At 39.6% G+C, this 144179-nt stretch overlaps 5 protein-coding genes across 13 annotated transcripts; 2 read left to right on the plus strand and 3 right to left on the minus strand.

The window, feature by feature from the left end:
* Positions 1-733: 733 nt before the first annotated feature.
* LOC108673045 (proteasome subunit alpha type-1) lies at positions 734-7973 on the plus strand (the record flags this gene model as incomplete). The annotated part of the gene is given in 6 exon segments (XM_018160820.2): positions 734-793; positions 4727-4889; positions 5274-5398; positions 5935-6207; positions 7487-7675; positions 7879-7973. Coding segments are annotated over 6 exon segments (837 nt in total), but the record flags the coding sequence as incomplete, so codon positions are not given.
* A 265-nt stretch (positions 7974-8238) lies between these two features.
* LOC108673044 (protein transport protein Sec31A) lies at positions 8239-32381 on the minus strand. 5 transcript variants are annotated; one of them, XM_047885459.1, is made up of 27 exons: positions 32297-32381; positions 28417-28603; positions 28063-28133; positions 27280-27478; positions 26744-26874; positions 26483-26585; positions 25947-26033; positions 25467-25591; positions 25060-25243; positions 24170-24301; positions 23481-23657; positions 22890-23036; positions 22410-22496; positions 21928-22119; positions 21230-21407; positions 20865-21010; positions 20398-20574; positions 19658-19813; positions 18904-18936; positions 17042-17200; positions 16574-16685; positions 14312-14706; positions 13505-13579; positions 10597-10698; positions 9489-9692; positions 9114-9185; positions 8239-8794 (listed from the first exon to the last, which is right to left on the minus strand). In XM_047885459.1, the coding sequence occupies exons 2-27, from the start codon at positions 28543-28545 to the stop codon at positions 8606-8608; spliced, it is 3762 nt and encodes a 1253-aa protein (XP_047741415.1). In that variant the 5' UTR covers positions 28546-28603; positions 32297-32381; the 3' UTR covers positions 8239-8605. The 5 variants fall into 5 exon arrangements, with proteins under 5 accessions (XP_047741415.1, XP_018016307.1, XP_047741407.1 ...); XM_018160818.2 differs by having other exon boundaries at positions 22410-22499; XM_047885451.1 differs by lacking the exon at positions 32297-32381 and adding an exon at positions 32170-32288 and having other exon boundaries at positions 22410-22499.
* Positions 32382-32774: 393 nt separating this feature from the next.
* Positions 32775-88091, minus strand: LOC108673046 (axin). Of its 5 annotated transcripts, none has more exons than XM_047885479.1 (16): positions 88013-88091; positions 50611-50894; positions 46254-47015; positions 45147-46059; positions 43967-44104; positions 42945-43081; positions 42083-42255; positions 41361-41487; positions 40439-40806; positions 39703-39850; positions 38995-39154; positions 38665-38769; positions 38241-38330; positions 37556-37833; positions 36399-36585; positions 32775-35948 (listed from the first exon to the last, which is right to left on the minus strand). In XM_047885479.1, exons 2-16 carry the CDS (start codon positions 50684-50686, stop codon positions 35828-35830), a joined length of 3783 nt encoding a protein of 1260 aa, XP_047741435.1. In that variant the 5' UTR covers positions 50687-50894; positions 88013-88091; the 3' UTR covers positions 32775-35827. The 5 variants fall into 5 exon arrangements, with proteins under 5 accessions (XP_047741435.1, XP_018016310.1, XP_047741441.1 ...); XM_018160821.2 differs by lacking the exon at positions 88013-88091 and adding an exon at positions 87418-87671; XM_047885485.1 differs by lacking the exon at positions 88013-88091 and adding an exon at positions 52844-53087 and having other exon boundaries at positions 37745-37833.
* A 24720-nt stretch (positions 88092-112811) lies between these two features.
* LOC108673049 (kelch-like protein 18) lies at positions 112812-119376 on the plus strand. The gene is made up of 10 exons (XM_018160828.2): positions 112812-113040; positions 113597-113727; positions 114129-114269; positions 114453-114651; positions 114916-115073; positions 115400-115536; positions 115721-115943; positions 116681-116897; positions 117243-117412; positions 117749-119376. The coding sequence occupies exons 1-10, from the start codon at positions 112867-112869 to the stop codon at positions 117966-117968; spliced, it is 1770 nt and encodes a 589-aa protein (XP_018016317.1). The 5' UTR covers positions 112812-112866; the 3' UTR covers positions 117969-119376.
* Positions 118822-131103, minus strand: LOC108673048 (general transcription factor 3C polypeptide 3). The gene is made up of 14 exons (XM_018160825.2): positions 130924-131103; positions 128629-128745; positions 127639-127899; positions 127048-127208; positions 126499-126682; positions 125551-125676; positions 124976-125146; positions 124434-124652; positions 123736-123905; positions 123094-123307; positions 122412-122543; positions 121597-121697; positions 120875-121069; positions 118822-120563 (listed from the first exon to the last, which is right to left on the minus strand). Exons 1-14 carry the CDS (start codon positions 131014-131016, stop codon positions 119837-119839), a joined length of 2871 nt encoding a protein of 956 aa, XP_018016314.1. The 5' UTR covers positions 131017-131103; the 3' UTR covers positions 118822-119836.
* Between the last annotated feature and the right edge of the window lie 13076 nt (positions 131104-144179).

Below are 144179 nucleotides of genomic sequence, written 5' to 3' on the forward strand. Positions count from 1 at the left end.
TCTTTTAGATTTTCAACTATTTTCTAAATAGTTGGCCAAAGGATGGTGAATACAAAAAATGCAATAATTTCAAAACAAATGTGTTGGCAAGATTTTGTGAAGGTGTAAATTTTGCTGCTGATGCGTTGCCAAAGATCTTGCAATATTCACTCACTTTCTGCACCCTGACTCAAGTACAAATCACAGAAAATTCATTTACATCATCTACAAAGGAAGAGGAGGACTTAGGAGCACTGTTAGTGATGGAAGAGTACCGTCTGCATGCTTCAAATGTTTTAAAATTAAGTTTTATTTTAAAGGTTCCTGAATTACTCTGTTCCCAGGGGTAATTTGGGATGTTTTTCTTTTGCATCTAGCACCTTAGAAAAAGAATACCGGTATGGAATTTTTTGCAGATGCCATACAATAGCCCCAATGAGCCCAAATTCGTTTATGAAATGTTACATGGTAAGAAGTTATTGCTCATAATATTTATTGCTCAAAATGCTCAAAATTGTCCCTTATTACCCTGTTTAATGGCACTTTTATGATTTGCATAGCAAACAAAATTTTTTGTTGACCTTTCCAATGAGTGTATAGGCAGCCCATATTTACTGCCATTGGAAATGAACTTAAAGTATTAAAAATCACTCATTTGCCACTATGATGAATCAAAACCTGATTGTCAACTAATTGATTTCATGTTGAAAAGTCTCTGTATGATCAGCTTAGCTAACAATTGTTATTTTTTCAGTTTCGAAACCAGTATGATAATGACGTCACAATCTGGTCACCGCAAGGAAGGCTCCACCAGGTGAGGCTACTAAAACTCTTAACACTTGGATTTTATTTCTGTCAACTTGTAGGTATTATTATTTTATGACAAGAGAATGTTATGGTATTACAAATAGCATCCATAATTCCACTTTATCATATAGTGACAAAACTTAATTTTGTAAGGTTTGTGTTGGAAGGCTGTAAATCTCTTGAATATTGGTAAAATTTGATTTTTGAAAAAGGTTTGTTTTCATGATGGTGTTTGGCATAGTCAGGTAGCCCATCCATCTGACACATAAAGGGGTTGGATAAAATATTGAAAATGCTTAAAAATCTACAAAATATATTTTAGTATGGTGTGGGCTCACATTTTGCTGCAATTACTGCTTAAATTCTCCAATTTATTAATTCATGCCAATTTTGAATTGTTAGTGTGTGACTAGCACCTGCCATTTGAGCACCAACAAGTTGGCCTCTTTGAAAGTCAGAGAGATATGGAATTTTTATAAGGTTACAGCTGAAGAAATTTTCTAAAAATATCAGTAAAAGAATAAAATGTTAATAAGCCATAATATTAAACAATAAAAGAATAAAAAATGTCAAGTTTTATTGTTTATAGATTATAATGCATTAAAAAATTGTGTTCTCCAAATGTTAGGCATTTCCCTTGTTTTATTTAACCCCTGTTAGTTATTTATGATGTAGCATGTTATTTAACACATTGACTACATATTGGTACATATGTGTACCACGAAATGTATTTCTCCAGGAGGTAGTGGTACATAATTCAGGTTGCCTAAAATCGGCCAAATCCGAGAACAGAAATGCCAAAAAAGGCCGATAATTCAATGTATACTAGTTTATTTGTAGGTTCTGCTATAAAAATTCCATTTATTTTCTTTTTGCAGCATTTAAAATTTGATTAGGATGTACCCCTATCATAAATTTTAGCCGGCCACCGCAATTGAGAAAAACAATCACGGAATTTGTCCGGAAAAAATGACCGTCTGGCAACCCTGCTTAAAAAAAGTACAAAAAATGAAATAGTAGTACAAGATGAAGCAATCATAGTCAACGTGTTGATGTTATTATTTTCATGATACAGGAATTGTGTGAACCGTTATTCTTTGTAATAATTTGCAAAGCACAATTTCAAAAACAAATTCAAACATTTTCACTTCAGTTGCCATGCAATTTAGCTGGACAGTGAGTGAAACTCATTTGCATGTAAGAAACATTTTGGCCAGGGTTGACAACGATTAAATCATGTGATTAAATCATTTGATTTTTTTATATATTTAAATATATTGAGTGGCAGTCGTTAATTTATTTTGAGGTATTGTTATTCATGGTTTAGTATAAATGTACTATAAATGACAAATTGGTATATAAACTTGTTGCCTTCAGTGTGTATTAGGTTCCAATAAATTCAATGTTTTTGGTACAGAGGCATCAAGTGTTGCAATACATTGTACATAGCTAGCAGCTTAGCTAATTCCTATAGGGCTATAAGTAGGCTTTAACTATTTGACTATTTGTTATATATTGATTAAAATATACAATTTAAATGTGTTAGCTAGCTTATACAGGGTGGGGCAGAACCGATTGAGCAGTTTCGAGGCAAAATAAAAGAGTAATGGAGGTACATGAAGAAGAAAGTTTATTTTCCTCAAGATTAGCATAACATACCATTTAAAATACTTATGTTTTGAAAACAATATCAGAAAGATTGTGTCTGTTAGCTGCATCACACTGTTGGAGTCATTCCTGGAAGTTTCCTACAGCATGTTCACACATATGGCAAGGTATGGCCGTAATCTCTGCAATAATCCATTCCCTTAGCTGCGTGGTAGGGTGTGAGGACGACTTCTGGACACCCTCTCTTTTAGTTTTAGATGTCCCCAAAGAAAGAAATTGCAAATGCTCAAATCAGGTGACCTCGCAGGCCACTGTAAATCATCCCTCAGAGACACCAGACCTCCGGGAAACATGCATTTCAGAACATTGAGTGATATTCTGGCTGTGTGAGCTGTAGCCCCATCCTGCTGGAATCACACATCTCCCGATGCTTCATTTTCAACAATGTTTTCCATCCTGGGCTGCAAGAAATTTTGCAACATTGCAGCATAGCGATTGGAATTGTCACGGTTACTCCCTCCTCTGAGAACAACTGCAACAGTGTGTTGCGGGCTTGCAGCTAACGGCCCCCATCTTCCAGATATTGTTTTCTAAACATATAAGTATTCTAAAATGGTATGTTATACTAACCTCTAGGAAAATAAACTCTTCTTTATGTAGGTACCTCCATTACTCTTTTATTTTGCCTCAAAACTGCTCAATCAGTTCTGCACCACCTTGTATATTGAGAGGTTGAGATTGTATTGACCTTTTAGGCAATTAGAAATATTTTCCACCCAAATATGAGTATTCTAATTAAAATATTTGATTTCAATCTTTAAATATGTGAATTTAAAACTAGAAATAAAACAATTACAATTATAAAACTACATATATAAAATAATTAAATGCAGTGAATGGAAATAAAATGTTTGAATTGTGCACATTTTTATTTCAAAGTGTTAGCTTTTCCCATAACTTAAGTCTCGTTTCAAGTCGTATGAGGTTTGTTTGGTTATCATTCAGTTTATGTTTAGTATTGATTTATTGGTCTGAATTGAATGGGAACAGTGCAGTCAGTCACTCAGTCACTACTGGTTGGTGTGTTTAGAGGGTAGAGTCTGGTAGATTTATAGGACCTAAAACTAGTAAATTTATTGATAGTGTTGTCTGCTGCGCACTGTGCTATCAGCTATCTGTTACTGTTGTGCGACTCTTCAATGTTTAGAAGATCCACATTCCTGAAGTGTTTTTGTATATTGAAGCCAGTTAAATGGTCAATATTTTGCTTCTTACCTTGCTCCATACAAACTTTACAAGACTAAAAAATAGACTTATCAATAATTGTTTACCCAAAAATCCCAAAGTGGTAAACACCACCTTGGCCAGTTGGCCATTATTGAAGGCAATAAGTGCCCTTTTAGCCATCCAGTATGATCCATATACTGTTGTTAGTAGGCTAATTGCAACATAAAAAAAAAACTTTTCAAAAAAGGCAAAAAAACTGAAAAAATCTAAAAATCAATTAAATGAAAAAATAAAATAAATAATTGATTTTTTTTTTTAATTTAAAAAAAAAATCAAAAGAATCACCAACCCTGATATCGGCAATTCTGTATGTTTTTTTTTTTAATGTGCTGAATAATTTGGTTCACCTTGTTGAGAAGCTTCTCATTTCAGATGGCATAAATGTTATGTATATCATGCTAAGGTTGACTCTATTTAGATGTTGCTTTGCCCAGCCAAATGATTAGAATAATGAAGAGATGAATTTTCAATCTATCTAGCCATTTGCTACAATTTTCTGAATCATGAATAAAGTTGAAAGACTTGACGACTTCAACACAAATTTGAAAGCCAACAAGAAGGCTCAAAAACTCTTTGTATCTTGATTTAAATTGTTCAAGTCCTCCTCCACTGTCAGTTTTACTGTGAAAAATATGCTTTCAATGAAGATAAAGAAAATTTTGTGCTATTTCCTTATCTTTTTAATGCTTTTTAATTTGTGATTAAGGAGATCAAATTTTCTTTTTATGAACTTCAATGATTGATGTATTTAAAATGTTGGAAGGATCCTGCAAGCCTAGGATGCGTCTTCTAATAATTTTCTATTATTGGACATGTATATTTATTATTCAAGTTATTCATATGGTGTCTATCTACCTTGGATGCCTGATGTTATGAATATTTACTTTTTTTTTGCTTGACACAACATATCCACCTACTTGAAGTTGTAAATATTTGTTAAATTTTGATTATGGAAATAATTAGTAGTCTTGTGTTCAATTTCATTCGTTATAGTGAATGACGTTTTCAGTGACATTTCTAACCTTGTTTTACTCCAATTGTTTAGGTGGAGTATGCAATGGAGGCAGTGAAGCAAGGCTCTGCCACTGTTGGTGTCAAGAACAAAACTCATGCTGTGCTAGCCGCCCTCAAGAGAGCTTCTTCAGAACTTGCTGCACATCAGAAGAAAATTCTACCCATAGATGCTCACATAGCTATTTCTATATCAGGTATGTTGCCTCATGGGTTGACAATACTTACAAGTCAGTCCTTCAATAGAACGTTCTAGAATGTTTTGGGGGACAATATTGTACTGTTCATGCTCATAAAATAGATCATCTATTCTAAAGAATGTGCAGATCATGTAATCGATTATGTGCAGTATAAAATGTCATAGTCCTTAGAAATTGTACAAATAATTAGCCGACTTGTTAATAATTGTCTATGTTATGTTGGGAAATTCCACTAGTTATTATTTCCTTTTATGTTAGGTTTGAAATAACTAATGTTATTATCGTACACTTGCGAATTATTTTAGTTTTGACTGCCTGCATTTAATTGCTCCAACTAGTAAAGTTGACTTGCAGGAACTTAATGCATTGACTTTATGGTAGGTTTGACGGCCGACGCCCGCGTGTTGTCACGATTCATGCGCCTCGAGTGCCTCAACGAGCGATACGCGCACGACCAGCCGCTCAGCTTACAGAAGCTCATGGAGAGAGTGGGGGCCAAAATGCAGGTGAGCGTCTGCTGTTTTCTAGTTTTTTTTACAATTAATGTTTTTGTCAAGTGTAGATGGTGTGCAATTTGATCAGTGTTCAGTGGTAGACATTTTATGGTCTTGTTTTTGCTCACAAACATCCTGCAAGGCCTGCTTCGTTCTAATTTCGGGTATAATGACAGATTTATGAAATATTTTTTCAAATGTACTGAACTGCTCGCTTGAATAAACATTCTAACGCTTAGCATTCAAAACTCCAGAATGTCCAAAATGTTGCCTTATTACTTGCGTTTCATTGCCAGTTGAACAGACGTGAGTGACGTTAATGTGTGCAGTTCATTGCCATGTTTTACTTCTATACAATTTTGCCTCTAGTTGTGTGTTTTTTGGCATTTTTATTAGCATTACTAACATTATATCATGTGGAAACTGCCTAGTATAGGAAGAGATTGAAAAATTGATATTTGTGGCGAGCAATGTAAATCTATCCAATGCAAATTCGTAAGGAGGTGCAGCAGCCTTCATAACGCTCACCCGTGATTCTACCTGAGCAGGTGGCTACCCAGCGCTACGACAAGCGCCCGTACGGCGTGGGGCTACTCTTGGCTGGCTATGATGAGGACGGACCTCACATCTACCAGACCTGCCCCTCTGCTAATTATTACGAGTGCCGCTCCATGGCCATAGGCGCCAGATCTCAGAGCTCAAGAACTTACCTGGAGCGTCACCTAGACGAGCTAGAAGACTGCACCCGAGAGCAGCTAGTGCGCCATGCTCTCAGAGCGCTCAGGGATACTCTGCCTAACGATGTAGAGCTTACAAGCAAGGTTAGTTGGCAGACGCGTCTTGGTGTTGTTAGCTGATTTTGTGCTCTGACAGAACGAGAACTGTTATTTTTATATATAGTTGAATGAAGGAATGGATAACATAACGGAATTCTTTATTGCTTGCCAATTTTCTTGGTGAGATGTTTTGCTTATATCAATACGAGACTCGTATTTCACTTTTTCTTTAATCGTATAACCAGATTACGATAAATAACCTAACAGGTTGTAGTAACTCTTTCCTTTATGAAGAACTTGAAACTGTGTTCGAAAAATAAACCGCCTAATTAACTCCTTCTTTTCGGGCTTTCTCCCCCTTACGTGAATATAGAATATTGATCGGCAACTATGAAAATTCAAGGTATATTTTTCGGTATTTCACGTGTTGAATGAACTGTATCAACTCCTGACATTTATTTCTAGGAACAAAAATGTCTTGAGTTTCATTCCAGTATGACCGCTCTTAAATAGAGAACTAAGTCGTTTCATGGGCTTCACATATTGTGGGAGTCCATTTTATTGTACTCTATCCGTCGTTACTTATTTATCTCTTTCGTATGTTGAAAAGAGACTGTGAAATCGCTTGGGCTGAAGCACGTAGTGGTCTTCATTGGTAGAACACCTTGTCATCATCCATCCGATATACACATTATGAAAGGGCTTAGGATAATCTATTTTATTCGCCTTTATTTTATATAGGCGAATATTTTATGCAATCTACCGATATATATGTTTTATGCAATCTTTATCTTTAGATGATTAAATTTCGAAGCGAACTTACGTTTCATGCAATTTGTGAACTTGGATCACTGTACAATCTTTGTGCTAGCTGAAATCCCGAAGGAGGCTCCCCGTACAAATGTCGAGGGCCTCGAGTGCTGCTTCAAGCAGTGAAGTTAATGTGTTGTGTTTACTCTATAGTTAAATAGTGACCTATTGTCTGACTTGCGTTCGGTGCGTTATGGGACATGTTCTCGCAACCGTCGGAATTTTTCAGCGAACGAATATATTAACTCGCGCTGGATATTTTTCTTAAAACCTTCTGTTCCCGCCACCTTAACTTTGCGCTTAGGTTGTGGCACACTCATGGTCCTTGGTCTAATTCTTTCACTTGATATGGTAGCAATTCCTTGGTCGTCGTATGTGAAATCCTATTTTGGTTTCAAACGAAGCTTGCTTTTCAACGAAGAACGAAAGGTGATACATACTTATCGTATAAGTGAATACACGATAATTCAGACTCCATATCGACAGGTAACTTTCCCCTCGATTCCATGAGCAGAACTGCAGCCTGGCTGTGGTGGGCGAGGGAGAGGACCTTCAAATATTTGATGACGATCGCGTGGCGCCGTACCTTGAAGGTCTCGACCAGGAGGAGCGGAGAGGAGGGGCTGCTGCAAAGGACGATGAAGACGAGTCTGAGGATGCACCTCCTTCTGCAGATCAACCGGCTGGGGATGCTCCCGCTCCGGTAAGGATCTCTGAGTTTCAATGAAAATTTGTTGCCAGAAGATTAAATTTGAGGAATTCGATTCAACTAAATTACCACAGGTAGTTCAGTACATTATGAAATTCGCAAGTACATGATTAAATTCGTGGAAATGAAGATACTTTGTCAGTTGCAAATTTGTTGAATGAATACAACGTTGAAATCTTTGAATTCTCTAATTTCAGAGTGGAGATCAAATGGATACCGACTAGCCGGTGAATGGAATAAGTGAGTGGAACGACCGATGCAGCGAGATGTTTTCAATATAACTTACTGTTAATCTGGCTCTATTTTTGTCATTTTTTTTTGTTCTATGAGTAACTTCACAAAGAAATTTTGCAATGAAAAATATTGCGTATTATAAGATTTTATTGAATAAATTTCTCCGCCGAAAATATATTTTACCATTACTTAGCATTGTTAAATATCTCGGGTAAATTTCTCGAGTCTTGACTCCAGATGATGCACCATCTCCTTAGGTGCTAACACCAAGGAATTTGTTCTGTCGTTATTTATGATATTCAGAGGATATGAAGAAACCAAACTGCATTAGAACATAGATATAAGACATCCCAATAGGTGAAAGTACTACTTCCAAAAAGGCTAATAATAAGTCATTACGATACGTTACAAAGAGACCTCAAAAAGAGATTTTTTGAAACTATATTTTTTTTAAACTGATCTAAGGCAGGTTGGAGATTAAGCCTAGAACAACATTTTTTTGAAGTTCAGCATGAACTGAAACGCAAGATGAAAGTTGAAAAAATGAAACACTGCGCAGTTTTGCGTGGGCGACAATCTTCCAGCGAGAAGCGTAGGGAGAAAGCGATGCAGTCAATCATAGCCTAAACCGCGGTGCTGGTAGCCACAGCACTAAGAAATATTGTAGAACAAAGGCGCGATGAGAAAGCTTCAGTTGAGGAAGATCTGGCACTGCATGCTGGTGGTCAAGAGCTTCTTTACAGCCGGCATGAACGGTGACATCTCTGCAAAGTTGCCCGCCGAGACTGTTTGCGAGTGCGCCTGCAGAGCTTGATGATAATCGCCGGCCTCGACGCAAGAACACAAAGAATGCAATCCCTGCATCGTTGTTGCGCCAACCTGCATACACAAAGGATATTTAATTGTTTGTGCCTCTAGTAAACTTTAGATAAACATCTTCAAGATAACCATGTCTGGAACATCTAAAATGCCTCCCACTTCATTTTGTCAGATCTGAACTAATTGTGATCTAAGTTCCGCTACCTCAGCACTATATTTCTTGTATAGGGCCATTATTATTAGTATTCAGTCATTTGTAGGTATTTGATGTATATTAATACTATATCACCAGTAACATGATTCATCCTAGCTCATACGCAATCGCAGGTTTTTGCCAATTTCTATCAAATAAATGACAAATATGATCGGGTCCACTTGCCTGTCTACTTCGTAGCTTCTCGTAGAGGATCTCTAACTTGGGCCCAACACTATCGTACGTCTGGCGAATCATCTGATAAAAAACAAGGAATTATTTATTCTAGTTATTTTAGGAGATGAAAAGAGAAACTTGTCAATATAAAGTTAGTCTACAACGAAAAGTGACAAAGTAAAATAATATGCGTAAAATTGTTAAAAATCCACTGACCTGCTCTGCGAATCCTGGATTGGATGGCGCTCTTGCATTTTATAACTGATAATTTCATTTAATGTATGTCCGCTCCCTCTGATTAACAGTAGTGCGAAGTTTTTAATGAAGAATTGCATATTCTTAATTGCCAACTATAAACTTTTTTGGTCTAGCACGAGAACCCACCATGTTGGGAGCTGCCGCCAATCCCCGAGTATAGAGGCCGTTGAGGACGTTATAGATGCCCTGAGCCTCAGCAGGAAGAGGCAGAGGCGCCACTGGGGGCAGAAGAGGACTTGTGCTCTGCTGAGCGTTCATTCCTTGCGACGAGGAGGGAGGAGGGGCACCAAACCCGCTAGGGGGGCCCTGGGGCGCGAAACCTTGAAAGCCCTGCCGAGGACGTGGTTTAGGATAGTCGATATCATTCAAGGAAAGCCTAGAGAACGGCAGTTGCCGTCGACGCAATCTTCATATAATTATACGACGGCTCTGTCCACTGCCACGCTCGTGTCAACACATCAGTGCCGGGCATTGAACCCGGGCCATGCAAGTGATAGCCAGGCAGTTTTGTTACCCATTTGACCGAGGGAATCAAGTAATGGAACAACGAGGCTTTGTGACGTAAAACTTGGGTAATTACCAGCGACAAAACTAAGGCGAGTGTTGTGGTTAAAAATCCTAGTCAGAAACTTCTTAAAGTATAAAAATCAATCACTGCCAGATAGTGTGATGAGGCTTTCATACTGCTGCCATCAGCACAACCCGTTGTTCTAATTTTGTGTCAAGTGCGAATTAATGTAAAATCTGTCAAGAGTCTCGCGACATTCGTAGTTTCAGCTTCAAGCGTTGTTCTTTTCAAGCTCAGTTTACTCATCAACTGGAACAAATACAAATACCAAGTCGATCTCAAAGACGATACCAAAACCACAATCATCCCACGCCACAATCACAGGAAAAATGCAGTAATGATCTAGTTCTAGACTCACCCTCTAAATTGTTTTTTATCAAGCATTCCAGTTTATCAGTCATTAATCTGAAACAAATAGTTTTGACGTGTTACAGTCCCTTAACTGCGTTGATGAAAAATACTCAACTTGAAGGTTAAGAATCTAACGTGTGCTAATCGCTCTAAATTGCTAAACTTGGGAGTAATTTTTTTTTTATTTTTCAAAGGTGGTGGAGGACGGTAACTGGTTTATTAATGATTCATTTTACTCATAGTATATGTCAATGATAACATATTATTGTGGCGTGGTACATTGTGAGGCAAGGAAGGCACCGCACTAAAGAGTACCTGGAATCCCGTGGCGGGAGGTGGAGGCGTCGCTTGAGCGGGCACCATCATGCTGGGCGCAGGGCTGCTCTGCGGCGGCGGCTGCTGCTGCTGCTGCTTTGCCTGCAAATGAGGGCATTTTTTTCAATCACAGTAGAAAACAAATTCGTACTTTTTCTTTAGTCGAGTGCGGGAGAATTTCGTAAAAACATTCCTGCATTATGAACAAAGGGAACTAAATTTCTCGTTGTGAGGGAAATTTAATATACTGCAACCTTTATTATTTGATTCACACAAGTTGATCCGCCAAATTTAACGTCAACTGATGTTCAAACGAAAACATGAGGGTAAGTCTACTGGGCATTGTTAGAGCAAAGTTCTACAAACTGGCATTTTAAGAGAATACTTTGCAATGCATTTCTTGGAGTGGAATTCCAAAGCATCAGGATATTTTCTCTACAGTGACATCGGATCGAATAGCCGCGCAAGATAAACACATGAGCATGGATGATTCAACGCCTCACCACAACAACAGCGACCAGACAAGATGAACATGGCGTAAATAAGCCCTAGTATTATTTACACTTCCCACGAAGACATTAATCACACTCACACAATTTTTACAAAAATTCCTCTATTTCGGCTCTTCGTTCATTCACTTATCAAATAATCATATGTTAGAACTCGCTATGACATGTAAAAACAACTTGCGGCATCATACAGGAACGGTATCATTGTAGCATTTTATTTGTAGTTAGCACTACGAAAGGGCTTCAAAAAGTTCGTGGAAAAACAAGTTTGAAGAAAAAACTATTCAAGGCATAAGGTTTGTTTTCATAATATGCTCTATTTATTTCAATACATGTCTGTGAACGTTGATACTAGTCATTAAGTCCATCTGCGTTAAAATTTAGAGTCATGCTATATGAAGCATGCTTTTGCAGTGTTTTGCTGCTTCAATTGAAGGAAACAGGGTACATTTGAATTATTTTTTTCAGGTCTGGAAATAAAAACTATCAAAATCTTTTATAATAAAAATCTCTAATATTTTTCTTGTTCTCGCGGAAAATCAACTAACAAGATCCCCTATCCATTCCAGAAAACCTCCTTTTCTTCTTTGATGGGCCCACTTCCTCCCTTGAACAGCCGCAGGAGATTTGTCCGCGGGATTGTACTTGTAGAGCCATGTTTCATCCTCAGTAGCCATTTGCGTAAGAAAAAGTTCAGAGTTTTCATCCCACTTATTCATAATTTTCATAGAAAGATCAGCCCTTGATTCCTTTTGATCTGGGCGCAACAGTCTTGAAACCCATAGAGCGGTGAGCTTGCTTTGTCCCAAAATACCCACCAGAATTGGGTGTGCGCAACCCACAGAGATGTTGAAGATGTCTGCTGCTGATTTGGTGGTTATTCGCCTATCTTTTCCAATTAGATCACGAGCAGCATCAAAGCTTTCCTCAAAAACTTATTTGCGTGGCCTGTCTCTGCAGTTGCCATCTTTGGTCTCATTTCTTTCGCTTTTGGAACGACTGATCTATTTTTAGGTTGCTTACTTTTTTTGAGGCACTGTCACCATAAATTTATCTTAGAGAGTCAATAATTCAGCTGTTCTTCCACCCAAGCTTCAACATGAATTTGATGTTAGGATCTGGCCTAGATTTCGGCAAAAGCCATGTTGCATGAACAGTTGCTTTGCGTCCCGCGCTTGTAACATTAATTTAAGGGTCCATGAGAGAACACGTAACAAAATATTGATTAAAGATCGTTCTGGTGCATTGGCCACATATTCTCTTCATAGAATTTTTAGTAATGACCATTTTCCGCGAACTCTCGGAAGCCCCTCGTAGATATTAATTAAGAGCATTTCAAGGCATAAAACTGAGAAAAACTCCACAAAAAAGTCAAACGCGACAGTTATCGAAGTGAAAAAAACATGCATAGCATTTATTTCGTGCAGTCGACCTTTGTAAATAGTTCAAATGCGATATCTCTTGAAAAGTGACAATTTTTCGTTTTATTGGACTTCAAATAGCGTTCTCACTAAATATAATAAGAATTTTTAGGAAGCTCTACTAAGAATTTAAAAGCTGTAAGAATGCTTGCTGTGCACACGATGATGGGGAATAAATGATTATTTATTAGTGAGTTAATAATAATAATGAAATTTGTAATGGCGCTAATGCGAAAAATTCGAAAGATTTTTAATAAAATCTCCACTTCAACGCCGACGTTTAGGAACTAATTTGCAATTATTATTAACGAATCAAAATTAGAGTGCTGCAAAATGCAATTACAATTTTACACCAGTATACATTGCTCAGGAGTTTTTGTAGTAGCCATCGGCGGGAATAATATTCTTGTGTTCTTGGAGTTTTACGGTTACTTTTTGGAACTTCCATGCCCCAGAATTAGGACAAAAAATGAAGGGCAGCACGCACACTTCAGACTAGGAAAGAAACTGCTGCATTGTTTCAAGTCTCTGACTTTTTCCTTATTATCATTTTACACACTTTGCGATATTGTGCATAACAATATGGTAGAGTGGAAATGTTAACCGAACGATGAATGACAAGCATCGCAGCCTCGTATAATTGTGGCCAAACGAAATAATATAAAAACAGAAGATTACTCCGCACTGCCTAACAATAAATTTTTTATGTAATGGAAAATCTAATGGAGTAAAAAAAGGTAACGTCATTCGTTATATACTCCACGTAGTAACCAGGAGCGTGGTGGCTACTACGGTCACAATGCCGAAGACTATAATAGAAGGACTAGTTATCAAAGAATCGCCGTAAGCAAATCGCGCAAAAGCATGCCATGACGGACAAAAGTTGCAGTTATTACAGCCCACAGGGCATAAAAAGATCGTTAGTTAGTCAGGGCAAGCCATTCCCACGAGTAGCTTGACATCGCCAGGTTACCGAACCTTGAGGTTGTGCAGGCGTCTGGCACCGGAGTGCTCAGCGACACCTGGCGGCAGCGTAAGTAAACTTCCGCCCTCCTGCGCAGTTGTTATACCGACTTAAATTTACGCAAGTGTTCAGCCCTAAACGCAATAGTTGAAAAACTAAAATTAGAGACTGCGGAAAACAATAGAAAATTTATAATATAAGGCCGCTTACAAAGAGTAACGGCGTTAGCACCTACGATGGCAATGGAGATACGGCCTAAAGTGATCATTTGGTATGAGCTATGCTTTGAACTTTGAATGCTTTTATAACTTCTCATGTAATAATGAAGAGAATTAGAAGCTGTAATGGAAATGTGGAGCTAACCCGTTAAAAACCTGCGGTAATGTTAAGACGATATAAAGATCTACAGCGCAGAAATAAGAGATTTAAACAGCATGAAAATAGAAGTTATAAAGAACATTCATTTGTTGACTTGAGTCTTATTAATGGTAGGAAACTCTAGTTCAGATGTAGGTACCTACTGCAGGTCCAGAATTTACCTAGCCTAGTAAAAAAATCATTGCCATTAAAGATAAACAAAATTTATACTTTTAAACGGTCGATCATAAAAAAAGGTCGAGAAACCAAAATATTGTACGCTGGAAGTGATTGAAGTTAAATGGAAACCAAAAGAAATCCAACTTAAGAACAACATTGTACCGATAATCACGCCTGTGAATCAAACATCCGCAATGTCAATGTGTCAGTTGAGAAATTAAAACATTTTCACCATTATTGTAATATTCTACCTAGGTCCATAGAGACCAAAGGAGTCAGCTTACCCGCCTGGAGGCTGACATGGGAGGCGGGTCGTTCCAACCGCGCGGCACGGTTGGGTTGTAGGCGGCGGGTGGCTTGGGGGGTTCGGTTGGTTGGGCTGCCGCGTCAACCCCGTAGGGTATAGGGTCCCCTGCTGCGTGGGGAGGAGGGGCAGGGACTAGAGAGGAGGGGTAAGAGGGGTTAGGGTCCAAGAAAGAAGACGAAGTAGGGATGGGTTGGAAAGGTTGAGAGGTTACGGGTTGGAATGGTTGAGAGGGTACGGGTTGGAATGGAGCAGCAGCAGAGGGAGGTTGGAATGCAGGTGTGGGTTGGAAGGCCGCGGGGTTGTTTTGGTAAGCTGGGGTTGAGTTGACGGCGGTTGAGACGTAGCGGGCGCCAGCGCCTGGTCTCCTTAGGCCTGCGTGCGTTAGTGGCAGTCAGAGCAAGATGCAAGACATGGCATTCTGGTGATAAATGCTGGCATTCTGGTGATAAATGGTGGCATTCTGGTGATAAATGGTGGCATTCTGGTGATAAATGGTGGCATTCTGGTGATAAATGGTGGCATTCTGGTGATAAATGGTGGCATTCTGATGATAAAATAATGGCATTCTGGTGATAAATGATGGCATTCTGATGATAAAATAATGGCATTCTGGTGATAAATGATGGCATTCTGGTGATAAAATAATGGCATTCTGGTGATAAATGATGGCATTCTGGTGATAAATGATGGCATTCTGGTGATAAATGATGGCATTCTGGAGATAAATGGTGGCATTCTGGTGATAAATGGTGGCATTCTGATGATAAAATAATGGCATTCTGGTGATAAATGATGGCATTCTGATGATAAAATAATGGCATTCTGGTGATGAATGGTGGCATTCTGATGATAAAATAATGACATTCTGGTGATAAAATAGTGACATTCTGGTGATAAATAATGGCATTATAATAACGAAACATGGCATTCTAGCGCTCAATATTCACACAATTCTTCATGCCGCTCTGCTGAACAGCTACAATGCGCTATGCCCAAACGTCAATGTCACGTACATGGTCAATAGTTATTGCCTTAAGTATAGGATGCAGAGTACAAACACATTTAAACAACTATATATCACATTTTTAATTATTAAGATTGTTAAATAATTAAAAGGTGAGTTTGTATGAGCAAATATGGTGAGGAAATGAGCCGCAACTACAATGAGACTTTGATGACCAGTTGAGAAAGACTGACGAAAACAATCACATTATAGTTCTGAGATGTAAGAACTTGAATTGTGATGGTTCGGCAATGCGTAGGCAGGTGGAGATTTACTTAGACGTTGCAATTTCACAATTTTGGTCAAGAGAGGAACTATTGCAGTTATTTGCATTACCAATATTTAAACTCATTTGGAGAAAAAGTGAGAAATTTTACTTTCATTTGGTGCTGTCTGGTAAATATTCAAGCCTTACGATTCTTTAATAGTCCCAAGTATATCCCTTAATTATGGAATGAAGCATAATTAAGTAGTAAGTACAGAAATGAAATCCCATATGGGCATAATTTTCGTACTTCATAGAAAAGTTTACACGTGCGTTATGGACAAATTTCGCACGAACGCTCTATGAATGAAGTATAGAACGCCTGAGGTTCATTCTCACCCGCAAGGCCGTGCTTAGTTCCATGTTTGAGAAATTAGCTCGCAATACACCTACTGATATTCAATGTAATTAAGGTTCCATTTCATAGTTAAGGGTCGATAAGAACAATAAAATCTAGACGTTGTTAGGCAATTGCACACTACGAGCAATGATGCTGGGCTCGCTACTTGCATTAGAAATATTCGGGCTCAACAGTTGTGCATGCAGGCCTTCACGAGCGGCACTGAGTTAGTCAAAATTGCAGCGCTGCTTGATTTGTTATCTATAGTTATATACTAGTTAGTTCGCTTTAAAGACATAGCATAAGAACACAAGTGTGGTGCAGAAATGGAAACCTGCATTATAATGTTTCACTTCACTACTAAATATTTATAACTAAAATATATAAATTCAGAATAAATCACACCGGAAGTACATGGAAATCATGGTCCCCAAAGCATTGAAATTCGCTTCTTCAAAAATATTCGTTGATTTTAGCATAATTGTCACAAATTGATTGACGGATGGCATCAATGGACGCCATCCGGGTTGTCATCACGCCTATAATTGACAATAACGCGATGGTAGAACGTGATGAAATAACGCGATGGTAGAACATGATGAAATAACGCGATGGTAGACCAAAAGTTCACCTCCAGGTGCAGTGACAGAGGCGGCAGGAGGCGCGGGTGGGGGGAGGGCAGCGGCGGCGGGGGGCGGAGGGTGCGCCTGGTAGCCGCCGTACTGGTGGCCGCCGGTCGCAGGCTGTAAATTAGTAGACCGTAACTAACTTCCCTGACGAGTCTCCATGTATGTCTGCTTCAAAATACTATTCGATTTAATAAACAGATTAATTTTACGTAATTTTAGTGATATTACGAATTAAATTATTACAAACTTGCGTCTTCCTCTAAAAAAACTTACCGGAGCAGTCTTGAAAATATTCAAAACATTATTAATGAGAAATTATGCTGTTAACATATAATATTTAAAACATTATAAATGTGATGTTATGCTGTTAAATTATCCTGTAAGGATGATGAGAAGGAACTTGATGGTAGAGTGAGTAAAAAATAATAATAAAAAATAATAATAAATAAATAATAAATAAAGTAATTTACCGGCGGCGGGGCGAAGGTCTGCGGCTGCTGCGCGGGCTGGTAGAAAGCGCTTGGTTGGCCGCTGCTGATGGCGGGCGGGGCGGCGGGCGCTGCGGTAGGTGGCGGGGCGTTGAAGGCCGACGCCTGACGGGCCTGAACCGACGGAGTGAACTGCGGGGGCTGCGGCAAAGAAACGCGACATGACGGACACTTGCGACCAGCCCAACGACCTTATAACTATCAAGTATCAGTGGTTATGAAACTAGTTAGCCTGCTTCGAGTTCTAGGGCTTTTACACTCCAAAGTATCTCATCATTAATGACCTAGTACAAAGTACGGGTAACTTCCATCACCACAGGTACAAGGAAATTAATTTTATCTCGCAGAATATGAAAGACCGGCAGAATGTGAATGAAAAATGTGAAACTAGAAAATATGTCGCACTCAGATGAAGGAAAAATTTTATTTTCTTAACGTGCGATCAAGCTTGCTGGTTAGATGACTTTACGCCAACGACTGAGTAGTGACACCAAGAAAGTCAATGAAACATTTGATTCATTTAGCGGTAAACTAAAATACATTAGTGAGCGTTTTACAGGCTTGCTGGAAATACCCAGGGCGAAATGATTGTCACGCAACCGTAGTGAATCGGTCGTTAATCTAGACAGGCTGTTACTGATCATCAAAAGTCGAACTGATGATGGAGCTAGACTCCGAAAAGTTTTCAATATCGATATCATCTATCGTAGGTACGAGTGCAGAAGTTTCAGCTAAAGTTATAAGTCAGTTGTATGTTAACACAACACGTACTCGATTCATGTGAGGAAAAATAGGCCGTGTATTTCAGGTTAGAAGAGAAGAAAAGAAAGTTTTGACAAGACTAGTAACTCAAGAGAGAAAAGTAAGTTTTGACACGACTAGTAACTCAAGTGCGATAAGAAATGCAAAAAATTAAGCAAGATCAATACCGTGAGAATTCATCTTGTTTTGATTAGGAATAGATTAATAAGATATAATTTCACCATTCGTGACAGTTTTTCGGTCTGGAGATAAAAGATATCTATATCTATCTCCGGTCCGGAGATAGATCACTCGATTAGTGATCTATCTAGCAATGAGAGTCTCGCGGCACACTAAAATAAAAAACAAGATAAAATTCGGAAAATGTGTTCCGTTAAATATTATGAGGACGACGGACAGAAACAAGCTTCTGAACATCGATCTCCAACTGACAGTTTATGCGGGTCACCATTAACAGGTCAGAAGTATGTGGAGAGGCCACGTGTCGACACTCAACACGAACAATTCTAAGAATCAAATGAGTGCTCAAAATTAAAAAGTACAAGTTAAGAATTATCAACATTGTTAGTACAAAATTTAAACAGTGTGGTTACTTGTTAAAAAACTGTAAACAAAATTTAAATAGTGTGGCTACTTGTTAAAAACTGTAAAAAAAAAAGATCGGAATAAAGAAATTTAAACAGTTCTTGACCAAAAAAAAAAAAAAAATCTGAAACTCAAGGGACGAAGCTCGAATTACTACAGAAGAATCACACATGAAAGTGACGCAAAACCAGAGCGCTTCGATACAACGCTACAAGCAGCAACACAGCAAGGTTCTTGTCAGTACTGGGGCTACAGGTTCACGATGTCATGGCTTCATAATTTGAACTGCAAATGCATGAGGATGACCTCATCTAATCAAAAGCGATATTTTAAGCCTACATGTGGAAGCTAGGTCGGCAGCTCAATATAATTTTCTTCGAGATTTTTTTGATACTTCCAGTCGCACAATAAACTTTGATAAGATGAACGCCTTGAGATCGTGACGCTGCATTTTTTACCTTGACTTGCTAGGACGCTATACTCATGGCGCTACTCACCACCAGCGGTCCTGAACTCAGCTCATACGAAGCCTAAACACAGGATGTATCAATAAAGAAACTTGATGTATAAACCGGGCACCTAATTTCACAAAACTAAGATGCAATATCATACTAACTGAGCTACATAAATTAATTGATTGAACTTCTTGAAAAATGAATTTTGTCAATCTAAAGTAACTGTCGATACAAATGAAAACAGAAGGGCAAGCACAGATACGAGTAGAGCGATAAGATAAGACGATCAATGTTCTTGTCTCGGCAGGGAAGCCACCGTAATAGAGAGAGCTGTAATATAGCTGACATAAAGAAGACACCAACATAACAGCTCACAGTAATACTTCGTCGTACTAAAAACGTTAGAAAAAATTCAGCCACAAAAAGGTATTGATCTTAGCCACAGTTTTAGAACCACAACAAACTAAACTTGTAAAATAAAGTAGAAACGAGTAGATTAATATATCCTTATGCTTTAAAAGTCAATTCTATGGTAATAATTATAGTTTCTCTCGAAGTTAGAAAAAAGTGTAATGAAATTAGCTTCAGCGATATTTGCTTGATAAACCTTTCTTTACAGATTTCCTATGACACTTTTACCATGGACAAATAAGTTACACGAATTAACTGAATTGGTTATACTTTAGTTGATATATTGAGCTTCAGGATGTAGATCTGTACACTAATTGACAGAAATCCTCATACTTTATTTGATATATTGAGCCTCAGGATGTAGATCTGACGAGATGAAGTTTACCTGGAACGCAGCAGAGGGAGCAGACGCACGACGGTACGTTGGCTGCAGGGACGACGTAGACGTCGTGCGCGTGCGGGAAGCGCTGGAGTGGCTGTTGCCAGCGTCGCTGTAACCAAGGGCGCGCTCCAGGCGAGTGCGTAGCGCAACCAGCTCAGCCTGACCACGTACACCATAGGCTTTACTATCAAAAATAGTTAGTTGGCAACTCCGCCAGCCAATCACTGACGATCTTTCAAGCTAAACCCACTAATTACAGTCGAGAAATTGTCCGCTTCGTGTATCTAAGCTAGTTTTGAAAATAGGCCCTCAGTTTTTTAGGGCGCAAGCAACGCTGAGAAGTACTTAAGAACAAACTATCTACGCTTGAATAGTTACTTGCATGACGACGTCATGAAGTAAGAAACTTGGAGGAAATCATTCTACTTGGGGATCACATTGGTATCCGAGATACTCGACTGATGTCGAATACGAATACGATTGCTAGAACAAATCTCTTTACAAGTCGTTATATAAAACAACAACATTCCATCATCGGAATGCTCTATCTCAGTTCAGGACTTGACATTCAAGGCTTCAGCAGCCATACAATTCACAGGTTCAGCAGCCATCCTGTTCACAGGTTCAGTAGCCATACAGTTCACAGGTTCAGCAGCCATACAGTTCACAGGTTCAGCAGCCATACAGTTCGCAGGTTCAGCAGCCACGTATAATAGGTCGAGGAAGCAGCAGCGTGACCAGACCTGACTATCAAGAGAGGCGCTGCTGGCAAGGTAGCAGAGGGCAGTTTGTAGGGCGCCCTGAGTGGCCAGAAGACTGGCGTACTGCGCCAGGAACTGACCCACCGCTGCGCCAGCGTCTCCGTCTGTAGACAGCGCTGCGCCGCTCTGCTGCACCACCAGCACCACTTCCACCAGATCCTGCAGTCAGTTATACCGATATCAATGCTATTCTATGATAAATCAGCAATAGAAAAAAGTGGCTTCAACTTTACCAGTATTAAGGTTTCCAGCAGAGTAAACATGATTAAAAACTAACAAGGTCTAATATTATTCAAGTTCAACCGTGCAAACACGAAAAAAATAATAAACGTTATGATTCGTAAAGAAAATTTCAAAGGCTTTAAATTGGTTGTTTTTTCGTCAGTCCATGAAATCCAACAATGTTATCCTACAAACCTGTACGATTTATATAGTAAAGCTCAAGTTACCTGTAGATGTTGCGTGGAGAGAGCAGATCCCACTGGCTTGGTTTTGACCCAACACTGAACAAAATTATCCAGAGCGCCGGCGACCAGGTAGCACAGAAGCGCATTTTGAAGCTCATTGCTGAATTCTAGGCGGCTACCAAGACGCTCTGCAATGACGAGACAAAACTCGATAACACAAATAAAAACTTGCTATGAAACTTCTTTTAAGAAGCCATTATTGTTAGAGGTTAATTTCCTAAAGAAGTTGTCGAGGAACACGTAACTTCAAAAACCTAAACATCAAAGGATGTCCAAACGTAGTATGCTAGATCGAATAAATTTTCATGTCATGAGAATTTAGAATAAAAATTTTAGCCTGAACTCACGCAAGAGCTGCGGCCTGAGCTCAGCAGGCGCGTGGTTGATGACCGTCACGACGACCTCCTTCCAGTTGTCGAGGGAGCACTGAGCCACTACGGCGTCCAGGTCCGTCTTCACCACGGCTGCCGTCACGCCACACAGCGCATCGCTGTCGCTCTCCAGGCACAGCACGCGGTCGCGTGTCTAAGTAATTAGTTAACATTTGTTTATTATAGATCAGAGAAGACATCATCAGGTGTTGTATAATACGAGTAAATGAGTAAATGCACATCTAAGAACAACTTCACTAGTTTAATCTACTTATAAAATAAGTCATCGTCAGGTTTGATCTATGGTTAAGTAACAAATGTAAAAACTTGAATTGGGGAGCATCTATAACATTGCAGCCAGCATCAAATAAAATTCAGTCTTTTCGCAAGAAAAAACCTAATAGAAAGGTAAAAGAAAGGGAAATGATCTGGTATTTTTAGTTTAAAATATAATAATAAATATGAGTTGATCCAGTCCGGAGCTGACTTTCTGAGATAATATGGGGGCTAATGTGTACCTATTACTCATAATACACCTATTGATACAGTTCGGGGCTGGCGTGCTGAGACAGTATGAGGGCTAATGTGTATTGCTCTTAATGCACCTTTTGATACAGTTCGGGGCAGGCGTGCTGAGACAGTATGAGGGCTAATGTGTATTGCTCTTAATGCACCTTTTGATACAGTTCGGGGCTGGCGTGCTGAGACAGTATGAGGGCTAATGTGTATTTCGAGTCTTGGAGGCACAAGTCCACGGCCTCGTCTAGCTGCCCTGTGATGATGGCTCGTCGTATGGCTCCTCCAGCACCGTCCGGAGACACGACCACGTGACGACCCTCAGGCCCCGGCGAGTCTGGATCAAGCAGCTGCGAAATGCAACTCAAATGAAAACGATTGCCCTTCCACGCCAAGCTCGTCTTAACAAATTCCATTGTATAACTACTATAATGCATGGCTGCTGAATTCAGTAGTACCTATAGCTGCATGGTATTGAATGCAACTCGAGTGGTTTTAGTCTTAACAAGCCAAGTTAGTCTTGGTATAATCGCAGACTGCTAACACCCTAACTTAAGGTAACGCCAATTTTAGGCAAGACAAACATGGAATAAACATTTGTGGTTCATATATCGTGATATGAACGTTAATTTTAACTCACCTCAGGTTCGGGAGTTTTATCCGACGACTGCGCTGAAGCTATCATCTCAAACTGTTCACTCGGGTCCAACGATCCTGTGCTGCCTTCCTGCTGTACAATAACTAAATGATGTGCCAATTCGGGTAGGGGCAGAATAATGATGCTCAAAATTAGTGCTTGCGGTCAAGACTAATAATTGTCATTATAAATTTAACACTAATAGCATATATGAATGAAAAAGGAACCAAAAGAGACACTGCAGAACTGACAACAGCTACTCAAGCAGAGAAGTATTAATTTCACTAGCACACAAAGCCTAAATATGCAAGTATTTTTATGATGTTGTTATGATGTATTTATATGATGTTTTTATGTTGTGGTTATAGGTGAAATTGAATGTTTGCATTAAACGAAGTTGACAAAAACTCATGTTCTCATATAAGCGACATATTTCTGAACAACATACAATTTTGCTAATATCCTGACAAGAGGATAACTGACAGCAGTATTGAGTGCGCCCATCTGGGCGCTGAGAGCGCTGCTGGGGTCCTCATTGAGAGCGAGAGGCGCAGGGTAGCCCAGCAGGCTGAGGTACTGGACAGCAGCCGCCTCTCCAGCGAGGCCCGCGCTGATGAATTCCCATAATTCCTGTAATGCACAAATACGCACGACTCAGCATTAGGGGCAGCAAGCAAATTATACAATACTGACAATTTTTCAAGACAGCAAGCTAATTTGTTGCAATGTACTGTCTTATTATAGCGAATTTCAAACGGGAAAAATCAAAGACGTTTCATCACAATGAAATATATACTTGTTCTGTGCTACGGTCTAAAGAAGTATCTCTAGCAAGCTTTCTCATTTTTCGGCTCTCTATCTCTGAACAAAAGCATAACTAGTAAGGTCTCCGTTGGGAACTAACTCTCTCGTGATGATCCGTGAGGTCGGCGAGCTTGTCAGCACAGAACTCTCTCTATCTCTGAACAAAAGCATAACTAGTCAGGTCTAGTGAGGTCGGCGAGCTTGTCAGCACAGAACTCTCTCTATCTCTGACCAGAAGCCTAACTAGTCAGGTCTCCTAGGGGAACTAACTCTCTCGTGATCGTCCGTGAGGTCGGCGAGCTTTTCAGCACAGAACTGATGGACGCCGGCGCCACCGAGCGCCGCGAGGAGGTCGTTGCCGCGCTGCACGAGGTCAGGCTCTGTCACCACCTGGCTGATGGTCACAACACCAGAGCCTGCATTCCAGCTCAACAGTTGCCCGCCAAACTGAAAAATCAGCAAACTGTAATCTATAAGGTCCAAAATTTATAAGTTTTAAAACATCCTAAATTAATAAGAAATATTTCTAAACAAACATAACATTTGGAAATTTCAGCGTAATTTTGTTTGTCAAAAAAGAACACTTTGTCAGTGAGAAGAATTTAAACTATCGTAGCTTTGAAGATCAATTCAATGGTTTTCCTTATTGGCATACCAATATTTAACTGGCCATAGTAATAGTCGTTAATGCCATCTTAATAGATTATAAACAAAGGGAAAATGGGATGATGTGACTCCTACTGATTTGCATGCGTGAAGAACATCCATACAACGTTTTTCCTTAAAATTAGCAGTCTTTGTTCAGTTTGTTTTTTGTAGCTTTGTTCTTTGGAGCTACGATAAGTTGCATCAAATGCATAAAAACTCTAATTGAGAACATGAAAGTACCTATACTTGTCACTATGTTTAAATAATTTCTACAAGTCACTTTCTGTAGAAAATGCAACGAGTAAACTAACCCCAAAGGAACAGCCGCTCTTAGAAGGGAAGAAGGCAGGAGGACGCGCCAAATAGACGGTCTGAGGCTGCACTGAAACAGGCGCTTCAGACGGCATCTCCATACCAGGGAAACTGTCAGCAATCGCCGAGAACTGAAACGTAAAAATTATTCAACTACATCTGAACCTCATTACAGAACATAAAATAACGCTTCCCACAGAGGTAACAATTAGAAACAATTTTTATTTTGTGTTAAAGTGTTTTTTACATATGTTCTATATAATTTTACATAAAGCTCTTAGTGATACACTGTTAGAAAAAACGGTGAAAAAACGGTCCCACTGGCGTTCTAGTGGCCGGTGGCCCCGTGAAAATAAACTGTTTCGCCGTTTTTATCAGATGTTTTACGGATTTCTAGTGTTAAATTAGAATAAAAACGGCGAAACGGTGTTTCTTTCACGTGCCGACCGGCCACTGAAACGCCGGTATAATACCGTTAACGGTAATTTTTCTAACAGTGTATGTACATAGGTATATTACGACCCAAATCACACGAGGGTCATTATGATATTGCCAACAGCCGGGTGGGTTTATATTTTTCAATGAAATAATTTGTCAGGAATTAAAAGCCTCACATCCAACACGCAAAGAAAACAACAGCTAGAGAAGTGACCATCATTATAAGGGCCATAACGTTGCCATTGTAAAGGCCATACATGCACCTCAACATTGCGCGAAAGATTGTAACCGCCACCCAGTAGAAAAATGTCAAGAGCCATAACATCGAAATTGCAAGGGCCATAACATCGAAATTACAAGGGCCATAAGCCCATAACATTGAAATTGTAAGAGCCATAACATTGAAATTGGTAGAGCCATAATATTAAAATAATAAGTGCCATGCAGGCACCTTGACATCGCGCGCAGGAGGGTAGCCGCCCCCCAGCAGAGAGAAGACGCTGACTGTGCCATCGACGGTGGCAGAGGCGACGAGTGCGGGGTCGCGGTGACACCAGGCCACGTCGAAGCTCCACTGGTTGTACGATGGCACCTCACACAGCAGCTCAGCCGTACTGGCACTCCAGCACAGCATTCTGTACGTAAAACCAGTTAATTTGTCAGTATCTAATACTCAGAGACTATAAAATGTAATCATCAACATTGTTATATTTTATTCCCAGATGTTGTCCACAGAATGAGTGCAATAAAGAACTGGCATGACGAAATGGACTTGTCAATACTTGTTCGAGTAGTAGAAAAATTATGCTCAACTAAAATAAGTTTTATTGATTCCAGTTCGAAGTAATTTGTTCTCACCTGTTATCCTTGGCAGCAGAGCAAATAATATCATGGTCCTGCATGCACCAGTCAAGTTTTTGCACGCCTCGTTGATGACCATCAAATTGCTTTAAAGGTGCGCTTGCAAATCTCAAATCCCACACCTGAAACAAAAAGGAATCTTCCACAGCTACTCAACTGATGCAATATGAGGATGGACAAAACGACTCTAAACATTACAGTGAAAGACATTGAATAATTTGAACATCAAAATTATTCCATTACTACTCTCGGTCGCTTCGAGTAAATGGTAAGATAAACTAATTTACTTAAATGTTCGCATCAATACTGGGATAATGGCAAAAAGAAATGAATATTCTTTGTAATCCTTGAATGAAAATTAACGAGTACCAAAATGGAAGTAGCCATTAAGCTCAGCTATGGGAGAATCCCAGGACCAAGTATGACAATCAGAAAATTCTCATTGACCATAATTTCAAAGTGGAATACAAATCTTACTTGGCAGACAGGCGTCAGATCATCTTCAGATGCAATAACCATCTGAGTGGCAACAGAAGGATGCCAGCACACAGTGCTCGCCTTCATCTGAAATGGGAATTAATGTTGGAATTTATTACTTAATTAATGCAAGATGCTGAATGAATGACTGAAAGCCATGTTAATACCAGTGGCAGGACTTGGTAGATACAAGCAAAAATTTCTTAAACCAAACCCCAAGATTTGTTCAAGAATATTTCGCATATAAATAAAGATATTCAACATGAATTAATATAAACAGGATTAAGCTCCCATTGAACACTTCTGAATGATCTTTCCCATTTCTAAGATATTGGAGAAGATTATCATCATATGAACAGATACTTTTAGAAGTTTAATACAAATCCAGATTATGAAAAAAACTAAGAAAACCCAGACATCAAGAACTATCGCAATAGACTTGATTAAAATAGCCTATATCATTTCAGCATATCACAAACATTTACATACTAACCCTGTTTCAGTAACAATACAAAAATCTATCAGTATTATCTTACACGGGAGACAGCATCCGAGATCTGTACGATGCTTGTACTTTTACGCAAATCAAAAACAACACAGCGGCCCGCATATGCGCATGCCAGGATGTGCTCCACTTGTCTGTAGAATAATAGGAATATCAATATTTATTCAATGCAGTCCACATATAACATATGTCTGATCATGAGATTATTGTGAAGAAACATGTCACCTGAACACACATGATACTTCATACACTTGGGGATTAGAAGAGTGCATCAATGGTGTCTTCAAATAACCTGTTCCATGCAACACTGGAGACGTCAGAAGCAAGAGTGGCTTTTGTTCCGGGGCTCATAGGTACGGCTGGATCGTTGATATCCCAAATAAAGACCTCACAGTCTTGAGAACCTGATGCCAACAAGTTTGGCTGCAAAATGAGGCTCATTATAAATCTGTAAATGATTTTTTTTATAAAATCATTTTAATCAAGAGAAAATTGAATAGCATTACATACAGCAACACATTAACTTTCTGGATGCGAAGTAACTTGAAGTAAAATTAAAGCCTGACTATCAACCAGAAGTTTGAATACATCAATTGTAACGAGAAGAGCAATGAGAGAAGAATAATTTAACCACCCTGTGTGAGTTTCAAGTATAAACAAAGCAATAATAAATTAATTGAATGCTTCAAAGAAGCTTGCACAGAGAAGGAAAAAGAAATTTAAAAATATTGAATTGAAGAACTTTGAACTACAATGAAAAGAGGCAACAAAAACTTGGAATGAGATGGTAAACACAGCAAATTAAAAGTATAAGAAAAAAGAACTAACCTGGTGCACATTAAAGTCAAGGGCATAGACAGGGCCAGCATGCTTTCCCTCCATGACTTTGATGAGAGAAGCACTGCTGCCAGACATGAGCTGCTTGCCATTGTATAGGTAGATGCCACCGTTGTCCCCAGCACACGCCACTACACCAGCTCCACCAGCCACTTGTTGACCACCAACGCCCCAGACCACATCATTGAATCTGCATACAAGATATCAGCATCACAAGAGAACAACAATTTTGTATGATTTACATTAAATCAACTAGTTACATTGCAATTTTCATCAATAAAGTTATATAGGACGAACATTTTTAAATGAAAAACCAAAGAGCACTCAATGTAATGTTTGTTGGGATGACACTCAAATGTTGACAAGAATGACAAGGAGTGCGCCTCTTTTTTGATGCACTAATCATAAACATGAGCAGTGAAGACTTTATCACAACATGAGCTTGGTGGTGAATCTCAACACAAGTACAGCCTTCTTCCCAAAAGGTTCAATACTGCAGCTGCCAGCAGGACTTTCTAGGAAGCACTGGTGAGCACTTCAAACTCAAATGACAATTTATAGAAACAAATCAGATCTTCTTTAAAATAATGAAAATGCATCTTTAAGCATTTCAGTCTAAGATTGTGTTTGACCTCTTTATTCCTTCTTACTTATTAGTAAAGTAAACATAGCATTTTCAATATTCATAAACTTCAAATGAGAGAACTACTGTAACAAAATTTTAAGTGAAATTTATTTCAACCAATTATAGGACAAATTAAAAGGAAAACTCACTTGGTAACTGCACTGATGGAGCCATCCAGTTTCATAGACAGGTTCTCTTCACCAAGATTCAGAGAATAGACCTACACAAAGAAAAATACATTAGGATCAAGTAAGACTGAAACCCTATTGCCCAATGCAAGCATTTATAATTGTATAATTGTACCAGCATAACTACTCATTTTTGATCTTCCAACCACCTCACAAATGCATCCATTTCCATGAAACTATTCCTCACAGGACCATTTTAATGCAAGATTCTATTCTAAAGTATTCTAATGAATACCATCATTAATAGTAAGAATAACTAATTTTGTAAAACAACTACAATTTTTATTAACTATATCAATACAATGTAAATTTCACCTGAACCAAAGCATTTTTGCTTGTAGGATCTGCATGTTTAGCAGCAGTGGCACATGCAAGGCGTGGAGATTGCAAAGTTGCTGGAGACCAGGCTATAGAGGCTGTGATAGCCACCTCTTTCACTTTCATTGCACTGATGGATCACAAACCCTATCAGCAGCAAAATATTCAGCTCTTGTTTGCTGATCTAGAAAAGAAAATGTATGATGGTTAGACCATAAACTTTGGTAAGATATGATAATTATAATAAAGATATTGGGAAAAAAATTCTGAGAAGGGAGTGATTTTTAATTGGTGCTCAATGCATTTTTAAAAAATGCATTCAATACATATAATCAATACATATAATTTTAAATTCAATACATATAATCTACAACTATAAAAATATATCCACCGTAATTACATTGAGGAACTATAATGACCAACAAACAAGCTTAATCTTAAATTGCATCCATGTCCAATTACAAACTCATTGAGATTGTGCTGCCTGATTGTGCACTTCAGTGAACATTTAGATAGCATTTAATAAGAGGTAATTCATTTAAGAGGAATCTTGCACTTTAAAATTGGCAGAAAAGCTCTAGCTGCCACCCAGAAGGTTGAAATATTCCAAGCCTAGACAAAACTGTGCCATTTTCAGAACTTTCACAAAAAAAAAATTAAGCAAGGGCCATGGGAATGGTTAAAATTATCAAAAAATACGGGCATTTTTTTCATTTAGGCATAATTTGTCAAGTTTCTACCTAATTTCCCAGTTAAGATCTATGATAATGCAAACCAAATTTTTTAAACTGTACAAATTTTTTAATTATTATGTGTGACAGATTTTGGTAAAATATACAAAATTCAATGAGGCTAAGGTTACAAGTAGCCAGCCACTTTTACTATGGAAAATGTCTAATCTCTTAGCTGTGATTGGATTTTTGGAGCCACAATTTCATGAATTTTTGAGCCACAACTCCATTTGTTCGAACTGTTTGAGTGCTTCTAGGGCTCGAACAGCCATTTTTGAGGCACAAACTCATTTGCCAAACCAGAAGTTTGTTTGTCAAGCCATGCACACATATCATGTCAAATATCTGATTTTACCCAAAAAGTTACAACAAAATCATTTTTCTTCACTTGAAAGTCATTTGAGCATGTGTTACAGTGTTTGTCAAGAGAGAAAATAGTACGTTTGGCCTTTGGGTGTCTCTAGTCAAGAGGTAACATTAAGGTGCCACTGTCTAAAGCAAGAACTGACACCCTGATCAATATATATTTATCTATATATATGTATATATACATTGGTAATACCATGACAATTATTAGTTGACATTTTTCAATTAGTTATTGAAGGAAAAAGAACATTTTCTGGCTAGTGGCTACTGCAGGATATTTTGGCAGGAGTGTTGAACTTGTAGTACTAATGCAGATTGTGAAAGTTAAAAATTTTATGAAGCGACATATTTCTGAAGTGCCAACCACAATTTTATCAATCATACAAAAATACATAGGGTAAATGCGGTATATTCCGACATCCTGTGTAATTCCGACACTTCTCAACTTTTTTCCTTTATATTAAGCTTTGTTTAGTTCCACGCATTCATTGATGGTTGAAATAGTGACATCATACTATTGCGTGCCATACTATTACCAAAACACTAGGTCTGGGCCATCTGGCAGGAAAATGTTGAGATCCAAAGAGAGACAGTGCACGTCACCCAGTGAGAACATTGAAAACGTGTCCAAGTTGATAGTTGACCTTGCTCTACCAAATAAAGATAAACTGTTTGTGTAGAAAGAATATTATGGTTTGAGACTTTTAAATAAGTCTGTGAATAGATTAGGAATCCTTCAAGTTTACTTGTATTTGCTGATTTCAAGTGTTAAATAAATTAATAGATGATAAAGTTAAGAGATGGTTTTAGACACATAAAAACTAATTCCAACACAGCTTGGAATTAGACACACACAGCTCGTTCTGAGCTGTGTGCAAAAACTAAAATTTTCTTAATTAAAAGCTTAATATCTCTTAATTGAAAGCCTAATTAAGTAGTGTTCAATATTCAATAGTGTTCAATATTCAATAGTGTTCTAATTCTGAGCTGTTTTGTATTCCAATACAGCTCACACAGCGATAGGAATTCGGACACAAGAGGGTTGGAATTACGAACCAGTTGAGTTTGAAGCGCGGCCGGAATTAGTCTCACAAAATGCCAAATTTAGTCACACACAGCGTCGGAATATATGGATTTGATAGGTTTGCATTCTAAAGGCTTTTAAATACCTAAATATGGCATCAGTTTGTGACGTTTCATTGTTGCTGGCACATAGTGCGGTGTTTTGAGAGTGACCTAGACGTAGAGCAAACAGAACTTGAGTTGTGCATACGGTGATTTTTTATACCTAGCCATTCATTTTTTGCTACGTCCTTAATATGTCGGAATATACCGCTCCAACTTTACGCAAGTGTGCAAAATTTCAGATCGATAGGATAAGTAGAAGTGTGTTAAATTTCAATTATAAGATTTGTAGCAGACAGACAGTGAGACAGACAGACAGACAGCATAGTGACAAACCAGAGATTTTTTATAATCAGTTCATTTCTAATTTCCTTATTTATTCAAGACTTAAACCAATTTCTTATGTAAGATAATGCTGGTATCCTTGATACTTTACTGGTCTACTTATAGGACTCAAAAATGAACTTGAGGGAGAGTCTAAAAAACTCTCTGCTTTGCCACTATGACAGACAGACAAACAAACAAGAAGTGAAGTTAAAGAGAAGTAGGATATTGTAAAAATATGCATTTAAAAATTACTTTTTAAAGACAACACTTCTGAAAAATCCAGTGTCTTGTGTGTTACACATGTTGCGATGTAGGTACAATGAATTTCTAATTTTATTTTCAAATATTGAAAAAAATTATTTTTCAAGACTTTTTTCAAAATTTGAAGATATCAAAATTTGGTACATTTTCAAAATTATTTATTCAGTCAATTGATTCATGCATTGTCTCTGACTTTATGCAATTGTGCAAAAATTTCAGATCAATTGGACATATAGTGGCAAAGCAGAGAGTTTTTTAGACTCTCCCTCAAGTTCATTTTTGAGTCCTATAAGTAGACCAGTAAAGTATCATGCATAGTGGCAAAGCAGAGAGTTTTTTAGACTCTCCCTATTTTCTAAATAGTTGGCCGAAGACTGAGAAATATATTAAATGCAAGAATTTCAATCTAAATGTGTCGGCAAGATCTTCTGAAGGCAAAAATTTGGCTACTGAAGCATCGCCAAAGATCTTGCAATATTCATCCACTCTCTGCACAGTGGGGTATAAGATTTGTAGCTAGCAGACAAAATTATTTTTTGATTTTTTTTAATAATGCAAAAAAAAATTTTTTTAATTTATAAACTCAGCTTTTTGTTCTGTCAATTGATTCATGCATTGTCTCCAACTTTACGCAAGTGTGCCAAATTTCAGATTGATTGGACAGGTAGAAGTGTGTTAAATATTGATTATAATATTTGTAGCAGACAGACAGACAAACAAACAAGAAGTGAAGTTAAAGAGAATAGAGAAGTATTGTAAAAAGGTCTGGTTTGGTCATTCCTACTTAAACCAAGGCTTAAGCTAAGCTAAGGCCTAGGTATCTTGGCATCTAATTTTCCAACCTATCAGAACCTACTGGTTAGTGGCAGTCAACAGTGGCACACTGGCACTGACCGAGTACTGGCTACTAATGACTTGACTTTTCTATCAAAATACTCACTACGTAGTTCTAACAGATTGTTATATAAATTTCGCCCGTGACCCGTCGTCCAATGCAGCTCATAATGGAATCTTTGCCCTTCGGGTGAATTATGAACCAATCAATTTGGTTGAACGCCACTACTTACTTTTGAAGCGACGAAATCATCACAAGCTCCGGAATAACATCGGTTGTTCCGCAATATGTCACTCTACGTGGCTCTCGTTCCTAAGCGCCATCTATGAGAAAAAATAACTCTTTGGGAAAGCTACTCTGAAAAACATAGTGCGAATTTTGCAGTGTTCTATAAAAACTAGGTTAAATGAAAAAAAATTTTAATCATAAGTTATTTGACCAATATTGTAAATTGTACTCACATTTATTAATGAATCAGCTTTCGAAGTGCCTCTTCATCCTCCGTTCAAAATAGTTGTGGTGTTGGCAAAATGAAAAAAAAATCAAGCTAGTCGTTTTAAAATCATGTATGACTTCACCAAAATGTTCTCGTACCTTTAAACGGCTATTTATTTTGATTCCTATTATTGATAAATTCTTTATATTCCTTGCAATTTCTTTTGATTTAGCAGTTACAAAAAGTAAGAATAGTGAAAATAATGCAAAAAAAACTCAATTAGAATCCCTTTATTTAAATAGGTTCAATATGAAAGGAGCTTTATACAACAAAGTTAGACAATTACACAGTAATAAATAAATTACGCTACAAAAAAATAGAGCTATGAAGAGCAGTACACGCGACACTCCACTTTCTTCCGCCCTCCCTTCTCGTAGCTCCACCTCGTCCCATGTAGAGACTCGGTTAAAATATAATCAATATAATTATTGATTTCAATCATTTTCTTCTCATTTATTAATTTCACATGATTCGCATAGTTTCTTAACGATGAAAAATAAAAAAAAATACGAAACAGCAATATAAAGATATGCAAGTTAAGTAGATTACTGAAAAAGAACAATTTAAAACATGCATAAACGAATCCAAGAAATGACATTCACAGGAGAATCATCTTCCGTGACATCAGAAGATCACTCCTAGCACCTGCAGAGCTAGCCATGCCATATTGGTGTTCTGAAACACTTTATTGTCCCCTAACTAACTGGTAAATATTTAAAAGACAATGAGGTTATTTCTTACATTTCAAAACACCATCATGTCAACAGTGAACAATCCAACATTTCATGATTTTGGAGCGTAATGTCCATTGAATACTTGTGCCCTGCCACGATATAATGAAGCTGAAGCAGGCGAGCTGAAACTTTCAGCTTTGATTACGGCAATAAAATATCTCGTTTAGATTAGTAAAATAACGCTACAGCTTCCAAATAAAGTAACTGAAAATTCGCTGCCAGAAAGCTAACTGAAACGAAGTTTTCACTGACCAGGCACAATTATGGATTAAGGAAATGTTTCATAGAACTTTTCCTGCAGCATAGAACCTTCACCGAGACTCATTTCGGCAATTAAACGTTGAAACAGTAAATCGGCAGGTAATAGTTATTACTGAGGTAGAAATTTGAAAATACGCATCATAATATCATGGATTTGATACAAATGATAATTCTAAACCTGCGAGGCACAGAATAAAATTCGCTCACGAGTTACTAAAGAAATCAGTATACCAACACTGAGAAAATCCGAGTAAAGATTTGTACGAAAACGAACAAGCTTGCCACGTTATATGACCAGAGAAGATTGAACAGAAAACGCCCTCAATAAGCGTATATTACCGAATTAGAAACACGGCACAGTAGTAAACTGGTACAGAGAGTACTTTAGGATCGATGGTTTGCTATTACGATTACGTTAAATTAGACAAAAAGAGGAGCAGCAAAGGATCTTTCAAATTTAGTACACGTGGATTTATATTGTTTAAAAACAAATGATCATGAATAGTGAATGTTCCAACTGCAACACATCGTCTTACAGGAACAGCAGTTTTAATGAGTAGCTGCACAGAGGAACCGAGTCATGATGCAGCAATTCAGAGACATCGTACATGGTTGCTTGCATGATGACACTCAAGTAGGACGACTAACAAACATAAGGTCACTTGTTTCCTTACGATGACATCAAGTCATGAATAGCCTACTGACACTTAATATTACCTAACGCAGGCTACTGTAATGAATTTTATTGAGTATGACCCGCAACAGCCTAACGAGAAGTTGTTTATTAATCTGCATATAAGATTTACACTATGTACAAAGAGATTAGCTAGTTCGTAAATAAGTGATAATTCGAAGGTCTCAGGTTAGATGTACAGAGTGACGCATGAGCGTGAGGGTTGTGTGGCGGGAACGCCGCACCACACGACCACGACCAACTAGAGTTTGATACCTAAAATGAGGCTGCTAGTGGAGCTGTCTCTTTGGTTTCAGTGATGCACTCACGTGCATCCTCGCATTATTACTTCCAGGCAGAGGATTCCAACAGCTACGTCGAACAAGTATGTTATTATTGTACTAGAAAATCATTACAATTACATTTAACATTCAACCTTCCGTGACATTGTGAGGAGTTTTGAAGGAAAAGAAAAACTATTTCTGGCGACATGGATCAATTGCCAAGAAGACATTCGTTGGAAGATGACGCTTCAGCTAAGAATTTAGGGTAGTGACGCCAGTTAATTTTATCAGCCCGACAAGAGCGCCGTCCGCTGCAGCAGGGTGCAGCTGAGAGCTCTCTGTAATTAACATACCCGTAATGAGAGTGCACAGCTGCCGCTACAGTGTCACCAACGTTCATCTCTGGGGCATCTGAAGAACAAACTGCGACGTCAGACGAGGTTTTGCTGTGGTTATTTGTTGACGTCACAATGTTAGAACAACAGAATTTAATGTTAGTAGCTGATTTGCTACGGTTGGTTAAAATTAAAGTAACCTCAGAACTTGATATGCTTGAATTCGACTGAGAAGTGTTACTGCTGGCTGTCGCGATGCTCAAGTTGGGAATACCGTCGGCGATTGAATTAGACGGAGACGTAGTACTAGTACCATCAGTGAGAGTATTATTTGATAGCATGTTATCATCGCAAAGATAATTCACGTAACAGTTGCGCTTGTTATTAGGAACATCATTTTCATCAGAAAATAAGGCTGAAGATGATACATGCCTCAAATAATTCCAGGAAGTTAGTAAATTCACCCGTGCAACTTCATGTGAGCGAAAATTCGAACACCCAACACTTGAGTAGTTTACTGATTTGCGTTTGAACTTCCGCAAACACCGCGACTTATGAGCGACAGGTACTCGAAGACACAATTCCTCGTCATCCAAAGAGCTGGGAGATGGTAGTAACCTCGATGAAGTAGAGTACTCGTCTGAATGATTCAGCCGGCACAGCTGCTTCTTGATCTTCGCTCGGCAGCGGCTGCGTAGCAAGTGGATGCAACGTGACAGTTTCTTGCTTTTGATGCCAACCCGAAGGCGTCCACAATGAACGCGAGAACTTGGCTTCCTCTTCGACATGGGCCGTTGAGGAAGAGCTAAATATGGCACTGAGAAAGAGCCTTCCTTTCGACGAGAATGATTGAAATTAATTAACTTGATATGACTCAAGACCGAGCCTACACAAGGACTGGCAGGACCAGACAATCTAAACAATGACGGTATCTTGAGAAAGAAATGTGCCCCGCGTCGCGGCAGGGGTATGAGCGAGGGTCAGTCGGCTTTACGAATTTGTGCAAAGATGCGGCCCTCATAGATAGGCAAGACTTCTTCATCCTCAGTCATCTCTTCTTGTATCACTCCAAACTCTTCGCAGTGCTTCTTGAAGAAGAACCTGCACAAACCAAGGCGTGTTACACGGCTGTACATCCTTCAAAATTAACAATTAAATGCGCACAACTTCAAAGTGTTCAACACTATATGAGGAATTCACTTTCTACTAATTTAAAAATTTGAAGTGAAATTTCATGGCAAATAGCTTAGAATTCAGCCGAAAGCAGCAACTAATATTCTCTCATCATCGATAAATGCTAGTAATCAATCAAAGAAGTACAAGTTATGAAAACGTGGGTAGGTTTCAAGCCCCAAAATTTTTCGAGAAAACAAAATTTAACTCCTCAGTAAACTTTAAAGTCCTAACAAATAATTTGCTTCACGATTACTCTACTCTTGATTTTGGATCGATTCACTAGATTTTGGTTCGATCACCGAATCGAACTTCTTACATAATAACCAACTTAACGTCCAAAGCTGTTAACTTGGCTACCGTATCAAGTGGTAATACCTGTAGTTGCCGCGCTTGGGCAGATGTTGTTTGAAGCGCTTCAGAGTAATGCTGCGCGCCACGATCTTGATGACAAAAGGAACAGAGTCGTCACAGAAGCTGTACACGACCGTAGTGCTCTCTGTCAGGCAGGAACCATCGCTGCCGCGGCTACAGCTGCTCTGGCCGTCGCTGCCACCACCCCCACCTGGTTCAAGGAACGTGATGTTTTCAACGTTCGAGGTAAATTTAGAGTGAGAAAATCTAAGTTAAACTCACTACATTGCAAATGATAAAAAAATTATCAAACCTAAAACAACCATAATTAACGAGTTATCTAAAACCTGCTGTATTGTTGTTACTTTTGAACTTCTCTATCAGCAAATGAAATAATTGAGTACGGGCATAGTAGATTTAATATATAAATTAATTAAATAAAATAGCCAATCACGTGCCAGTGACCTTTCTGTTGACTGCAATAAAACACAAGCAGCAGGAAAGTCCCATCACACAAATATTACCTACATAAAAAACCTAAATAAAAAGGTGTTAATTTAATTGTTTTTTTAACTCTCATAGCACCCGAAACAAACCTCCTGCCATCATCATTCATCCATAGATTTTCACTATAGACACATGCAAACTTTTGCCCATAAAGTAAAAGATATTTTTGTTTCTGACTTTTATTTGTATTCAACTGGTCATACATTGACAACCATGCAAAATACTCGATGGAAGGTAAGCGAACAGAGAAAATAAACATAACAAGATTCTATGCTCATGCTGTAAAAATTAGATTGAGATCCATGCATGCAAATATTTGTTTACCAAAAAATTATAAAAAATTAAAGGAATATAATGACTGACATACTTGCAATTCACATCAACGTAAATATTATAATTGAAAGCTCAACGATAGCACCAGGTTTAGATGGAAATGTTTTCACTTCTTTAAAACTTGAATGTAAACACGGGCATGGGCAGTTTTCTGAGAAATCAGCATTAAAAATGCACAAAATTGCAATCAAAACTCTTGGGAGCTGCTCTATACTGATTCGACGTTTTGTCAAGTATGAGAAAGAACACTTAGGCAAGCAGGAAACACACAAGATAATACAAAAAATTGTTACTATATATAGAATGAATGAAAGATAGAGAAGCACCGAAATATCCCACACCTGTCGTGGACTTATTAGAAGAAGCTTTGATGGGTTTGCGCATAGTGGAGCCGCTGGAGCTGGAAGTGTTACGGTCGCTGGTTGGAGCGTTAGTTGTGGTGATGGTCTTAGTGCCTGAACTGTTAGTGCCACAGCTAGTAATTGCACTAGTGACTGCGCTAGCGCTGGTGGCCCCACCACCTGTCCCACCATAGCGTGACGTGGAGGTCGCGGCTGCAGGGCTCGCGGTGTTGGCGCGTCTGTTGACGTCTCCAGCAGCACCCACAGTGTTTGCAGCTCTAATCGTGCAATAAGAAGATGTTAGTGAAGTCTGTAATTAGAAGCATACAAACAATCTTATTAAACGAAACCTTAGGAAAAAACCTTTCTACAACTAGCATGGCAGTGTACAATGCACTTTGAATAATTCAGAAATGGCTATATGGAATTTAATACAAGTTTTTTTTCAAACAGTACCTGATTTACGACCAAGCCATTTTTGACAGCAAGGTTTGGTAAAGATCTTGACCATTTTAAATTTATTCCTTCAACGCAAAACGTTAAAAGCAAAAGACTCAAGAAACAAGTTTCTAAAGGAAATATAAATTAAAACGAGTGTATGTTATATAACTATTTATACTTGAGGCTATTAATAAAGTTTGCGTTGAATGATTGAGAGAGAATGTAATTGAGAACTTGTACTAACCTGTGCCGTCGCCGCAAGTGATCAGGTGGGGCGCCGACCTGCTGTTGCTGCTGCGGCTGCCAGCGACCGGTGCTGGAGCTCGAGTCACACCTACAACAGTTGAGTGTAATAATTTATTTAAAAAAATGCAAGCAGCAAAAAACAGCCAGAATGAACGCTGGACCCCCCAAAAAATAAACGAGCCAAGCAAGAGGAGACGAAGTTCAGAGGTCAATGCATTGGTGAGCAATATAAGAACATGACTGAGAAATGAGGCCATTAAGGTCGTATAAAAAAGAGCTTGGGAGGAGTTGTGAAGAAAAAATTTCATTCGGTCTGGCAGGCTGCTGCCTTGCCTGATCCGTAACCTTAACTGGAAATATTACAAGCCCTAAGTATGTCAGTTCAAAGAAAACGACATAACGATGAAACTATTTTTCCCAACCTGACAGAGTTGGGAATGAACGTCCTGTCATCCGCAGGTTCCCTCAAGCTCTGCGTCAGTTTCCTGCCGCTGCTGTCACTCGTGTCTTGCAGCCACGTCTCCACTCTGCAGGTGATGCATTGTAATCATTACTGAGATCCAACATGACAGATAGTAGTAAGCGAGTTTCAATAATATGAGAAACAAAAATCATGCTTTTCCTGGAGGTCTAGAAAATATTTCTGCTTTCCAACAATAATTCAGAACAAAGGCTCATTAGTTCAAAATCTGCCAATTGATTGGAATAACATTCGAGTGGTGAAAACACTAAGAATAAGTTGGTGATAATACCTCTGGTGGACAGACGAGGGCTGCGTGGTAGTGAGCAGGGAATGCCTCGAGTCAGAGATGACGGAGACGCCAGAGTCTGTGAGCTCTGAGCCACCTCCTCCTGTGGTGCGGCCACGGCTGCCGCTGCCGCTACTGCTGGGGTAGCGCTCACTGCCGCTGCCTGAACATCATTACGTCTACTTCAGCATTCATGATTAGAATGATAACAGTCGTGTAATTATGTCAAGTCCCAAATATCACGCAGAAAGAAAGTAATTTTGAATCTAGACACTATATTGACGACCATTTCTCCATTGAAGTTAGACTGAAGCAAGGCACCTCATATCCACAATTCAATTATTAATAATAGGTCAGATGAAATTCATTCTTATCTTATTTTTAAAGTCGCTTATAATGATGATTCTGAAAAGTCATCCTAGATTTTTTCATGCAGGAGAAAGTGTTTTAGAGAAACAAGTAGCCAAAGTTTCTTCTCAACAACCAAAATCAAACAAAATCCATAGCTACAAAACAAAACTAATTTTTTTTCAACCTGATACAATAATAAAACTTGCAAATTTAAAAACAAACATTTCATTAAAAAAAGGCAATCATTTGAAAAATTATAGTTCTGCACGGAAAAATAAAGGTTGGAAAATATAAACACACAATGCTAAAGAGCTATGAAGTACTCGTACAAAGGCAACTACAAGCTAGAATAACAGTCACCAGCACAGGAGTCCATCATGTTCTCTGGAACTGATCGCGTCTTGGAGACGCCGCTTGGCTGATGCCGTCGTCCGGTGCGCGCGCTGCTCTCACGGAAGTCTGGCACGGTGCCAGAGTCAGACGAGAACGCTCCGTACACATCCATGCTCTGGTACATTTATAAGGTTAGATACTTAAGTATATAAATAATGAGCACTCATATACGAGAGTCTACCGGTATGTCTACAGCAGGAACGGAACGAAAGATCGAAAGAATACACCTCCATTTCAGTCACAGTAACACATCATTTGGTGCTTCATACGAAATACAAACTTTATCGCACAATGGAAGTTCCTTAAATAGATAAAAAGAACGTTTTTTTTTGTCTTCAAAACATCAACTTTGTGAGAAAAAAATGTTTCAAGCCAAGTAATGAAAAGAGTTCAAACTTTGTGTTACCGAAGGAGACAAAAAAGAAAATGAACTCGTTCCTCATCAAGATGAGCAAATAGATTTTCCATGCTAAGGAGTTGAGATCTCAAATCTTCAACTTACGAATTTCATTACCTATTTTCCATGAGTACAATTACAATCACAAACATCATTGTAAGTTTGTAACAATAGCTTATTAGTTGTACAGCACAAAACTGAAGTTTGGTGCCTGAAATGCATTTTTTATTCTAAACTAAATATAAAAATAAATGAAGATATATATGACGCATGCCTCAATGTGAAGATGCATTGACTAGAACTGACGTTCTGATCCCTGGAGCGGAGATGGTGCAAGCTTCTGCTGGGGGGCATGGAAGGAGAGGCGGGGTAATCGGTGTAGGGTGACGTCCCTGACAGGGGGTATTGATGCTCCGCCTTCTGCGACTGCTGGACTAGACCTTGGTAGTTGGAGCTCCTGAAGGGGGTTTTGCTGCTCTTGTTAGGGACGTGAGACGCTTTGTTCTTGGTAACGAGAGGCGCGTTGGAGGCGTTAGCGTTGTAGTTGAGGAAGTGGTGATGGTGGTGGTGCAGGGGCGCCGTGGTGCGGTACGACATCATGCGAGGAGGGCTGGAAGGGAAACAGACTGGAGAGCCGCGGCTGCTGTCCTGCCAAACCCGCGATACGTGCTGGTCTGTTCAAACAGGTTACATATCACACTTCTGGTCTCTACAAGTTACAAATGACTGCAAGGCTTTGGGTTAATATCATATTGATGAGATCTGACACTGAACACACGTAAATCGCTTTGAAAAATATCAAAATCTGCACTTAATATAAGATTAAAGTGTTAAAGGTTATTATAATATAAGGTTTTTAAAGGTTAAACCCTACAAAATTACTGTTGAAGGTTAGGTTAGGTTAGGTTGAAAGTTTAGCCAACTAACTAGTAACAAAAGCTGCATAGTCACGTATCAAAAAATTGAAGCAAAGAATATGGCTTTAAGGATTGTCTGTTAAGAAATAAGAGTTTAGCTTATGGATTGTCAGTTAAGAAATAAGAGTTCAGCTTATGGATTTTATGTTAATGAATAAGAGTTCAGCTTATGGATTTTATGTTAATAAATAAGAGTTCAGCTTATGGATTTTATGTTAATAAATAAGAGTTCAGCTTATGGAATGTCAGTTAAGAAATAAGAGTTCAGCTTATAGATTGCTTATCTAGAAACAACAGCGACTTCGACGCACCTAATATGGCCTGCTCCGAGACGTCGTCATCAAGCGGGATTTTCTCCATGATTTTGTTCATGAGGACGGAGGGCGGCAGGGAGTTGACGGCGTGCTCTCTGCGGTACACGTCAGCCGAGCCCTCGCTCTGAAACACAACATATTTCTTAGTTGATGCTAAACGAACATCTTGCAATTCATGCAATATATCTCGTAATGTCCAAAAAAATCTTGTGGTGTAGTATATTACATTCATTTGTTGCTGTAAGAAAAAACATTTATTTTGTATAGTATATTGAATTTTTTTTTTTGTTAATGTCTTAAGAATGTGTTGTATGTTGTATTGTTTTTAGTATATTAAACGGTTTTTGACAGAACAGAAGATGTAATATTCTGAACAATCTTCGGTCATGATGAACACTAACACTACTAGGTGAACGCACATTCATTCACATTACATCACTAATTTTCATGCTAGGCTCGTCAATTAACCTGGTAAGTGAAAAAGAGCGTATACCGGATCTCTTGCATTCCTTTATTCCCTTATACTTCCCATGCATTTGCGGCAAAAATTATCCACTGAGTACATTCATTCCAAATAAGCCGAGTACAGAAGCATATGCAAAACTCCTGTATTGCCTTATTCTTCAACACTTCACATGCATTCAGAGCTCATTCCTCAATATCCTCATGCGCTCGGCACATTCATTCCATCAAAGCTGGATATAAAAGCGTATGCTAACCTCCTGTATTTTCTTGAAGGCGCGCTGCACCTTCTCATTGCCCTCTCTCTTGCGCAGCACGGCCTCCAGCTTCTCCGTGAGCACTCGCGCGAACTGCTCGGGGTGCTTGGCGAGGTTCGTGCTGGGACACACGGGCAGCTGAGTTCGGGGCACCACGAACGACGCTGTTCCACCTGCACACCCAGCCATGGTTAGTATCTTCAAGGCTGACTTTATCAGAACGTGCTTAAAAACGATCGCGATACTGTTCTACCTCTTGCCACCACAGCACTGATAAATATCCATAACTAACACGTTTATCGGAGCGCGTTTAAAACAATTATGATACTGTCGCCACTCCAGCGAGCAGTGCTTCAGGCTAAAAACGCCCTACAGAACGAGTACAGCGATAGTATCTCTCACGGCTTCATCGCAGAGACACCATTAATTCCTAGGTAAGAAAGTACCAGTAAAGCATGGGAATCATGTCAATATTGACACTAGTTTCTTACAGCAAAAGTGCCAGAGCATCGGAAGCATATTGACACGCCGAGTAGCGTTCACAACTAATTATAAGCAGATCACTGTAGATCTCCAAAGGTAGTTGCATGCAGGCATTACATTTCATTGGCTTCGACAACTCGGATTTCTTAATGACAATTTTAAACATCAGGAGCAAAATTCAAACAAAGATGTATATAATCGAACACATTCTAAATCGATCTATATAAGGAGAAAAACGTTCTAGGTGATAAACAACACTAGGTTAGGCATCCAATGTGTGTCGACGCCCTCATAACCAATAGTAAAACATTAAGAGAGTAATTACATGAAACTAATAACTGAAAGTATTTAGAGGTAAGTAATAAAATGTGTATCATACCAGCGGACGCTAAATAGGACTGTTGCTGCTTGTGTTTGAGGCGGAGTTCTTCATTGAGACGAAGGTTGTCCTTGAGCAACATCTTCTCCTTCCTGGCCAGCTTGCTGGAGCTGCCACAGTAGCCCGTGTCTCCGTCACTGTTTACATTAAAACAACATGTGTCTCATTTAGCCGACTAAGAACTTAATTCTAATCGAAATACATAGTACGTGATATTGAACTCATCCTGAGTAAGATTTAACCTCGAAATTTTATCATCTTTATACATAAACTATAATTCAGTATATTTCACATCGTGCGATGACTCATCACGATTTTTAAAGCTTCTCACAAATGGAATAAACAAAATTAAGTATGCAGGTGTAGCAAGCGGGGTTGTAAAGTGAACGATGAACGAAGCACCGGATAAGGGAGAAGAAAACATCAATTTGAATAGCATGCATAAGTAAAGCAAATAAGTGCAATTGAATAATCTTAAAATAAACCTTGCCCACCTTCAGCCAGTGAAACTCATACCTTGATTAAAGATAAACCGTAAACCAACCCACGTTTCTGAAGTTGAATATAAAAAAAAAGCTACCAGAGAGATACTCAATTTGAAATAGGAACATTAAATGCTTTGATAATACTGAAAAGATTCAGGGTCGGTGATCCAAGGTGACATAGAAGATGGAATAGATTTAACCTTCACTAGAATACTCACACGCAGTGCAGTCAGGGCTCAGACTAGAGAGCATTAATTTACTGCAACGCATATTCTTTTTTTCAAGGACCTAGAATATTAAGAAAAACACTCGCTATACTTTAGTGATTAATTTTTCGTGTGGTACTTGCCATTACGTGTAGACCAGACAAGGCACTACTTCTCTGACAAGCAAATTCATACAGCGCCGGCACCCACTGCTTCGTCACCTCATCACAAACATTAAAACATCACATCACATTAAAACCGATTGGACTGGTTAGCACCAATGTCTCATCTTCATAAAACTTCACGATTGTGTTTGTTATTTAATACTCACATTGAGCCGTCAGTATAGCTCCTGGTGTCGTCAGTATAGGCACCAGAGCTGACACTCTGTCTCTCGGAGTCCTGTCTGCTAGTGTAGTGGCCCTTAGCAAAACTGGCGTGGTAAGGGTTCAAGCCGCCGCGTGCACCTCTACAGAGCAGCGACAACAACAAGCGTTACTAACAGTCAGTGGAGGACATGCAAGGAGGTATTGCCGGTGTATAAAGACATGGGTCAGCTTCAGTCCCACTCAAGCTAATGTTTGTCTTGCGACAAGATCCAAACATACAATGGCTTGTATCAGACGGTGAACATGACCCATTTGAGCGACAAGTCACGAAATGCGAGTCAGAAATATTCAAACGTGCAAGTCGGTTTCAAGGAGAATTGGGTGAGGTAAACTTGCTACCTGCGTGATAAAGAGGATACTAAGACACCAATGCCTGCTAACAATCGAACCTGAACAAGAAGAATGCAAGTGCGACTCCTAGGTATTTGAAAGTAATGCATGCACGGACACTTAGGCAACTTAAAAAAATATGAACTCAGTCAAGATATTAGAAAAAATTGTACTTGTGTGTAATTTAAATTATAATACAAGTTATTTACATATTGTCAATAATTGCAAATATTGATGAGTGAGCAATAAGCAAAGACCAGCATGACTTGAAACGCCGACAGATTCCAAAGTGTAACCCTGAAAAGAGATTATTTTCCGAGTGTAGTTCAAGGGTCGCGAGCAGCTCTCAAGCCCAGGCTATCAAGAGAACTGAGAGTTGTTTAGCGCATTTGTTGGCCAGGATGAGGAAGAAGGAAAATCAATGCCGTTTGTGAAAGAAATTCAAAGTGTAATTGATTAATTTGTAATAGATTCATTTAGCAGGTAAATGTTTAAACGGAATATTGAGTAACGGTAACCAGGAGATGTGCTGCAATATGAGAGAATAAGCTTAAATTAAAATATATAATTCAGTCCACAAGTTGACTGTGTATTCAAATAACAAAGTAGTAATAAAATTCGGTGAATATTGCTGCAGATGGAAGCACATGACAAACATGCACTCAAACGTACATTAAGAACAGGTTTACTAATTAGGTTTGCTGAATTGATTCGTGTAAAACACCCGAAAAATGAATTTAATTCACGTGAAGTGAAATCAACTGAAGTGCGACATGAGGTGAAGCTACTCACTGCTTGTATCCAACAGGAGCCGCCCTTTGGAAGGCCGTGGCCGCCAGGTTCTTGGAGGACAATTGGGGCCTCTTGGCTGCTGAAGGTACAAGGCACATGAGGTCGTCCTCTGGAGTGCCTCTGAGTCCGCTTGAAAGGAGCTTCATGCATCCTGGCGGCGCGATGGCTGGGAGAGATGTTGGTGTTTCATGTTCATAGAGAGTGGGGAGCGCGCCGGGACTGTGGCCCCACTTGAGGTTAGCGGTAGAACAGTAGCCGCTTTGGAGGCTGGAGCTCCCCAAACAATGGTCTTCACTTTGCTTCGGGTAGTATTGTGAACTGAAGCCAAGGTTCTGGTTTTGTTGCAGTAAATTGCCTTGGTTACGACGTTCGTGATCACTCAAGTCTAAAAGCTTTTGCTGCTCTGCATAATAGAGCTGCAGCTGCTCTACATACATCTGTGACTGCAGGAAGACAGGGTATGAAGTTTCTCGTAGAAAATCCAGGGCTTCCCGCTGAGCCACACGGAACATGTCTGCAGACAGATCACCTTGATGGATCTTCTCAGCTAAATCCGCGTGCGTTTCAGGAGAGACACGCACATTATAATTACGGATAAATTTCTTCCATATCAATGGTAGGAGTTGTCTCAAATTCTCGGACGGCTGACGTTCTAAACCTTTACATGCAAAGAAAAAATCTAGGGTATTGCAGCAGCCGTTCTCTTCCTTAAGGAAATTCATAAAAACTGAAACTCCATTGGGGTCACTGAGCAGATGGTCGATTGACTGTGACCACTCCCGAGGGTTGCTAGACACGTTACTGCCACAGCTGCTGCTGCCTTCGAGGGATCCTCCCACACCTCCACTCCCGGTCTCGGGGCTCTCTCCTTCCCCAGACCCTTCCACAGCAGGGCATTCTCCCCAACCTTCACCTGCAACAACACAAAGTTACACTCTAGCAACAAGAGGGCCTTCACGGATGACACACTAAAAAACAAATGACCAGTAAGCACTGTATTTATTTCTGTTATGGAGACTTACTCTTCTAGATGAATGCTAAAGTATAACATATATTCTTTTTCATTTTTTGATTATGTTAAACCATCAAAAAAGCCTCGATTATCACCTTGCATTAGGATATTGTGTTCTGCACCAAAGTCTTCTTCTTCTCCAATCTTTTGCTCTTCTCCCAAGACAGGAGGTCGGGTCTCGCCACACGTTGCCCCTTCGGTGGAAGAAAATAATTGGTCTTTGTCGATGCCACGACCACTGAGGCCAAGGTCGTACAGAGCTGCACACACCTCTTCTTCTGCTTGCTGCCAACATACCGCAGGCACCAATACACTGCTGCCCAGTCCTAAAATGTCACTAGAGCTTATTTTGGGCGTGGTCTGATGAGGCTCTTGTGCAAGAACCCCACTCTTCAAACCTATGCAAGTAGAGTTTGGTAATGAAGAAGTATTCGCAGAAGAGGAAATTACTGGACTGGCACTTCTGCATGAAGCGCTTGCTGGGCCACAGGCAGTGGGCTCCAGGCTAGTTGAGATTATCACAGCACTGCTCGAGTTAACACTAAAACTAATTGACTTGTTTTCAATATTAACCCCCGATGACTCTAATTCTTTGGATAAAGTGTTGAATGAACTAGACACATGGAGCACTTGAGCAGGTTTAGTCACAGGTGACAATGGTGTGTTGAAAGAAGCAGAGGTTGTGGGAGAACCCAACAACAAGTTGCTTGAAGGTTCAGTGTAAGATGCAGCAGCAGTAGCAGGAGTGGAGGCTGGTGGCGATAAAAGACTTCTACTGCTGCTCATCTTGCCACCATGAGGGCTGGAGCATTGGGCAGCACCCAGTACCACATCACGACCAGACACACCTCGTGCCTCTGCAAGAGGTTGTATTCATCAGTACTACAATGGTAAAAGCAACCTAATATAGTAGAGCAAACACATGGAAAGTTTATGGTCTATGTCTGGAATTAACTAGGTCCAGATCTTCATTTCTTGATACAGTACAACTAAAAAATTTAATTGAATACCGGTAACTTTTTTAAAACCAAGTATGTATTCTATAATATATATATAGTTATTTATTTATGTGTTTGAAGCCAGATATTGGAAATTTATACAGATCATTGGTGTGCACCTCCACAACACCCACTTGTATTTTAAATCTACCTTTGGATACTTTTGATATCATAAAATCTGAAATTTTAGACTTAGATGGAAATAAGCAAATGAAATAAACATATTTGGTGCACCACAAAAAGTATACGAAATTTTATCTCAATTTGCATGCATGGAACCCAAATTGGACAGCACCAGTGCTAGATAAACCAGCTGTTTAACCCACAAAACAGACAATAATATGATACTATCCTGCACAATACACTCGTTCAATGCCAAGTTTGCCTGCTCAATAATTGAATAATTAGAGGGTGAGAGCACATTTGTAAATTTTAAGCTGAAATCTATATAGGTGTATATGTGCAGACAATAATAACACATGTATGCAGTATGTACTCATAATATCAGAAAATTATCTAACTAAAGTTTTATTTTTAATCAATAAAAACAGGGTTGCTTCAAGAAATGGAAATAAAATATTTACAATAGATGTAGTAATTTCAATTTTTCTTTTTGTATGAAAAAAGTTTATTGCCTCATATTAATAGAGTACCGTAAAATGGGGTAACTTTGACCGGCGGGGTAACTTTGACCACTTTTCACTTTTTTAACAAAAACCCCCAAAACTCAAAAATGATTCGACATAGAAAAATTTTGTCAATGGCCAATCAAAGGCCTAATACTAAGGCTACGTAACACAATAGAAAGATTTAAAAAGTTTACATATCTAATAGGTTAAAAAATTAAAAATGTGACCCACAAAAAAGAGCTATTATTCAAAGCCTGTCGGAGTACCCCCTCCAATTTTTATATTTTTTGGTAAAATAACTCCAGGTTTTGATGCATTGTAGTAGAACTCTTCTAGTTACATATGCAAAAGACAAATTTTAGGAAAGTGTCATAGTTTGCAAATGGGGGGCGCTGCCCCCCAATGGGGTAACTTTGACCACCTAATGGCAGCCGTGACGGGGTAACATTGACCGGCTTGGAAATTTTAAAATTACCATAGGTACCTATATAACATAGTTATTTTATGTTTGATACACCTATTAATGTTTTTTTCTTCATGTTTCAGACTCTACAGAGTCTTATATATGGTAATTTTAACTTAATTTCCAAACCGGTCAATGTTACCCCGTCATGGCTGCCATTAGGTGGTCACATTTCGCCCATTTGGGGGCGGCGCCCCCCATTTGCAAACTATGACACTTTCCTAAAATTTTTCTTTTGCATATGTAACTTGAAGAGTTCTACTACAATGCATGGAGTTATTTGGAGTTATTTTACCAAAAAATAAAATTGATTTTACCACCCGGTCAAAGAAACCCCAAGAGCTGGGGTAACAAAGACCATCACTTTTTTTAAATTACATCAAAACTATGAGCTGCAGGAGCCAGCAATTTATGGTGAGTAAAGCTAGAGTATAGACCTGTATTTTGCATGTTTCAATTTAAGTTTAACATATCTAGTAAAAAAAATGGCAAAAAAATGGCATAGTTTGAATGGGAGCTGGTTCAATTGTAATGACATTAATCTGAGAATTATTAAGATAGGTGGAATGAAAATTTGAATATTGGATTTTGAAATCTTACGGATTATTCATTGTGAGTAATGCCAGGATTTTCCTTCTGGTTTACAATTAAATGAGCATCAGATAAGCATCTGAAATTTATGTCTTGATGTACATATTTGTGGCAATGACCAAAAAATGTATTACACAAGTATATATACGTATATATACTTGAATGAGACAGATTTTTGGGGAATATTAATGGAAAGGGTATTATACTTTATTAAACACTTTTATAAGTAAATAAGTTTCTGTTTTTTTTCAAATTAATGCATCATTGTAACTATAGAAATAAAGTGAATCTGAAGAAAATAAAAATGTAAGGGAAATAAAGCCTAGCAACCTTGAATTCAAACATCCACACCACAAGAGATCATAATATGAAAACCCCACTGATAATAAGAGTCAATCACATAACACAGTGAGGATTGGTTTGAAAATATCTATTACTGGAAAAGCAATGAGAGATAATAAAGAGATTGTTTGAAATTAAAACATAATTAAGATATTTCTATTCTTCTCACCAATCCAGTAGATGCCAGGTTCCCACACACAAAGACCGATCAATAATTTTTCAGTGACCTGATTCTCCGACATTATCATGGGCAAATTTCAAGATTTTAAATCAATTCATCAAATAATAACATGTCAGATCATCAGACTTCAAAATAACATCTCCTAAAATGCTCAAACAATGCAGTGAATGCATATGGAGAGATAAAGGAAGCGTACAAAACTCATGATCTGGCAACGCAGAGCATCCTTTTACAAAAGAGCGGACGCATTAACCACAACCCACCCAACTGCCTCATAAAAATGAACTGCGCATGCGCAGATCAATTGAACTTGGAAGGGAGGGAAATCTCAACAGGCTAGACGAAGGAAACTGGAGCGTCCTTTTTTATCGATCAAGCCCATGCGCAGCGCAATGCGCACAAAACTCACTTCCCCAAAACTTACTTCATGATTACCTTAGCAAGCTACTTATATCCAAACAACAAATGAGGCAAAATTGTTCAAACTTTTGAACCAGACTGAATAAAGCAAAATACAATTTTTAATAAGAAAATGTCAGATTCATGGTCCGTCAACTTGAGCTTTACGAAAGATTCCTTTTATAGGAAATTTTAACAGCACACAAATTCCATCAATACAGAAGATAATAACCTGACAAACTTCATTGTTGAAATAAATTTGAGCAAGGTAGAGAGCAGTTGTGATGAGTCTCAAGTAAACAGCTCATGACAGGAATACAAAGCCCGGGATCAGCTTTAAAAATTCTATAACGGGATCAGGCACGTCAGAAGTCATGCAGTTGGGCCATACAAAAATGACAGCTCCATTAATTTAGAACTATTAAAAAAATCTCAAATTCAATGCAAAATTGGAACTGTATTTTAAATGTTTACAAATTTTAGTCAATGTGTGTATATAAATACTTCAAATTTGGCCAATTTTGGCAAGTTAGAGAGCCATGGGAGTGAAGGCAAATTTGATGGACAGGTAAAAACTACCTGAGGCAACAATAGGCTTATTAGATGACCCTAAGCAGGGATCTCAGACCTACCCTCCACTTCTTTCAAAATTGAAACCTGTTATTAAAGGAAGTTTATACTTTTCATATAAAATTAGAACAATCATCATCTCAATATAATGTGTAATTATTATCAACAAGCAAGTGAATAAAAATTTGAATTAGAAGTTTTACTCTATGGATCAAAATACAAATAAAAACATATGATGAATAAATTTCAAGATGAATATCTCAAGATGACACAACTTACCTGAGCTTTTAGCTGATTCTTGAAGGTGAAAAATTGTCGCAGCTTGACAATCACAGTCCACGGATGAGAAACACATTCATTATTTTACAATGCGCAACTTGGAAAATTAAATCTTCACTTAGCTAATTTCATTTAATTCTCTGCTGATAGCTTATAAAAGTTTTTCAGTTATGGAGGTCCAAGTTTGAGCTCACAATGCAGACAATAGTTCATAAGTAGAGACCCAGAAGCATTGTTGTGATATTGGTGGTGTAGACTGCAGGACTGGTAGGATCTCTGGAGCTCTGTTGGAGAGAAAATCTCAATATTATTACTCTGAACTATTTTATATACGTAATTCTTTTATTTAAATATTCAATCATGTTTTAAATTTTGAGCAGGCATTGATAAAAACTACAAAAAAAAATAAGGATAACTAGCAATGCTGTATTTTTTTGTCATATCATCTTGACAAAGAAGGGAAATTAAATTAAATAGATCTATAATTATTGCTGAACATTGTCAAAATGTGATGTAATCTAAATTTTAGGAGCTTCATTCAGTTGGGAGTAAACTTGAAAATCTTGTGATAAGTTTTCTCAAGATTTTAAAAAACTATAGGTTGATTACCCAAAATGAACAGTAAAGCTCATATCACACACAAATTTCTAAAGAAAACAAAATATTTTCATTAAGACTTTTTGACACTATTTCTTATTCTGTAGACTCAATTAGTTATATCAAGATGTTGATTGTAATAGCCTACATGGCAGAAAGGACTGGAAGAATACCTTGCCAGAATGGCTTACACTAATACAATTAGAAATCTAAATAGAAAGAAAAAAAAATGCCAAGGAAACAGCAAGGACATCAAAATATGTATATTTATATGTACCTTTATGTATACCTAGGTATATAACAGCATGAACAAAAAGGGAAATGATAGCAGGTTATGTGCATATAGAATCAGTGTAAATAAGAATTACATTTTATTGGAGTGTATACAGGCCAGCATGTGACTATGGCAATCCATCATTAATGACAAATGATTTTCAATGAGACAAAATTTCTGTATCATAACAGAAATGATGCATAACCCATAAATATAATAGATAAAAAAATTAGGAATATCAAGATTAGGTACATAAAAATTCTTAAAAAAAGTGAAAATGGTTTCATTTAACCAGCAAAATATAATATTTGATTAATGACAGCAAGCAGTGTGCAGTGCCGAGTGCCGACTTTGATGTTAATTATAGGCCTATTATAGATGATAGTATGCTACAAAATTAAGCAAGTGCAGGCTGTGCAGCAGTGCAGCACATATTGAAAATTGAGGAGAAACTGCAAGTGGAGGACTGGAGGAGCAAAAATGGTCAGCACTAAAATGCTAATGAAGCCATGATGAAGGATAATTCTACTACATGGTGACAAACCAGGCAGAGCAGAAACCTTTTTAGGCTCCTCCGTTCTGAGTCCTAAGTGTGGACTATTCAAGTACTATATCATAGATATCATCACCATCACATAGATACTGAATACAATTTTAAACTTGATTATAGAATTATTAGAAATGAACTGATATGGTAATTAAAAAAATCTGTCATTAAGAATTTCCAGACATGCTCATCACTGCTGCGGAGTGCTGCCTAATAATTTCCACATGCTGACAAATCTACAAAGCTGAAAGCAAATTCCAGCTGGCAATTTCTATAAATCTCATATGAAAAGATAATTTTCACCTACAAATTTTATATAGGCCTAAGTCTGCTCTACATGAATTAAATCTAATGAGACTTGCATCAAAAACTTATTTCATCATGAATATAGGCTAACTAGATATAAGACTCTCACTCTCTTTTAGTATTAGAAAAAAAAAGATTAGCCTAGCCTAGTCATAAGTCAGAAGTCACTATTAAAATTTTCATACCAAATGAATGAAGCATCTTTGTTTTTTTACCTTTATGAATAAATTAAATTTTTTTTAGAACAGAAACAGAATACCTAAACATCTGTGATAAACTCAGAGCTTTTTTAGATTTATCATTTTTCTTTTTTAATTTAGCCTACCTAAACCTACTCTAAATTTAAACCAATATCTTATAATATTAGGTCTGGTATCCATGATACTTCACTGGTCTCATTATCATAGGACTCAAAATTGAACTTGAAGAAGAGGCTAAAAACTCTGCTTTGTCACCATGTAATAATAATAAATATAAACAGATGAACCTTGAATTAAATGACAGCTAACCTGCGGTGAAGAACAGAAAACCTCAGTCAGCATCGCCGAAGTGTCTTATCATAAGACATAAGCATATTATCGAATTAACGCAACGTACTAGCGATTACAGCGAGGAAAATCTGACATAAAAGAGGGCTGTACTATAACAAAAAAAATATTTTTTACCATGAATTGGTAAATACATTAAGAAACGAGTTAGAACGATGAGCAAGGGCATGGCAGAGCTACACCCCACCCTCCCTAAGGGCCGAACCATAACATTCCACCGTCGCCACGGAGACGCGAGATGGCGCCACCTTACCAGCTCTGGCCATTTGCCAGGGCGGTAAGCAGGCACGGCGAGTACGGCACTCGGTATACCCAGACATTGCGCTAAAATATTACAACTGACCAAATACCAATTATTCAAATCTGGGTTATATTAACGATTTTCCAAAATAATTTTATCGAGGCTGATTATTTTTGCAACAACACGGGAAATTCTCACGGTTGCGCCCTAGTTGCGATGAAATATTGAAAATAGGTACGTATAATAATATTTTTTCTAATGTACGAATGAAGAATTAATCACGACAAGAAGAACCTCAACAAAGTGTTTGTGCTACAAGAATTCCTCAATCATATAGAAAATATTTATTTTGAAACCAATTAAACTAGCCTTACATCGATAAACCTAAATCTATCATCAACTGTATGCCAATCTCAATTCAAGTACTAACAAGTTAACCAAGTTTAATGCCGATATGAATAAAATATATTACACGTCAACGAAATTTATGGCATAACTAATCAATGGCAATAGACAAATGCGTATCAAGGCAATTGTGACATATATTCTGAAGTAAGAAAGAAAGAAATCATACTAAAGAAGTTTAAGAAAAATTATTGAACCTTAAAATGAAATAAGCAGAAAGCAAGACTACACTATCGGTAGGGAGCGACTTATCAGCAGCAGATACGCTGCACTGAACGGGAAGCTGAACGCATAATCCCGGTTCCAGGAAAAGTCAATAAAGCGGGCACAGCAAACATTATCAGCAGAGAGCAAAATCCTCATGGGTTATCCCAATGATAATACGGCAACCGCACAACGGAAGTTAACACACTGTAATATTTTCCTTAACAGTTCAAGCGATGCGAAAGCACTTTACACAGGTACTTTGCAGAACTAAATAATACACGAACAAGAAAATAAAAAATGGTTGAGAAAAAGAAGGAGTCGAATACGAATAAATTGTTTGGGAATGAATTTCAAGCGAAATTTTTCAACTTGCTTTTATTGTCGTCCATTCCGAGTTTTGTTATCACCGCCATGCGCTACGCGTTGAAATTGCAAAGGACGACCAGTTGTGAATTGAACATGGAAGCTCTACACTCTTATGGAACTCAAAACTCGGCCATCGTTGTATCAAAGTCTGCACCACACCTTAAAATTGAAATGATAAAACGGTTCTTCTTATCATCTCGAATGTTGAACATTAACATTAAAGTAGAAAAAGCTAGAATTCTTTTGATGTTAAAAACATGTAATCATAGGCTTTATTCAAGTCATTTAATAGGCATGACAAATATTGACGGGTGGACCTTAACGGAAATTTTGTGCATGCTCTCTATTCGAAGCTTCAGCTGTTCGATGAAGTCCTTCCGAGCCTTCTACGTATGATATATTTAAATTGCGGATCATAAATTATGACATAATTGCAGAAACGTTTAGATCATACGAATTCCTTAGAGATGGTGGAATTGCCCGAATGCATAGAAGGAAATTCTTGAGAGACGCACATGACGCTGGGATCGTTTGAAGCGCCATATAGCGCTGAGCACTTACAGAGTCGGCTATATCTTGATAGCGAGCACATCCCCCAATCATTTGTAGGTTGTCTTGCGAAGTGCCGAGCCTTTTCTAGCGCTGGCCAGAGAGCTGTCTTGTTAGCAAGCCTCCCGCGGGCAGTGGGATCGGAGCGAGCCTCATCAAAGCTCCGCAGCCGATGCCGCTCTATGATTAGTAACGCGTAGTAACACCTCCAAATGGCCATCCAGCTATTGTGAGGTAGCCTTCAAATAACCTATTTCGAGACGCCACTTACCACTTTGATTCGTTTAGCTGACTACCATGAACGCATGTGTGACTTCTAACTTGCAACGATGATTTAGGTGTGCTTCATGGTCGACTTTCAGATTTGGAATCAGCAATTGCAGTGGGAAGGAGGCAGCAGTTGGAGCCGTGCAGCAATAGCATCTGATGAATAGTAATGCGCGAATAAAAAACACAGGTTCAACTCGGGGCTTAGAGCCTCGAATGGTAGGTACTTTTATGCCTTCATGAACACAACATTATCTGGCACGTACGTGGCTGAAAGGCAATCATAAGAAGGACCTTTGAACGAGACAACGAGTCAAGTTAATGCATCAAGCAAACCTCGCTACGTCATTTATAAATGAAAGATCAGTGAGTTGATAAATAATTACAAAGGAGTGGAATAATTTCTAAAAGCATCATTATTGTTTTGGCTCTACACACAATGCTCAAAATAATTCTTGCTTCTACGCCAAATTAATTCACTACGTAAGAAATCTCTTTTTCAACTGGGATAAGTGCAGGAAACAGCGTATTATTTTCACAAGTGGATGCATATATCTATGAATGCATGGCAAGCGAGTGTCACAAAATCATTCTGTTCAACACTTGCACGTCAAATATTTTGGGCGAGTAAAATGTAATTAGTTGTCGTGCTGTGCAGATGAACTAACTTGGTTGGATTGACCCAGCAAAATATTTTCTAGCCCCTATGTTGGTGAATTAAAAAAATTATAATCCAAAAGAGATTTGATAGAATAGTACATCAAATCTTATATTCCCTCTTATCTCACTTACAAATACGCCACTGACTCGATCTAATTTAGAAAATAATGCGTGATATGTTAGAGGTACAAGTCGCGTTTCGTATTGATACACTTGAACGAACGAAGGGTCTAAACATTCATTCAGGATTCGTCGGTCTAAAAACAAAATAACTGCAAGACTGCCACAATGCATCACTCCTGTGACACTTGTTCCCACTTAGGATTTGTTAACGATAAATATCACCAGTATTTCGTTACGGCAATATCACCAGCTATTACCGTTCGGCCCCATGCATGTGGGTTGCCTTCAATGTTTACATAAGACAACAAAAAATCTATTTTCAAGGCACCGAAGTGAGGATCTTAGGACTTTTCTCTGAAGGCAATAGACAGGTGACGGTCATCATTTAGATGAGAGAACAGCGGCAGACAGACGTGAAGAAACATAGAGAGAGAAGATAGAAGAAAAAAGAGAGAGAGAGAAGAGAGAGGGATCCACAAGAAGATACTTCAGAGGCGCAGTGCCGCCTCTGCCATGCACGCTGAAGTCGAGGCCGCGGCGGCGGTGGCGGCACACATCACAGGGCTTGCCTTCTTCTCAGGTACACGAGAGTCAGGCCTGCTCGTCTGACGAACACCCTAGGACTCGAGTGACAAATACGACCTGCCTACCACAAAAACTACACACACATGTTCGCTGTAAAAACTCTCTGTGCGGAGCTTCAATGACTACTTCTCTTCGTCTCGTGCGCGTATAAAACTTTGTATGAGGTAGCAATAGTACGTACCAGTATAGCTGACAACAACGTTGTGTGTGTGAATTAGAATGAACGATAGCGGAAGTAAAGCGATATTGGGCAGGGTAACGTAAAGCATAAGAAAAGAACCACTTTGCGACTAATAAACAAATCTGATGATTGAGTGTGATTAATTCATTTGTCTAATCACTATACTATATTTAATTCATTTGTTTTATCGCTTTGATTAAATAAATCTAATAAATCATAAATAAAATATATAAAATTGAAATAAAATCAAAATAAAGCGGCATGTAGAAAATTTATGCAGTATGCATGATGCAAAAAATAAAAAAGAAGGTGCACAGAAGAAATTACTGAAAATATACACAATTGAAGGTAGATGTAGAGACGGTTGTACACTAAAAAATATGCACGATGAAAAAGATTGAATGCGAAATGGGAGTGGACAGATGAAGTATCGGGGCAGCGGCGGGTAAGACGAAGCCACAATGGCGGCAGGCGCGCTCTGTAACTTGGACGGTGATAAAAGAGCCGGCGGGACGTTTGAGTCGCGGCGAGGCACTGGCGCTGTAATTGATACCGTCAACGTCCCCAACCGTACCCGCTGGAGGCGGGACGGCCAGCGTCCCCAACCGTACCCGCTGGAGGCGGGACGGTCAGCGTCCCCAACCGTACCCGCTGGTGGCGGGACGGCCAGCGTCCCCAACCGTACCCGCTGGAGGCGGGACGGTCAGCGTCCCCAACCGTACCCGCTGGTGGCGGGACGGCCAGTTCTATGTTTGCGAGTATTTCCAGTGAACACGGTTCGACATATTTCAGTTTTTTTATCCCGGTAATATTATTCAAGCTAACCTTCATTCGCATCAAGCTCAAATGTCAAGTTGTTAAAATGGTGTTGATAACGTAAAGATTATTTTCGAACTTTTCTCTAACATTTTATATCATCTCCTACCAACATTGCGGACGTTTTGTACACAGCGAAGCAGGCAAGAAACTCGTTTAGATTATTTAGGTACCCCACAGTATATTTGTAAGACAAGCAGTACTTTACCAAACATTGTACAAGTTGTTCAGTTAACGTAGATCAAGAATTAAAAAATTACTGCGCATTTGGTGTTGTTCTTGCTAACGAGATTCCTGCCATAATTATTTCACCGTAACTAACCCCTTTTCAATCATGATATGATGATCATTATTTTCATTAGCATGTGGATTACACAAAAGCTTTTCTTGAAGATAGTTATACGTCTAGCTGAGAACTCAGCCAACGCTGAGGAGCGCCAACTCTACCGACTTGAGACCTTTGGTGCAAATATAAGAAAGCTCTGAAGTGACGTCGGTATCAGCGATCGCAGCGCACCATCAAAGCAAAGATAAGAAAACGATAAAAAACTCTGAGGCATTAGAGCGGCGATAGCAAAGCTTCAAGAAAGGCTTACGATGATCAGAGGAGCAAGCCGACACCTTATGTTGGCGCCGGGCTGTGCGACTGGGCTTCAGGTTAACAGCGGTGCACAGCACTGTCTAGCTTGTGTGCAGCACTGTCTAGCTTGTGTGCAGCAGTCTAGCTTGTGTGCAGCACAGTTTGGGTGCAGAGCATTACCGATGACCGCTCTATATAAACCCGCTTAATTCCTTAGTTCACATGGGCGATTTGTTGGTTACATCTAATCTCTGGAAAAGTATGATGCAAAATTCCCATTATAATTAAGAGATGTACAAAACAAAATCCATATCCATGGAGCATCGATGAAATCACACGCAATTGTGCAAATTAGCAGCTGTCAACTCGGTAGATAAAATTATCATTAAGCAAAAACCAAACCTATTTAATTATGAATAAAAGCAATAGTTGAAAACGAAGCTAATTTTATGACATGTATATATGAAGGTACCTGATAGCACAGTAGTCATGCATAATTCCCTTAAACAGTAATCCTAAAAGATCACATAGAATAAAATCAAGAATTTTCGACTTAATTACATTACACCTCATTTGCAGGGAGAATTAACATCGTCCAGCATCTATGATGATAATCTAATCCATCGAAATCTATGCTCGATTTCAAAAGCCAAATTGGGGAAAAAAATTGGATTCCTTGATGAAATCATTGAAGTTATAACGACGCATGAGAGACTGCGGCCCTAGCGGCAAATGCCCGCGCACACAGCGCGCGTAAAAGACAACAGCTGGGCCCAGTTTTGCCGACGCGTCATTAACGCTGACGTCAAGAAATGCGTCGACACCACAAAAGACGCCACAGCTTTCAACAGAGCGTGTAATTATTAATGAAATCGATTCAATGCACGTCTTGAGACTTGGAGGACATCGCGCTCCCTATCGAGATGAATCTTCCAACGTTTCTAAATTGATTCAACTTGTGAAATTAAAATGTTTATCGCCGATCACTTTAAAAGATTAACAAAACCCAGAATAATATGGTTCACAGTACTCCTTGATAACACATGCCAAGCAGTCTGGCGTGTTGTTCTACATCGGTTTCTGCAGCACGATATCAACAAATTATCTCGCCCCTATAAGTCAAAGAGCAGACCACCCAAGCTCCCCCCACGAGCAGTAATTAGCAGCGATGTCAGTTTTGCACACCAAGTTTCGTGCGCAGGCATCGGACGCAAGATCTGCAGCTTTCCACGGCAACGGGAATTCGAAAGCTTTTTAGCTTGGCATTTTAATGGCAAGTTATGACGACGTGCGGTGCCACGCGGCGCTTTTTATTGTTACTCGCAGAGTAATTGCATTTCTTAAGAGTACGCGCGAGTTGCTGTGTATTTTTTGAAGACAAAACTTTTGCTTCAAGCCGCTGAGCTGCTCGGAATTAATTGCGTCAGCAGCATCTGATGCATGCATTGCAAAAGTCGTAACCGCAGCGAAATGAGATCCCGTCCTCCGGCAAACGTGGATCGTCGTAGAATTCAATTTGTTAGATCCTTTATAGTATAGCAACGGGATTGCGACGCTGCAGCTTTGCTCCTAGACCAAGAAATTGAAGAGAACTGTACAAGAAGATAAGCAGCATATTGTTACGATGAGATTTGTCTTCCCACGGAATAATTTTACTAATTTGGTTTTGCAATACGAACGGTGAGCATGTACTGGACATATCATTTAAATATTTTAATTATTATCACAATAAGTTATTTTATAAGCGTAACTCAGCATCTGCACAGACCACCATTATCATTTAAGCAATTTAAATGAGAAAAACTATGGGTATTAAGAATCTGAGTACTCGCTTCTTAAATTGCGTTGTGAACTAAGCGTTGAATTTTGATTATTTATTGTAAAGCCACAGCATCGTTGTTAAGTTGTCAGACTAGGTGAAAAGTTCATATTTAATACTACTATTATTTTCGTGAAAAAAAAAAAATTATTGCACTTTATCGTATCATCAAAAATTAATTACAGAAAAAAGGTTTAGCGGTGGGTAGCTTCCCTCACTCTTTGAGCAGATAAAACCTGTCGCGCTGTGAAGGATGTTGAATTGTTTTGGCTCGTTCCTCTTGAGCGTTTCTCATAAAACGTCTAGCCGCATATTAAGGTGGTTGAAATAATTTTTGACAACGAATATCACTTGACCATTTCAAGTAAACGCCATCTTCGCACACAGAAGCGCGATTGAAGTCGACGGAGGCGTTCGAGGAAACACTCCCGAGTCATGAGCAAAGCGTTGACAAGGTTGGTTGTGGAGGGAGAGAGAGCGAGGTAAGGGGTGCTCGGTAAAGTGTTCAGTCTAAATTGCAACATCGTCGTCGGCACTTGGAACGAGCGTTTTTGTGTGGCATTGCACTTCTAAGGCGCTGTAAAGCGTGTATATAAGGCGCGCTGAGGCCGGGAAGGCGAAGGCAGAGTCGCGGATCGTGTTGAGATCCCCTAGTCGACGTGGTCGCTACACGCGGAACATGAGACGACGCTCGCTTACACAGCCTTACGAGGAACACACTAGGCAGTTGTGCTACGCTCAGCCCAAGATACTCCTCACGAAAACACAACGTCTTGCAGGAGGACACACTTCATGTACATTATTTTTACAGAGCTCTTTCTAGTTCACTCTGATCCGGGGCAATTTTGACAGAATTGAAATATTTTGATTAAAAATAGCTTGTTAACACGGTTAATTATTTTGGGCTAAACGTTCAAGCCAATTTAACCGTGCACAAAAAATGCAAGCTATTTGACGCCTTGATTCATGTATATAGAAGTACATGTCTGCGCGCTACACGTTAAGTTGAAAGACAAGAGTTGGGTTACAGTCTGTTATGAAAGCGTCAGTAGGCAGCGTAGCAAATACACTTGAAAGTTAGCTCCGAGGGTCAGATCTTCGAAGCAGTACAGATGCCGCTGCCGCTATTTGTTTAAAGCGAAGTCATCCATTATAGAGATTAAGAGCTACCTTCCGATAATAGCTTCGCACCGCCACAAGCTCTTTGATCTCGACTTGTGTCTCTCTCTTGAAGTCTTTTTTATAAGCCTGTTTGTTGGTCTGCCAGCAAGCGTAGTCAGCATCTATATGCGACTTTAATGTTTACTAATACAAATTATATTAGAAAAATTCTAACTGATGTCAACCGAGGAACTCGTAGTAATAGAAATCACCAATATATTCACGCAATCCCAAATGCAACACAACTTTGGCAGATGTAAGGCACTGAGATACTCAAATCTAATATTCAGAAATACATGATGCTCAATAAAAAGCGTTTGGAAAGCTCGATAGTCGAAGTCGTCTAAGAATTGGGCATCAGCAAACAATTCAGGTTTTATTCCTTTCAATCAATTGACATTTACATATAGCATCTCTCAGAAAAATCAATGAGTAAAGGCTTTGTCTTTAAATATTGAAAAATAACAATGACACATATTGTAAAAAGTATGATGATCCATCATTTATACTCTCCAGACTTGGTGCATGCTAATCAAATAACCTATTATTATATTATAGCTCCAGTGATCAATGCGTCAAGTAAATTTTCATACGAGTATATAGACAGGTTATTCCAAAGCCTCAGCTTGCTACTGCGACACAAGCGCTACACGGTCGATGTAAACAGAGGACATTGCAAAAATTTTGTATGGAATTCTGTTTAACACTCAAGACTTTTTCCACTGAGTAACATTTAGCTTCCTGGAATAAACATGCGCCACTAGAATGACATCTTCGAAGTGCAGAAAATATAGCGCTACAGCGCAAAGCATATTTAGGAAGTAGAGAGCGCAGTTTGAGACTGACGAGCATTATTCATGAGGCGGTCATTCATTAAGTAGCAGCAAATTAAAGGCTACAGCGCAATGATCAAAGAAATAAGTAATAAGGCACCGCAGAGACTCTCACCGTACCGCGATGGAAGTAAGCACGAAGGCCCTCAGTTTAACACAACCCACGCCGGTCAATGAAACGGAAGCGACGCACATGTTCGTTGCGCACTCGAGAGACATGTTCTCGGTATGAGTGCAAGTGTACAATTATCTGGCCTAAATAGCAGGCCACAAATTACACAGCATGAACTATGGCTTCGCCAAAGCTTTCATGTTATCCGCTGATTAAAGGCAAGAAGTCGGCGCTCCAGCGCGCACTTGTTTCGTTGCAGAAGCTGCAACACTGGACATCAAGAGACAGTGTAAACAGTACCGGCCACAAAACGGAAAAACAGACTTAATTTTGCCATCGAAGTGAAAAATTAATCCACTTGACGAAAATATTCCAGTCTAAAAATTTATTTGGGAGCCGCAAACCTCAAAGAGCTGAGCTGCCGCGGACCTAAATGAATGACATCCATGTACAGTACCGGTATGTTAGCCATCTACGTCAAATACCTACTGTAGTGCACTCATGTCACGTCAACTGTGTGGGCAGCTGGGTAAAAGTACGATGTAGGAACTGGAATCAAAAGTTGAGAAGTGGAATCAAGTCTCTCAAATATTATTTGTAGCATTTTCATGCGGATCTTCTAAGTTGTAGTTGATGATGATTTATTGTAGGACTAGGAATCTTCCAAGCTAACAGAGAACTTTTTAGAGCCATCGTATTCAGGTGCACAGAACGGTAAAAAAATGTTTTTCTGGAAAGGTCGCTTGATGATCTGAAATTTAATACTGAGCAATTTAGAGCGCAAATGATTGATACATAAAAACTTAGCGCACGCCTAATGAAAAACTTCACAATAATATTCAAGCTGGAGAAAATTGAATACACCGAAGCACTACGCGACAAACTGCGTTTGCTTTGAAGTAAACGACACAGGAAACGCTAAAAGGCAGAGCGCCACCTAAGTCCATGCGCCGTTTAGTCACAGTACTCCGGGAGAGTTGAGGCATTCAACAGGCCTCTGTCCAATAAATAAATCTCGGCAGCGGCGAGAAGAGTGGCGGGCCAGAGACCCGCCCCTCCCTCCCTCCCTGGAGCTGTCTCTTTCTCGCCCAGTATTTATTGGTGCCTGCTCCTCCTCCCCACCTTGCTCCCTCTACACCTGCGGCACCTCACACCTTGCTCTGTTATTATCACACCAACCGCCGCACTTTCTGACACCTGCCTCCTCCCTCATACTCCTTCACCTTCCTCCCCTCCACATTTTCTTGGAGCAGAAAAAATTCTCAGCCTCCACACGGCACGATCTCGACAAGCCCAGCGGTGAGTGTTGGCCATGACTGTACACCGCGGCGGTGCCTTCAAAAGACGAGCGTTACCTGAAGTGACAGCTCTGATGTAGCAGTTGTACTGCCACTACCATCCCTGGCGATGTCCCTGCACACTAAAATATTCATGACAAACCTATGCTACTTATCACAAGCTTTACTTGCCGCTGCCAACTATGGTGGTATCTATGGTTCCATCATTTTCCGCATTGTTTTTCATTTTTTAACAAAAACGAATATTACTAGTAATATAGCATCCTACCTTAACTCCTCTGTTAGAAGTGGTCTCCTTAGAATTATAACCTTGTGCACCAGCACATAGGTATAGTTTATCGCTATCTAATAAGATATCAGTAGAACGTATTGCGTATGTCCCATACAGGTAATTCTTTTCCTTATTTATTAAAACTATTATAATATTTCATTGTTCTTTGGTGGAAAAAACTCTAAAATATCTTATCTTATTTACATGAAAAATGTTTAGAAATGCAGAAAAATGGTTTTAATATGAACCAAGTAAATCTGATAAATTTATTCGACTAAACATTTCTGATAACAAAAGTACCTACTACCTGATATTATAAAATAGAATTTGGAAGTAATTTAGCTATATGCATAGGAAACTGACTACCGAGAACTCTTGATAATTCAGAAGTTAAGACATCAGAAGTTTTTGTGTGTCAAGGACCCGTAACTTCCAAAGATCCTCAAATACCAGCACTGAACGTTCATGTATCATCTACTATGTACCTATGATATATAATAGAATTTATAACGAAGTAAGAAGTAAAAACACAATGCAGATAAAATGGAATGTACATTGTCTTGGAGAAGGTCTCTTGAATTCATATATAGTCCGATGCAGATCAGATTCTATTTTGAAAACTGTTGAGCGCGCGAGAGAATGCATTTGAGCGAATCCAAGTCGTGGATTCCATGTCGAACCGAAGTAATTCCATGATCGTTGTTTTAGCAGATGCGACCCAAAGAAACGGAAGACTTGTCACCGTAAATCAAGAGGCCGTTCTTGAGTGTACAGAAGAGGAAGGAGGATCATCAATTACAGCCTCGAACTGCAGACACAAAAGAACTCACTTCCATTCTCAGGATAGCAATCAAGTCCCGCAGAGACGCTTGGAATTACACGACAGAGGCTGGATCAAAACTACTTCAGGAAACTCGCCTTAAGACGAATGTATAATTACATTCAGCAAGTGTTCTCAATTTCCAATAAATAGCAGTCGAAACCTGGGAATCAAGTTCTGAAATAACGTCAATGACGTAGCAAAAAACAACTGATTAGGGCACGCAAACCTTGCAAGGAAATTCGTGCAATGTCCATCATCAAACTGTCGACGTTGACACTTGCTGCAAAATGTGCAAAGAAGACAGGAACAGTTGAACGCCTTTCTAATCCATTGATGTCACCTTTATGGTGAGTGAACCATTGAGGCGGAACGCTGTGTGAGGAGCATAACAATCCCTTTATCCTATAAATCAAGATGCAGAGACAAGTTCTCGACTCTCGGACAACTTTGTCTTAGGCCGCAATCTGATCGAGAAGACGCGGTTCAAGATGGAGCTAATTGCAGTGCCTCCGGAGACGGACTGTTTACGCTCGTCTCGCTCTAATAGAAGGCCATTGTGTGCGCCCTAATAGGAGTCTATTGTATGTGTTCTAATGAGGGGAGCAACTAGCAGAGATAGCCGTGACGCTACCAGACGCATCAAGCTATTGTTACGGCATGCCCCGGCTGTCCTTCTTGACGCCACACTTTTTCCAGCCACGACTCCGCGACCCATTCCTAACTCAAAGAACTCAAGCTGCCGATCTAAGGAGTGCAAACCAAACACACATGGCCCATCAAAAAAAAACACTGACATATTTACATTGTTTTCTACATGAAAATTGCACATAAAACCTCTCTAGCACACACTACCGCGTGTGTCGAGCCAAGTTTGATGGCAGTGCTGGCGAGAGTGGAAGGTTTAGTTGGGTGTCGGCGTCATTTGATGCGCGTGCTGTCAGACCCGCTAAGGCGGTTGCCGGCTGTCCAAGCCAAGCGGCGTCTAGTTAGCAGAATGAGGTATCTCTTGTGATAGCAGGCCTTGCTGCTAGGCTAGTTTGCTTCTCTGTTATTACCTCGGCTCGACGATTTACACACAAGGCTACAAGAGAGGATGCCGCCGCTCTGCTACACGCAGCACAGAGATGGCCATTGCTGATCTGCGTCTCTTCTCTCGTTCTTCGCCAGAGCGAGATAGCTTCTACCTGGCGCTGCTGATCTTAACAGCTAGCAGCCCATGCACTTAAACAGCCTTAAAACATCGCCGACACATCAACGCAAAAATTTCACATAAAACTTAACATCCGTTCCGACACTAAAAATGATAAGTCCAACAACGATATCGGCTGATGAATTCAGACGATACTGCTAACAAATGACTGGGATTTTCTTCCAGAAGTATAAGACCGATGCGGCATGCAGAGGTTGGTACCTATTTAACAAATGCTAAAAAACTCATTCAGGAATATCTTGGGCCATACTCCGAGGCTCCTTTTTCAAGAGCCACGTATCGCAGCACGCCAGGCCTAGAAGGCCCAAATGGGAGGCATATATGTGGGCATTAACGTCGATCACACGAAATTTTCGGGAGGTTCCCACAAAAGATCAGCAGGGATACATCATATTAAATTAGGAACGCATGGTCGAGTCCCTTCAGGCGCAAGAGCTGATCCATAGAGAGCAATATTTCGTCACCTGCCAAGTTCCTGTAAAATTGTTTGCCGACGGGGAGACTTTTTGTTACTTTCCAGGGAGCATGACGGACGGTGACAGACAGAGCGTGACCAATACATAGAGCGCGTCCAAAGTCCCATTATTAAAGAACCGGCAACTCCGACATTGCTACAAAGAACAATTTCTACGATATTATTACCCAAACAAGATTATTTATAGGCGCATGATTGCGGCAGGCGAAATTGAGGCAGAGAATATTTACATTATTTGCATGCGCCATCATTTACACCTGGTTTGCCATTACAAAGTTTACACCAATTTACTTCTATTAGTAGTCGCAAACATAGGCATGAAGAATATAAACGCAATAGTTAGCAAGAATGAAATGAACATAAAAGCATTCATATTAGAATAAATTTATAACTGAAAACGCATGCCATGTGTTATGGTCAAATAAGTCAGCAACGTTAATTGCAAAAACTTGAAGCACGAGAGGAAAGCTCAGCTAAGAAAAGCGTCAAAAAAATTATGTCAAAAAATAATTAAAATATTTCAAATATTTCGAATCTTAGAACCATTTCACCACACCAATTCTGGTCAGCTTACCGTGATAAGAAACGAACGTGCATTCAATCTTGCCTTCCTTCTAAATTAACTTTTTCAAATAATCATAGGATCTTTGTCACGAAAAAAAAAACTCAAATAAATAGCGAGGAATGTGAATTTATACATTTATTTAACATACCAATGAAGAGTAAATAGAACTATCCTAAATTTCTAGATAAAGTAATAAAAAATATCGGCATTACTACTATTTACTAGTATTCTTTATCACATCAACATCTTTCATATCTATTTCTCAGAGCAAATCTGTGGCAGCTGCTTCTGATAATAAGATTAAATAAGCTGTACCTACGCACAGTGCGTGCTCTTGACGCTTAGGTTAGCTTCGTAGCGGCGCTAGGCCGAAGAAAAATCGAACTCGAGCGGCTAGCGATGCCGCGACGATTTGAGGCAGACGACGCAGTATCGCCGCGCATATCACGCGCCAAGAAAATGCTTCCTTAAAAACGAACCCATGACAGCCGTGATGAAGCTCCTGTCTTAACATTAACCAACACAAACGCTGCAAAAACGAAAAGACTGAGGTTGTAGCAGGTCTGCGGGTGAAGATGTCAGCATACACAAGCGGGTGCTGTGCGAGTGCCAACTGATATCAACATCAAAATTAATAAATGGCGATACTATAAGTAATAATGAGACAGTACAGATGAGCATACGAATCTAAAATAACAACAGAAACGAGACAAGAAAGCTTAAAATACCTTTACAATCTTAAAAAATGAACGAATATGAAATTCTACAAAAAATACATTAAATAATTTAAAGTTATCAGAAGTAAACCGCCCCTATTTAGTTTTTTTTTCGATTGCCACATTAAGCAAGTTCGTGGCACGCATCGCTGCTTCAAGACTTTTATCCCGTTTACATATCTTTCCTTAAATAATTCTACTTATATTTACTGTCAGAAAAATTATAAAAAATTAAAATTATTAATTTAAAATAATTAATTAAAAAAATTATTTAAAGATCATCAAGCAACCCCAACCCCGTCCGTGACAAGCACATTGCGGCGCAGATGATGGGGCAGACGTTGAAGGAGCAGAGCAGCAATATATATACTGTAACTAGGATATATATACTACATCTGCAGCACTGCACTTGAGCTTTGGTAAACAAAATAAGACATGTTTGTATTGTAGGGTAGGGTATGTATGTATGTAGGTATGTATGTATGTATGTATGTATGAATGTATGTATGTATGTATGTACCTATGTATGTATTTATGTATGTTGTATGTATGTGTTCTGATGTGCTTTGTAGGATTTGATTCCCATGAGTAACGAGGGAAGATAACCCTATGCTAATTCTACAGAATTAACACCTAGGAGTTTTTAGTACATTAATAATATAAGCATTGGAGTTGGAGCGACGGCATTTGCAATAACAGAAGACGCGCAAGCAACATACGAGTATGAGGTGAAGTAAGTCTCAAGTGATAGCGGGCTGTGTGATGAGATAGCGCTTATGACGGCCTCTAGACAACGACACACCGAAGCTAACCAGCAGCGCAAACAGGGATTCAATATGTCACGTTAAGAAACATTTCCAGGAAGCGCCTGATGAGCAAATCTTTGATTTCTCGATAGCATAAGAATAAATCCATAACTGCTAATAAAGAATCTGTTTCATCGTTTATTTATTATTACAGCGGTTGTAATATATTGAGAGCAATTGAGTTAAAGAAAATGAGGAGGCTTACATTTTGCATACGGTACTCCTGTGTTCATAAGCAGTTTATATAAATTTAATTAAATATAATAAAATAGAATAAGTATCATTATTCGCTGTACACTTACGAGTATCATGCGCAAAAATGAACGTTTTCACCGTTTATTGGAAAAAAGTAACACAAACCTGGCGTCACTTAGGGTGAGAAAACTGGAATTCAACGTTAATATAAATAGATATTATTTTTGCAGAGAATTATATGACATTTTTCATCGCCCAGATATTTTCTAAGTTGCCCTGCATGTCAGTGGTGGATTGTAACAAATAGGTATAGATCGAGTTGCCCCCTTGTAACTTGGTGCTGATAAACACGAGAGAAGAAAACAATTTGGCAAATTAACTGAATCAGCATTCAATGTTTTTATATATATAAGGTCCTCGAATAGAAACTTCGTGCTAACGAGAGATGTTTATGCAATAGGACCGCTTCGAACGCCTTTATAGGAGCCATCACGCTTGACTAATTCCCCAGACTTAATTCCATTAAGGCTTAATTTTTTTATAGAAGACATGTCTCTTTGGCCAGGCGTGAGACACGCTCCAACTAATTTACTGCACACAATAAAATCTTCAGCCAACTTATCAACAGTCAATTTTAGCGAAATTCCGCTTACATTTTTATCGATGGACGCATATATTTCACAACCCTTTCCTATTGAGTTGACTACGATTATCCACACGCATGTCAATGCCTACTACTTGCGCTTGCCAAAATATTGAGGTTAATTCCCGGTGGTATATGTGTGAACCTAGTCAATACAGAATACACATTCTAGAGTACGTATGTACCAATACATATATACACCTCAGCCCCCTTCTCGAGCCAACGCCCCCCAAATGCGTGGCCGCAGAGTCCCGCGGCGACGTCGGCCAGCGAGGGGTCCCACCAGCCGTCGCGTGTGATCTATCAATCTGCGGGGGGCGAACGGAAATCAATTGGGGAGGTGTAGCAACAATTGGAGCTCTCAGCTTGACGCCGATTACCCTTTCAAAGCGAGTGAGAAATCCAGCGGATACCTGTGTGACCTGAGCACCTGAGCCTTGCCACAAACTCTGCTCCTTTGCTCTCTGCACCCACTCATTGAATGCATTAAACGCATGCATTATTATCCTTAGTTCTTCACGCGCTGAAACACTGAAAGGATAAAAATATCCTTTCAGGGATATTTTTCTATATTCTTTGAAGAAACTGTTAGCGTATTTTTTATATTTTTTTAACCTTTCCTCTGAAAGGATAAAAATATCCTTTTAGGGAACTTTTTGTGGAATCAACTAAAAAGCCGATTGATTCTACAACAAATTCCGAAATTCTAAAGCTACGTACGGCTTCACTCAAAGAAGAAATTCAAAATATTTCTGAACGTCTTCAAGATATATTGGCCTTCTGTGTTTAATTATTAATAATTTTTTTATCAACACTGTGAAATAAGCGATTTTCCACGCAGGAAATTCATGAAATCTACGTTGAATATTGAGGTCGCTCATGGATCATACGTTTCGAAATAGAAAAAAAAGACTATAGGTACAGTCTATACTGCGCTCAAACTTAATTATCAGGCGTTAGCTTACGTTCACTCACTGACATACCTATGTGCCCTGCAAGGAAACAATATATCTTAGGTTGAATGACAACAGCGAACGGCCTTTTATTTGGCCGGCAAGCCCGATTTGAGTGATGCAAACACGAACATTCGGAAGGTCGTTATAATTTGTTTGATGACGCGAAGTGGAGTAGAACCACCGAGAGGTGAGGTGAAGCAGCAACACCGTGGAGCGAGGTGTTCTTATGTCAAGTTTAGGACGTTCTCATCCGTGGTCATGCTGATCCGCCGTCTTCGTCATCCACCGTCCTCAAGCCGTCGATATGGACACGTCGCCCGCCTGCGGGGCGCGGAGGATAACGTTGAACGTGACCACCGCGCATCTGACCACATTTGGGCCAGTTGATGCAAGATGCTGTTGCTTGCTACTTGCCGAGGGTAGTGATGCACAACTGAACGATTGGGAGGCAGCGTGAACAGAAGAACAGCGTGACAGAACAGCAGCGTGACAGAACAGCAGCGTGACAGAACAGCAGCGTGACAGAACAGCAACGTGACAGAACAGCAGAGTGACAGAGCTGCGTCACAGGCTCGGGTGTCACCGCAGCGCGTGACAGAGCTGCGTCACAGGCTCAAGTGTCACAGCAGCGCGTGACAGAGCTGCGTCACAGGCTCACAACATTGATCATCATATTCCAGCGCCAACATGTCAATGATCGTCATATTCCAGCATCAACATCGCAACACCACAGGATCAAGCTTAATGATAAACGCAAGCGGAAAAATATCATACGTTCTTTTGTTTAGTAGTGTATCACTCCGCTTCATTTTTAGGTTCGGAATTCGATACAACTTAATATTTGTCCAAACAAATTCTCGACATTATAGTACTGGATCATGGCTCGTACTTCGGGAGGTCAAGAAAAGGATGGACGCTGGATTAGAATTTTATTGCAGCATCCAGGCACTGTGATACTGGGATCCATATACGCTGGTCAGGTCTATACGCTGGTCAGATCCATATACGCTGGTCAGGTCTATACGCTGGTCAGGTATATATACGCTGGTCAGGCCTATACGCTGGTCAGGCCTATATAGACTCGGGTCAGGCCACTCAGGCGTATATCTCTGGTTAGGCGGATAATCTGGTCATACGGATACGCTGGCCATTCGGATACGCTGGTCAGGCAGATACGCTGGTCATACGGATACGCTGGTCAGACGTATACGCTGGTCAGACGTATACGCTGGTCAGACCAGCAGGGCTCGCGTGTCGGGGAGGTGACACCTGATACGCTATCAGCCCAGTCCGCCCTGGCGCCGCCATTACCTGCACCCCTCACCCGCCAACCTATGTGCTCTTCATGAATGTATGTAGTGCATTGTGAATTTACGCAGTGTACTATTAATGTACACCTGTGAGCTAGTAATGTACACAGTGCCCTGGTAATTTCCTCAGTGCATTTTGTGTGCTTTCAGTGAGCAGTGCCTTGTGTGGTTACGCAACTTGCTGTGCTGTGTCCGTACGCAGAGCTCCATCCTCTGATTGTCAGCCTTTGCAGCACTACTGTCAGCAATAAGCAAGAAACAGCATCGTACATTAGCTGGCGCAACTGAAGGCGTCAGCTGGCCCAACTGAGGGCATCAGCTGGCCCAACTGAGGGCATCAGCTGGCGCAACTGAGGGCATCAGATGGCCCAACTGAGGGCATCAGCTGGCCCAACTGAGGGCATCAGCTGGCCCAACTGAGGGCATCAGCTGGCGCAACTGAGGGCATCAGCTGGCGCAACTGAGGGCATCAGCTGGCGCAACTGAGGGCATCAGCTGGTGCAACTGAGGGCATCAGCAAGCCCAACTGAGGGCATCAGCTGGTGCAACTGAAGGCGTCAGCTGGCACAACTGAGAGCATCAGATGGCGCAACTGAGGGCATCAGCTGGAAGCCCAACTGAGGGCATCAGCTGGCGCAACTGAGGGCATCAGCTGGTGCAACTGAGGGCATCAGCAAGCCCAACTGAGGGCATCAGCTTGTGCAACTGAGGGCATCAGCTGGCCCAACTGAGAGCATCAGCTGGCGCATGAGGGCATCAGCTGGCGCAACTGAGGGCATCAGCTGGCGCAACTGAGGGCATCAGCTGGCGCAACTGAGGGCAGTTCCACTGACTCCTGATCCTCAGCGGCGAGGGAACCCGCATGCCGACAGCTGGGAGCGATGAACGACGAAGGCGGCGCATCAGCGTGGCCTGAAGCTGCGGTATCATTAACACCAACAAAGATACGCAAATCAAATCTGTAAGACTTACGATTGCAGACAAGTATTAAAACCTCAAATTAGACATATCTTCCAAAGACGACATTCGAAAATAACGAACTGTAGCCTCATGGCAATGTGTTACAGAGGTTACAGTACGAGTACTAGGATTGGAGCAGTGAGGTGCGGGTTTGATCCAAGCTACCTCCGACAGTTGTGGTGAAAATCGGTGAAGTGACAGTGCATGGGCGGTCTTGAATGGCAAGATTGGAGCAGTGAGTAACGGATTCGATGCCCAAGCAATCTGTAAGAATTCTGCAATGTCTAGAATCAGGGACAGACCAGAATTGACCTATTCAACACTGTCGCCACTATTACCACTATGACAGTAGACTAGCAATAAACGAGCGGAAGCGCTCTTCAAGAGAAGAAAATTTGCTCATTTTTGCTGTCAGAATAAACAGTATCGGTTAGAATTTTGATCCTTTAGAGAATTTGTCAAGTTCGTGATGTTACAGAACTCGCCGTTATAAAAGCATTTCGTGTCACAATTACACAACTTATGTCAAGTATACAGAAGAAGAAACAGAAGTAATGAGACACTAAGCATAACTTTCTTCGCAAACAGCATGAAGAATACAAACTCTAATTTAAGGTCAAGTTCGCTTTGGATCGAATTAAAACATGCTGATCATACAAAGTGACAGATAGACGGTTTGTTGTCGATTCTTAATTAATATTAGCTGCGAATTAATTAATTAATCAAATTATGAAGCTTCATTAATTGACGAACTTTTTATAAAAAATTGTCACGAATGTAGAGAATTTATTTGAAATGGTATAGTCAGTGTTAGTGAAATGGATTATAATGTTCGAGAAAGTTCAATTGCTACAGCTTTGAACGGCGCGGCGAAGATTGATTTGTTTCTCAGGAGTTAGTACATGAAAGATCCAACTCGCTTTGAACTTTGTGCCTAGCAAACAGCATCAATCGCGCACAAAAAGTTTATTAGAAGCAAGTATCGCTTTGCTTTTGGTCTTCAAAGCAGCGCTCAACACGTCACACTTGACGGCCGTGATTGATGCGACTCTGGCGGTCCCTTTAATCAACTTCCATCTAAAAATGCACTCAATTAAAGACTATATAAACAAACTATTGCACGAAATATTCATTTTTTATGCACCAGGAATGTTGTATATAAAGATATATTTACAAGATCCTGTAACGACTCCACGATCTCAAGTATACAAGATATGCGACGCGTAATAGTATATATATACAAGATTTATACCGCGTATTTATACATACAAGAATGCAAGATTTCTAAAACTCAATACAATTATTGATATTATATTTATAAAACTCAATACAAACATCACTGCGTTTCAGCACGAAATTGCAAAGCCATTAAAAGACAATTAAACACTTACTTAAGAAAATCCATACGCTGCATAATGGCTATCAGGAGTAGGTATATATACATCGAACTTCAATCCACTTATTTTTCATTAATTAATTGAACTTCTTAAGAGTAATCGAGTGTGACGTGATAAAGATTCGATAACTTAGCGCCACCCCTAACCCGTATGCAGGGCAGTCGTCGGAGTAGCACTTGTGTACATAGAGACGCAGCGTATACGCTGAGCACAGAATAGACCTTAATTGAGAGACAAGGAAGAATAATAGGAATCTGATGAAGGGCCAGCGTTCGATGAAGATGAGGGCGTCGTGAATCAGACCGCCCCTCGAAAGCCCTCGACGCCGCCGTCGACACTTTCTTTTGTTAGGTGTTCTGGGAAATGGACCGAGAAGAGGAGATCGCAGCCTGCCTTTCTATCCACATACTCCATTAGTGTGAAGGAAAAGAAGACTTCGTCAGCGTGTGAGCTAATTTCCACGACACACAACACAGGGCATCAGGTAAGAATGACCCGCAAATAGGCTGATGAAGTGGGAATATAAACACACACAGCAGTCGGTTTGACGTATCACGTGCTTGGGAACCCTGAAGTACGAAATACGTTATATTCCATCGATTATTTGGAGAAAACAATGAGCTCCATTCAAGAAAAAGAGGGCTGCTGTTAACAACATGCATTGGAGGCTAGAGAACAGGTCAGGGTTCAGTGAATGGAAGGTGGGGTGATTGCGAATGCTTCAACTTGCAGTGATTGTTAGCCTTCGTCATTCTACATTCTTATAGGTCATGAATCTAGAAAAGATCCAAAAGTCGTGTTTTAGTCTACAAGGAAAGAAGTACAAGTAACGCCAAAGCCTGCTAGTTAAGTAAAATGTTATTAGTTAAAAAATATAGTGAATTGGCTAAGCAATGAAAAGTTATAAAATTATCCAGTTTGGAGCCATGCCAGCGGAAGCATTGTAGAAGAAAATGATAGATCTTGCTTATTTATTCAGATATCGCAATAAAAAAAATGTATAAATATTCCGCGGCCAACGGGCAAATGTAACCGTCCCTACCGATTAGTTACCAGCGCAGAGGTGCCTTGAATGAAGTAGACATTCACCGATATTTACACTACAAATAAACGACCAAATGGCCTAGCAGAAAACACGAAGCGTCTAAAGGTATAAATGGTTTTGAGAAGCTATAGAATTTTTTTATCATACGTCGCAACGAAATGATAGGCCACCAAGCCGGAAGAAGCTTGTTTATATAGTTAAGTTTACGAAGCTATAATCGCTAAATTTTAGGTAAGTGGATCCATCACAAGCATAAACTTACCGACACAACAGCGCTACGCACCTTAAAGAAAAAATGAATAATGCCCGTACTTCGCAGTTTGTTGGCCAATGGCATAGAATTTGATCATGTCAATAATTCACCGCCCCCGTTCGGGGCATCAGACATGCAGCTGCAAACAAAAGCGTCGCCTCAGGAAATTTTTACCGTGACCGGAAGAAGAGCAGCGAACACGCGTGTCTATACCAACGGTCGCCGCGCAGCCGGTCCACTTCAGACCGAGAATGCTGCTACCGTTCAGGCAACAGAGTGACAATCAAGGGCCATAAAATCAATCAAACTACAAAGAGTCGCCCTTCAATTCTACATTAAAATCGTCGTATTGAGCGACACCTGGCTGCGAGCGGCCCAACAAAAAAGTCTACACAGTAATGGCAGTGACACAGTGTTGTTACTGCTGTCCCTAATTTGACACTAACTGCGCATACGTTGAGTTTGCAGACACAAGTTGCTGTGATGCACGCTCATGCATGATAAAACTTAGGTCCCCGTTGGCGGTGGTTTGGCAAGAATTTATTCGACTAACGATCGCTGTAATGTTTAGGCTTGTATTGGATTACCTATAACATGTGCATTCAAGTTCATTATGAAGAATTAAAGCTCAACAATTACTTGCCAAAGATCGATTTCATGAATTTTATTGCATTCACTACAAATAATTTAATAGTTTTTAGACATGCGCAGATGAAATGCGCAGATATCGATACGTGTCGTTCTCAATATCATTATTCGTCGTTGACGCTAAAAGTCAATGGGCGGGATTCATCGCGAAATAGACGGAGTTTGAAAAATAAAGTGCGTGCTGCAGGTGGTAGAGAAAACACTATTTTTATGAGCTCTTATTTAGTTTATAACAATAAAGCTTTCGTTGCTTTCAGTATGTGTGTGCAGTACGAGGCTTCTCTGCATGGTTATGCTCGTGCCGACCGCTAAGGAGTTCCAAATTAACTTCATGATCTGAAAAAATAATTAAATTTAACTAATGTAGTACAAAACAAAATTTGTCACCAGTTTGGATAATTTTACATTACTATTATATTTCAAGATTACAGGCAACCAACATATAAGGCAACTAAAAGACCGAATATTATCGAATGAATGCTCTGTAAATTCGTTACTGTCACCAACACACCAACAATAGAGTGGCCATCAAGACCAGAATACAATGGGCAACTGAAAAAAATAAATGTGTATTCGTGGGCGACGACACAGTACCGCAGTTACACACCTCGCACGCCATTTCATTCCAAGAAATTAACGATTCCTGGAACATCGCACACAACTCAATACCTCGGTCCTGAGCGTGGGCGAGTGACGGCCTCATCAGCAGTAAACCTAACCAATGCAACTACCACCGGACTAGCAACCGTAACGCAAGTAATTTCAAATTAATGAAAATTTTACGTTTGATCTCATAATTAAATGGGATCTGCCAGCACGGGTTCTAAGGTTCTTCAGCAAGACTGTGAATGAGATGACCTTTACCTATAATTAGTGAGCATAGTTAGCATGATAATTTAAATCTTATGAGATGTCCAAGTGCAACAGAGAGTATTGTCCCGTTCAAATTTAGCACACGGTAACGCTGAATTTATGTTTAAGTTCTAATACAAAATACGTTATGTTCCATGCAACAAACATATCCTGAGCAAATGTCACCTACAGTAAATCTAGGTCAGTTTAGAGTACAATAAGTATTCTTTTGTACGAAAAAATAACTAGTCCAAAAGATTGAAGACATTTTCAGGCAATTTCAACAAATTATTGGACAGATTTCACAAGTATAACTAATTTTCAGCGAAAGTTTTCATCACAGGAACAGGGGAAGACACAGGACGTAGGAGTAGCCAGCACATGAAGATTCCTATAAGCTGCTTGCTTCTGCCCGAAGCTCCATCTCAAGATCGACTCGGCCAACTCAAGAGGACCTGTGGAGCGGCAGGAATTACGAAAGTCGGAAACTGCTCATAAATTATATTTCCCATAATATATATGGAGATACTTCAAAAGCATGGACAGTACATTGCTAGCAATCCGCGGAACTGCGGGAACTAAATGCCAGCTCTGCAGAAATTTTTACGATTTGTTCAGTCAGGGAACAAGTCGGGAAAGTTTCCTTGTATGAGCAAGCAAACTTGCATTCAACAATTCCGAAGAGGAACAATAAACTACCATGAAACATTATGACTTCCATCGAAAGATATAATGAGCGCTGCCTTACATGCGGCCTTAATGATACTCTGATCAGTGATGCGTAACTTGAACCATTAATGATACTCGGCTGTTTAACATGCATCATTACTCATTAACGATACTTAGCTGTTTAACACGACCCATTATAAAATTATTCAGTAGTGAACGAAAATGTCAATGATTCGGAGGCCAGCTAGTCGATCATCTCTAACATTCTGTAGGTTTGGGTCGCGATCTACGCTGTATAAATTGAGTCGAGCCAATCAATTACACGTGTATTAATAAAGTTTATAGCTAAGAGCCCCCACCCCCGCCCCCCATCAAAGGAAGCCCGGCCGCTCCTCGCTTTGATGGCGTTAACATCAAAGCGCCGAGGCCTCCATTACAGAGAACGCGTACGCCCCTCCACGCGCATGACGCACGCGTGAACGCATGCCTTCTACGCGCATGACGCACGCGCGATATATCACAAGCGCACCACTCATGCTCACCATGCGTCATCCTCACGCGTGGGGCGCGAGATTTCATAGGGCATCTGTCATCACTAGCTTGAGTTGGAACCTTGCTTTAATGTATGTCTCACTATTCCATCGATGTCTCACTTTTCAATGTATGTCTCACTATTAATTCGATGCTTTATAATTACGCTGGCGTGCGTTCATCAATGAGCGTTGGCGTATGAGCGTAAGCAGCGCACACGACATACGCGACGCTTGTTGGAGGCGTGCCAGCGAACAGTGACGCTACCCTCGGATGAGCGCTACCCTCAGATGAGCGCTACCCTCAGATGAGCGCTACCTTCAGCGCTACCCTCAGATGAGCGCTACCCTCAGATGAGCGCTACCATCAGCGCTACCCTCAGATGAGCGCTACCCTCAGATGAGCGCGGCTAAGAAGAACGGTCGGCAAGTTACAATGCAGGACTTATACTCGGTTCCCTCCCTCTGCATTTTGAAATAGTCGGGATTGCCACGCCTTACCTGCCAATTAAACTTTTGACGGATTACATTCAACTTTCAGAAAATAAAAGCAGGTTAATCCGACATTGTTTGTAAAGTTGTTTGTTGTCTATGCAAGCTCAAAGGTTGAAACATAAAACATCACATTACGAGAGAATGATAATTTAAAGTCGGATTAACAATCTGTGCGGGTGACGCTCAGCTGGATACTAATGAAGTTATATTGTATGAGGAATGCATGCTAAACAGAAGAACTGATGAAATACAATGATATTTTCCTTGATTCCAAGTATGATCTTGAGCAAACATAGTTCATTCAAAAGTGTGAGACCCTGTGTTTTTTATTGCACACATTACTTCAAAAAGCTATACGATAAAAGAATAAACCTTCACGGAGACATTATGTACGGGATGCAAGAAAGTTCTTAGGTAGAACATGAACAGTTAACCCAGATTATCGCGCCTAATTCGTCATGTCTCGCACGACCTCTGATAAAGCAAACTTGCAAGACGAGGTGAGAATGAGATAATGAGGCAAGAAGAACAAGAAGTAAGGCCAAACGTGCGCAAGATGGCATATGATAGCAAAGGATTTCCGAAATTGCAGTGTGTTACATAGGATGGTCAAGAGTTTTGCGGATGACATAGAATGGACAAGGGTACAGTGGACAGCATACCACGCCCACCATAACCACGACTAGCAGAAGCATCACGCTCGCCACCGCCACCACCACCACTGCCAGCACCACCACCACCAGCAGCACCAACGCTACTGCCACCAACACCACCATTGCCACCAGCAGCATCACCGCCACCACCGCCACTGCCACCAGCAGAGGCTGCATTAGGGTGAGGGGCCCGGCAAGGGGCGGCGGCGCCAACGAGCCTAACGCGAGGGTCACGAAAGTCTGGGCGACATGAGGGGACGATTGCCCCCCACACCCCTCATGCCCTCAGCTACAACTGCTTCCTCACCCCTCATGCCCTCAGCTACAACTGCTCCCTCACCCCTCATACCCTCAGCTACAACTGCTCCCTCACCCCCTCATACCCTCAGCTACATCTGCTTCTTCACCTCCTTCATATTCACCACTAGTTTATAATCATGCAAGGTCCCTTACTTTTCTGTTACAATCAAGAGCTACTCGATTCATATTTTTTTATACATTCATAAATCGGCAGCCAAAAACAGCTGAAAATGTTAATCATTTTCAGCCGTTTTTAAGAAGACTTACGTTTTAAAAATTACCAAGGCATGAAGCTCATGAGTTAATACTACAGATTTAGAATACGTATTGAATTATCACAATCAGTTTTCCGATGTTTTTAACATTAATAATACCACTGACCGTATTGGCCCGCTGGTAATTTCATTTGTCTACTTATGAAAATGAAGCGCTAGAATTTTGTTCTTGTTGCAAATTTAAAGTTCATCAAGAGAATGAATGATCATTTATTGTAGAAAAGGCACGGACAACATGAATAGAAATTTATTCCTGTGAGCAACACATGACGGATGAAACTGGAAGTAAAATGATTTCGGCTCATTTCGGAACTTAAATGAATTTCCGGAATATTTTGACGTAGTATTCTCTATCACAGTTAATGGATCACAATCCGGTCAAAAAGGCCTAAACACGGAATTTTGTTTTTGTTCGAGAAAATAACCACGGCAATACGAAGTGCTCAACAAATTTCAACGAATAAGGAAGACGTGATAATAATGCAAACCATATGCCGTGAGCACCGATATCACTCAGTTCAGAGGCCTGCACCACAAAAATCACGGTAATACACCTCCACCACACGCTTTGTTTCTTCAACACTTCTCTTCCCTTAAACCCGGATAAAATATCGTCAAGAAAGCCAAGATAATTGAATTTATACTCTGGAATCAACCATGAGGTCAGCAAGCTAGTCGAGCTCACCTGGAAGACTGGACATTTGTCATCAGCGAGGACTGGAGTTTGAAGGCGCCGCATTTTTTAGAGTTCTATGGATCGGCAGCAGAAACGTATTATTAGGTAGGCTGAGCTCTATGGCGGCGTCAATATAGCGAGCCTAGGCCTGCTGGCCCGGACATGTCATTGGGCCAGCGCGGCCTCTCATCAACTTTGCATGGCGACTGCGACACATTCCTAGAAACGTGCCCCAGCGTCGCACGCAGCATAAGTAGTGGCGACATATGGCATGTGTGGCACCACATGGCATGTGTGTCACCACATGGCATGTGTGTCACCACATGGCATGTGTGTCACCGAGCATCATATGCCAGCCACGTCGCCACATGGCATGTGTGTCACCGAGCATCATATGCCAGCCACGTCGCCACATGGCATGTGTGTCACCGAGCATCATATGCCAGCCACGTCGCAACATGGCATGTGTGTCACCGAAAAAAGTATCACATAAATTTCGATAACTACCCTTAATGAAGTAGCAATTAATCATTTGTTATTTCGTTTTTTAGCGATATTCATTTTTCAGGGAATTTATAAATAAGTCAGCGGAGTATCATTAGTACGGTATTATTATTCAGCTTGAACATATTTTTCATCAGCCCTCGGTACCGATCAATTATCAGATTTCGGGAAGCCAGCAGGTCTATACCACCTGCGGGACGGCGGCCTCAGGTGGTATAGTTACTACCATGAGTCAACTACCATGAGTTACATGGTAGTTGACGGGAATACCAGGAGTCAAGTTGACGGTGAGTTACATGGTAGTTGACGGGAATACCAGGAGACAGGTTGACGGGGAGTTACATGGTAGTTGACGGGAATATCAGCAGGCAAGTTGACGGGGAGTTACATGGTAGTTGACGGGAATATCAGCAGGCAAGTTGACGGGGAGTTACATGGTAGTTGACGGGAATATCAGGAGACAAGTTGACGGGGAGTTACATGGTAGTTGACGGGAATACCAGGAGACAAGTTGACGGGGAGTTCAGGGGTATTCGACGATGCTTGGTACGACGCGTGACGACGAAGCAAGTGCACTTGGCGCGCGCAGAGTTTGACGGTCGCGCGTCCATTTTTGAAAGCTAGACCCCAGGACAGTGGGAGCTTTGATGCCTCATTCCATCATCCCCCCATACGCATGACTCCTGCCTCCCCTGCTTCCCCACCCCACACAGTAAAACAGTCTACACCTTCCCCAGCAGCCTTTGATCTGCAGCCGCAGTCAAATGTTCCCCAGCCTCCTCTCGTCTCTGATGTTCCTTTCCCCGAGTCTCTGATGTCTCTCCCAATCCCCATGTCTCAACGTCTCCCCCACTCCCCATGTCTCAACGTCTCCCCCACTTCCCATTTTTCAACGTCTCCCCCAATCCCCATGCCTCAACGTCTCCCCCACTCCCCATGTCTCAACGTCTCCCCCACTCCCCATGTCTCAACGTCTCCCCCAATCCTCGTATCCAGATCTTTCTACCTTAGCCCCAGTATTTCTGATACTTGGTAGATGTAGATACTGGGTATATACTGGTATATAATGTTACTGCTCACAAAATCATACGATACTGCTCACAGGTTAACATGTTACTGCTCACAGGTTAACATGTTACTGCTCACAGGTTAACATGTTACTGCTCACAGGTTAACATGTTACTGCTCACAGGTTAACATGATACTGCTCACAGAGGAACATGTTACTGCTCACAAGTTAATGTATGTTATGCTCGCTGACACTGTAGCAATACAATACAACACCAGCAGGATAAACTAGTCAGTGGCCAGCTGAGTCGGTAATGTCATCACAACATAAACAACACAAATTTAAATGTCATTTTACTAAAAGAAAAATGTAAGATTCTATAATCGCAACGTTTTGTATAACAGTTACCTCACCAGTTCTACTAGAAGAATACGTACACGAACAAAAAATTCTAATAGATAATCAAATTAGTTTCATAGTTTAAAAATCACGGATTGACCAATGTTTAAATAGTAAATCAGCGGTCTCGTAGCGCAAGAAACAGGACAGAAACAGAGCCAGTGTCCCGTGAAAAATAGGACAAGAACAGCGGCGGCGCAACGCAGGAAAGAAGACAAGAAAAGCAGCCGCGCAACGCAAGAAACTTGTAGTGTCAAGACATTTTGCGACTTTTATTTTGTAATAAAATTATAATTTACCTTTACCTTGGCAACACCGTTAGGAAGTTAATGTCGCGCACAGAATTTTCTCGTTAGTCATTATTGTTCGGCTGATCCCCCCTGCAGGTTAGTTTAAGCTCTACTAGGTTCCTTTATATTGTCTGAATAATTGTTATATTGTATTATTATTTCTCTTTATTCATCTTCAACGACGAACATTTATTAGATTTACTTTCCAACAGATATGGTACGCACGTTGCCAAGGGTATTATTCTTTACACTATTTTCCCATCTTAATACTTACATTCAAAACCCACCTTTTTGTTAATTTGCCTTGCAGTAAAATCTCAGTTCCAGTCTCTTTCATTTATATTCTTGTTTTACTGTGTGGGTAATGACTGGCACTTACCCCGCAAACTAACAAGAACAGCGACTGCGCAACGTAAGTAACGGGATAAGAACAGCAAGAAACAAAACAAGAACAGCGGCTGCACAACGCAAAAAAAAGACAAGAACAACGGCCGTGCAACGCAAGAAACGGGACAAGAACAGCGGCGGCGCAACGCGAGAACGGGACTAGAACAGCGACGGCGCAACGCGAGAAAAGCGACATGAACAGCGACCGAGCAACGCGAGAATTTGGGACAAGAACGGCGGCGGTGCAACGCGAGAACGGGACGAGAACAGCGACCGAGCAACGCGAGAACGGGACAAGAACGGCGGCGGCGCGACACGAAAACGAGAAAAGAACAGCGGCGCGCAACGCGAAAAACGGGACAAGAACAGCGGCGGCGCAACGCGAGAACGGGACAAGAACAGCGCCGTGCAGTACGAAAACGGGACATGAACAGCGGCGGCGCAACGCGAGAAACGGGACCATAACAGCGCGAGCTACAGGACAAGAACAGCAGCTGAGTATCAAGGTGCGCCGGCAGTCGTGTAGTCCCGGGCAGAAGCAGCAACAGCCTTGGCACCATCAGGTCGCCCATTATAAACCGTGCATGCAGAGACGACCTCCCTCACCCAGCGACGTCTGCTTCATTTGAGCCTCGGTACTCTAGACAGCGCTTGAATTGAACTCTGTACCTTGCCTCATGCACGGTAGCTTTTTATGGACCTTTTATTCCGTAACACGGATAAGGTCACACTGCAACAAGGTGCAGAAATTTCAGACTAATACTCGGTAAATTTATTTGAGTTATGAATTAATTGAAACTGGAAATATGTACCTATACCTTCAGTTGCAGTAAATTAAAACTACGTTCCAAATGCCATATATCGAATTCGAATTTGCCATCGAAATGTTGCGAAAATAAGGAATAGGCCTCAAGACGTAACTTGGCATGATATCAGGCTCCGATAATTTTGCAACTCGTGCGTTTAGTTGATTCGCCTAGGCAACCTACAGGGTCTTTAACCATGAAGTTTTCATTTAATAAAATCGATAAAATTAAACCTACATCGGTACAACTAAGCGCTTTTATTAAACTCTGATAATAACTACTACCATACACTTTGTTATTAGTTCGAATGTTCTCATTTAAGAAACTTCCTGCAAGATTTTACCAAAAAATATTAACATTCACAGTTAAATAATTGCACATTAAACCATAACATATTTCTCTGCTGCTAGAATCAAACAGCAAATTCTAAATCGTAAACCAAACGAACGGAATCAATCTTGAAATGGTAGATTTTTTTCTCGTATCAATCCTTCAACTTAAGATTAGTTCATTTAACAAAAAAATTAGGTCCAGCTGAAGCATGGGAGCTACAGTTGTCAACGTTGGTCGGCAGATTTCGAAACCCCGTAAGGATCCATTAGATGATACTTTCTTATCTCTGCACCAGACGTAACTAATGTAACGACATCACAGCTCGCGCTCCCCCGCCAACCGACATAACATCGGCGCCCTTACGAGCACCAGCAGATAATGCCGAGATGTCTGCCCCAACATTCCGTAATCCTAAAAAACTAAGAACACATTCTGCCGAACGATTATCCTGATACTACTCAAGCATGTTTCTCAACAATTGATAAATCATTCATTCTGTTTGATGAATGTGCTGAAATGCCACGACAATTCTCCATCGCATTCATTATGATGAAAGAATGTTTACATTAGTTTAGGTTTCCCAATACAAATTAATTAACTATTCTCTATAATTGCAAGAGACGCATAATAATTAAAATTATATATGTATCCTATTATGAGATGAAAACGCGGACGCGATTAGTACGGTCGCCAAGGTACGGACGGAGTGGCCGGGCAGCGGAGTTCTGTTGGTCACAGAAAGATAGCGCAGATAGCGCGTTGTTTTGGCGGCACTTAGCGCTAATAGCGCCTGATGGAGTCGCTATCACCAGCGCCGTCACACTCAACCTTGGTACATCGTAAAGTGCTAGCGCTCAATTCTTAGACAAAACAACAAAAATGACAACTCATAAGTATCCTACATGAACATTTGTAACAGAATGTCGTATAAGCGGTTTCTTGCAACGTAAATATTGAAAGTACGTTTGATTAGAAGTTGTTTGTTAATCATGACGCAAATTATTTATGAAAACTTTGCAATACCAAGTTCAAACTCGAGACAAATTGAAAAGTCGCGCGAGGTTGAAGAAACTGAAGCTAATACCGAGCAGAATACCAGAAATGAGATGCATATTACCAATCATAATGAAAATTTTTCAGTGCTTTCAGGTAAAACCATACCTACATACTTTGGGACAATTTCAGGGAACATTCTGACGAAAAAATGGGCGCGATGGAAAACATTTAATATGCAAAACGGATCTCAAGAGATAATTAATTCAACTTAACGAAGCTTCTAAAGTTTTGCTTCGATCTTAAACATTTGTTACAATTTTTCACGCTGAAACCCACAACAATTCGGCGGTAATTAATGAGCGATCCTCCAACTCATATTGTGGAAACACTGCAGCTGATCGCAGGGATAGTAACAAGTTTCACGTTCATAGCCGTATTACAATTTACAAGCACTAATTTAATACTTAACGGATCATCGATTCATGATTAAATACTTCGATTGCGGTTGTTGGAGACGCATCAATACAGGCGCATGTTTAGCCTTATCACAGCTCTGGAGCACCAGCCAATTCCAGAAAGCCACAGTTTGACCTTGATAAGCAGCAGATAAGAGGATGAATCGTCGATACTGGCAGCTGATCGAACTCAAATAAATTAAACTTTAATACACCACGATTAAAGCGAAAAAATATGTCTAACCGTCACTAGAGGTGACGGTTAGAAATATTTCTAACCGTTACCTCTAGTAACGGTTAGACATATTTTTTCGCTTTAATCGTGGCGTATTAACCGTCAATTACCAATCAAGGGTGCCAGCAGTTGGTAGCACAACTGAAACTGTTGACAACGTTATCACACCTATGCATTCCATTTAGTGCTAGGACTAGTAAGAACAAAGCGGCTAAGAACTATATAAATTATATCGCTAACGCATTCAGATAACGGCGGCCACATTCCTAAAATTTCTACGGATGATCGACAAGTCATACAATAAACGTTACTTAGTCTCACGCGTCTATGTCGGGTATTAACATAATCGCATGTACACCATTAAAAATATTTGTGGTATATACACGATATTTCCAGGCTCATACACCACAACTATGCATTTTTCCTGTGGAATGTTGGTAACTTGTAGGACTTCCGAGCATCGTTACGAGCCTTTGAACAAACGGTTAACTAAGCCTCCAGAGAGCTTACATTGTGCAATTGAAACTTAATAGTCCAAGAATAAACCACGCAGAATAATCGAAAGGGCAATTTTTTCCGGCTGAAAATTGCTTGACTATTCCATAAGAAAATGTAAAAATTCTTTTTATAGCATTCAACTGTTTTTTTTTTTTATTGCTTAGTGTTTTTTTCTCGTCGATTGTTATTTATCTGAGTTAGACGCTTTTTAATATAGAGCGTTAATTGAAAAATTATACAGTAATTACTCATACCAATAAAAATTCTACTCACGAGAATAAGAGTCTCATACGCAGCCAAGTTACCTGCAGCCTAACGAGAAGCACCGCAGTTTACAGGTGGAGATAAAGTTAATTAGCATGCAGGTGATCATATATAATATATCAGATCCTTCTTTCTTCAGAAATATTGGGATAAATTTAGGCGAGATGCATCTAAGATTATCTCAATTTTTCGAGTTATATTTTAACAAGCAGTAAAGTTGCCAAAACATTTGTTTCACTTTGGCAAATATATATCTGAAAGAACCTGTGGTTCTATAAATTCTAGATTCTAAACTGGGAAGTGGCTACCGGCAAGTGTCAAATCTCATTGTTCCAGCATGAAATCAATCTTCTACGATAAATTACACTTGAATTTTAATCAGATTTTATAATCTGCGTCTATTAAGTTAAACACATCACCGCCATAGAACACTCTAATCAGTTAAAAATAGTATTAATAAAATAATCGAAAATAGGCAGAAAAGTTTTTAGTAAACCGTGACTTGTCGTTTTAAATGTTAGTAGGGTGTTTGGCCTAGCAGGCATCCTCTTGTGGGCAAACGTCGCGTCGGACGACGGACGGAGGCACAAGATAGTTAGTTCATCGCACGTCTGCTCGTTGCTACGCGTGCCGCAATAAAAAGCACAACTCATAAGTCTTATTATAAAAAAATATAACTCAGTACTCACTGTAGTGACTAGTGAGTGACAGAGAGCGCATTTTCTCGTCGACGAAAACGTGAAGTCATGGACGGATAGACAGACGGACGGACAGGGCGAGCACAATAGCGCTTTCTTTCCATAAATGATAAAATGCGCTAAAAATCAAGATGGTCGCCCAGATTAGGTTCTCTAATGAATTATCTAATCATGATTCGTATCAACTCGTATGATTTTTTTCTCGGCTACATAAATGTTCTAAGTGGTTAAAAGCGTTATTAGGAAAGATTAATGTCATCATTGAATTGCTTATTCCAGAGCGCTCACAACAGTTATTGTGGAAATAAGAATTCATTTAAATAGATTACCTATGGTTTTAGCAAAGCTTCCATTCTATTTTAATGAATTTAATCGAATGTAAGTAGCTAGGTAGATATCACGTAGGACGTAGGTAGCCAGTAGCCACCAGCAATTCTTCACGAATATTGTTTACAATTAAATAAATTAAAACACCTCATTGCTCTTTAATCAGTGTAAATGAAAGGAAAATCATTCGGGATTAGAACGATTCAACTTCAATCAGAGCACGCACCCGGGCCACAGTAGCGGTGCTACTAACTGACACTAACAGCAGTGACCTAACCAGCTCTTACAGAAGTTAACAGAACAGTTAAAACTCCGCCAGTTATTGACAAGACACCTGTAGTACAGCTAGGCCACGGTTCAGAGGGAGCAAAGTTCTACGTAGGTTGAATATGAAATGGCTTTACTTACGTCAAACGTGGTTGTGTCGAGTATCGTCAGATTATGAGAGTCTGTCTTGAATTGCACGTGCTTCAGAACGACCATTCACTCATGCCAAGTTTATTCGAAATATTTTTAGGAAATAACAGATGATTATAGACGAGGATATTAGTAATGATCACGTTCTAGTACAAATTAGGGACATTATACGTATCTAACAAGATAGGCTCGGTTTGACACACTAAATCACGAGAAAGCGCGACGCACCTCCACTCGCTACTGCTGTTTGCAGCACACTGAGCATTTTATTTGTTTGAGTCAGCCCAGCAAGGAACTTCAAAGGGACCGCCATTAAGATAGAGCCAGGTGGAGAGGGGCAAGGTCAGCAGGGGCTAATATACGAATTATTTGATTCATTTCTCATTAGCATTTTTTGGGAGCAAAACATTGGAGTTTTTATCGATAAGGTGCTATTAGAAACTGGAAAAGATGAACATGCGTTCACAGGCTTGTGACCGGGTGACCGGGTCCTAGTGATATGTGTCTTGGTTGCTGGGAATTTGAAACTTTTAGCCCAACTAATGCATGATATATTTGTGAGAAAAATTTATATGACTATTCTTACCTCGCATTCGTATAAACGAACAACGCATAAGGGTACGGTTTCGTTCCGGGATAAATCGACTAGAATTTTGAATTACATAAAAGGCACAATTTTAAATCTATTTTTTAGACACTTCCGGTGACGGCTGAGCGTGCAGGTTCATCCGGTGCACATACACGACTGACCTTCCTTTCTAGATGGCGTCTAAATTGTACCAATGCATGTATAAAACCTGTATTATTAATATTTTATTATTTTTATATGAGTAATACTTTTGATTTCGGTCAATCCAGTGCATTAGATCAACCATTATTTTTGTCGTGTTGCCGATAGAGACGGTCAATGAGGTGCGTTCTGATAAAGCAGTTTATCATTGGAAACGTCTTAAATGAGGGAAATAATGTAATATTTTACATTTAAAATTAAACTGGCAAAATCAAGTGCACATTCTAAGTTAAAAAGATTACCGTTGCAGAATGGGTCATGCAAATGAATTCGGAACTTGACACTTATCCCTCTCGAAACATTACTCAAGGAATTCAGTGAACCGCTTCAAAATTAGATGTTTCTAACTGCCCATTGAACGTTCCTTTGTTCGTGGACGATAACTATTTGCAAGTCGAAATTTTTGCTATTTCTTAACGAGGCGCACGACACTTCAAATGTCACTCCTTGTTTGTGATGCGAAATATCATGGGGATACATCAACTATCTATAAAATTATCATTCCGAGTTTCTTGGATTTTATCTAGGGTGGAAAGCTTCAAAAAATATAACTCAGTACTCACTGCAGTGAGTGACAGAGCGCATTTTCTCGTCGACGAAAACTTGAGGTCACGGACAGACAGACGGACAGACAGACAGACGGACAGACAGACAGACAGACAGACAGACAGACAGACAGACAGACAGACAGACAGACGGACGGACGGACATGGCAAGCACAATAGTGCATTTTTTCCATAAATGAGAAAATGCGCTAAAAAGCTCATATTAAGAATGCATTGGTGGAACTGACTCGTATCAGACAGTGCAGATAATCTGCAGATCGGCAAACATAGCTTGTTTGCTGACTGCTGAACCGTCGGATGGCGACCGAGAACCTATCAAAGAAAGGGATATTTTCCCTGTAGAGTACAATTCACCAATTTTATGGGTCGACTTCGGTCTGATCACTTCAGTACCTACTAACGTGTTAGTTAGTCTATGTGACTTATTTTCTGCTTATGAAACTATACATTTTGTGTTTCTACTATACACCTTATCCTCCATGCAAAAGTTGAAAACGATAAAACAGTTTCGTTTTATCGTTTTATTTAAAAGCGAAACTACGTAAACTCTATAATAATTCCTCCATGGCCGCATTGGTAATAATTATAATTAGTTTAATTCTAAATTTCAAGCCAATCCGTTCATATTTGGAGGAGTAACGATTGGGATTAAGTAGAGTTGGGCGTTTGATTTCGTTGGCGAGATCACGGATTTGACAGGGAAGTAGTGATTCGGTCAAAAACGAAGCATTTATTCCCATGGCTCTGTGAACTTACGCGACATTAACATAGATTAGAATAGAGAGTATTCGGGCATCGTTGTTCATCACATCAAATAGCCAGAAGAAAAAATAAATTTCAGGTTTGGTAGGAACAAAACCAATTAGTATAGATTTATTAAATATAAAAAGAGCATTCAATAGCTTCACCAGCGTCAGCAAGAGAGCATCAGCAGCATCGGTAACAACAGCAACATCAGCAGGATGCAGCTTTGGAAGCCTGACATCAAAAGGTGCGCTCCCGAGCGGTCAAAAACTCGCGCGTTCAAAGCCTGTGACTTCAAAGCTTGCCGCACCTGACCAATGCCTTCATCCCTCTCTCCCCAACGCGGCCGCATACCGCCCGCCTCTTCAGCTCCACCCACACTTGTTTCGTTAATCTCAACAGCTTTATGAATGATGGACCTTTTTATTGAATGATTATATCTCGGCTAAGCTAACTCGTTTAATTTTTTGATGTTTACTTTTTAATAGCCCACGTTTCTTGAGATGGTGGAACACCCCTTGGTCCATGTGACTTTCTCAGCTCGGGGCTGGTACTTCATTCTTAACAGATTCTTCGTCATCGAAAGCTCACGGATGATTGGAAATTCCGGCCTCATGTTTGGGCGTGGATCGAATAAAAAAAAATTTTAGAGATATTTGTTGATTGCAAATTTTTGGTTCTGCGTCATTATTCTTCCTGTGTGGTCAGTGGACAACAGGTATTATGAATGAATCGTTGTTATGTTTTCTTGCAGATACGACAGCCGCCATTGCTCCCACTTAGATAGAAAATCTCGAAGAGGCTACTCCTACCTATATACGACCATTTCGTGCCTACCTTCATAACGAGATGCTTACACCTCTCACGTTCGAAGTCTATGCAAGGATGATTGTAAATCCTCTGTGGTGATCAATCAACAACGGGTGAGTGGGATGCTCTGGACAGATCTTTGCATAAAATCTATTCTCACGCATTAAATATTTATTTTAGAAGAATTCAGCTGCCACATTAAATTAATTTTGATTGAGCTGTTTATAATTTTAGATGCGTCCAGAGATAACTGCGAACTCGCATTCGGAGTTTCAGATTAAGAGGAATAAGCTAAACCTGAGCAATATAATAGGTTAATACTTACGACAACGCATATACTTATGACATGCCCATCGTAAATATAGTTTGTCGATCATCTAATTAATAATAAGGCTTTATACTATAGTCAAACAAGAGATGACATAAAACTGGAGTTAACCATCAAAGTAAAATTTCGATTTAGAGAAGTCTTTGTTTTAGAGTATCGGGGGTTCTGTGTCCTTGAAAGAAAAATTTCATAAACTGTAACATTTTCTGTCTTCTTTCTAGTCCCCTAGACAGGGTGAGTTGTGAGTGAGGCTCGATGGTGAACATTTTATAGCCTTCTTGGCAAGAGACAGTTCTCAAAAGTAAGGGTTTAATACACTTCATTGCATATATCTGTAATTAACCATAAATTAAAGAAGTATATACACTCATGCCGAATTTTTCTAATTAATTTGACTCTGTGTTTGCTCAGATTTTTTAATAGTTCTCGTGTAAAGTCAGTAACTGAAATGTATTCTCAGGCATACGCATGAAACCAAAAATCGAATGATAAATGGAACGACAGTTATCATATAGCTGAGTAAATGTAATAACAAAGATTGTAAAAGTATTCATTTGCTTACGGAGACGGCGAATGAATGCAATAATAATAATAACAACTGTGAAGAACGGCTCAACGTATTGCACGCAATTGATAATTGGAGTAAGATAGTGCCCAAAGTAGTCCAGGTTTAGTGAAGCGTTTTCCCTAGTTTGGAAGCAATGATTATCAAACCTACATATGTATATATTACATACTTTGTGAAAGAGACATGCATGTAGCAAACTTAGCGATGGTGCGAAAAATCGATGGGAAAAGTTGAATGGTATTTCCCATCTAAAACATAAAAGCAATTCCATCTCATATTAACAATACCACAGGAAAAACAAATTTACGCAGCAAAATATACGTACACAATATACATGATGAATATATGTCTCATATTAGGTAGTTATGAGATTTTTGCTTGTTTATATATATAGAGCATTATTTTATTTTATATTTGTATTTTATTTTATATGTACAAAGTATCCGAAATAACGTCATCTAGAACGATATACAATTAAAAAAAACGAATTTCTTCCGCCTTCAGACGGTTAAGTCATTATTTGAGAGAAATTGAAGCGTATACATCGTAAATATTTCAAAGTTACGCTAAAGTTTTGTGCAAAATTAATGTCACTCATAAAAAAAGAAGCAGGATAAATCTTTATTGAAATACACCGTGTAGTTTGCGAACACTGAGCACTGATCAGTTTCAAAATTGACAAAAAATGGCAGATGTTTTGTCGAGCTTCATCTATTTTGCTTCTGTAAATCGTGTATCGTCGCTTCAAATTTTGCTGTCTTGCTTGTTCGAGGATCGAATTTCATCCTTGAGGAAATAAAACGTGAAGCGCTCGTCCAGCCCTCAATTTCATACAGAGGACTCGATCACAGCCTGTCTCGATATGGTATTAAAGTGACGCGAAATTGAAAAGTTATTTGTGTTTTTTTCACATTGTTTCGTTATTAAATTTCAAATTCGTCATATAGTACCAGACTTTCCCCAGCTCAGGTTACCTTATTTAAATTCAATTATTGACTTGTATTCATCATGATTTCAACTTTAATTGAAAAATAATTGTGTGTTTTTTAAATTCTTTCGTTATTAAATTTCAAATTCATTAGTACCATAATTTCCCTAGCTAAAGTTACCATATTTGAACTCAATTATTGACTTGTTTTCATCATGATTTCAACTTTCATGTTATCGTTAGGAAAATTTTGCGTGAATGTTATTCAACGTTATTGTAGAGATTGGAGTCTCAGCACGAGTCACAACATACTTAAAAGTTTCGCATGCGAATTCTTGCGGTTTTTTCATGATATTTAGGATCCCTCAACCCTCACCTCGGCATGCATGCATACCATGAACTTCTTCAGCTGTTGTTGATGTTCCTGAGATGCCGGCGGGACTCTTGAAGGCAAATGAGGCGCTGTTTATCAGGGGCTTTTGGTATCGTAGGATCCGTTTTTAATATGGTCCTAATCTGGCTCGGTACGATCTTCTTTGAAAACGAGCATTACATCTGCCGTGTGATCAGCAAGCTCGCGATAAACACGTTCCCTGCGCGCGCGGCTGAATTAGATCTTTGAGCTTCTCGTAAGCCTGCGTCTAAAGCCCCCGACGCCTCTACAGTGAGCAACTCGCGCCAACCAATTGGCGGAAAATGATCGCACGAGAAATGCTTCCCATATTAAAATGTGCGAGCAATTCAAGGATTTTCCAGGTAATCTTTTTTTCCTTTTTCGTCGGCTTCCTTTAAGACATTCAGCCGGATTTGGAAGGCATCTCATCTGGCGACATTCGGACGAACGACGCGCGACGCCGGCTTCGTCTTTCAATTCGTACATAGAAAGAGAATCTCGCGCTGCAGAGGCTTACGGGATTTTCAAATAGAAGCCGTGCGGGGAAGTTTGAGAAGCAATCGACCAAATTCAGCGAGTCACAAAAAGAAAAATGAGTGAGATCGTAGACACATTTATAGATACATCATGGGTTCTCGAAGTTAATTTGTTGGTGTTCTCATAATTAGAATAAAATTAAATTTTTACCTTCAGCATCCGCTTATCTATGATTATCAAGAAATGGTGAATAATGTTTTTGGATGTCTAAACACAAAATATTGAATGTTTAGAGCTACAGTGTATCACATTTAATCAATTTATATGCATCACTTGACTGTCATTTCTTATTTAGTTCAATTCACGGCTCAAGTGGCAGGTAAAGAACTGGTCTGGCCGCATTCCCCACCTCGTTGGCATAAGCAATTATAATGAGGATATTCTGCCTTGCTGAGCGGTACTTATATAGTGGTATAGTCATGCGCAACATGCTTGATTGTGCGAGGAATTAATTATGCGACGCATTATTAAGGAGCATGGTTTTACATCAAATATTTGACTGAACAGCCTGAAGGGAATGGTCTTACAAGGGAGAATAGATCGGTGCAGCGCAGCCTGTACGTCGCATTAATTTCGCAAATACTGTACAAATAGCTGTGAGTGGTCTATTTGTCGCCTGTCATTAATAACTGCACCGAATGTAGCTTAAATTCGTGAAAATTACAACTTTAATTCATTGATTCCAATAAAGGAAAAGTTTAAATTTTACACTTATGAGATTTCTTTCCTGCAACAAACCTTATATGTTTAATCAGAATCGTAACCGCTCCTTCTAAATATTCCCACATGTTTTTTTTATTTTATGTTTCAAAATGTTTTTTTATTTAATTGGCGAAAACTGATTCTAATTTCAAATTTTGCAAATAATCCAAGCAGTGTAAATTACATTGAAAAAATTATTGCAGAATGACCTCTTGTTTTCCAGACATTCCTTAATTTCCGCGGTAACAGGAACAGTATGTTAAAGCAATGCTTCAGACCGCTAGGTAAAAATTTAAATTAGCCAAACTTCCATGCAAAGCTCGGTAGCCATCGAAACCAATTGGGTGCCAATGAATTTAGTTACAGTTTCGATTTAGCCGCCACCTGTCCACTAGGCAACTCATTTGAGCTCGGCATTGCCTAGCGATTAATTCCAAGAGAGAACTTTTCCAATTTGTGTGTTTGCTGGAGCGAGGCGTGAGCTCCATTATATACCTCCCCGAGCTCAAGCCTGCCTCCGAGGGAGAATGACTCCCCTCACTTGATTCGCACCAGAGGTCCTCAGATCTCCTGATTATGAAATAGAGAAAAAAAGGGAAATCCGAGTTCTCGGAAGGTAGTTCTTTGGTGTTTTTTGTTCTATATACTGAATTCTGCTGAGACACATTGTCACAGCTCAAACCTAACCTAACACCGCAAACCTCAAAAATAGCATTACAATAATCAAGATAATCATTATTAATAAAATGAATTTGAAAATTTGAATTGTAGTTTAAATTATTATTTGTAGTATAGTGTGATTACATGTATTAATATTGGTAGTATAAATTGAAATGTTTGCATGCGACGGCCAACGTCAGTCGATATAAGAGACGGAGTATCGGAAATGAGAACACAACCGGCTGGTATCAAATGATGGTGCGGTAGTGGTCAAAACTTTTAAGAAAATACAATATTGTAATGAAGATGAAATAGCTAATATTTCGTTGTGCAAAATTGTTTTTTAACGCATTTTCTCATTTATGGAAAAATGCACTATTGTGCTCGCCATGTCCTTCTGTCTGTCCGTCCGTCTGTCCGTCCGTCTATCCGTCCGTAAGTGACCTCACGTTTTCGTCGACGAGAAAATGCGCTCTCTGTCACTCACTGCTGTGAGTACTGAGTTATATTTTTTTCTTTGCTGCAGAAGCCGCCTCTAAGATGAGTAGCTTGGAGATGATGAGTAGCATTCGTTCTATGGAGCTAATTGCTGCTGATTAACTTGACGATGAAATCGATCCGAAGATAGAAATTTCTCCGTTTGCCTCAAACAATACAGAAATGTTCGTCTTAGTGAAACTGAAGCCTTCTACACATGGCAATCCTTGTGACCAAATGTTAAATAAGGCTAAGAATACCATTACAGAGGCTATAATGATGATAATGTTGATGTCTACAACGCAAATAAAGATTACGATACTTATGACCGTCATCTTGTCTTGTACATACATGATGACAAAGGCCTTGGTAATGATTGTGACGATGATGGTGATGGTAAAGTGAAGGTCATGATAGAGGAGTATGATAGAGGAGGTAGCGGTGTGTTCAAAGGACCGCTGTTCAGTGTCGGGCTCTTTAATGTTGGCGGCGCACAGCTTTGACCGCAGCCTCGCCGCGCTATCGAGTTTCTTTTGAACGCACCAGCCGGCCCGGCGTTGTGGCTTTGATGAGAAGACGCTCTGGTCGCACCGGTCTCATCAGACCTTCACTGCAGCGCATGAAAACAATACTTACTGCAGCGCATGAAAACAATACTTACTGCAGCGCATGAAAACAATACTTACTGCAGCGCATGAAAACAAACAGCGCATAAAAACAATACTTACTGCAGCGCATGAAAACAATACTCACTGCAGCGCATGAAAACAATACTTGCTGCAGCGCATGAAAACAATACTCACTGTAGTGCATAAAAAACAATACTCACTGTAGCGCATGAAAACAATACTTACTGCAGCGCATGAAAACAATACTCATTGCAGAGCATGGAAACAATACTTACTGCAGTGCATAAAAACAATACTCACTGCAGCGCATGAAAACAATACTTACTGCAGCGCATGAAAACAATACTCATTGCAGAGCATGAAAACAATACTTACTGCAGTGCATAAAAACAATACTCACTGCAGCGCATGAAAACAATACTTACTGCAGCGCATGAAAACAATACTCATTGCAGCGCATGAATACAATACTCATTGCAGCGCATGAAAACAATACTCACTGCATCGCATGGATATAATATTTGCAGCGCATGAAAACAATGCTCACTACATCGCATGAAAACAATATTCATGTGGATTCTAGCTGCAAAATTGACGCTATTGAGGTCATAAACATTCGACTCTGATAATAGGGCAATATAAATTCGTTATCTGGATTGTTAGACGTTCAATTGTTCCGTAGAAGGTTTTGAGTATTGCGGAGTTCTTGAAATATGAATAACCAATATTCATCAACACTCTCACCTGATATTAATTCGTGCTTATGACCAGCATTGCGTTAACACAGAATTGGAGACGAATCTTGTTGCCTGTGTCGCCACAGGAGCTATTTCCTTCCTCATTCTTCTTCTCTCTAGCCAGCCAGCCTCAGTCCCTCTTAACTTTCACAATTTTACCCGTTATGAAAACACAACACATTCACGCACAAGAAGTAGCAGCATGATTATAGAAAATATGCAAGTGGATTAAATATCCTTCAAGAAGGATTTGACGTGTTCACAGCATCTGAGATGTCGCCACACGAACAATCATTCGAGATCATAAATGCGCTATAATTTTACAGCATAAATTAGCTCCATGACTGCAAACGATGAAGACCGATCACCCGGCCCGGCCACGATGTCTGTTCCACGTTATGTTTCATCTTTCTTAGAGCACCAAAATTGAGGTCGGGTGGCCAGAAGGATCAAGTCAGACTAACATGCTTTTGGATCAAGCACTTTGCAACGCCGGCATTCTGGAACTTTCGTAAACATACATCCAATAGGATTTTCAAATTTGTTTAGTTCATAAGCTCACCGGGCCTGCCCATTTTGATGATTTCAGTTAAGAGGCCCGTTCACGGACGCTCCAACTCTAAACTCGACACTCTGGGCGAGAGCAGTGTAAATTTCAGCGGCAGCGTGTGGCAGCGTAGTGACGTGGTCTATAAGGTGCGCGGGAATAGTGAAGTATGAGCTGAACATTAATTGTGCATAGATTAATAACACTGGTAATACAAAGTTTATATAATTTATCTTAATATCCACAGATTGAAAAAAATTAGCCAGGATAGCATTCCAAATTTCAGATTTTTATCTTATTTATGAGGGGAGTTATCTGTCGAATTCATAGTTAAGAATACCCATAGACGATTACCGCGGCTGAGCGCCTTGAACGGGCCTCTTAAGGCACAGCTGAACGGTAGCTATAGACGTCGCGCCTCCATTCCAGAGTATAGGTGTTACGTCCTATTCCATATTCTTCATACAACGAAGAAAAAAAATGGGGAAAAAATTCAATAAATGACGAGAAAAGTTCACAGTGGACCTGCCAAATTGAAGACCTTTGCAGAACTGAACCTGAATAGTTCAATATGTTAGAGTAACGTATTTTCAATTGAATTGTATTGTAAAATTTACGTAGGGGTTAATATTCATAAGAACAATCAGCGGATGCAACTAAAATCATGTAAGCCAATCCATATAGGCTTCTAAAGCTTAAAAAGACTTGTCCGGATGTTAGGTGCTGTCACTCAGTGCTCAGTCTATCGTCTCTGTATGATACCCGTGATGTGAAATACACATGCGGAACACCGTAGAGATGTGGATGAAGGAGCAGGCATTACAGCTACGCGCTGGTGTCGGGTCACCAGAATATAATATACATGATACCGACGATCAAATTGTTCTGCTCCTTAATTAACATACTGTACATAATAATGATAACCTAAAAATCTGAAGACAAACGAATATCCAAATTATACAAAAGTATACGAAATTGATAATTTTGTCGCTGTAGTACTGTTCACGCTAGGACTAAATAAGATGTATTTATTTAGTACTGGCGTTAAATTGGAAAAATAGATATATGAGCGCGGAAAATCTCGGACGAACAAAAGGGCCAAAAGGGAATTTTTTTCCGTTTACTCAACTTTGCTTCATCCTGGAATTTTTTTTATTATTGTTATGTACTCTAAGAACCTGAAACTTCCATTCGTCATCGCTGAATCGGATGGTGAAGATTTTATTTATCCCGAGCCTTGCGGCGATGAAGACTTTATAAATCGTCGACATGATCGCTCCTCGTGCAGTATTCAACTGATCCTTCTTCTGCGCCATGAGAGAAATAATCTTTGCAATGTACGGCATGCAAAAGCCGGCTGAGACTGCCACCCAGAATGCAGTCCAGCTCAGTCTCTTCATGCACTCGTTTCCGTCTTTGTCGGCTCACAATTGCTGGTTTTAATGGCTATGTTAAGAGTGTGCTAGTCTATACATGAACAGAGCGATGAGCACCGAGCCGTGAAGAATGGTTCGAGAGGTGCTCATAAAGCAGGGATGTCTGTTCGCTCCTCCTTCGCCTCACACAAGAAACAAAACGGCAGGAGGCAGCCAATTAGTACGAGACCAATATTCGGTGAGCACCACAGACCATCAAGAGTACCGCCGACCTCTCTTCTCCTGCCGACATTTTTACGCGCGCTTGATCGTCTTCTGCTGGCGGCTGCCGGCAAGCCGCGTCGACACGAGGAGTCGTCTTCTTCTCTGATATTCATAGTGTATTTTTAGTGCTAATGTGTGCTGAGATAGTTTGGTGAAACCAAGCAATAGTTTTTATTCTATTGTTACACTATTTTTTCGTGCAAATGTATGCTGAGATAGTTTGGTGAAACCGAGTAATAGTTTCATGTTCTTCATGCTATTCATAACGAGTCTCGAGACCCACTTACTGCATTCCTCTCTGATCATTTTTGTTGTCAAGAAATATTTGATGAGCTAGATTAAGTAGCCGGTTGATGATACAAAACTAAGTAACCTGTTATTAATACACACTTGAGCTTCCAGCAAGTTTAAATATCTTTAGTTTCGAACAGCGTCCTAGATACATCAAGCTTGCTCCAGAGTCTTTTACTAGCAGCTGTTGAGTTCTAGCATGACCAATTATTGAGTAACATACGAGCAAATATTAAGTATTCTTTGTCTCACATAAATGTCACCATCGTTTATATACACTTAGAGCAACTGAACATCTAACCTCTACGATAACTTATTTGCGATGAGCATTAGTATCTTATATTTACGTGCCAGCAATGAGGTCGCACAAAATCTTCAGATGGAATACAATACACAGAATATAAAGATTAACTTACAAACAAATCAATTAATTGAATTATGACTTCGTGCATTGCATTTATTTCCTCACAATTAGTTGGTTAAGGGATCAAGATACAAATTTTTTGACGTTCTATAACTATTTATGAAGTATGCGGAGAATTTTAATTTTAGAAAGATTGTTTCTTATCATAAACCGAAACGTTGTGAAACAGTATGATCACTACGCGAATTCTTCAAATATAAATACGGCAAAAAGAACCAAAGACTAAAAAGCAACATAAGTCCTGTGAGTATATTTTCTTTGTATTTAAAGGCTTTCGTACACAACATTACAGAGTTTCTTCCACACCGACATCGGAGATTTGCAGCACCGACAACGTCCATGATTACAGAGGAGGCGAGTCGCCGTCTTCTGAAAAGTTAGCGGGAAAGCCTGTTGTGTGGGACAGCGGCCGAAAGTTAGTGGCGAAATCTTGCCGGGTATTGTCCTCTTGAAGAATTAGAAAGAAATGGGAGTCCATTGTCGTCGAAAACTCAGTTAGATTATTTGGACTTTACTTGGGCAAGAAGATCCAGCTGTCTCAATACCTAGAGACTCAGAGTGCAGCGAGACGGTCTATACAATAGAACCTTGTGGAGCTCATGTGCACGATTGAAGAGAAATTGTTGAGCGAGTAGCGCGATATGTTTGAAGTGTTTAGATACTTCGCAAGATATCGCGAGATGTCTGGTCACACAATGCAACATTGTGGCGCTGTAAATAGAAGATGGTGTAGCTATGTCTTAGGAGTCTTGAACAGCTGGTGAAAAACACGCTGACCTCGCAGCACGTATTGAAAATTCTGCACGAGAAAGCTAGTTCACTATTACCTTCAGTGATAGCAACACAAATTGCGGAAAACCGATTATTTCTGATCCTTTCGCTGTATCTCATAATCCAACGTTTGCTGAATAGCAATAGCTTCAAACATTACACGCTCTTACGTTTGCTTTTCATTTGAAATTAATTTGTCTAGCATACATTTCTTGCTATCAATTATCTCAAAGAAGTCGTCATTTTGACAGTGCAAGCAGCATCTAGCTGCTCGTGGCGGCATCTTTATTTTGGATTTAGGCTCAGAAGAAGCCAGCTTGAAAATGCCACTTTATTGCCACATTTCAGGCCTTATTGTGGACGCTTCAGTTATTGCGTGCCACAAATTTTTGCCATTTTACTGGCACGCGAATAACACGGCACTCGAGTTCACCAGTCTGTAACTGCACTGCAGCCCGCACAGCATTGCTTTCTCATGCTGCGACAATTCCAGGTGTTTTTGTGTCGCTGCACAATTCCACCGTGAATATTTGACCTTGTTAATATCGGGTCGCAGCGTAGATATTGTGCAGCGAGATTACTTATTGTCGTTTGTTTGGGTAAGTTAGTCGCCATGTGGCGACAGGCTGTAATATAATTCGGGTTAATATAGTTCGGGATGAAATAAGATCAAAACCTTTCATTTTTATAATGGATGTGGAAGCGAGACAATAAACACTCCTAATTTCGACCAGAAAGACTACGAGGTGTTTGCATTGGCTGCTCCTACATCGAGAACGGACAGACTTATAGCTTTTCGAGAAGACAAACAAGGCAAGCACTCATTTGGCTGATATTGCCGAAGTCTATCTTTACAGAGAGCTCATTAGCCGAAGAAGTCCGCGGGATCAGCTCGACTCATTTGAATGTCGCCGAGAGCTCTAGCTGTCGCATGTGGATGTCTCAAGACTGCCAAAAAGATCCAGACGAAAGAAGGCATCAAGGGATGATCTCCAATGAGCAACGAGTGAACAAAATTCATAGCCCGTGAAATTCCGTAATAATGAATTAAGAATAAGAAAACCAAATAAAGGTATGCAGCGCATTTATGGAAAATAAATCGGGAACGATAATTAAAATAATTCTTAACTATTTTAGTCGTGAATTATATTTAAAATAATTTGCATGTGCATGAAGTAGGATGAAGATACGTGCCAATTTGAAATCATTGCATATTGTACCTTAAATATTATTTGCAATGGAAATTTGCAAAAAAATGTCACATAGATAAAAAAATACAACTCAGTACTCACTGAAGTGAGTGACAGAGAGCGCATTTTCTCGTCGACGAAAACGTGAAGTCACGGACGGACAGACAGACGGACGAACAGACGGACATGGCGAGCAAAATAGTGCATTTTTCCATAAATGAGAAAATGTGCTAAAAATGCCTCTGAAGATCAGGTTTATATGTTTTATTATATATATATTATAAAAAGTCATGAACACTATGCATAGCTTTAATATAATTTTTCTTGGATTGCGTTCAAACCTTATTAACTGAATAAAAATTGCTTCAACTGGAACACTGGCCAAAATAATAGATAAACGATGTTAATAAATAAGTACAAAGCTATTCATTTCCTATGCCATAACGTTAAAGCATATTGCAAATTTTCGAGAGCCAATTAAGGGCGGCCAAGATGCTCGTTGCTGCTCAATCCGCTTGAGAATTAACGTTCATTAAAATGAATTTATTGAATTCATTAAATACTAACAGAGTTGAAATAGCGTGACGCCCATTAGACAATTTGTTTTAGCACATATATATAAGTGGCCGCATTCAGCCATGTAAAAAGAATAAAGTTGCATGAGCTACAGTCACAGGCGAGAAAAAAATCTTCCATTATTCTGTCGGACTTTTCTGGAGAGGCGTCTTGAGAGCCGGTAAGACAAGCAAGTTCGGCTTCCTTTGAAACACAAGACTTTTCGACCTTAAAAAAGGAGACTCCACTCAATCGCGCCTACAATGTCTTTTATCCTCTCTAGCTCCTGTCCTCCGCCCACTTCATCATCAAAGAGAGGAGTTCACTTCCCCTTCCTTCCCTTGCGTCGAGGTGTTACTGAGTGGCCACGATCGCAGTTCTGCCCCCACGATCCTCAACTGTGTGAAGTGCGACCAGCCCCTGCAGCGTACGTAGGGCGTGTCGTGGTGGTTGCCTACTGAAGGGAACACGACCACGCGATCCGCTGGTAGGTATTGCTGACCTGTGGGCGCTGTTCACACTTAGATTAATTAGATTTGTTTGCGTGTAATATATTGCAGAGAATAGTGCCGTGCAGAGTAAAGTGTCGTGCGAAGAATAGTGCTTGCATAGAATAATGCAGTGAAAAGATTGGTACCTGCAGTGCAGATAATGGTGCATTGCAACGACTGTCGGGAATGGAGAATAGTTTTGTGAACGATATATATGAATATCGTACTTTAAATGCACGAAGATTTTCGTAGGCCACGCATATTTTATGATATGCTATTGCCATAATATCAATAACTATTACACTACCGTATATCAGCTCAAATGGGCTATGTGTACAGAACATCCATATATAATGTTTAGCAAAAACGCAGTAATTTATATTTTACAATTTAAACTTCAGAAAAGTTATAGGACTACGTCAATTATACAGGTATAAAATATTAAGGGTATGATTTTGACTATACTATTCAGAAAAAAATTCAAAGGCATTTTTTCGGTTGAGTGCCGGGCAGGTGAGTATTTACGAACGTTGATTAATTATTATTCACATAATATCACAAAAGATGTTTGTTTAAAGCGACGACAGAAAAAAACTGTTTCTCTTGATCCTTGTGCAGGCAAGATTGGATCCTCCATCGGTTCTTGGAAAGATGAACCTTTGATGAGGCTCTTGTCTTAAGGAGCTTTCTAATTTTGCCGCTACATTTGTTCTCGTTTGAACCATAGCGTCGTTGCGGGATTGGCAGGCTCTGTCTGGAGCTGTTTGAAGATGCGGCTTCTATTCTTCAAAGGGAACAAAACATGATAGCAAAATTATGCTTGTTTATTGTGCTATTTGTCCTCACTGAGACTGAGAAGCCCTGCAGTGATCAAAGCAAAGCTCACGCTTTTGCGCCATCGAACAACATCTAACATGGACGCCCTAAAACTTCTCGAGCGTCATTAAAACAACTCTTTTTTAGTCAAAGGTGTTTGCAATGGCTTTAGAGTAATAAAGTTTTTTTGTGTCTTATAGGAGTAAAAATGTTTGCTGCAGGTCCGAAGTTAGGCCTAGTTTGTGTCGCGGTGCCGCAGAGTGTTCCTCCGCCGCTGTCGTCGCACTTCAACGGCCGAGGAGCGAGGCTCCAGAAGCCTTTGATCTCGCCTCCTTTGAGCTTATTTTTTACCTTCCAGCCACACACATCAAAAGAAATTAATTTTAACGCCTCTGAATTCGTTTTTACGTTCATGGGTCCTCATGCGTAATCTCACTTCGGCCTTATTTAAGTGTTGGGTTAATAACTGAATAATGAACGATATTTAGACTCAATAAAGTTAAGTTCTTGCCGCTCAGCCTAATTAAGAAGGGCTTTGTTTTGGGCATTTGATGTTGCGAGTCTAATTAGCCGCACTGAAAGGCTTTAATCCGAAGTGCAAGCGGATAAAAGACATGAAAGGCGTCTTCAAAAGACTGCCAATAGTCTGACTCAGGTCGTGCGGCCGGCTGGGTAGTCTCTCTTCCTCTGTCGTACTACAGTGAGTGGGTGGTACTACGCTTGCGATCTTCACGTAAACGGTAAGCCTTATAATATAAGTGGAACATGCTGGAATAAACCCACATCCCAAGTACTGGCTAAGTTGATTTCATCATGCTTTGTATTCAGATCAGCTGACGAATAAGGCAAATTCTTACATAACCACAATCCATTTCAGTTAAAAAACGATCAATAGTTCTTTATGGGTAATTACTATATGTGGGTATATGGTAAATTACTATTTATGGTTATATTACTACGGAATTTGTGTTACTATTTGACCAAGATGTGATTAGGAAGATATTAGCAGGTTAACCGGGATTTTCCCGGGATTGATTATCATAGTAATTTGAAAATCCCGCTATCCCGCATCCTGTCATTCCCAATGACGCCCTACACAATACCATGACAAACTCATTATTTTAAAGCCCAAGAACTTTATTTATAAATTGTCACGTTTCAACGGCAGTCAGCAGGGAACTTCCATTTAGCTCCCCGTTTCATTTTCGGAGTTGTTATAATATAAGTAAAGTTAAAAATTAAATTAAATCTCATTTCGACTTGATCATTTTCCTTTCCACAACCCAGTTTGGCAACACCTGACTCTCCTCCACTAATTCCAAGTTTTCCACTAATTCCAAGTTTTATAGACTGGCTGACTGGCAAGATACGAGTATGTATTTGGATTATCACCCGGAAAGTTCTTATTTATTTTTGCAGCACCTGGTTCCAAACCCACTCACAAATTTTGACAAATATTTAAAAGATTATTATGCCAAAGTTATTGTCTCTGTGTTATTGTAATATGTACTAACTCAGAATTACACGGCAGTCTTAAAAAAAAGTTTTCTTTTCCGACGAGAGTTTTAAAATAATTAAAGAAAACTTCGGGCAATAGTTTACCTATCTAGAATATTTGAATACAAGAGACTAGTACTGGGCTATATTGGACTTAGGATTACATTTTGCCATTGAATTTGAAGCTTTATACATTTCACAACGCTCGTCTAATAGCTTTTTGATGAGTTCATTTGATTAATATAATATTCATGCCCACTGATGAGGGTAGAACTGGCCCACTGATGACGGTTCTGAATGCTAGGATTGGAGCAGTGAGGTGCGGGTTCGATTCCTTCAGATCATCGGCGGAGTCCTGGGCGTTTAGGCACAGCAGAATTGGGCGTTTAGGCACAGCAGAATTGGAGCGTGAGTTGCAGTTGCGTGTTCGAGACCGTAAGAAGCCGTGCATGCTCTGCGATGTTATGAATCGGCGACTTGCCTACGGCCTAATAAACGCTGAAGCCGCTTATTTAACCAATACTACAAATAAATGTGGATGACGAAAATTCGATATCGTGGCCTACTGTGATGAAACTTCTTCCCTGACAGACGAGTACGATTTATCAAATAACCGTTTTCCCGAGCCTACTATACAATTTAGCCTGCTTTGATTTTTATCTCCAATTCACAAAAAATTAATTCCGATTAGCATTAATTTTTTTTCTCGTTATTTAAGAGGAGGAAAATGTCAAAGCGAGACATCGGTGACTTACATTTCGTTGAGGGGGAGTTGAAGTATTGATTAAAGTACCTCCTTTACAATAATAATTTGAATTCCTTCGCTTCACAGATTATCAAATTATCTTTTCACGTAATATTTTCCTGTTCTCATTATCTCTTTACATACCAATTTTATCAGGTAAAATTTGTAAGCTTAGGCCAAGGTATATAGATTTTTTCGACTAATGAATCAATTTAGAAGTTCATGTGATTCTTCAATGATGCCGTTTATGATCAAACGAAAAATCCTTCAGATTTATATACTTCAAGTGACAGGGCGGTAGTGCATGAAACCTTGCAGACGAAATAGTAGTTCAGATAAAATTGCCTGCAAATTTTGGTAACATAATGAAGCCATTTATCGAATGTTTGGGTTCCTTCAATCAGGGCATCTACACTTAACATTAAGCGCTGGAGTGTCATATCGCACGTCACCTTCCACGGCTTTACTTCATCCCGCGATGATCGCGTGTCAGAAAAGAATAAAAAGAAGAATCATTCGCGGATCTTCACGAACATAACAAAATTCGCTGAACAGATTTGAACGAAACTATTTATATAATTACCTAACCTCCAAACGGTGATGTTTAGCTCGTGGCAATTTTTTTATATTGCCTTCGTTCGCAAGTTGTACGGACATACGCAGAAACGAGCGGTATTTCTGAGGCCGATTTTCAAATTTGTGTTGACCAAGAGACGTATACGTATAGGGTATAGCAGTACAACTCGCAAACGAATGTAAAAACGAAGAAAAACAGTCACGAGCTAAACATCACCGTTTGGATGTTAGGTAAGCACCTTTTGCTGTTTAATCAGGAATGAAGGTAAAAAAAAAAAACTCGCGAACGAAGGCACAATCGAAAACATTTTTACGAGCTAAACATCACCGTTTGAAAATTAGTAATATATATTTAAAATTTCATTTAAATCTGTTCAGTAGTTTGGAAGAAATTCTTTGATCACTACGAATTTCGGCCCGTATCGCCATACATGATATACATGTAACTCATATATGAAGGTGAAATTCCAACAATTTTCACGAGCTAAACATCACCGTTACGTCCTAATGTATACGTGTATCAAGTTTCATCGAGCTACGTTCATTAATTTGGGAGGTATTCCTTGCTCTTAATTTGGAGATTGGCCGCGCGACCGGCCGCGAGTCCGGCCGTAAATTTGTCCGAGTCGTCTTTCGATAGGCTACATGCTTGAACTAAATTATTCAACTAGAAAAGTTTTCAAAAATTAATTAAAACAAGACACTTCTTATACGAGGATTAATCAAGACATTTTTATATCTTGATATTTGTATGACATCACAGTCTAGACGCTCTGAAATAATCTAAAATAATATTTGACCTCGTCGTAGTTTGGTTTTTTGACTCTCGTTCATTTCACGTAACGAACCGTAAGTATATGCACGTAAGTATTACTCTCCGTGAGTCAGTGACCTCCATGGACTCAGAAACATAACGCCTAAACCTTCATTTAAAATAGAAAGTGGATATAAATGAACAATATATTATTATATTTTAAAAGTTTCTACTGTTTTTACGATTTATAGACGTTTTTCGTTTTGTTTCAGTGCAAAAAAAGTTCAAGTTGCTTACGAATGACGAACGAGGTAAACAGTCTATCCTGCTGTTTAGCCTGTTTTCTCTTGGCCAGCTGGTGTAGGTACCGTAAGTCCTTGGAACAGTTTTTGGCAACGTATTAAAAAGGTTTTCGGTGTTTTACAACTGAACACATCCGTACTTCGATAGCTACCGGTTGAACGCATTTTAGTTAAATTATGTTCTCCTCAATTTCCCTTGTTTTCTGTTTACTGTATATAGTGTATACTGGATAGAAAAACTGTTAGGTTTACTAACGTACCTAAGTGTCTGTACCCGTTTCCTGTAATCATTGTACTAGCTAATGAAACTGATTCGCCGCATTTTTATATAGCTTAGACACACTGGTCATCTAGCCCCAATTATGTTGCCGGCCTCTCTTAAAAAAATCTTATTATGGTTTATTGACAAGTCTTGTACATAGAATTTCAAGTGGGATAAGATTAACAGCTTTATAAGTTTATTTTGTAGCAGCAGATTAGCCTGGTACCTACCTACTCTAGTGGGAGGCTGGGCCCTGGTGTTGTTCTTGCTCACAGCTCAATGACAATAATTACAGCAAATTTAATTTTGGAAATGTGATATCCAAACTTCCCAAAGTACATCTAGCAATCCTATAATTTATTTAGTATAATCACTTTATTCACTTTTCCAAGTGAAGTAAAAGTAATGATAAATTATAAAATTGTATGTTCAAGTTGAATAATGAAGCTTTTTGAGAAACAAGTTTATTAATATACTGTCAATTTCAAATAGGGTAAACGCAGTATATTCTGACACTTTAAGGACGTAGCAAAATATGAATGGCTAAAAAAAATACACTGTATGCGCACAGCGCAACTCGAGTTCCGTTTGCTTTACGTCACTCTAAAACACCGCACTATGCACCAGCAACAATGATATGTTACAAAATGTTGCCATATTTATTTAAAAGCCTTTGGAATGCAAACCTACCAAATCCATATATATTCCAACACTGTGTGTGACTAAATTTGGCATTTCACGAGACTAATTCCGGCCGCGCTTCAAACTCTACTAATTTGTAATGCTGACACTCTTGTGTTTGAATTCCTATTGCTGTGTGAGCTGTATTGGAATACGACAGCTTGCAATTAGAACACTATTGAATATTGAACACTATTTAATTAGGCTTTTAATTAAGAGCTATTAAGCTTTTAACTAAGAAAATTTTAATTTTTGCACACTGCTTGCGCTTGGAACAAGCTGTGTGTGTCTAATTCCAAGCTGTATTGGAATTAGTTTTCATGTGTCTAAAACCGTCTCTTAACTTAATCATCGTTTAATTTTTTTAACACTTGAAATCAGCGAATACAAGTATACTTAAAGGATTCCTAATATATTCACAGACGTATTTAAAAGTATCAAACCATAATATTCTTTCTACACAAACAGTTTATCACTACTTGGTAGAGCAAGGTCAACTATCAACTTGGACACATTTTTGATGTTCTCACTGAGTGACGCGCACTGTCTCTCTTTGGATCTCAACATTTTCCTGCCAGATGGCCCAGACCTAGTGTTTTGGCAATAGTATGGCGCCCAAAACTAAATGGATGAGTACACTGTGCATGCTTCAAATGTTTTAAAATGAAGTTTTATTCCAAGTGTCCCGAGTAGCCCCATTTGATGGGGCTACTCGGGACACTCTTTTTTTGCTTCTGGCACCTTACGAATAGCATATGGATTTTTTTTGGAGAAACCATGTGATAATGAGCCTAAACTTGTTTATGAAATGTTTCATGGTAAGAAGTTATGAATAAAAAAGGTTCGGATTCGTCCCGAGTAGCCCTGGTTGATGGTAATGATTGGCACACATGAAATAAGAGACCAGGCATGGAATATACCTACTTGGAAAGCCGAGGTTTTATGGGTTTGTCAGCCGTGATTCCATTTCTTTGAGCCGTGAGTTCCATATCTTGGCCATGAAAAACCATTTACAAGCCGCAAACGTATTATTTACAAAGTCCCATGCAATGATGCACATGTTACCCCACATCTCTAATTTTATCCTAAAATAATATATGTTTAAAAATTACTTTTTAAAGACAACACTTCTAAAGAATCCAGTGTTTCCAATGTTACAGATGTACAATGAATTTCTAATTTTATTTACGAATATTAAAAAAATTATTTTTCAATTTTTTTAATATATAAAATTTTTTTAAAAATTATTTATTCTGTCAATTGATTCATGCATTGCCTCCAACTTCAAACAAGTGTGCAAAATTTCTTATCAATTGGATGGGTAAAAGTTTATCAAATATCAATTATAAGATTTGTATAGCTGACAAAATTATTTTTTCAAATTTTTTAATATTGAAAAAATTTTTTTTTTCAATTTTTAAAATCATTTATTTTGTCATTTGATTCATGCATTGTCTCCAACTTTATGCAAGTGTGCAAAATTTCAGATCGATATGATAAGGAGATGTGCATTAAATTTTGATTACTACAAGATTTGTAGCAGACCGACAAACAAACAAATGAGAGTCGTGAAGTTAAGGAGAAGTGTTTTAAACAGTCACTAACATTTGTCTTCACTTAAGGGGGTCATCTACCTTAAAATTCATAATTTGTCGTTTTTTGGTTTTATACTCATCTTAAAGCTGACATTCTGACCTATCCAACTGTACCAAAATCATCTCTGTATGTTGATTTATGCATTCATGACAGATCCTGCAAGATATGGGGAAAGTAGCTGCCGAGCACCTTAAATAGTGTCTCCTTTAGCTGCACTTCAGTTACCCGCCTGGTGTTGCATGGGGTGGTGTGCATGCAGTCGTTCCCGCCATCCTTGACTGGAATCAAGCTCCAGTAACGTTTAGTTTTGTATCCTTGCTACATTGAGTGCCTATTCCAATGCACGCAAGACTTTGTTGGGCTCTACTGTAAAGTTAACTTACTGTCACTGCAAACCTATTTCCTCCTAAAGTTTTGAAGCTACATCAATGAGAGATATAATGTTTGAATCGTAAAGATCATACCTATTGAGTAACAAACCTTTTTTTTAGATTTGTGCATAGTTTGGATTGAAAATGGGGGGAAGAGGGGGGACAGAAATGAGAAGAAAATGCGAAAATGTGTTAAAAAAAACTAAGGCAAAAATAAAAAATTGGGCTTCGTTACTCGATTGGTATGGTCTTTACAAATCAAATGGTATATCTTTCAATGCTGTAGCTTGAAAACTGTAGGAGGAGATAGATTTTTAAAGTACCCCCTTATTGTCCGTTTTCTATGAATTTCACGTTTTCTATTAATTTTTCCAAAAAAATTATACAAACAAAATCTGCTTGTATTTTGGTTTTACATATGTGTGAAGTGTCAGAAAGATCCTTTAATAAATGTGGAAGTTTTTCTGGAGGGTAGACGCCGCCCTTAAGCGGCAACTGAACAAGTTATAATGTAGTCTGACCATTCTGACGTGACTGCAACTACGCAATCTTTAGGAAACATTTTGGATTGACTTGTTATTACGTTCTGCATGTTAATTTGGCAGGAGGCAGGAGCATTGAAGTATATATACTGCGGATTGTGGAAGTTGAAAATTTTATGAAATGGCATGTTTGCAAAGTGCATACTGCAATTTTTCAATCAAACAAAAATTTGACAATCAAGCCGTGAGATTTCACACCTACTGAAATTATGATATTAGAGCCATGATATTTAAGAAAAAAAGTACTTTTCCAGCCCTGCAAGAGACTGTGCCACAGTCTCTAAAATTGGTGTCCTTTTTGCAAATATTTTGATCATTAAAGAAGAATATCTCTTTGAGCAATATCTCTGATTTGATATTGCTGCTAAGATTGCTTGTCTTGGGAATTATGTATTGAATTTAACACACTAGTAGTAAATATTTTGGCCAAAGTAACTGCAATATAGTTACTAGTAGTAGTTTGGAAGTGGAACTGAACGTGTCAGTGCCTGCCTACTATAATGTTAGCTCCTGAACTCTCACCAGATGGTTCTTTCAAGTTTTTTTTTACAAGATTGTTTTTATTTTGGACTGGAAAATGTTGGCTTTCTTTACTTGTGCATTGTTCATAATTTCTTCAAAGGGATGTGTATATACAGGGTTTGTACCAGTTATGAAAAACCTGGAAATTCATGGAATTAAAATTTTCATTTTCCATGCCTGGAAAGTCATTGGATTTAATTTCAGGTTATAGAGTCACAGAATTTGCAAATAGAAGTAAAAAAGGAAGTGGTTTTTCTGTGCTGTGTGTGTTTACTGTTTGTGCAGTCTCTTGTTTCCTGCATTCTGATTGGTTCTCCAATCACGTGAGCTCAGTCACCAAGTTCAGTTGCATTTGACAACTTTTTGATGTGCAGTAGCAGCATTCCATCTTCAGCATGCAATTTCTACATCACCATGCCTGGAAAGTGTAAATTTCATGACTTGTGGTTAAGAATAAAAGCTTATTGTGACTGGCTTGCTTGCCATTCAGAGCATGAAGGTGTGGCGATATGTACATTGTGCTTGAAAGACTTTGATGTGTCAAATATGGAGGAAGCAGCTTTAAAGAGCCATGCCAAAGGCAGCTAACACACCAAGTTAGCTAAGCAACACAGTGAAGAGAAAAGCATAGTGCAGTCACGCATTTCCAATTTGTGGTCCACTGACAGCAATGCTACTGCAGTTTCTTGCTCCAGAATCAGCACTGTAGTGTCTACTGCCACTGTGAATGTAGAGACAGAGAGCAGGCCTGTATCCACTGCCAAAGCCAACCCCAATGGTGAACTGACCAGCTTTGTAACAAGAGATGTAAAGCTTTGTAATGAAAGAAGACCCAGAAGATGAAGGCTCTGTTGAACAAGCTAGATGAACTGAAGATGAAAAGGCATACAGAGGAGGGCATCAAGGCACTTGAGCAAGCAGCAGAGGAATATGCAGAAGCAATGGAGAGAAAGAGGGATTTGAAAATTATTGCCAAGTTAACGCCATGAAATATCTTTGGAAACAAAGCAACAGGAGCTAGACACTCTTGAACTGAACATTAAAGAAAAAGTTAATGAAATGGCTGCCAGTTGAATGTTGGGTAGTGGTGTTGAAGAGTGTTCTGAACTGTATTTACATTATCATGTACAATCTAGTGTGCATTACTCAAAATTTGTTGTGATTTGACACTATTGAATTCATAATAATACAAGTGTGGGGTGTGGGCTTGATTTTCAGATTTGTGTCATTTCTGTTCCTCTGTGTCTGCCTACTCTATGCATTTACACGTTTGCAATTTATCAACCGTAGGAGATGATAGAATATGCATGATTAGTCTTTCAGTCGTGCTAAGCCTTTCATCTATGAGTCTTGAAATATTATATTGATGGTCAAGGAAAAGTTGTGAATTTTTTTTTAAATACTGGTACAAACCTTGTATATACATAATAATTTTTGGCATTGTGTACTTGTTGTTTGACATTAAAGTCTTGAAAGAAAGTGTCTTAGAATTTCTCACCCTGAGTATTAAAATTTAGTAATTTTTAAGCTATTTCATTGCTTTTAGGGAAATGCACTAAAGTTATCTAGAATCACACCTTATAGGGACCTTCAAACAATAATTCTATCTGCATATTCTGTTTTAAAATTTAGCACTTCAAATATTTTTGAATCTTGTTTCAATCATTCACCTGCTCATTTTCATTAGAACAAAGAAAAATGGTACCTATTTACATTTGATGCAAAATGTAAGTGAATATTTGTAAACAAACCAGTTCAACTACGTGCTTCTGGCTCGTAAAAGCTTAATGTATAAAAACTTGCATCTATATTGCTGTGCCATGACCCCTTCTTGTGGTCAAGACACGTTAACGTGACAGGCCCACACTGACAGCTTGCCTGCAAACTGCACTGGCAATTTGCTTTTTGTAACCTTTTTTTGTAACACTGATAAATTCTGCCTCATCTGATTTGAAATTATCTTCCAGAGATTATTGTATTATAATCCCTTATTAAAAATGGCAGACAATGATTTTATGCCATTAGCTGATATCAAGTGTGGCTTGGATACACTTGATAGTGTAGACACAGAAGACTACACTATATTCAATCAAATGGACCTTTCCCTCCTTGCCTTCCAGAACTTTGAGGAAATTAGAAGGAAAGGAAAACTCTGTGATGTCACCCTCAAGGTTTGAATTCTTGTAAAATTTTATAAATCTATGTATAATTTATCTTTTTATCAATTACCTTATTTGATGTTTAGAACATTTTTATTATATATTCAATCCTGGCTGTTATCATTAAGTGAACCACAATCTCTTAGAAAACGAGTGTTTCACCTATAAAAAATACTTTCACAGCCCACAAAACAGGGTAGCTTAGGTTTAATAGGAAGCAAAGTGATTTTCAAGGCCTAATCCGGTCTATACAAGATTACTTTGTTTATTTATCCCTGTGTCTTGGAGATTTATAAGCATTCTAGGGCATTCCAAGTTATTTCAATAATAGACATCAACACACTTTTTCCACTCGTTCCTCTAAAAAAGCTTTTTTCCTGCATTTGTGCTATACTTATTATACAAGGACCTATATAAATCTGCTTACTATAACATGCTTAACTGCCTAGGTCTAATCTTATCTGTTTTTTTTTTTTTGTGATTTATTTATTACTCAATTTCAGGTTTCCATTCATGTAAAGTTGTCAACAGATCTGATTTGATTACTCAAAAGAAATATTTGTTCCAGGTGGAGGAACAGAGCTTCTCAGCTCACCGCATTGTGCTGGCTGCTGTGATGCCATATTTCAATGCAATGTTTACCAATGGCATGGTTGAGAGCAAGCAGAGAGAAATTACAATGCAAGGCATTGAACCTGGGTAATATTTCACTTCTCCACTATTTTCCTTACTTCTCTGATGTGTTATACAAGTGTCATTTTCAATTTAAAGAATCTAACGTGGAAAATATTTCATGGACTAGGTTACTCTTAACATGGAAGATTCACCATATTCATGTCCTTTGAATTTCTCAAATGTTCTAATATTTTTAATTCAGGTATCATTTTTTTATTTTATTTTAGTTGCTTCTATTGGATGCTTCTGATTGTCATAATGGAGTAATGTATTTGGTCTCACACTGACAGCCTTTGAGCTTTGATGTCATTCTTAATAAAATGCCAATTGTTTCGTTTTAAGATATTACAATGCATCATTATTTACAATTCATATGTTTATGTATGCTCATTGCCAGAAAGATTAACTAAAAATTTTCATTGCAGGGCATTGGAATCTCTCATTAACTTTGCCTATTCTGGCAAGATCAAAATTGATGGTGACAATGTCCAGTCGCTTCTGGTGGGCTCCTCGTTCCTTCAGCTCCTACAAGTTAAAGAGGCTTGTGCAAATTTCCTCATAAACAGGTACTATATATATATCTTATATATATTGAAAATTTGTTTCTCAAATGATTGCTGATCATTTCTTGAACATGCATTTGACGCATATTTTCGTTGCTCTACCATATTTTAAAACTTCACATTTGAATGCCAAATTTGTGCAAATGCAATTTAATATATTCAGTATTCATGATTATTTTCAAACAGGTTGCATCCGCGAAATGTTCTCAGCATACGGAGTTTTGCAGAAACCTTCTCTTGCCCGATGCTTGTTGAATCCTGCAATCGTTATTTGCAGAAACACTTTCTGCAAGTTGCTGCATCTGAGGATTTTCACCAGCAGACTTTTGAAAGCGTCTTGGAAATAATTTCTAGAGATGAATTGAATGTCCCTTCTGAATCAAGCGTAAGTTAATGATAGGTTTAATGGTTTATTCACGATTGTAAAGGAATTAATTTTTTGGGTAAAGTAATCATGTTAATTTCATTAACATTTCCCATGAACTGTCGAGGCTTTCATCCAACTCATATACTGCCGTCAAGTTTGTAATGAAACAGAAAGGTGAACCATTGTCAAATATTGGTACTCATTTTCAGATGAATTTAAAATTGAATTAATTATATTGAGCAGATGACCAGATTTTCTCTAGCCATGAGAATTTTTTTACAGGTTTTCGAGACTGCGATGTCTTGGGTGAAGCGTGACGAGCGTCGCATTATTCATCTCCCTGAAATTCTCAAGAAGATCCGCATGCCTCTCCTCACTCCGGAGTATCTCTCTGATCGAGTTGCCACTGAGAACCTCATTAGGTCGTCGCACGAGTGCAGGTAACAACTTGTCTCTGCTCGTGGCTGGTGGTGTGTGCTGTGTGTGATCGTCATATGCGGTAATTTATTTGATGTAGAAATTTGGAATCGATCGTGATTATAGCATACAATTGCGTTGGAAGAAACGCAAACGCACAAGTTTGTTGTTGGTACAAGAAGTGTTCAGCCTTGAACTTCATGTTTTTATGCTTTCATTGCCAACTTTCAAAATTTTATATTAAATTTTAGTAGCTTTTGTTAAAACGTATGTGGACATGACGCAACGATCATACTAACGTTTTGAATTCTTCTCGTCATTATCAATGCCAATACTTTTCACTATTCAGAGATCTTCTCGATGAAGCCAAAGATTATCACCTGATGCCGGAAAGACGACCATTGCTACAAAATTTCCGCACCCGACCTCGCTGCTGTAACGACATTGTTGGACTCATCTATGCCGTTGGTGGCATCACTAAGTCTGGTGAGTCCTGTTTTTTTTTTATTCAAGACCTGTAATCTGCTCTAATTTGAATGGAAGAAAGATCCTTTCCTCTTGACTTTAACTATTGCTTTATTGTCACGTTCCGACAAAGATGTTGATTTTTATAACAAAATAATGTAATTGTGAGTGCTAGGACGCGATTGACGTTGAAAAATTTTTGCAGGGGACTCGTTGAGTACAGTGGAAGTTTTTGATCCGGTGTTGCGACGCTGGGAGATGGCAGAGAGCATGTCGATGCTGCGATCGCGCGTAGGAGTTGTCGTGATGGACAAGAAGCTTTACGCCATCGGCGGCTATGATGGACATGATCGACTGGCGACCGTCGAGGTGTTTGATGTGAGACAGAAGAGTTGGAGCAAGGTTGCGCCCATGAACTGCAAGAGGAGGTGAACTTCTACGCTTGTAATCAATCAATCTTGTTTTTGTACTCAATTTCATTTCATAAAATTTGCTTTTCCCAAAATTATGAGAAGATATTTATTTTACTCATTATGTTCTCTATTTCATGCTGCCATCTACAGCGAAATTTTATTTACTGCATAATTTTGTTGCAAGATGTTATAATGTCTTGGGAGTCTTTGCACCGTTACCGAATATCTTCCCTTGTTGGACTCTCATAGCTCTTAGTCACATGACTAATTGTGTTGAAGCTCGAACTTTATGGGGCTACATATGTCCTGATTTGCCCCTAACCCATGACAAACGATCATTTGTCCCACATTCTAAGTATGATCCAGCCAGTGATTCATGCTTTCTATTTTAACTAGTGTTACTTTTTTCAGTTACGATATGACCACGATTGTTAAGTTACTTTTACGAATACTGTTGCCAATAGAATTCCAGAATATTAGAATACTGTTACTTTTAGAATTCCAGTTAAAAATTTCTAATGTGACTATGCTAGTAATGTAATGTGAACACCATAGTAGCCATCGATATATTTTTTAGGAACCAGTATATTTCTTACTATCAGATCTTTGAGATTCCATTTAATATCTTATGTATGTTTGTATCCATGTTACTCACTGGTCTACTTATAAGACTCGATAAGAAAGGTTTACAAAAACTTTCTTGTTAGTCACCAGTGACTGAATAATTACGGTACTGATGACATGCTGTGCAGTGCTGTGGGTGCAGCCGTACTCCAGGGTCTGCTGTATGTGTGCGGGGGATATGACGGCTGTGCGTCCCTCAACACCGTAGAGTGCTACAGGGCAGAGGACGACGCGTGGCGCATGTTGACGTCCATGTCTAACCATCGCAGCGCTGCTGGCGTCGTTGCTTTTGATGGCCACGTCTATGCGATGGGCGGTCATGATGGCCTCAGTATTTTTGATTCTGTTAGTGTTTGTTCTAGTTTCCTCTAAGCCTTACTTCTATTGCATTGTTGGTATTCCATTAGCAATTGAACAAGAGGGATTTATTGTCGTAGCATTCATCTCGTATTCGTTAGTAACTCGTACACATAAAGACTGCAAAAGCTTATCGCAATTTTACTGTCTTCATATAGCCATGCCTAGGATATCCAGACAAACTGCAAGATCTGATCTAATTGGCAGGTGATTCGTCATTTTGATGAAGAATACTAATAAGGATCCATACGAATTCAATGAAAGGATTGTGACAATTTGACGAAACGAAAAAGTTTATAAACTCAACTCACACTGCCCTAATGACTGGTTCAGGTTGAGCGCTACAACCCGACGACGGCTTGCTGGTCGGCAGTGGCGCCCATGCTGAGCAAGCGGTGTCGCCTGGGTGCGGCCACACTCAACGGCAAGCTTTACGTCTGTGGAGGTTACGACGGATCTTCCTTCCTCAGAACCGTTGAAGTCTTCGACCCCATCACTAGCAAGTCAGTTTAACAGCGCCACCGTGCAAAGTTTTTATGTGCGATGGCGGTGATTTTGGCGTCTAAAATTAATAAATTTTCTTATATAGTTTTCCAATTTTACTTTACCGAGAATTTCGGTATATTGTTGGAGAGTTTTCGTATTAGGCATTCTTGCATTAGCCTTTTACTTTATGAGTTAATTAATCAAGCATCGATTTATTAACGATACTAATTTAATGATTACTAACGATACTACGATGCATCGATTCCAGAAACTTTATTTCAGTTAATAGCTGCTATTTACTTGTATAGTCAATGAAATTGCAAGCACCTATGTAAAGAAATATTTATTGTCAGGTGGTCGTTCGTAGCGCCAATGAACGTGTCCCGCTCACGCGTGGCGCTGGTCGCTAACATGGGCCTCTTGTACGCCATCGGCGGCTACGATGGCTGCAACAATCTGTCCACGGTGGAGGTCTACAATCCTGAGACAGACAAGTGGGACTTCATTTCCTCGATGTGTGCTCACGAGGGTGGCGTTGGCGTCGGTGTCATCCCGTGTCCTACGGAGAGATAGAGTCCAGCACGTCTGCCGAGACGCGATAATCGTTATGTTGAATACCGTTCGCCGGGCTGCCCTCGTCTTGCTTTGACTTATTTGTAAGGTTAGGTGTCCTTTTTAGTGCTGTTTACTTACCTCCACACGGAGTGAAGTTTTAATTAGACTTCAACGATGCTGAATCAAGGTACTATGTCTGCTTCATTCAATTAACAGGAGGAAAATTGTCAACATTTTATGTGGGTTTCCAAAATCTAATTTCAATCAACACCAAACAGATACGTCCACTCGGACTGTTTTCAGGAAGGTCTTGGTTGAAAGCGTTCTCGTACGTTGATTACATTACGTAGCCTTTACTTTGACTTTTAATAATTCCACCATTATTTGCTGAAAATTTACTGTCGTGCAAAAAGCTATTCATAAAGTATTTGTAAACCAAAAATAATTTCAAATTTTGATTTGTGTTCAAACAATATTCTCAAACTTGCGATTAATTATTTTAGAAGCAACATATTTCATAATTAGCCGTTGATACCTGGTGCATGCGCTCTTCTGTCGGTCGTTATCTTGCTGTTGACCACGCCACCGGTAAGCGTCTTAGTTCTCGGTCATTATTCGGTGTGCTAGAGGTTCAATGTTGTAGGCAGTTACTCTATTCAATTTCATATATTTTACGGCCTCTCTATTTCTATTCTATTTAGGTATGACTTCTCGTATGCTTTCATCTGTATTAAGTGCAAAACCATGTACACTGGCCGAGAAGACGATGTCGTTTGTTTTGATTGTTGAATATTTTGTATGGATCACTCTCATGGTAAATGATAAGGAAAATTTCTTAGTTATGCTAATTTTTAAGGATATTCGTAAGAACTTTTTAACGATAAGTTCATATTTGAACGATTTTAAGCTACCAGTAGGTGTCCTCCCATCGCTTGCCTGGATCTCAGACGCGAGCGATGGAACGGCATCTGCTGAGCTCGTTATTTGTTCATGACTCTCATTACATTTAATATTTAAAGCCCCACAGGTTGGCGAGGAATGAATTTTGTACTAATACACATTTCATTCCCTTACAACATTCCATTATAGATTTTCTGTAAACCTGCACATTCATTTATGGGTCACCTAACTTGTGGCCCGCTGGTAGTTACGTCTTGTTGATAAGGACAATACAATTTCCCATCTTTTTTGTCAAGTTGCGGTTATTTTAGAGCGGCTATGTTCATGTCAGTTTCATCGCTTCCCTTCTTCCTGCTACTTTTTTAGAGAAACATGTCTAATCCTGTTCAGAAAACTGTTGGCTGTCTCGAGGAGTAACACATTCTCTGAATTACGGCCATGAGTGTCGTTACCCATGTCTACAATTTCTTGCATGTGCATCAAACGTCTGTGATCAAAGTGACAATTAATTAAATCTTTGTACATAGGTCGGTCTTTCATTTGAGACTCCTTGCTATGTTACATGTAACGCTACCTCAATTTTAACTTTGTTGAAAGTTAACATGTAGTAATGGGTTAGCATCATAATCTAGTGATGAAAAACCTTCACCTAAAAAATATATTCTCGATGGCAGACCCGCAACTATATATAGGCTAGGTAGTGGGTAATCACCTCCCGACAAAACTAAGTTCAAAGGCATGAAACATTTTAATGTGAACTTCGATCTGATGCAGGAACTCTATGAATTGAAGGCTATACAAACGATACTTATACAAAATATTATCTCGGGCATGAAAATCTGTACACGAGTCCATGGCGCCCGAAACCTGCAGCCAGTTTTGTAGGGTGACTTACCAGCGTGACATTCGTTGTTTGATTGTGTGGTGTCTTGTCATTGTCACGGACACGCTGAATTGACAAGAACTTCAAACGATCACAAGATGCCTCATACGGTGATATATTTCTGTGTGTAGTAGCGCGCTAAACTAGGACTGTTTTTCTTGTAGAGCAGGGCTAGGCTGAAGGCGATCTCGTGAGTTAAGTCCATGCATGGCTGCCCCTCTTCTTGTACGGGCCTTGGACAACTTAAAGCTAGTTCATAATAATAAATGGCTTGGTGCAGGACATTGAGTTGGTGCATTGCTCGTCCAATGTTGTACAGAGACTCCTGACAGTCGCCTCTAAGCTCTCGATAGCTGTTGAGGAAAACCCAGGCTTGTGTGACGAGTGTATTCTTGTCGGCGCTGAACTTCTGACATGCCATGTGAATGTAGGTGAGACCTAACATTAACGAGGCTAGAGGATCATGTTGACGTCGCTTGAATACCTTCATGTATTCTGCAAGCGAGTATTTGTACGTCCCTGCCACCAAACAGTTGTGGCCATTGAGCATAGAACAAGCCAGAATCTCGGGATGCTTCTGCGACAGCCGCAATAGGAACCTGTTGTGCCTGAAGTCGTTCGCCCGACTGATCACTTGGTTGAGAAGGTTCCAGGCTCTCGGTAGTTGCGGTGACCGAACGACGATATCTCTCATCAAATTGAATGCAAAGTGTGAATTACTGTTGGCCATTGATGCCTGCAGGCAGAGGAATTCTACCTCTCGGCCGTATTTCTTAGCTAGAAGCCGCGATCCCAAGGCCCCATAAACCAAAGCCTCTAAGTCGGAGAATCTGTTGGATACATGATGCATTTAGTGATATTTTAAGCTATTGATGAATAATTTTAAGTACTTCTGAATTAAATTATTTTCTATGATTACAAATAAACTCCTATTCATCATGTGCTGTTAAACATTTTACAGCAGTTTCGAAAGCCTGAGTACGAGCTCATTTAATTCAATGATAACCAGGTGCATTTTTGATTTTAATGTAGAATGTAAAAAAATGCAACAATAATTTAAATGAAGAATCTCAATCAGGAGTCTTGTAATTTAATACATAATACACCGTACGCAAAATACAATTTAACGGCAGTCACGCACCTTTTACTGCGGTAGAGAATACGACACGCGTTGCAGAAGAGCTGCCACTGATCCTTGAGCGGCACCTGCGTGTCAGTGTATCGCGGCTCCCGGTCCTCGGCTGGCTCGCCCTTAGACTCACGTAGTTCTCTGAGCGCATCCAGCTTGTTGGAAGCTTTCTTATTGTTTATTAAAACCTCGGCCTCATCGCGCGACCTGCAGACACGAAACGTAAACCAGGTTACATTGCTTGGGTTTCGTTTAGGACGACACATCCGAAGCTCCACTGTAAGCTCCGCATGCTAACGACACCACTAAATGTTCACAGCTATCAGAGGCTGAAACTCACCACTCGCTGCTCCCATCTCAGTGTCACTTGACTTCTCGACCACTTTGAATGAATTTAATAGAACGATGTGCACTCAAGCTAGACTACTTCGAAATCAATATCATCCAAATACCAGCAAAAAAAGTGGTAGCAGTAAAAATCATACTAGATGTTGGCTCATTTTTCTACCTTCTCAAGATACATCGATAGCAGTACAATTGATACAAGACGATCCATGTGAGCACATCACTTCAACCTCTCATCATAGCTACCTCATCATACATAGCAATAATATGTTAGGTGAAACAAGATGGTAGATGTAAGCACATCACTTAGATATTCTACCGCATCTAACTTCAATTATGATCATCTTCAGATCATGATCAAGTCGCCAACAATAGATACTTGTACTCACCTCACGCGCACAAAATGTTTGGCCAAAAGCAACTTGGCATTTTCTACGAACTCGTCCACAAGTCCGCACTCAAGCAGCAGCCCACATCTGCTGTACAGCACCTGCGGCAGAAGTGTGTTGATAACAGCATAAAATAGCGGCTAGTGGTGGCAGGCAAGTAGTTTTTCGCTACCAATGTTGACATAGGGATTCGGCATTTGGCGTGGGGATTTCTTCGGGTATGGATAGTATTGATAGTCGCGCTTGACTTTCTGCTGTCGTGCCACTTGATCGTCGAGAGGACGCTATGACACTCAACTGAGAAATCTCATAGTCGACTGTGTGACCTGACAGTCGCCTGAGTCACCTGACAGTCGACTGTGTGACCCGACATTCGACTGTGTGACCCGACAGTCGACTGTGACCCGACAGTCGACTGTGTGACCCGACAGTTGACTGTGTGACCCGACAGTCGACTGTGTGACCCGTCAGTCGCCTGTGCGACCCGACAGTCGACTGTGTGACCCGACATTCGACTGAGTCACCTGACAGTCGACTGTGTGACCTGACAGTCGACTGTGTGACCCGACAGTCGACTGTGTGACCCGACAGTCGACTGTGTGACCCGTCAGTCGCCTGTGCGACCCGACAGTCGACTGTGTGACCCGACATTCGACTGAGTCACCTGACAGTCGACTGTGTGACCTGACAGTCGACTGTGTGACCCGACAGTCGACTGTGTGACCCGACATTCGACTGAGTCACCTGACAGTCGACAGAGTCACCTTATAGTCGACTGAGACACCTTATAGTCGAATGAGACACCTGCCAGTCACCTGGCAATCGAGTGGACGCTCTGAAGGGTCCTGGTCGAGCAGCAGCAGGGCGGCCTGCGTCTGGCGCTGCTCGTGCAGGATGGCGGCGAGAGTGAGGCGAGCCATTGCGTTCTCGGGTGCAAACTCGACGACCTAGGATCAGGTGCAGCTTTAAAAAATATAACTCAGTACTCACTGCAGTGAGTGACAGAGCGCATTTTCTCGTCGACGAAAACGTAAAGTCACGGACGGACGGACAGACAGACGGACATGGTAAGCACAATAGTGCATTTTTTCCCATAAATGAAAAAATGCGCTAAAAATGCTACTTGCTTGACTGTGTGGATTTATTAAATACATATATGGTCATGAAGAGAAACTTCTTTAGAGCTTCGTGTTCATTTGTATCAGTATGCAAAGTCTACCGACAAAATGGTGTGTGTATGCACGCGTTTTGTGTCATGTAAATCATGTATATCAGAGAACCACAAATTAGATAATAGTTTTTGATCATATGATCAAGGAAGTTTTAGAGTGGATATTGCAACATCTGACTGGACCAAGCTGTGGTACCACCAACTAAAGATGATGCTTGTGCTGATCTGCACAAGGATCGTTGACTAGTAAGCTTCATCATTAGGAAATTGGTAGTAAAAGAACTCCATATGACTTCACGTGAAAAATCTCAGAGTAAGTGCCTTGCCTTATAGTATGCGTTGACGGCGTCTTCGGAGTTGCTGACTTTGTCAGCCATGAGCAACGCCTCGGCGTAGAGGCGCCAGGTGTTAGCCGCGCTGCCGTGGTGGGGGCAGCGCAGCAGCGGCTGCAGCAGCGACAGCGCCGAGCGGCCGTGCTTCATGCTGAGGAAAGCTTCTGCCACGTCCATGTACAGGTCGCCGTACACCTCCGTGGACTCCCTACGCGAGAAGTTAAGAGTGAAAATAGTTGTCAATCATTAATTCGTGCAACCGAATCAGAGTGGATTTCAAAACATAAATTGATCATAAAACCTAAAATAAAAATTTAAGAAAAACCAATCTATTAAATATTTACATTGGATAAGATCTGAAGGCGTTATTTAAATTACATGTTACGAAAAATTCTACAACAGGTTAAAAAATCCTTTACTCCGAAGCACTCCAGGTTGAAGCTAATACTTCGTAATCTCTATCAGTTAATATCCGATTGGGGGCAATCGAGTTGTTTTAATTAATTTTTGGCACTGCACAGACTTCATCAAGGGGTTCAAGGCCTCGTCCTAATATGTTACTGAGCATTAAACACTGCACTGACTTCATCAAGGCCTCGTCCTAATAAATTACTAAGCATGAAGTACTGCACTGACTTCATCAAGGCCTCGACGACGGGCTGCGCGACCTCGAAGGCGCCCGTCATGACGAGACAGACGGCGAGTTTAGAGCGGAGGTCCATGGGCAGGTCATCACCCACTGAGCACACGCAGCCCTCGGGCTTGTCGTCCGAGGGCGGCACCTCCTGCGCCTCGCCGTCACTGCCCTGCACACCAAGGGCAGGTGAGGTTGGTAGCTAAAAATCATTCGTGCTGTTCATCTTAAACCTGCAAGAACTGGGAATTTGCCCTAAAAAGCTTGATACCTACGCTAGACATCGTTGTTATAAAAAAAGAGAACAACATTAATAAGAGGTGTGGAGTTATCATTTTGATGCTATAGCTCCGTTGTATGATTATTGGAATGTCGTGTCAAGATTCAACTAAAGAATCAGAGAATGAAGTACATTCCACTTTTATCCATTTTATTGACGCTTTTCTCATTGGATAAATTACTATGTAGCTCACAAAACTAATAACATGCTAACATCAGACGCTTATGTAGTCATATCACATCCAAGCTCAGCTAATAAAAATTATAATATAACAACCTTCGTAGACTTTCACTACCAATAATCAAATGATTCAGCCAATTAGACAGCATACGAGGCAGACTTATGCAACAGTTCAGCAAATTTCACCAATCATGCATAGCGCACCAGTTCAGCAAATTTGAACAATCACACGTTGCGCACCAGTTTAGAGAACTTAACGCCAGCATAGGTGCAGAGGACAGCCAAGCCACCCTTGTAGTCCTTCTGTGTGACCAGCACGTCGAGCAGCAGGTTGACGTGCTCGTGCGTTACGTGCTTTGAGTAAAGCACGAACGCCGTCTCCAGGGCGTGCCGCGCGCCGCTGTAGTTCTGCTGGCTGAAGTGAATCTTGGCGATCTCCCTCGCCAGCCTCAGGCCACCCTGCATGCCAATTCTCTTTTAATCAATGAGTCACAAATAGATCAATCACAAGGATCCTAATGCATATTCAAGATACAATTGAAGATTACGTTCGAGATAACTAAGTTTAAATAGTCGTTCGATTCTAACTTGATTAATTCTGATGTCCTGATCAGAAAAGTGCTCAACTTAGGAGAATACCGTATTTCTATGTGAGCTAATGTTGATTTTTTACATAAATTTAAATAATGGCGTCTTCTGTTGCTGTAGAAAAATGAATATTTAAGGAAAAATTTATTGAGCAGTACTAATATATAATTTTAGGATGCAAGTGTAGCTCCTACCTTGGCCTGGTCAGGCTTGAGGAACTTGAGCATGTAAGTATAGCTGCGGAGGGCGCGGGCCTGATTACCAAGCCTCTCGAGCAGCTCTACGCGGGACCAGTGGTAAGACAGCGTCGCCGGGGACTGCTTGATGGCCCGGCTGTAGCAGTACACGGCCTGCTCCAGCTCGTCCTGTCACGTACATAGGCTATTGTAGTATACGTAGTATACTACGTACTATACGTAGTATACTACAAGTCAGAGTCTCCTTCCAGTATACTACCACTCGTTTCCCCGGCTCTTGTAGCATACGTAGTGCGTAGTGTACAACATACCGATATAGATTATATGAGGCAATTCGTACTTAGTATCCAATATACTGGTATAGTTGCCTTTTAATGAGAAACGTGAATAATATTATTTCAATTATGAATTAATGCATAAGTCAAAATACACATAAATAGTCTTAATGTCAAAAATACACACAAATAGTAAAGATGTCAAATTAGACACAAATAATAGATGTAAAAAAGAAAATTATTAATACAGACGCTAAAACAGACAAACACTACTGATAGGAATAAATTGAGACGCACCTGATCTTTGTAGTACTCAGCGAGCTCGACCCACTTGTCCGGCAGAGGCGACAGGAACGCTGCCATCAGCTGGAACTGCAGCGACTTGTTCTGCAGCCGCTGGTCCTCGTATATCATCGCTAATGTCTGCGTCGCAAAGAAATAAATTAGTCGCATTCATGGCCTGTTGCAGACGTAGAAGAAAAACTACATCACGAAATAAAAATTAAAATAATTAATGTTTTTACATACACACCAGATATTTCGTTCACTGATATCGAGACGTTTACGGTAATACGATCAGAACAAACCAGTTGGAAATACCCACAATACACATTTCCGAGAAGACACTGTGAAAAATGGCGTCTATACGGTTTGAAGTTTTAACCTGCCTATACGATTTTCAAATGTTACAGAGTTAACTGTTGAGGTACAGGTTACAATTTTATGTATTTTAAACCAATTAAAAGTAAAAAATATGTGTTTAAAAATTACTTTTTAAAGACAACACTTCTAAATAATACAGTGTCTCCTACGAGCTATGTTACACATCTACAATGAATTTCTAATTTTATTTCCATATATTAAGAAAATTAATTTTTAAATTCTTTTATTATACGAAAAAAATTTAAATGTTCGAAATTATTTATTGTGTCAATTGATTCATGCATTGTTTCCGACTTTACGCAAGTGTACAAAATTTCAGATCGATTGGACAGGTAGAAGTGTGTTAAATATTGATTGTAAGATTTGTGGCAAACAAACAACAAACAACAAGAAGTGAAGTTAAAGAGAAGTGTTCTAATAAAAAGGTCGTGTAACCTGAAAATCTCGAGACACACTTAATTGCCTCAGTATGTCATATACAGTAGTTGAACACATCGTTTACAGGGCAATATTAGATGAAGAGCACACTTCAACAGCTAACCCAAAGACTATTATGTGTATGTAAACAAACTCGTTGCATACCTCGTAAGGCAAATGAGAGTTTGGAAACTGCCTGATGATCTCAAGACACATTTTAATGGCCTCATTGGTGTCGCTGTGCCCCACGCACAAGTTAGCCTGCCCCATGAGGGCGGCTAAGGTTGGGTGCAGGCGGGTGCCCCGGCCTCGCACGCCCCGCGCTCTGCCGCGACGCCGGCGCTGCTGCCTAGGTTATGACTATGATTAGTATCTTTATTATTCGGGGTGAAGAGTAATGCTACTTGTTTCAACAGTATTAATAATACAGAATATTGTTCTCTTACTTTGCTAATCTAATCCGCGATTAAAATAAATTTCAAATGGATTTCATAGATAGCTTATCAATGTAAGAATACGACGTCTGCACAAAATACTGTAGAATGCTGTAACTCCTCAGTCCTCAATGCATTCAGCAATTCTCATTTTGGTCAAACTGTGCCACCTCATACATCCGGCGCCACTCGGATGTCCATAATCATACCTCTGTATGTCCAGCTCCTGCACCTCACACATCATTGGACATATCCGATGGCACAGAAGCCACAACCACACCTCTGCATGTCCAGCTCCTGCTCGAAATGCTCCGCGGACGACACAGGCTTGGTGACCGCCGCACTTTTGCCGTCTCGCTCAGAGACAGACGTTCTGGTCGCAGTGCTAACTGATGCTGTCTCATCTGCTTCGGTTTCTTCTCCTCCCATCATTGCTGTCAGCTAAAATAGTAATTTTTTGTTAAACCAATAAATATGATTTAATATACACAGCGCAGTCCCAGTCCGGGTCACGACGCAATGCTATTAATAACTAAACAATAATTAAACAAACGTGTAGACATTAGCTAGTTAGACATAAAAACAAACAGCACTATTGTGTTGCAAATTATAGTCAAATGACGGCTTTGAAATTTAGGCGCCACTTTCTGTCATGGACGCATGATCCATTGGAGTCCAATCAAGTCTAGCACAAGCCATACAACGTATAAATAAATTATTAAAGAGAGGCAACTGCACATACTAGCTACTGCATAGGTATGTTCACTCTAGTACCTAGTACTACACTAACTCAAATTTGACTCTGTTTCCAGGTGATCAAAAGAATCGGCTCAGTTGTTAATTATTTCGTTAACGCAGTGAATAAACCTACTTCAGAGAAAGAAATGGAGTCATTCATGAGTCGCTTCATGAGTTCCTCCCTGTTGGGGAGGTTGGAGGGAAGACGAGCCTCATCATCCCCACACTCGTCTTCGGCCTCCTCATCTTCTGCTTCCTCTCCATCATCTATATCCTCATCATCAGTTCTACCAAGGTCTTCATCATCAGTTTTACCAAGATCTTCATCATTGGTTTTATCCGGGTCTTCTTTGTTCATCCGACAAACTAAGTTGGCTGTACCGCTTGCTAGGGACTGTGGGATTGAAAACAGATGCTTAACTTTCCAAGAATGTATAACAAGGAAATAGGATTGAAACACAGATTTCATTAAAGTATTGCAAATGCACTAGAAAGTTAGAAGCAAAGAAAATTTCACAAAAATTCACCATATATTCACAGAAAACATTTCAGAGTTTTGCTCCAAAATTTCAGTTTACAGACAAACATCCTTTTCTTAGTAGAGTTGAAATTATAAAAAAAAATAAAAAGAATTAAAACCTAATTTTGCAAATAAAAAACAGAGCAGAAGAAGAAAAAAACAGGCAAAACCTCAATGTATCCATCATAGAATAATGGCTTAAAATCAATAGGACAATAGGTGTGCCATGAAACCTTGTGAAAAAAGGAAATACCCATGCTCTAACTATCAATCTGGCTGTATAACTTGTCAAGAAATATGAAAAATTGAGTTTACAACTGATAATTCCAGAAAAGACTTAAAAAAATTATGGTGTAAACCAATGACAAGGTCATTTATAGTTTATGGAAAGATTTGAGGCTTGTTTAAATTGTTTCATAAAAAGAAATATTAGTAAAACAAATTTCCACCTAAAATGAGGCCATATTTATTTTTACTGAATGTTGGTAAAATGATGGAGCTAGGGAGTTACCACACCACATGACCAACTAATGCAACTGCTCACATATCAGCACCAGCAACATTGATTGTAAGTGCCAGCAACAATAATCTAAAGCAGCTCACTATGAAGGAAGGACCAGGAAGATCATTCAATGCTTCATGTGGAACTCCTGGAAGCTCAGCCACTGGCTGCTCCAAGCCCAGGATGGCCTCAGGATCTTCATCCAAACTCTGATCTAGCTGGAAAAAAGATTAGGTATTATTTAGGCAGGCAATAATGATGCATGATTAATTTCAATATTAAAAACAAAATAGACAGAATATTAATTGTCAAATAAAATGCAATCCACTACCTAGCATAATTAATAATGTCAATATTTAGATCACAATAGGACCACAATCTCTCATTCCATGACAGGGTGAAAAACTAAATGCATTTCATAACATTACAGAAATGCTAATTACAAGATGTTATCAGCCACATAGTGTGTCTGAGATTGTTTGTTGCAAAGGGTTCAGGAAAATAAGAATTTTGTGATGGTCCTTGCCTCTCCTACAACCATCACAATCCACCTTTTTATTCAGCCTCTTGTTTGTACCGGTATTCATCTAATTATTTATGCACAAACAACACAACAAAGAAGAACAAAATATGTAAAGTGCAGAAAAAATAAGAGAGATGCAAAACCAAGGCACTGGGGTGCACTCAACCTTTAATGGCAAATAAGTTTACCTGCCTTTACCAGTATGAAAACAAACCTAATATAATGAACCTAAGCAGTGCCCTAAATCCATTGTTATGACAGAAATGCAATAAATTCAAGATAATCAAGTCAGTGAGAGATTTTTATACAGTATTTTTGAAATGTTCCCTTATTTTTAAAATGTTCCCTTTTAAAATTTTACAGACATATAAGTAGCACACAGGTGTCAGCTTGAAAACGCGATTGACGGAATTTGCCCATCTCATAAAAAAAATTACAGCCATTTCCACATGATGGGGTAATAAGGGACACCCCCCTGGGGTAATGAGGGACACCCCTAAAAATGCATTTACAGTTTAACCTCAGTCAGCAAAGGCTCCAATTAACAAAAAAATTGATTAACAACAAAGAATTTTAATTACATTTCCCTTGCTCAGCAAAAAATTTCACTTATAGCATCATAGGATGAAAAGTAATTAACCTAAACTATGATTTATTTTTTCAAAACATATGATGGTTGTTTCTAAAACATCCCTTTCTGTTTCAGGTATGCTTTTTATGATCTTTTTTATAGTGAATTCACTTAACCCAATTAAAATGGTGTGAAATTACAAGCCGACCTGTAAGCTTACAGATACAGAAGAAATGCTATACAGCTGCTGATATGAAGCTTGCAGTGGACAAGGTTGTTGTAAATGCTCAATGGCATGTTCATGGATACGGTAATATCACATCAATAATACCTTACGGTAATGAATGAATATGATGATATCATATCAATAAAGGATAAACGAGAAAAAAAACACAGAAAATGTCATTTATTCTATATCTACTGGTACATCATCCACAATGAAAGAGGAGGACTTCAGAGTACTGTTAGTAATGGATGAGTACACTCTGCATGCTTCAAACATTTTAAAATTGAGTTTTATTTCAAGTGTCCTGTGACCCGGATCACCTCGTTCCCAGGGTTAATTTGGGACGGTTTCATTTTGCGTCTGGCACCTTATGAATAGCATATGGAATTTTTTTAAGATGCCATTCAATAGCCCTAGCAAAGAGCAATAAAATGAGCCTAAACTTGTTTATGAAATGTTTCATGGTAAGAAGTTTTTAACAAAAAATGCTCAAAACCATCCCTTATTACCCTGTTTGACAGTCAAACTCTCAATGTCAAAATCAGCACATTTTTCTATCTCATGCTGGCAAGGCTCCATATATGATTGCTTCATAAATTGTGATTTACTTCTAATATATGACTTTTTTTTAAATGCTTATGAGTAAATATATCTTAGAATTGGTCATACTTCCTTTCAAGTACTATCATCAAATATTGCAATTTTATCATATTTCTATATCTGCCCAGGAAAGGGTTAATATTTTGGCCACTTGTAATAATTTAATTTTCCTTTCAGTGCTTGTAGAATTCCTGGAACTGAAAGTACCATTTGAAAAGTATGAAGCTCAAAAAAAAAGAAGATATTTGGCAAAATTATTTCAAATTGGCTTCATGTTGCAGTGGCTTGTGCCATATGTACTGACTGTTGAAAGATCTGGGGAAGATCAGTAAACAATTACATACATGTATTTAAGTGGACTTGGACAAAATATCAAATCTCATAATACAAAAGTTTAATGCTTTATATCTTGAATGTGACCACAACCATAAAGTTATTAACAATCAAAACAACATCTATAGACTATATATACTTACTTGTTTATGATCACCAAGAGCATGTGCTTTCTTTCCTTGATTTGTGCTCTTTCTTCTTTTTCCCATGGGATCAAATTTCATTCTGGAACTCATTTGAGCTTTTTAGGAACTTTTCTGACAAGCAGCATAAATTTATTAGTACTACACACTACACAGAAATGTTCTGTTAATAAGTAAGCCACAAAAAATCAATTATTAGGCAAATTATAAAGTAAAAATTCAAATAAAACAGCAATGGGTCTATTATATCAGATACAAGTTTGATTGAAGACCAGAGCATGCTTTTTATTAACAATCTTCTTGTTCGTTTTTTCAATGAGTCGAACCAAATTTCTTGCTGGCGTCGGGAGATCGAAAAGCAGGTTTCCAAATGACATTTTAATAGTTTGCAACGTTTCGAAAATACAATTTTCATTATCAAGCTGGAGATGGTTTTACAACATTTGAAATTGAATTTGAAATGACTGAAGTACATATGAATGGTATAGTGGATACTATAAAATAAATAATGTGGATACAACAAAATATATAAACTTAAAATTACTCTGAAAATAATTTCAGCGTCCGGACGAATTTATGTCTAATATATTTATTTATGTATAACACAGGTATAATTTATTAAATATATCAAACTTTCCAACCAGGATATCTAAAATATATTTTTTAAAATGATGTATATTTTATGCCTTCTATTCACAGTAATTCTGATTTTCATACCGAAAAAATTAATCAGAATTTCCGATGATATTACCTTCTCGACTTAAATTTTGAGGCTTAACCCGATGCACGATACAACAGCAGGCAGCCATCAGCTCTCATTATAAAATCTGTTTTGAATTTGAACATTAACAAGAAGATTGTTAATAAAAAGCATGCTCTGGTCTTCAATCAAACTTGCATAAGAGAAAAGCTTCTGCCTAACTACACCAATATATCAGATACATATATATATCTGAAGCTCTAACAATGCAAGCAAGTGTAACCAATTGAAGGGGAGCATCTGGGTCAAAAATTGCAAATTTCAACTTTCCCTGTTTTTTACCACATTTTTCTTAGCTCGCTTTCGTGTCCCTCTATCTGTGATGATCAAATCTTGCAATCAATATTTCACCAACTTTCCCGCTATCTAGCAATCTGAAACTTTTAGGGAAGCTCAGCTCTCGATAACAATACAATAATCAATAATTTGTTGCACGTTTCCAGGCGTATTTATTACCGAACATTTCTTTATTACAGCAACGAACCCAGATAAATACGGGAACAACAATGTATCCCCTCGAATACAATTTTCTACAGAACTTCGAAAAGAATTTTCTTTCGTGCATTTGCGTGGCCAACTGAAATAAAATGAATATTATGTAGGATGGTTGACCTTTTTGCAGTAGTTATAAACTCTAAAGGAACTCACAAGCAGGGGTTTGGGAACCTTTAAATGCACGTCATCCTCGAGAGGATATTCGTGTTTAGACTGCGTATATCGATGATACGCTGCGTATCATCGATACATACGTCAAGTCAAGTAAATTGGCTTGCAACAACGTTTTTCATGTGTAGCAACGGACTAAAAAGGAGAAAATATAATACTTAAAAAAACTAAAAAGTTGAAAATAAAATGTATAAAAAAATTTGTTAAAGACCACGTTTTTCATGTGGACTCAAAAGTAGAAAATAATTTTATGGCAGCTACTGATCTCTGTTTGCTTTCATTCTCTTGGTCTTTTGTATTTCAGTTAAAATATTTTACAACATCTAAAACAAAAAACGTGGGGCGCATATGTATTTAATTATTTGGTGATTACTGAATGAATATGATGGTTCATTTAACATTTGATAAGTGTATTGCTGATATATCTGATTTGAGCAAATTTTGTTATTTACTGTTGGTATATTGATTTATCATGTTTCATCCAATATAGGTAGTTTGAAATGTGTATAAGTAATTCAAGCAAGTAAAGATATGAATCATGAATAATGCAGGTCAGGGTATGTGAAAATTTTAAAATAATCAAATTGTTGCCGGGGTACTGTCTCCCGCCACGGGTGAGGCAAACTCGTTACCTACTATTGGAGTTTCTTTGGCAACAACCCAGTATGACTTGGAGAATGAAAGAGTAACTCTAATTAAAGTAATTATTTAAAACAGGATTTTACATTACAAATCTTTTATTACAAAAACAAGGGCAGAAGACCCTGAGGTAAAATATGTCAGGCTAACGATAAAGAATAAAGCAAGGGCATGAGTGCCCACCACTTGCAAGAACCAGTGTAAAGACAGTGTGAAACAAAATACCCTGAGCAAGAGGTAAGCAGGGTATGTGAAGTAAAAAGGAATTCAGAAGAAATCAGTTAAAATATGGGTTACGGAGCATGGGCAGGCAAGGAGTTGCTGAACATTAATGGAATTTACTTTAGCATATTGTTACCACTTAGTGCAGCTGAAACAAATGGAACAGAAAGACAAAGGTGAATGCATGTAAAAATAAATAGGTGACAAAAATTACTATGCAATAAAAGGCATGAGGGTTGAGTGACAAGGGATCAGAAGCCTCACGGCAACAAAATTTTGAAAATTTTAAATGAACGCGTGGACTATATCCTTTCAATTTAAGAGGCATATTAAGACATTTGAAAAGAAAATGCATTAAGTATCTAAATAGTTCACCATTAAATAGCTCACTATCAAATCAAAGGTATATGGAGTAACGAATAGTGATAGAAAAATTCGAAATAGTGGTTGAATTCAAAATTGAAATTAAGGCATGCCTAAATAAAGATGCGCCCCACGTTTTTTGTTTTAGATGTTGTAAAATAGTTTAACCGAAATACAAAAGACCAAGAGAATGAAAGCAAACAGAGATTAGTAGCTGCCGTGAAATTATTTTCTACTTTTGAGTCCACATGAAAAACGTGGTCTTTAAAAATTTTTTTTATACATTTTATACAACACTTCTCTTTAACTTCACTTCTTGTTTGTTTGTCTGTCTGTCTGTCTGCTACAAATCTTATAATCGATATTTAACACACTTCTACCTGTCCAATCGATCTGAAATTTGGCACACTTGCGTAAAGTTGGAGACAATGCATGAATCAATTGACAGAATAAATAATTTTATAAATTAAAAAAATTTTTTTCATTAATAAAAAAATTAAAAAATAATTTTGTCTGCTACAAATCTTATAATCCATATGTGACAAAATTTGACCTGTCCAATTGATCTGAAATTTTGCACAATTGCATAAAGTCAGAGACAATGCATCAATCAATTGACAGAATAAATAATTTTGAAAGTTTACAAAATTTTGATATCTTAAAATTTTTTTAAAAAAATAATTTTTTTTCAATATTTGAACATAAAATTAGAAATTCATTTTACATGTGTAACATCTAAGACACTGGATTGTTCAGAAGTGTTGTCTTTAAAAAGTAACTTTTAAACGCACATTATTTATGCTCATCTTAAAGCTGACATAATACTAATAGTGACATTCTCATTCTGACCTATTCAACAGTACTAAACCATCTCTGTAATTGATTTATGCATTCACAACAGATTGCAAAAGGGTTAGGTGTCAAGGACAAGGAGTTCTTTCACATTTAAGATAGGCGGAAATTGCCAGCCGGGCACATACAGTATTGTGCAAATTAGTTCAGACAGTGGTTGAAATAACACAATTATTTGCCACATTGCAGTTTTATTAAAAAAAAAACATGCCAATGGTACAAAATGATATAATTAATAGGAGATATGACCTACTTTTGCTTTTCCAAGCATTTGAACACAATTTAGCATGTATTTGACTAACGTTGAAAACATTTTAGTTCCTTGCTAATCATGATATGATGATACCACGTACCAGCCTACCAGGTTGGCAGGTCCTAATTACAGCACATAGGCCTATTAGCTTTGCGCCTTTGCCATTGTTGAACAGTCTTCTTTCAGCTTCAGGAGTCTTTGTTTGATTATAGCCCATGAGTTTTCAATGGGATTGATGTCTGGAAAATTCTCAGGCCAGTATAAAATCTCCTGTCCACTTTCCTCAAAGAATGTACGCACACGTTTGCTACTCCGCTTACCACCGTCTGTACAATCGGAATCCCGGAGCAACATCTTCTTCTTTCTTTGCAGGGTGTCCACTTGGAGTGGACTTAAAGCCGCAGGTCTGCCAGATGGATGACCGTTGGGCCTGAGAGCTTATAGCTTGTGTTTTCAGCTTCATTGTATATGAAGTTAATTGCTGCCATTTAGGGTAAACGCGGTATATTCCGACATCGTAGGTAATTCCGTCACCTCTCTAGTTTTTACTTTATATTAAGCTTTATTTTAGTTCCATGCGTTTGTTGATGGTTGAAATGGTGACGTCATACATTTGCGCGTCGAAATACTGCAAAAACACTAGGTCTTGGCCATCTAGTGGGAAAATATTGAGATCCAAAGAGAGACAATGCATGCTACCTGGTGAGATCATCAAAAAATGTGTCAAATTTGACAGTTGACCTTGCTCTACCAAATAGTGAATAACTGTTTTTATAGGAAGAATATTATGGTTTGAGACTTTTAAATTTGAAGCGCTGACGCAATACGACTCACCACGTTTCGGATGTTGCCACACAAAGTGACGGAATATAGGGATTTGGTAGGTTTCCATTCTAAAGGCTTTTTAATAAATATGGCAACATTTTGTGACGTTTCATCGTTGCTGACGCGTAGTGAAGTGTTTTGAGAGTCATGTGAAGGCAACAGAACTTACGTAACGCGTACGGTTTTTTTTTATAGTTTTTCGTTTCTCGATGCGTCCTTAAAGTGTCGGAATATACCGCATTTACCCTAGATGTAGAATAAATGACATTCTCTGTAATTTTTACTCGTTTCTCTGTTATTGATATAATGATATATGATAGCTGCTATCCAGATAGCCTAGCCTATTACCATATTGGGCATAGGGCTGGAAAAGTCCTATTTTTTTCTGAAATATCATGGCTCTAATTATAATATCATATAATTTCAGGAGGTATGAAATCTTATTGCTCTAATGTCATAAATTTTTGTTTGATTGAAAAAATTGCAGTTTGCACCTAGCAAACATGTCATATAGCTAATAAAAATTTCCAACTGTTGCAATCCACAGTATATATACTTCAATGCTCCTGCCTCCTGCCAAAATAACATGCAGAACGTAATAACAAGTCAACTCAAAACATTTCCTCCATGATGATTGTGTAGCCTAGTTAGGGTTATGTCAGAATGGACATAGGCCTACTGGCGCATTATCACTTGTACAGTTACCGCTTAAGTCAGTTAAGACTTAAGTGAAGACAAATGCTAGTGACTTTTTTGTATGGGACTTTGTAAATAACATGGGTCTTTGCATGCATGTGACTGATGGGAGTGATGGGACTTTGTGAATAACAAGTTTGTAGGTCATAAATTAAATGGCTGATCATGGCCTAGATATGGAATTTATGGCTCAAAGAAATGGAATCATGGCTGGCAAACCCATGAAGGATGAAGCTACAGCTCTAAGAAATGGAAACATGGCTGGCAAACCCATGCCATGAAGCCGCGGTAAAAAAATCTGGTCATAGATCGCCAACGTCAAGTATTATTAGATATAGCTATTCCATGCCTGATTGGGCATATCCATACATAAGATACATTACCATATTATTGATGTGACCTAGGTATCGGCGTATCCATAAACATGCCCTTGAGCCTTTACAATGAGATTGTCCACTGCAAGCTTCATATGAGCAGCCATGTAGCATTTCTTCTGTGGGTAAGCTTACAGGACGGCTTATAATTTCACAACATTTTAATAAAGTCAAGTGAATTTACTATAGCAAAAAAAAAAAGATTGTAAAAAAACATATCTGAAACACAAAGGATTATTTTAGTGACAACCAATCAACCATAATAGTTTTTTAAAAAATAATAATACTTCAGGTTAATTACTTTTCATTCTATGTTGCCAGACTGGTGAACAATTTTATCTATGACATTCTATGCACAATTTTGTGATGACCAATTATTCATCAATTTTTAGTTAAATGAAATCTTCTTCTTTGCAGGGTGTCCACTTGGAGTGGACTTAAAGCCGCAGGTCTGCCAGATGGATGACCGTTGGGCCTGAGAGCTTATAGCTTGGGGTTTTCAGCTTCTTTGTATATGAAGTTAATTGCTGCCATTTAGTGAGGGTTGCTGATGTAAGCTCAGTGCAGGATTGGGTAGAAGTTTACAGGGAACATATATTAGTAAATGAAATGAGTTACTGCTAATGTAATTTAGATAAGTAAAGGCTGCTAATATAACAGCCTTCATTAAACAAACAAAAAAAAAAAAATAATAATAACAATAATATTAGAAATATATACATAATTATAATAATATTAAAAAAAACCTAGATGATCTACTTGCTAAATCAAAACATATATCAGCAGTAGCTATGCATTAGCATTTTAGCAATTCTATCATGCTTCCATATATACAGCTTGGCAAGGCGCTCATCTAAATATCACTTAGCCTACCCCGGGCCCGGGGGCCGGGAGCAACATCTGATTACAAAATAAACAAGTCCAAGCGAATGGCAATGTCATTTTGTAGTGATGATGATGATGATGACAGGTTGTAGGTGACGAAGAAGTCCAGCGCAGACCACTTGTAACACCTGGACTCAGCAATGATTATTAAATTAAATTAAGACTTCATCTTCTCATTTTCAGTTGCACTCTTCTGTCTGCTGATGCTTACTCTCCACGTTGTCAGCAGTCTCTCATGATGTGTTGTGATGCGAGGCAAATCGGTGATAGATCCAGTGCTCTTCAGTAGCTATAAGGTAGCTAGGCGGCCAGTTTGGGCAAGATAAGTAGCAGTTGCTCGCAAAATGGAGTGCTGAACTCTTCTAGGAAAATTGCCTCCACCAAGAAGCACGCGCAGGGACATTTGAGGAACTCCCAGGGCATTCATGCTTGATACCATCACCCGTCTCTCACGGTTGTATAGAGCACATGTCAGGAGGAAGTGTTCAATTGTTTCTTCTAGCCCACAATGCAGGCACATGGGAGTGTCAGTCATCCCAAATCGATGGAGGTAAGATCGAACCCCAACATGTCCTAGACGAAGGCGATTTNCCTCGCCAGCGCACTCCAACCCTCCCATACCTCATTTCGCATCGCTTCTGCTCCCTCGGGGACCGCTCCGTGAAAGCCTCCATCCAGTCGAGGTTCGGCCACCTTGTCACACCATTTTTGGCAAATGGTATCATGCCCGCCGGTGCCTATGGAGAGGCCAACCGCTCACTCCGCAGGGAGATCGCCTCCCGAGTTGCGCCGACTGACGTCATCAACGCCGTCCTCACAGCCCCACCACCGCCGATAGCATCAGTGGAGGCCTCACTTCCTCGCCCCTACCGTTCGGCGGTATCCCAGCACCGCTCGAGATACTGCAGCTCCCTGGCGTCCTACTCTGCCAGGATCGGACGCTCCCCTAGCTCCACCTGTCCTGAGTGCGGGGATCCCCTCTAGTATGTCCAGCATCTCTTCGCCTGCCCCGCCTTCCCCACGTCACTCAGCGTCTGCTCACTGTGGGACAGTCCCGTGCAGGCAGCGGCGTTCCTGGCCACCCTCCCTGCCTTGGGGCGCATGCCGGAGGCCAGCTTTGCCATACTTCACACATAGTTCATATTCCTTTTCATAGGTAAGAACGCTAGAGTGCATAACGGCCTATGAAGTCAAGTGCTCTAAGTCATAGCGCCGGATGTCCACAGCCACAAAATAAGCTTGCCAAAGGTAAACATTGCTATACTTCATCTGGCCAAACCTCCTCTGGCCTAACCTCTTCAGGCCTAACCTATACGAGCTGCAACCTTTCTTCACCAAAAACAAACCATAGTGGACCTAACCTAACCTCATGATTGGCTGCAAGAAGGTAGAAAGACGGTCCAAGTGTGCTGGTAGAGCCAGTCATAGGCTGCAAGAAGAATGTGAGCCGGGACAGCGCGAATAGATTAAGCCCCTTTCACACAGGGCAGTAGATACTGCGCGCGTCAAAAATGCCGCGTCAGTATTTACATCGCAATCTTTCACACGAGGCGCTTTTTACTGCTGGGATCCATCAGTCTTGCAGTGCTTTATGCTTCATCAGTCCATCTCTATGTTTATGTAACAATATTTCTATATGGAAATCTATCTCTACGTGAGAATAATGTATCCAGGTTCTTATTTAATCTTTCCATCTTCACAAATTTGCTTGGACCATCCACTCGAACTCTTTTCTCCATAGCAGTTATGTCAGCATCAATATCAACAGGAGTGATGACTCCATAGCAGTACTTCCCTTGATTAGGTTTGGAGCACCTAACTGACCATGGACCAAGCTGAGTCATTTGCAAAAGAAAGGCAATATCTTCTTCACTGTTGTCCAATAGCTGGACAGCAATCAATCCTTTTCTGCGGTTCACTCGTACATTTTCTACACGCATGGTTGAAAATGGTGGTGCTTCCATTACTGAGCAGAGCTGCTCTGGTGAGTTCAACATGCGTTTAGAGCTATCATCTGCTGGGCGGATGAGGACCACTCGGGAATCTTGTCGCTCGGTTGTGGACTTGTGGTGGGCAATTGTAGCTCAACAACACTGGTATTCCTCTGTGTTGACTTCTCTATGGGAACAAAGATTGATCCAGTATTGGGCCGCTTTTTTGTCTCACCCAACATGTCTTCAATCATTCAATGGCTGCAGGTGAACTCTTGCGCTTCCGACGTGCCGCTCCCGTACCGCATTCCGACGAGTCGCCATCTTGGGACGAAGAAGGAGCAGCATCTTTCAAGCCGACAATTTCACTGTCACAGAAATGTCTGATTTGAGAATCAGTCATTGTCAGTTCTAACCCTGATGCATTTGGTGAAGCACCAGGGTCAATGAGATCTTGCCCCTCAGGTGAACTGATCATTGAGGGACTCAGGGATTGTTCAGCACTTTCACAAATCACAAGGAAACAGAGAGGTTTGCACGAACGTCCTCTTTCGACAACGGTTCAAGCTTCTCTCCCATTCTGTAGTGACGGAAAATAACAGACTGAAACAATTTGAATTTTCAGGATTCTGAGTCACTAGAAACGAGTACTATATAATTCATAGCTCTAAGTTGTTAATCAGGTTTATGGCATTGCGTCCCTCTGATATATTTATATCAATACAGCGAAGTTTTTAATAAAAAGTTTTTTTTAGGTAGAAAAATATATGTAATATACGTCTCGGACAAATCTGTTCAGCATTTTAGAAGAAATCTCTGGGACCCTGCAAATTTCGGCACGTTTCGTCATATAATTCACGAATGAAGGCGATATTGAAAAAATTTTCACGAGCTTGACATCACCGCTAGGCCATAATGAATATGTGTACCAAGTTTCATCGAGCTACGTTCAGCACTTTGGGAGATATTCCAGGTACAGCGTCCGGCCGCGAGACCGGCCGTAAATTTGTTGAGTCGCGAAAATCTGCGGTATCAAGTGACAAGCAATTATTCTTTCCTCTATATTTTGCTTCATGACACTGTGATGAAAGTGCGTTAGTTTATCCTACATAAAAACACGTCCACTGTCCTATTATATACGTATACCAAGTTTCATCGCAGCTAGTTGAAACTTGGTACACGTATTTATTAGGACCTAATAGCGGTGTTAAGGCATAACAGAACTTTACAGTGTGCGCTTTTGATTAAGCCCCCCCTCCCATAAAGTAATTGCAGCAAATTACACTTTAGGATGGCTAATTTAAATAAGCAAGTTCCTCTGCCCTACCCTGTATAAGTTTGACCCACAAGTAGCTAGCTTGATCATGCAACACAGTATTCATGCAACACACATGGACAGGCGGTGGGCAGACTGCATGGTGGTGGACAGGCGGTGGGCCAGTGGTCACAGTTCAGAGCATGGCTGCATGTTCAGAGCATGGTTAATCACAAAATGGCGGGGCTCAGTGTATATAGTGGAATTGTCAGAATTTAGCGGCTTTGCTAAATTATTCTTCGCAGTTCAGAGCATGGTTGAATCGTGGTACTCTGAACCATGGTTCAGACAAACCAAGATTGGAGCAGAGAGGCGCGGGTTCGATCCCAGCTCTGGGCGCCAGTTTCTGGTCAGAATCGGCGAGGAGGCCGGGCGGTTAAGCACGGCAGAAGTGAAGCAGTGAGTTGCGAGTTCGAGACCGCAAAATGCTGTGAATGTTCTGCTATGTTAATAATCGGCGGCAGGTCTACGGCCTAATAAATGCTGAAACCGACATTATTATTATATGTGTGTTATTTGCCGGCAGAGCACCTAATTTATAAGCAACCCTATTCGCATTTTCACATGTTTTCAAATATGACACTGAATCAACGTGTTTCACGAGAAAGTTGACGTTTTCTCACCGGGATGACGTCACAAGAAAGATATGAAAATGAACCTTGCACCAGTTCAATCAGGGCATGAATGGTGTGTTGCATGAACACTGTGCTGCATGATCGGTGTGTTGCATGAACCTTGTGCTGCATGACCGGTGTGTTGCATGAACAGTGTGTTGCATGATCGGTGTGTTGCATGAACCTTGTGCTGCATGACCGGTGTGTTGCAAGAACAGTGTGTTGCATGAACACTGTATTTCATGATCGGTGTGTTGCATGAACCTTGTGCTGCATGACCGGTGTGTTGCATGATCGGTGTGTTGCATGAACCTTGTGCTGCATGAACAGTGTGTTGCATGATCGGTGTGCTGCATGAACCTTGTGCTGCATGACCGGTGTGTTGCATGAACAGTGTGTTGCATGATCGGTGTGTTGCATGAACAGTGTTTTGCATGATCAGTGTGTTGCATGATCGGTGTGTTGCATGAACGGCTGTCTCTTATACACATCTAGATGTGTATAAGAGACAGACCGTGTGTTGCATGAACGGTGTGATGCATGAACTGTGTGATGCATGAACCGTGTGTTGCATGAACCGTGTGTTGCATGAACCGTGCGATGCATGAACCGTGTGATGCATGAACCGTGTGTTGCATGAACCGTGTGATGCATGAACCGTGTGATACATGAACCGTGTGATGCATGAACTGTGTGATGCATGAACAGTGTGTTGCATGAACCGTGTGTTGCATGAACCGTGTGATGCATGAACCGTGAGTTGCATGAACCGTGTGTTGCATGTTCAGGGTCAGCGGCATGAGGGAGCAGGGCCTGAACTACTGGGGAAGGCTGAAACACCTGAAACTGTACTCACTGGAGAGAAGAAGGGAAAGGTATATCATACTGTACACTTGGAAGATGATAAACGGACTGGCTCCCAACTTTGAGAGTGAGACCTCCAAGTAATGAGATATTACAACGAAAGAAGGCGGAGACTGTGCAGGATTCCCCCATTTCATAACCGAGCCGCGGTCAGAGTACAGACTCTTCGTGAGGGATCACTGTCCGTGGTAGGACCGAGGCTCTTTAGTGCCTTGCCAAAAGTGCTGAGAGGAGGGGAGTTTACCTTTGAAACGTTCAAGAGACGATTGGACAAGTGGTTGAGAAAGATCCCGGATTGTCCAGTAATGGGATAACTACCCTCAGCAAGTGACAAGTAACAGCATCTTGCATCAGCTGACCCAAAGAAGGCAATATATACGGAACATGTCCAACGTTACATCCGGGACCAGAGGGCGGGGTGACCTGCCTAGCGACGACTCGGAGACGGTGGACGACGAAGGCGGCGCATCAGCGTGACCGGGGACTAGGAAGTCCCGAACTCATCATAAGGTCATAAGGTAAGGTCATGAACCGTGTGTTGCATGAACCGTGTGTTGCATGATCGGTGTGTTGCATGATCGGTGTGTTGCATGAACGGTGTGTTGCATGATCGGTGTGCTGCATGAACCGTGAGTTGGATGAATAATTGTGTGTTACATTGTTACATGAGCCGCGTGTTGTATGTACTATGTGTTGCATGAACTATGTGTTGCAAGTACCGTGTGTTGCATGAACTGTTTGCTCTATGAACGGTGTGTTGTGTAAGCCGTGTGTTACATGATTTTTTTGCATGAACTGTGTGTTGCATGAACTGAATTTTACATGAACATTCTGCCTTTCCCTGAATCCTTAAAACTACCCCCATCCGTACGATAATTCAGTTGTTATATTGTATAACTATAAACATTATTTACAGCTACTGTAACCGAAATGAAAACCGGCTGTTGCTAGTCAGAATTCAATTTGGAGCCCACATTGGGAAAATAAATACATTACATTTTAATGCCCGTTGAGCAGGATTTTTAAGAATATTTTTAAATTCAAGATTTTTCGGAACGGGTTTTAAATTTTTCTTACTTACGCAGTTTCTCAACCGAAACGGGCAAAAGAAAAAAAATTGTTCCACCTGTCATATACTGGCGGCAATCAATACACTGAGGAGAGAAGAGATGCAATGTTTTGTGGGCTTCATTTTCTTAAGCGCACTGAGCGCATCTTTTAGAATTATTTACAATCCAAATTTCAATGAATCGAACCCGATTCCTACGTTACTGGTAAAAATGGTATATATCGGCCTTATTAATCTTTGTCCGATTTTTTTTTGCTTAATTCGTTTTAACGAGAATGCAAAGTCGCTAAATTCTGACAATTCCAATACACTGAGCTCCGCCATTTTGAAATATAATAATTAAGTTTCTCATTTATTTTCAAGCAGTTATTTGAATACTTTTTATTAACTTTTTTTCTATTGTAAACCGCCAAACGACCTTTCCATCATTCATGAGTTTTTATTTTCGGGACCACCAATAATATAAGTTGATCTGTTACGACTAACCACTTTAAATTACGTTATAAAGTACGTTATAAAGTACGTTATAAAGTACGTTATAAAGTACGTTATAAAGTAATAAAATTACGTTACTTTAACACAATAAAGTCCCTAGCCTGATTGAGGAGTGTTGTCACAATTATTAAGGAGTGTAACCACGACTATGAAGAGTTGTCACAATAATTCATCACAATTCACAATTCCGTTTTCAACAAAAACGGTAGGGAAATTTAAGTCGAACCGCGTTATATAGAACACAGCTTTTCATTCTCCTTGTGCGGTAACGAGCGATATTAAAATCTTATCCTTGACCCATTTCCCAAATGAAACGTTACAAGATCCAGCAGTAAAATATTGTATACACAATAAAACATGTTTGTTTTGATTCCCTACTTGCGAGTACCTCTCTAAACGAGGCAAGTAGAGATGTATTACCAAAATTAATAGA

This window comes from Hyalella azteca, unplaced genomic scaffold, assembly GCF_000764305.2.
Source record: "Hyalella azteca isolate HAZT.00-mixed unplaced genomic scaffold, Hazt_2.0.2 contig2171, whole genome shotgun sequence".
In the NCBI taxonomy this organism is placed as follows: domain Eukaryota; kingdom Metazoa; phylum Arthropoda; class Malacostraca; order Amphipoda; family Hyalellidae; genus Hyalella; species Hyalella azteca.

Excerpts from the sequence above, each read along its gene's own strand:
- LOC108673044 (XM_018160818.2), bottom strand. The coding sequence starts at position 28,545 with ATGAAAGTGAAAGAGGTGGCTATCACAGCCTCTATAGCCTGGTCTCCA. Across the intron at positions 21,011-21,229 it reads GCTCAGGCCGCAGCTCTTGC|AGCGTCTTGGTAGCCGCCTA; the intron begins GTGAGTTCAGGC and ends TCGTCATTGCAG. Across the intron at positions 14,707-16,573 it reads CTCTGTCACTGCACCTGGAG|GCCTAAGGAGACCAGGCGCT; the intron begins GTGAACTTTTGG and ends TAACGCACGCAG.
- LOC108673046 (XM_047885479.1), bottom strand. The coding sequence starts at position 50,686 with ATGTGTTTCTCATCCGTGGACTGTGATTGTCAAGCTGCGACAATTTTT. Across the intron at positions 47,016-50,610 it reads AGAATCAGCTAAAAGCTCAG|AGGCACGAGGTGTGTCTGGT; the intron begins GTAAGTTGTGTC and ends AACCTCTTGCAG. Across the intron at positions 39,851-40,438 it reads TCCGCTCCAGGGATCAGAAC|AGCATGGATGTGTACGGAGC; the intron begins GTCAGTTCTAGT and ends TAAATGTACCAG.
- LOC108673049 (XM_018160828.2), top strand. The coding sequence starts at position 112,867 with ATGGCAGACAATGATTTTATGCCATTAGCTGATATCAAGTGTGGCTTG. Across the intron at positions 115,074-115,399 it reads AGGTCGTCGCACGAGTGCAG|AGATCTTCTCGATGAAGCCA; the intron begins GTAACAACTTGT and ends TTCACTATTCAG. Across the intron at positions 117,413-117,748 it reads TTCGACCCCATCACTAGCAA|GTGGTCGTTCGTAGCGCCAA; the intron begins GTCAGTTTAACA and ends ATTTATTGTCAG.
- LOC108673048 (XM_018160825.2), bottom strand. The coding sequence starts at position 131,016 with ATGAGTTCCAGAATGAAATTTGATCCCATGGGAAAAAGAAGAAAGAGC. Across the intron at positions 125,677-126,498 it reads ACTCTCATTTGCCTTACGAG|ACATTAGCGATGATATACGA; the intron begins GTATGCAACGAG and ends TTTGCGACGCAG. Across the intron at positions 121,698-122,411 it reads AGCGTCCACTCGATTGCCAG|GTGCTGTACAGCAGATGTGG; the intron begins GTGACTGGCAGG and ends CTTCTGCCGCAG.